Genomic DNA, 144179 nt, shown 5'->3' with positions numbered 1-144179 from the left:
CTTAAGTATTCAGGATTTACTTGATATGTCAATGTAAATATTACATTGACATATTACTCTATAATATTACGTTACTCTATAAAAGTCAAATATGATAATACTTTTCTTTTACAGATTTTCTTTGTGTTATTAACTGTGTTATTTATTCATCTGCACATTTTTTCTATGTAAATATTGATTTGTTTCTTATACTATCATATTTCCGCTGCAGTATTACCTGGTCCGTTGTATCTTTTCCCCCTCCCCCATTGTGCCTTCACCTTGTACCCTCTATTATCTTGCCCCATGCTAGATGGGTTGTTATCTGGGACCACTGCATACAGTTGTATTTGGGGACTGATGCTGGGTTGGAGTCACTGTTTCTGAATCTTTGTTGTTGTTGTTAAGCTTTCCTTTGGCTCTGGAAGAAAAGAGTCAGATGGAACTAATTCCTTTCAGTCTTTTTTCCTTCCCTATTACATTTTTTGTCTTTTATCTTTGATTTATAATGTGGCTGGGAATGACACTCTTTCAAACATCATTTTCTCTAAGCCTTGTGAAAGTTCCGTCCAGTCTTCTGTCATTCAGCAATACAATGAGGCAGAAAACTTCAGCTCCAATTTCATTTTCACACCTCCACATGAAAAAGGCTTTTTACCCTCTCAACTCTGTTGGGATTTTCCTTAGTGTGTTGAAACATGAAAATAAGCATTGATATAAATATTTTAGGTGGGATCTGGTGGCTTGTTCCTCCAAGCCCTTTTTTTTTTTTTTTTAGAATTTTGACTTTCCGTTTGCTTTCTGTTTAACTTCCTCAAAGTTATCTTCCAAACTGTAAACTAAAGTTTGTTTGTTTGTTTGTTTGTTTAACATTACATTTCACTTTAAATCCTTTTTATCTTAATCTCCTTCTTCTCTAAGGACATCCTCTTCCTATTTTAGGGCTGAATTTATTTTCCTAAGTTTGAAAATTGATTGGTATTGATTTGGTTTGTGTACATTTCTCCTGCTACTTTCATGATCTTTATTTCCTCTTGCATGTGTTTTTAATTTTTTTCTTTTTTTCTTTTTCATTTGGTGTGCTTTCCTTCTATACCCTGTTCCTTGGTAAACTATTCATATCTTAATTCTTGATAGCGGTCTACAAGACCTAGCTCCCATTTTCTCTATGATATCCAATTCCTTCCTTCCTAACTTTCCTCTAGCCACAGGTGGCTTCCTTGCTTCCTTTTCAAAAATAGTAAGTATACTCATCCTTGTGTCCTTTACACTGCCTATTCTCTCTGTCCGAGATTCTTTTCCCTGCGATACCCACGTGGCAATTCCCTTTCCTCATTAAAACCATCACTTGATTCTCATCTTCTCAATGACACCTCCCTTGGACATCCAAATTAATATCATAGCAAATTATTTTCCCCAGTACTCCAACCCTTCTTAAGCTGTTCTATTTTTTCTTTGTTCATAACACTTACTTTTAGGTAACTTTTGCACTTGTACATCTAATGATTATTGTCAACCTCCTGCAATTAGAATGTAAGTTACCTAAGAGAAGTGATTTTTTTTCACTCATATTTACTAACATACTTTGATCACCTAGAATAGTCACCGGACCTTGATGAGCATTCATTTATTCATTGAATGAATGAATGAATGAGTAAATTGGGGCGAAGCGCTAACATTGTTTAATGGAAGTACTTTATATATAGGTGGAGCTTATCACTTTGATAACTTCGTGCAACACAAATTGGGGAAGAGGACCCTCGAATGTCAGTAGTACTATGATGGAAGCGGGGGTTGGGATGTGGCTATTTCTAGATATCCTATTGGTTCTTTGATATCAACCAGCATGTTCCTTGATAACCATCGATCTCACCAGTCGTTTTTTTACAGGTCTTTGTCTATGAGTATGAAGCTAGTGTTCTTGACACAAGTTCAACACTTGTATGCTGTACATCTCATTCCTGCTTGTGACTCTGTCTGGTTCCTCAGCATTATCAGCCTTTCCAGGTACAAGTGACAATCTTTTTCCTTCTCTTCTGCTTTGATCTCTGCACATTTCGAATGCAGAGCAGAGATTTCTGTTAGGTTAGTTATTTTTCTGTTTTCTGCCTTTTCATCTCTAGACCTCCTCTCTCTTTTCTTATCTGCATGAACCGGTACCCACATTTGCTTTTATGAAGTCTCAAGTGGGAGAAGAAATAAATCTTGGAATATAGCACAACCTTCCTAACTTTAATCGAGCTGCAATTGTGTTTTTACTATTATATATTTCATCTCTAAGAAGTCTAGCATATCTGAAAGCTAGATATCATTGTTAATATCCTGTTTCTTATTTACAACATCTTACCTATACGAAATTTTAAAATGTTTTTTACTTATGGAGGCTCCTCACTTCCAACTTCATCAAAACTCATGTTAAAGGACATTCTTGATTATCCAGTTTTATTAAACTAGATATAATGCTTTGCAGAAACAGTAGTAAAAAATTTTAAAAACAAATATTCATAAAAAGTCACCTGAAATTAGATATACCCTATTAAAAGACAGAAAACTATTTTAGATACAATTACATATTTTTAAACAAAATTTAAAAATTAAGTGAAAGCTGATTTATTTCACTCATTTTCATGTATTGGTGAATATTTTTGATTTTCACTAGAAGAAAACTGAAATTGAATGCAGATTTTTTTGAACGGAGGTACAGATTAGCAAAAAATTGGACTATGAAGATAAATAATCCGATTATGTTTGTATTATGCTTCATCTTCTCCAAGGAAGCTAGTACAGGTTGTTAGTTAGAGGTGTTATGCAGATTTCTTATTTCAAAAAAATTCTCCCCAAAGGACACAGAGTTTCAAAATCACTTTGACAAGTTTTTGAAATGACTTGAAACAAATAAGATTCTCTTCCATCACTTTCCTTACTGCTTCTTACACCTCTGAGACTGTTGGTTCAAAGGATCACATAAAGAATGATATAACAGCACCAACCTATAATTATAATCATTCTTACTTTTCAATAATTTGGTATTGCAAGATGCTACCTCCTCCTTATCAATGTTCTTTAGTTTCATTATCACGAGCCTGGTTTGCTTCTGATGGTGATCTTTTACTTTTGACAGCAATGGTTTAATTTTAGGAACAGCAATTTTGATAGAATTTTTTTTCAAATATTCAAAATTAATAAATAGGTTAGAAGTAGAATCTATTTATTTTGACTCAATTAATGTGTCTCCTCAATCTACTTGGCGATATGACTATTTTGAAGCCAGCAGCTCTGTGCTTCAGTTCCTCTTGACTTGCCGCAGTGATTTATGTGTATGCTAACACTAATTCATGTCCCAAAGTGACAGCTTGAAAGACTGCAAATGTTGCCCAGGTGGTTGATTATCAGAAAAGTTATTGAAATACATGAAGTTAGGTATTCAGTGGGTGGTACCAGCAGGTCAAACACAATTTATCACACCTGATAAAAATGTCCTTGGCTAGATCGAGTTACATTTGTAACATCATCCAATGAACTCCATATTAATGTAAAAAAACAGGTTGAAGGGGTTATTTCTCTGCTTTTGACCTTGGCTATCAGCTGTCCTGGTTGTCATTTTGTGGGTCTACTGTACTATCTCTTTTGTTTTGGGGATAAGTTTTGCATTGTCAAAATTTTTAATATAGTTCTTAAATTTTCTAAGACTATCAAACATTTATCAACTTTGGGGTGACTGTGTAAAGGAGACTTTGGCATTGAGAGATGAAGTGAAACGTAGTTAATAATTTTGTTTCTGTAAGATCATTTTAACTGTTAAAACTTACTTTGAACCATGGTTACATGTTTACTAATTCATAAGAGGGGACTGTGTACAGGTCTTCATATTATGTATGCCTCTTTGTGAGAGAACATGGTATCAGGTATCAGGAGATGCTCCATGATTAATATTCAAGAGTATGAGAGATCAGAAACTGTTTCACAAGCAGAAAATTCTCAGACATTATTCAAACCCTTTGTCCCTTTTTGCAGTGATAATCTTAATTTCATTCAAGAGTAAATGCTCACCATTTTCCAGTTTGGTGGTTACAGACTATAACAAAAAGTTATTTTCTCAGAACCAGGAGAGAGCATTTTCTGCTCATGGTTGAAATATGCGACTGGGACGGTGTAGCAGGCAGAATTCTGAGATAGTCCACAGGATTCCTGCCCCCGGTGCACACTACCCTTAAGTGTGAGATGGACCCGTGAATAGGAGATGGTTATTCCTTTGATTATGGTATGTTATATAAGATACCATCTGAGCTGACTGGACACAGAGAGATTTTTGGGCTGGCTTTGTAGAAGTAAGCTGCCATGTTCTGAGCCATATAGCAAGGGACTATGGGTGGCCTCTAGGAGCTAAGGGCATTCCCCAGAAGACAGAACCGATAAATGAGGACCTTGGTCCTATAGCCAGAGGGAACTGAATTTTTTTTTTTTTTAAGATTTTATTTATTTATTTGACAGAGAGAGAGAGAGAGATCACAAGTAGACAGAGAAGCAGGTGTGGGGGGGGAGGGGGCGGGGAGCAGGCTCCCTGCTGAGCAGAGAGCCTGATGCAGGGCTGGATCCCAGGACCTGAGATCATGACCTGAGCCCAAGGCAGAGGCTTAACCCGCTGAGCCACCCAGATGCCCTGAGGGAACTGAATTCTGCCAACAACATTATGAGCCCAGAAGAGGTCCCCAGGCTTTAGAAATAAAGATGACCCAGTTGACATCTTGATTTTAGCATTATAAGGCACTGAATGGAGAATTACCTGAATTGTGGGAGACTCCTAATCCATAGCAACTGTGAAATAATAAAGGTGTGCTTTTTAAAGCAGTTAAAATGTGCCAATCTGTTACTCAACAATAGCAAACTAATGTAGGCAGAGAAGCAGTAACGGAAGAGTTTATGAGGAAGAAAAGTTTACAATGTTGTTACTTTTTCAGGACTAAGAGGGTCTGAGGTGAAGCTGCCTTCTTAAATTTCAAGTTGAGAAATAAATGCATAATTCTAGAAGAAAAGATTAAAGGAAGATTGTATTTTAAAACTGGTCATCATGAATGTGTATTAGCATGATATATATCACAGCAAAATTATTTTTGCACATTTTAATACAATTTGTAAAGGCTCATTGACCAAAATATTTTAACTGGATGCTGCAATTAAAATAATTTACAGGCTTTGCTTGATTTAAGGCTACACTAATGCAAGGTCATTAATTCTTGTAATTATGCTGAATGCCATTTTTTATTGCAAAAGAGAATACGTATAGCACAGGACTGTATGCAATTATGTTTTAAATTGCTGGAAAGAACATTTCACCAATAAGAGGCTGATGTTTTATATTACTTATATAATGAACTGGGTAACAAAAATAATTTGTAATATTAAATAAATCAAGATGTTGTAAACTTAAAATGTGTGTGCTTTTAATTGCATTTTCTGTATTTCCTTTCCTATATATGATGCTAGGATCAGGTGCCAATTTAGGATTTACATGTGATAATATTATTAAAATTGTTACCTCCATCAGAAAGGAAAGGGAATAATGCATCATACTCTTGTTGAAGAAAGAACTAAAATCTTGGTCTAGAACTGATATCCTACATATTTTGAGGCAAAAAAAAAAAAAATTCAATTCTCTTCATATATCCAACATCTAAGACTGATGTTAATGCATGCATGGAAATGCTTCATCCTGACTCTCAGCCTTGTTTTGATAAGTTATGAATGGAATTCCACATTGCTCAAAAAGACTTGCAAGCAGAAAGATATACAAACCTTCAGGGAAATAATTTTCTCATTATATAGGAACTGTATGCAAAGCAACATTTGTAATAGAAGTATCAGGTCTAATGCAATGCAAGGAAAACCTGAACACATACCACCCTGTTTAATAATTGAGTGTGCTGTCCCTTGAAGACTCTTTCCAACCATTCTCTTAGCCACTGCATGTAGAATTAACCATTGCTTTTCATTATAAATGTACTGTCCCAGGCTGTATCTTTATTAGTGCAATGCTTAGTTTTACATGTAGTTGAACTTTATGGATGGGATCATAACACATTATATGTGTGTGTGTGTGTGTGTGTGTGTGTGTATATATATATGTATGTATTTTTTCAATCAGAAGTAGGTAGGACAACAAAAGCAAGGAGGGATTAGGTAAATATCTAATAAATGTGATCAAATGACAAGAGTGTTCTGCTTGTCACAGTGGCAATGAGGTTAAATCCTTGAAGCCCCAACTTCCTATTTTGGATAGAGTTGCGCTGATCAGTTGAATCTCTCTCTCTCTCTACTTCATCTATTTTTTTTTAAATATCTTTACAACTGACCTACTAAGGATTTTTTTTTTATCAAAGTCAACAGAGTAAAAGAAAGCCATAAAATAAGCCATAAAAAGAAAAAAAGGGAAAAAAAAAAAAAAAACACCGATAGATGAAATTAGGTTACTGCCCAGCATGTTTGGGTGATGTATTGCTACTCTGCTCTAAAGAAAACTATGCATGATTCAAACTTGGGTTTTAGTTTCAAGCTTAAATTTTAAAAAGCAACCTGATTTTCTGGTTCATTGAACTGGGTAAGGGGAAAGATCAACTCAAGATAATCATCCAGATCTATAAATATGTTAAGACTTTATTAATTTACTCTGTAAATATCCATGTGCACAGCACTGGCCAGATACTTAGGCTATATTGATAAAAAGCCATGTTCTTTGTCCTCAAGTAGGTCATGACATAGAGTAGAAGTTGGTAAGTATGGTCTCTGCATCAACTCCAATCCATCATCTGTTTTTGTAAATAATGTACTCTTGGAACACATCCGTGCTCATTCAACACATTATCTATAACTGCTTTTGTCCTATAATGACAAGTTGAGAGGTGGTGACAGAGATAATTTGGTCTGCAAAGCCTAAACTATTCGCTGGCCCTTTTTTGAAAATGTTTTCTGATTCCTGATATAAAGTAAAATAAGTAATTAAATAGATAACCCGGGGTGCCTGTGTGGCTCAGTCATTAAGCATCAGCCTTCGGCTCAGGTCATGATCCCAGGATCCTGGGATTGAGCCCCACATCAGGCTCCCTGCTCTGTGGGAATCCTGTTTCTCCCTCTCCCACTCCCCCTGCTTGTCTTCCCTCTCTTTCTACCTCTCTCTCTCTCTGTGTGTCAAATAAATAAATAAAATCTTAAATAAATAAATAATAAACAGATAATCAAAATTCAATTGCTGTGATGTAGGTATTTGAATATATTGGTAGTCCAATTTTCCCACATGACTATTATGATTTTTTTTAAAGATTTTTTATTTATTCATGAGATTGAGAAAGAGAGAGGGAGACAGTGTATAGGGAGAAACAGAAGGAGAGGGACAAGCAGGGTCTGCACTGAGCATGGAGCCTGATACGGGGTCGATCCCAGGACTCTGAAATCATGACCTGAGCCGAAACCAAGAGTTGAAACACTGGACCAACTGAGCCACCCTGGTACCCCAACTATTATGATTTCTAAAATTGTCTTCCAATAAACTACTTATACTTAAATTGCTGTCTCAGGGTTGATTTTGGGAAAACCTAAACAAGAATAGTGAAATAGTAGGTACTAGAGGTAGATCTCCAGCCAACAGTTTCTTTTGTGATTCTTAGAAAGGGTCATTCTCTGGTCATTGGTGGTAATATAGTTAGGGAGTAAAAATTCAGTCCTATAAGCATCTGAGATACTAAGACTTTCAGGTATTGGGAATTCGGATGGAGTATAGGTAGAAGTGTTTCTACTTGGCTGTATAAGCACTCTAGGAGTTGAGAAATAGTGGAAAATGATAATTATAAGTAATTATAAAGAGTAATGTTGTAATGGGATGATCCTAACTAAAATCAAAACCTTAAAAGGAAAAACAAAAAACAAAAAACAAAAAACAGGTTCATGTGGGCCAACTATCAAGTCAGAGAATCCTGATGTCCTATTTTTAAGAGAATGCCCTCTTAGAAGTTAGCCACTTATAAAAGTCGATCAATTTTTAGCCCTGGGGAATATTTTACTCGAAAGTGTTCATTCTGATAGAAAGAGGTGAGACCCTGAGACACGAGGCACAGACAACAGGGAGGGAACTTTTCAGAAACCTGAACCCACAAATTTGTTTGACTTCTCCAGGCAACAGAAGTGGTATCTCCACCTTGCTATAGAATAGAGACTTCCCTTTATTGGAAAAGACACAACAATTTCACAGGAAATGCCTGGGCCAGATAATGTTTGCCTCCCCTGTATTTATCTCAAACTGTAATGTGCACACGAATCACCTGGACAGATGCCTCAAATTAAGAATCTCAGTTCACGGGGTGCCTGGGTGGCTCAATTGGTTAAGCCTCTGCCTTCGGCTCAGGTCATGATCTCAGGGTCCTGGGATCGAGCCCCTCATCAGGCTTTCTCCTCAGCAGGGAGCCTGCTTCCCCCTCTCTACCTGCCTGCCTCTCCGCCTACTTGCGATCTCTCTCTCTCTCTGCCAAAAAATAATAAATAAATAAATAAACCCTTAAAAAAAAAAAAAAAAGTAGAATCTCAGTTCACATCCCCAGAAACTGTGATTTACTAAATCAAGGTACATTATAAATGTGCATTTTAACGAGCTAACAGGTGATGATGCTATAGACTCAAAGATACACTCTAAGTTACACTGTCCTATACTACAGCCTGGGTCAAATCTAGCATGCTCCACAAATACTGTCCTCTCTGTACTAGGAAAGGGATTATTCATCAAGGGAGTTGCAGTACCTTCACATGTATCTGCAGGCACCCAGAGAACATATCTGCCAATGGACCATGAGGATCCCGGGCCAGCGATGGGGAGGAGCTGTTAAACTGATTAGGGTATTCTCCTCATATTCATGATTCTGCACCTGTCAGTGGGCTGATTCACCATGCTGCTAAAGCAGCCCAAGATAATCTGAACATGCCCTTCATATTTTTCTCTCACTTTTTTTTTTCCTCTCATGAACCACTTTATTGAGGTATGATTGACATACTAAAAGTTGTACATGTTGAATGTATGCAAATTGAAGAGTTTGGAGGTAAGTGTATTTCTGTGAAAATATCATCCCAACCCATGCCATAAATATAGAGTCCTCTTTTAGGTGACAGGCTTGAGCAATGGAAACCAGAGTAAGGTAGAGGGGCCTCCAGGGACCATCTAGCTGAACATAACAAGCTCCTTAAATGATGCACCTCCAAGTATCCATAGTCCTAGCTGACCAATGGGCTCCTTACACCTGAGCACAGGCACCAAAATTGGAAAATTTCACGTCCCCATACCTCTTCACCTCTTTCCCTTAACAATAGCTCCCCACCACCGCCTCCTGGCAGTCTCCTTTGCTGTCCTGCCCATGGCTCCCTTGCAGTGTGTTCAGTAAACTTCTATCTCCTTTGTTCTGCTTTGGGTGAATTTTTTCACGACCCATGCCAGCCTCCACCCACTCAGGTTCCCCCACAATAAACATATTCATCACCTCTAAAAGCTTCCTCTCACCCCATTTATTGTCGTTATTTGGGTTTGTGGTAAGAATCCTTAGATGCAGAAAGATATTTTACAAAATTCAACACCCTTTCATGATTAAGAAAAATAGTGACTCTGAACAGATTAGGTGTAGAGGAAATTATTTCACTACGATAACAGCCATATGTAAAAAGTTCACAACAATCGTCATGCTCAACGATGAGAAACTAAAATCTTTTCCTGTAAGATCTGGAACAAAGCGAGGATGCCAACTCTCACCACTTCTTTTTAATATTGTATGGAAGTCCTATCCCGAGGAATCAGTCAAGAAAAAGAAATAAAAGGCATCCAAATTGGAAAAGAAGTAAAATATCTCTCTCCAGAAAACATGATCTTGTGTGTAGAAAATCCTGATGATTGCACAGAAAACAAAATAAGCCAACAAAAGCTGTTAGAACTAAGAAATTCATTAAAGTTGCAGAGTACAAAATCAACATAAAAATCAGTGGCATTTTTACTCACAAACAGTGAATAATTCAAAAAAGAAATTAAGAAAAATGGCCCCACTTATAATAATTGCATCAAAGGAATAAAACGCTAGGAGTAAACTTAACCCCTCATCTTGATTTAACATTAGATAAGCTTCTTCCAAGACTGAAGGCCCCTGACCCAGCTTTTTTTTTTTTTTAGAGCATTTACTTTTAAAAACCAGTTGAAAATTCTTTCTTTGCCCCTTTGAGATGTAAATCTTTTTGAAAGCTTCTTGCCGTTCTACAATCCAGAACAGCCTTTTTTAAGGACCTGGAGGTACTCCTTTGAAATGCAATCATCAAGGAAGATAATGCTCCCTTCTCACACCCCCAGATTTTTTTCTTTTCTTTTTCTTTTTTTTCTTCTTTTATTCTCAGCAATTGTCAGATATGCAATGCGGTATTATTAACTATAGTTGTCATGCTGTACTTTATATCTCATGGCTTACTTATTTTGTAACTGGAAGTTTGATCCTTTTGATAGAATGCTCCTTTCTCCCAGTCCCTACGGGAGGGTAGAAACTTAATTTCCTTTAGTGAACACCTTGCTCCAACAGATACAAAATTACCTCCCGTTATTAAGATGCAGGAGATCCTTTGAGTATAGCTAATTAGCAACACAAGTAGCCAAAGATCTTCCACCCCACTTGCCAGCTCTGAAAAACTCTCCTTCCCTCTGTTTCAGTGGAGCTGAGCTCAGACTGCATTGTAGTCTTATCCTCTACCGCAGTACCATTGAGTAAAGTCTTCCTTACCTGTTTAGCTTTTCCCAGTGCGATTTTTTTTTTTTTTAAACACAGCTCAGGAAAATTAATAGCTAATGGTAAATTGGGTAGAGATTCCAGAACAGTCCAGAGTATTGAGGATGTGTTCGAAAATCTTACCAAGCTGGTCATACAAAAATGGGTTAATTATATGAGAACAGAGAGAATCTCCCAGCTACCCCCGAGAGAGCTGAGAGGCTATTACCCTCACTAAAGTAATAAGAAATATGCTACCAAGATTTAATGTAGTACAGGGGGGCTAAATCCCAAGAAAAAGTCAGGCTGCTGTTATCAAAGAAAAAAAGATGGATATTGGTTATGAAACACAACCAGTGTCTATCACAACCAATCCGAATGTATTTTACCTTTCATTTTGTGCATTCCTGTAAACTGCATTTAAATATTTCACAATGAAGGAAACTCTAAGTAAAAATAGACAAAATTAATTTTATTTTTGTACTTATATTTTACTTATTTCTAAAGAAGGCATAACTTAATACAAATTTTTGAAAAATTGGTAAAATATAATCATGATTACATTGTGAAAATTTAGGATAGCTTTTTATCCAAAAAAAAAAGGGGGGTTACATGAAAGAAAAAGACAGCTATGCTAGAGGTAAAGGTCTGTGTAGTTTCTATGATAAATTTTTAAATTAGCGGTGAACATCTTTACAACCAGCAAAAGAGACTGATGGGTCATGTTGTACTTGTTATGTAAAATAGGAGGTACATTATTTCCTGTGGCTGAGTGTATTAGTTTTCTATTGCTACAGTAGCAAATTATCACAAATATTGTTTAAAATGACCCACAATTATTAACTCACAGATCTGTGGGTAAGAAGTTTAAAGTGGGCTAAGTTGTAGTTAAGTCACACAAGGCCAGTCATGATGTTTGGTGACTGTGAAGAAGTTCTAGAACCTAGGTGAGGTTCGGTGGGGTGAGGTCTGGAGACGATTACAAAGAAAGAATTCTTGAGACATCTTTGGTAAAAAATGGTGGTTTATTAAAGCATGGGGACAGGACCCGTGGGCAGGAAGAGCTGCTGCCTCAGGGATGTGAGGAATGATCTATTATATATTTGTAAGTTGGGAGGGGGTTAGGGATGGCGTAAGTCTCTAAGGAATTTTGGAAGCAAGGTTTCTAGGACCTTGAGGGGGCTAGCTATTGTTTGGGAAAAAGGTTATTTATTACCAGTAATGTATATCAGTGGGTCATATGCTTGGGAATGTTGACACTATCTTGGACGTTTAGAGATGAAGTTTCCAAAGGAATTGTTAAGGTAGACTTGCAGGATTCTGGTTGGGGATAGGGGTCAGTCAGGCTAGGATTGCCCTTTGCCCTTAGCAATGCCTTAAGGTGGGGAGTAGTTGAGTCCCTAGAGGAGAGTCGCTCTGCCTGCTTTAAGGACTTGTCAGTAGGTAAGGAAATTTAATAATTCTTCTTCTGCCTCTGTTTCCCACATCAGCTGGGGCTCTTACCACCAGGTCCTGAGAGGAAACCCACTTCCAAGATCATTAAGTTGTATAAGGAATTCTTATAGTTTTTCTGGTGAGGTCCTTGCTGACTACCATCCAGGAGATTCCTTCTGATTAGCTGCATTACTGACCACTTCACCCTCTCTATCTCCACACCAGCAGTGGGATATTAAGGTCTAATGCTTTGAGTGCCTCAAACTTCTCTTTGGCTGAATTTCTTTTACTATAGTTGGAGACAGTATTCTGCTTTTACGGATCCCTGTGATTAATCTGGGCCTAGGTATTTATTCCAGGTTAATCTTATTTTAAGATCTTCAATCTTAATTATGACAGCAAAGTTCTATTTCCCAAGTAATGTAATGCGTTCATGGTTTGGGGGATTAGAGAGTGGATATGATTCAGGGGCCATTCTGCCTACCACAGAGAGGAATTTTACCAAGACAGACAAAGCTTTTCCAAATGTGACTTCAGTGGGGTGGTAATGATCCAGGAAATAATGTCCTCACTATCCCTCATATCACTCATGTAAAACCCATTTCCTTTTCCAAGTATAACCTCTCATTGTTGTCTGATTTCATAACACTGCAGTGTTTGGTCAAGACAAGGGTCTAGAGGTTTTTAGAGGGAAATCGTCTCAAGATGTGGATATATGCTACACCTAGTCTTTAGATCATTATCCTAAAATACTATTTTCTCCAACTAAATTTTTTATAGAGGCCATAATTAGGTTAGTTTTCTTAGAAGTGATGAGGGAACAGAAGGCTGGCTGAGGACAAAGCAGAAGCTGACACCCCCGCAACCTTCCACCACCCCCACTCCTGCGTGGGACATATGTGACATTCTTTAGGAATCTCCCAACTATCTTAATGTTAATACCTTACTAGAGGGAAAAACCTTGACAATGACAAGGCCTCAGGGCATCCAGTATCTTGTAGGTCCTCTTTAGCACATGAAACTTCTATTGAAACCTCCCTTTCCTTACCTCCCCAATCCCCTGGTACATTACCTGCCACGCCTCCCACCTCCGGGGCAGCAGTTCTTTCTGCCCACGGGTCCTGTCCCCGTGCTTTAATAAATCACCATTTTGCACCAAAGATGTCTCAAGAATTCTTTCTTGGTCATTGGCTCCGGACCTCACCCTACCGAACCTCACTTATATTCTAAGACTTCATCAGAAGTCTCTAATAAGGGCCTGGAATTGTGGTGATTCTGTGGTATATTGCTAGATTTGCAAAACAGGTAAATGGAAGGTGGGCTTAAGCATTTTTTGTATTCCTCTGTCAAAAGAATCATGTAGATGCCTCCCTTCCAATATCAGGTGAGCTGAAAACAATGTCTTCTATATTTAAATTTGTTGCATTAACTCATGCATCTAAAAGCACTTGAAAATCAGCTAATATTTTCCTTGAAATGATCAAGATGACTCATTTTCATTCTTTCTAAATGTACTTCAGTTGCTGAGAGAATTTAGTATGCTGGGTGACATTTGTGGCCTTTTAGCAAATCAGGCATATCCTGAGTGCAATGATAATCCCTACTCAGCAGGTATTTCTAAGTGAATACAAACAAAATTAACTGGGTGCAAATGTTCATATAATTATGTTTGACACAATGTGAGATAAGACTTTTTCCCCCTTGTTATCAATAGGCAGATTGCAGACTAATTTACCGATTCCAAATGCACAACTAATTTTTTAAATATAAAAACCAGCTAAGTCAACGTTTGAGCCTGTACCTCTACACTTTTTGAAAGGAAATCTTTATTTTTGTATTTTTATTTTCTTTTATGTACTAATAATAGATTTTGAAATATTTTCTCTTCTTTTCAAATATATTTTTAATTAATTAATTGAAGGAGAGAAAGAAAAAGAGAGAGTGAGGAGATGGAGAGGGACAGAGAGAGAGGAAGAGAGAGAATCTTAAGCAGGCTCCATGCCCAGCATGGAGTCCAAAGCGGGGCTCAATCTCATAACCCCGAATCAGATGCTTAACTGACTGAGCCACCCGAGCATGCTTCTTTTTAAATATATATTTAATCCATATTTTGGTAGCCTTCTATTTATATTTGTAAATAATAAGGAAACAACTAAGTATTTTCTGTAAAATATTGTATCAAATTAATAAATATACATAGATATCTATGGATATTACTTTGCAATATTTTGTGATATGCCTAATCTCGTGACGCATAGAATAAATTTGAAAATCAAAGCTGTTTGTTGATTAATATAGCTTATTATTTCTATTTGCAAATTTGCAACTACAAAGTCTCAAATATTTATTGGCTCCAAGAATGAATAAATACAGAATGTTACGCTCCCGTAACTCCATGTCCTGGCCACCCCAACAGCTGTCATCTCTCACTCATAACTGAAGAATTGTAGCATAAGGTTCTATGAACTGGATGCTTGTGTTTTATAAAATAAATGGTGGAAGGAGCCCAGAAATGGTAATTCAAACATGTTAGAGTCTCATCTCAGCCACTGACAAATGGGCTTCATTATCCCTCTCCTCACTGCAAATAACAGAAGCATCCTTCAGAGATTTGGGTTAAATGCTGCCTCTGGTCATACATCGCTTTGGTGTGTGGGGAGCTATTGCAATGGAGCGGCAACATTATTTGCAGATGGGATTTCATGTTTTTAATGTGTTCATTGCTTATTCATGTGTGCGGAGGCACATTTGCACTCAAATACAGATCTTCAGTTATTACAAGGAATATGGAGGAGTAAAAGCAGGATACACATCACAGTTATTTTTATTTATAAGTAGTACATATGGTAATACACCTTTGAGTATTTACTTATTTAGTACTGTTTCTCATGTTGGATTTTTATTTTTAAGGAGGCAGCATTAAAAAGGTTTTATTTTTAAATGAAAATTTTAATAAATAGAAATATACTCAGGAATGTAGAAGCCAAAATTTGGACTTGAAGTAAAATGTATTATTTACATTACCTGGTGTGGGTATGAAGAACGGAGTGCTAATCAAGGCTGCAGTTTACTTGATCACCTCTCTGCAGGTCTCAGTTTCCCATCCACAAATGTCAATGTGGTCTATTTGGCCCATATGCCTCTATTAACAATTCAAGAGGGGGTTGATTAAAGCTTTGAATTTAATAAATCAGTAAAATTAGTCATACTTGGCAAAAAATTGCATATAGCTAATTAGTTGAAATATATAATATACACATCCATGTATGTGTGCAATATAAAATATTGGTATATAACATGTACATACATTTGTCAGTACAGCATAATTTGGGACCAGACTATAGTTCCTTTTTGCTAACATATTTGGAGAAGTCATTGGCCAGAGTATGGCTCTCCTCTCTCTCATTGTCATCTTTTATCCATTATTCTCATTTGCATTTCCACCCTCGCCCACCCAGAGATTGTGCTAATCTAGTATATTATTAGAAAGATGATCAAATCTTTATCTCATGTTTTTTTTTAAGTTGTGCAGTTTTCACACCACCTACATTTTCTAGAATGTTCATTCTACAAAGTACAAAGGATTCATGTCTATTTATCTTGATCTAACACTTTTTGTCTCTATGATACTAAATAAACTTATAAAAATGCAGAGTTTTGAAGATATGCTTTTCTTCAAATATGAATCCATCCTTCTAAAGGCTGCCAAAATAACATTTTCTTTAGCTTTTTTTTTTTCTTATGGATATTGTGTATAAATCTCCCTGATTTTAAATGGGAAAAAATAACGGTAAGTTAAATATTGCCTGAAAGAAGTCCTTAAATTTATGGTTTCTAGGCTTAAATTCTATTGTGATGTCTCTGGTATTTCAGTATTTAACTGTTTCTGAGCCACATAAAAGCATTAGGACAAGAAAAAGAAAAACACATTAGGACAGAGACTGCAGATACATTAGTACTGTTGTGTGGAGGTGAAAAAAGATCCCAATCATTTCTTTTGTAATTTCCCCCAAACCTCCAGTTTAAGAAAGACTTTCAAAAAAAGTGATCTCATCCCCAACTTCATAAGTATTTTCTGACTAAGTTATGTACATAGTTCAGTTCAACTCAGCAAAACACATTATCGAGTGTGCCCTATCAGGTGGGTGATAATTAAAGCATGTATGGAAAATTAGCTGTACTTGTTACTCTCAGAAAGTCCGTTTATAGTTGGGACACATAGGTCACTTCATGGTGGTATTTTCACAGTGTTATAGTGATGAAAGAGGAAGTTATAAGTTTGTCCTAGGATGTGAGGATGATATCAGTATTGGTTTGTGAACAATGATGAGAGAGTTTCTGGCTGGGCATGCCGAGGGTAATGCAGGCAGTAGAAACAGTCCTGTCAGAGAGCAGAACAAATGAACATATCCTTGTGATCCGGTTATGTGTGTGTAAGAGGAATGAGAAAAACAGTCTGGAGTCAGACTCAGATTTGTTTATACCCTTGAACAAAGAGTCTCTAAGGAAAGGCATAACAATGTCATTTGTTTTAGAAAGATGTTTAGGGATCTTGAATTGGAAGATAGAACAGTTTGGATTAGAAAGATATTGTAATCGTCCAGCCAAGGGATAATAAAGACTTGAATTAGGGCAGAACTTTTGAGGAAAAAGATATATATGTATGTGCATACATTTTGTACAGACACACACATTTTGTTTTATATGATTTGAAGATTCTTTTGGTGGTGGGACACAGCACACTGACTCTGCATAGATGAAGGTGGAACTCTTTATTACTTACAATTTGGGAGAAGAAGAAACTGCTGGGCACAGCCTCCCGGGAAGCTGTGCCTGGGCATAGGGTACCAGCAAGCTGAAACTCTAGGGAGCAGGTTATGTATGGTAAGTGCAGCGGGCTTAGCTGAGTTTCTCAGACTCCCAGTGGGTTGGCTAGTTTGAATAAATGTGTAGGTTTCAGGGCAAAGGGGCTATGCCAGTTGTTTGGTACTTGGCCCTGGAGAGAATAAGGTAGGTGCATAGTGGCTCAAAGTGTGAGGGCTGGATAAAAGAAGTGGTTGGGGGGTGGACTTAATAGTTGCTCAAGGAAGAACAGCCTCTAACACAAGTGCTCCAAATTAGATCAAGACAGCATTTAGGGGTGCCTAGGTGGACCAGTCAGCTAAGTGTCCAGCTCTTGATTTCAGCTCAGGTCATGATCTCAGCATTGTGAGATCAAGCCCCACTTTGAGCCCCATGCTGAACACGGTCTGCTTATCCCTCTCCCTCCTCGCATTTGTGCTCTCTCTCTCTCCCCCAAATAAATAAGTAAATAAATAAATAATGACAGCATTTAGAAAACAAAATAAAACTATATCATACTCCACATACATATTTCCCATCAGATCTATGTCTTCTCTTTTATGTTCAACTTTCTATAGTCATTTTCATCCTTAGAACAATGTTGTACAGACAGTACTTCTGAAATTCTGGTGTTAGGGAAGTTAAACTGCATTCATTTTATTGGAATTTACAGACACTGTACCCACTAAATCATATTTAAGTAATTTTATTTTTTCATTGGAAATGTATGCATGTTCATCACACAAAGCTTAGAAAATTCACATTGGCATGAAGAAGAAGAGAAATCACTAGTAATCATAGCATCAAAAATAATTCCTATTAGAATCTGCATATTTAAAAAAAGAATATTTTTATCTTTTGGCTTTTATATTTAAATATAATTTATCTATGTTACTTCTATCTCCAATGAGAAACTTACATATATAGGGTTTATAATTTACTTTTATTATTTAATGATATATCAGGAATATCTTTTCAGATCCATCAATATAAATTTTTTACATCATTTTGATGGGTGTTTAATACATGAATGTATCATAATTTCTATAATCTCATCTGAAATTCTTTCATAAGTATCTTTGAACATACTTCTTTATGTAAATGCCTGAGTCTACCTTAAAATAGTTTGTTTGAAAATATATCACTTACTTTAAAAGTTTGACATATCTTAAGGTTCTTGGTATTACCATATACATCCAGAATATACTATCATATTTGTTATACATTCTCTAATTTGGAGAATATTTTTTTAAGGATTTATTCACTTGAGAGAGTGAGAGAGAATGGGGTGGGGAGGCAGGAGAGGGAGAGAGAATCCCAACCAGACTTCCCACTGAGTACGGAACTCCACACAGGACTCAATCCCAGGACCCCAAGATCACAACCTGAACCAAAACCTGGACACTTAATAGACTGTGCCACCAAGATGCCCCCAGAGAATATTATTTAATGTTTTCAGTTGAATAAATGACAAGTGCTACCTTATTTGGTTCTTTGGTTTACTGGCTACTAACCAGATTCAACAATATCCCATAATTTATCCCACAGTTTTGTTTTTGTCTCTGGGTATATTTTTCCTAATGGTTAATTAATTGTTCTCAAAATATCAATTGAGCAACTTACTCTACTGCTTTGAAATAGTGCTTTATTTATTTGCTAATCACATACATAAAGTTAAATATGTTTCTGAACCTTAGATTTCATATTGACTTGTCTTTTCATCCATGGCTCTGTATCTTAATATTTTAAAAATTACAAGCTCTTAATGGGTTTTAATATATAGTCTTTAAGCCTTATTCACCTGTCTTTTTCTTTCTTTCTTTTTTTCTTTCTTTCTTTCTTTCTTTCTTTCTTTCTTTCTTTCTTTCCTTCCTTCTTTTTCTTTTACTTTTTTTTTTTTTTTTTTTTAAGATTTTATTTATTTATTTGACGGAGAGGGCACAGTGAAAGAGGGATCACAAGCAGGGGGATTGTGGGAGGGAGAAGCTGGCTTCCTGCCAAGCAGGGAGCCTGATGAGGGGCTCAATCCCATGACCCTGGGATCATGACCTGGGACGAAGCCAGATGCTTAACAACTGAGCCACCTAGGCACCCCTCACCATACTTTCTTTTTTTGTACATTTCTGGCTCCAAATATATATTAGCCTGGCCTTCCAGACAACAAAGATTGAGATAAGGCAAAAGCGATAGTACAAACTCCCTACCAGGTTGGTGGTGGAGATGGAAGAAAGGAAAATGAGGCATGAAAAGGTGTGAAGCAAGGCAGCACAAAGCATTTTGCAAGAATCCTGGAAGAGCCCAGCCAATCGTGTTGTGGGCATGTTTACTCAGCACATGTGTCTCAATTGCACTGTGGGATATTAACTTACAGAAGTGACAGAGTGACAACATAGAAGTCAATGCCATTGAAACAAGAAGTTATGACTTTTCCATTTCCCAAGAGAAAGGGACAGGCCATGTCATGAAGAGCCACATGGGGAAGACCCAGATTTGGATCAGGAGTCAGAAGGAGGAGCAAGGGGAAAGTATATGTCATAGGCTTTATTGGGGTTTTGGTGGGAACAGCTTTGCAGGTCAGGGTAGACATTTTTAAGACCAGTAAGTTTGAGTAATTATGGCAAGCTTTGGGTTATGGAGTTGGCCCTAGCTGTCCAGCACTTGGCTCTCAATTGATTCAGGGCAGAAGAAACACAGCTCAGTGTATCAATATAGATAAAATCAGTCTTTAGGGAGGTGGATTCAGAATCAACTGGTTTGTATATAAAAAGTGGGCTCAAGGTATGTGCTATGGTGAGTGCTGTGAAGTGTAAACCTGGCAATTCACAGATTTGTACCCCTGGGGCTAATAATACATCATATGTTAATTTAAAAATTAGAAAAAAATAAAAAATATAATAAAAAAAAAGTTTCACTAAAAAAAAAAAAAAAAAGTGGGCTCACCAAGGGGAGGTGAATTAGGCATTAGCTCTCTCTGGGCAGGATGATCTTTTGCCAGCAAGCTAGACTTTCCTAAGGTGTCAAAACATTATAAAAAATGTAAAAAGTATGGTTAATACAACATAATAATTCTCTCTAAAGTTTGAAAGAAAAAATGTTCTTCACAGCAATTTTAAGGTCGTTGTCTTCCCACAGTCACAGGTTGAAGTGTGGAACCCCAATAGATGTTGAAGTCCTAACTGTCAGTACCTTCAAACGTGACCTTATTTGGAAATAAGTCTTCGTAGATTACCAAATTAAGATGATGTCATTGGACTGAGGACCAATCCATATGACTGATATCTTTATAAAAAGAGACAGAAATACAGGGAACAAACTGTCATGGATGAATATGGGAGAAAACTGTCACAAACCAAGAAGCACCTGCGATTACAGGAAACCTACCAGAAGCTAGGAGAGCATCATGGCACAGGCTTCAGAAGAAACCAATACAGTGGGCACTTTGTTTCTGGATTTTGTAGTTCTCCAGAACTGAGAGGAAACAAATTCCTGTGTAAGCCTCCCAGTTAGTGGTACTCTGTTACAGTAACCCTATGAAACTAATTCAATTTTTTTCTCATGTTTTCATCTACCAGGGTTCTCTACAAAGGGGACCAACTCCCTTACATTTCTGGGTTCCATTATTGGCCCCCATGGAGGCTGCTCAGTAAGAACCTTAAAACAATGGCCCACTTAGGACATTTCATCTAAGATCAGAAGATGTAAGGACAGGATGTCAGGCCCAGTCACAAACTGATAAAAAAGCAATAAATGGAAGACAGCAAGGTAATTGAAGGAGGAACCCAACATATGAGTCCAGTACAATGTCTAAATATAGCTGACAGGTGAACACATGTAGTAGATTTTATTTAGTAATATTTCAGGGCAAGTCAATACTGTTCTCATTGTTCTTTTCCAATTTTGTCTCTGAGTGGTATTAATCATGCATAAACAAAGCTACTTTAATGTATTAAAAAGATAAGAAAATGAGGAACAAATTTTCTGATCTCAATCATTTATCTTACATCCAACCTATCCTGTATAGATATGATCACTAGCTGATAATTTTGCTCAATGGATAGTAATAGCTTAAATTAGATTTTAAAAACTGTTTAAAAAAGGCTATATTAACAAATTCTCCAAGTTGTCATAATTTAGTCCTTTCATGTAGAGATACCAATGATTTTGTCATTTAAAATAAATAATATTTATAAAGAGCCATTACTTAATAAAAGATAACAGTTCATTTATTCAATTATTTTATATTATATCCAAGACTATCACTGTGGAAAATCTAGCATTTTGCATCTTACAAAGCAATGCGTTCTTGTTTGCCCTGAAGGAACATGTAACCTTTCACATGCTTTCACTACTTTATAATATATATGCTCAATTTCCCCCTTTTTTTTTTTTCTGAAATTTGAGAAAAAACTTAGAGCAAAATATGAACTATACATTTAACTTCTCTTTAGGTACTCTTAATAGTGTAAACTATTTGCAAATCTGTATTTTAGATATCATATGTGAGAATTTTGTTTTTATTAATTCATAGTTTTCTTCCTCATTTTTGATATTGCTGTATCACAGTATACAGAACTTACAAAATCCAAAAATACTTAGCAAACATAATATTGAATGACTATCCAACTTAATTAATTTTATCATGATTGTAATCATCATAAACTCTGGGGTGCTTGAGTGGTTCTGTCAGTTAAGTGTCTGACTCTTGAGTTTGGTCAGGTCGTGATCTCAGGGTTGTGAAATTGAGCCCCAGTTGGGTTTTCTGCTGGGCATGGAGTGTGCTTGAGATTCGCTCTCTCCCTCTCTCCCTTTCCTGCCCCTCTTTCTTTAAAAAAAAAAAAATCATAAACTTAAACTCCAGAGAAAAAGAAATACTACATTTTTTAAAATATTCTTTTCTTGTATGAGCACAGTGACAATGTTTAATTTAATATTGCTATTTCAATTATAGTATAGTTTTGGTACAAAGTTTACATGACTCATTTCTTTAAACCAACTCTATTTATATTACTAATATTGGAACATTTTAAGTCAATAATCTTATTTGTTAATATTGGTTTATTTCTAGCAGCATCTATCACTGTTTAAGAGTCTGCTGGTGTGCTGCCGATTCACAGACCTGTACCCCTGGGGCTAATAATACATTATATATTAATTTAAAAAAAATTTAAAAAGGGAAAAAAAAAAGAGTCTGCTGGTGTGCTGCAAATTTATGAATTTGTATTATACTGACTTCGTTTGGCAACAGGTAATTCTTAAGGTGATGCTTTGTTAATTATCATCAAATAAGACAACAGTTTCTTGTTTGGAGAACAATTTGCAAAGAGTATGTACACACACGTATATACATACACAGATATATGATCTTTTTATACAGATTCTTTCTGTACGTTTGATATTTATTGATCTTTATACAGTAATAAATTTTACCTTGCATTTATGTGTGTCATTAGCTACATGTGAATGTGTGAGTTACTATGAATACATTTTCTATAATTTTAAAGACAGTATCAAAATATATAGATTGGATTTTGAAGCACGGAGGGAGTGAAACTGTAATAGCAATTAATGTTGCTCACTAAATAGTCAAATATTGTCAGGTCTCTGACTTCTGAACAGACAATAGAATTATACTTCCTAATTCCCATGAGAATGGGTGAGGCCCTATGATTAATTCTGATTTAAAAGTTATAAGTGGATAGAACATCTCAGTTACAGGACAAAGCATTTACTACATGAATCAGAGTCTTCTTTTTTTATACTGTAATATCTGGCAGAAGTTGGAATATTGGAGTTAAATTAAGCCCAGATTCCTAGATCGTGGCAATAAGCAGATCTGCTAGCTCATCTGCCCAACCTACAATGGTTTTGTTGCTTGAGAAAGAAAGAAATTTTGCCATATTAAGACATTGCTATTTTATTCAGAGATTGTTTATTACTGAATAACCTCTCATCCAAACTTACATAACAACATTTACCTGCACTGTATGTGAATAATACACCATTAATATGGATATTTACTATGAAAAGAGTAGTTCAAATTTAATATAGTACTCTTGAGTTCTTAAAGAACAGAATTAAAAATTACACATTTGCCTAATAAAATTTTACTCTTTTTTGGTATTGACAGTCGCAAAAATGTTGTCAGTCCTTTTATAGCCCCAAATAACAAAGTGAATGGGACTTAGTGCCTCCGCAATTAGCTCACTAAACATACTGGAAAAAAAAAAAAAAAGATTAAGAATTGCATGAAGTGGGAAATTATCCTTATAAAAAAATAGCACAAACAAATCCAGATAAAAATTATAATGGTGATGTTAAAAATAATTACGAAGCCAACTTTAATTTTTGTTATTTGAACATTCAATATGTGCCTATCACTCATGTGATATATACATATATATATGATAAATAAATACACATATCTACATATATGTGTACATACATACATATACCTATATATGCATACATATATATATATATATAGACATACATATATATATCCCATTTGATTTTTATAACAATCTTGTCATGCAAGTACTAATAGTACCTCCATTTTTCAGATAATAAAACTAAGGTTTAGAGAGGTGTTATGGGTTGAATTATGTCCCCCTCAAATCCGTATGCTGGCATCCTAAACCCAGTAATTTAGAATGTAACCATTATCTGGAGAGTAGGACTTGAAAAAGGTGATTATATTAAAATGAGAGTCAAAGTAGGGCTCGTATCCAATACGACCTGTCTCCTTATAAGGAAAGGAAAAATCACTAGGTGTATGGGCGCACAGAGAAAAATGCCACATGAGTACACAGTGAAAAGACACCTGTCTGCAAGCCAAGAAGAGAAAACTCAGGAAAAACCAAATCTGTGGACACCTTGGCCTTGGACTTCTATTCTCCAGAACTCCAAGAAAGTAAATTTCTGTTGTTTAAGCCACTCAGGGTGTGGTATTTTGTTATTGCAGTCCTAGCAAACTAATATAAGAAGTAAAGGTAATTTATCCAAAAGTCACAAAAATCTAAAGTGACAGAGACAGTGTTCACAGCAGGAGTGTCAATAACAGAGTTAATATCAGAAGTATTAATATCAGAATATCATAACTCTCGTTGCAGTCCAGATACTTCTTTGGTTAGCAACCTTTTTGTGTTAGGCATTTTTTGCTCTTTAACAATTGTTCAACAATAAAATTGCTATAAGTCTATTTCCCCATGTTAAAATTTCAATTTATATCACAAATTTGCTGCCAGATTATCTCCTGAGGACACAGTGGATACCCACCTTAAAAGACTTAAGTACATGTTTTATTTGATATGTGATCATCTGACTTTTCCAAATGGATAAAAATTCCTTTGAATGAGGGAAATAAGCCTCTGAAAATTCAGCACAGCATACATGGAGAATTTCCAAAGACGATTATTTTTTTCAAGTAAATTCATAAGAATCAGAGCATTCATATTTCTGTTTTCGGACATGAGTCTTCTCTGGGCTTCAAAATTCTTACTTGACATCTTCCAAACTGAGATGACCATATAACTACATATTAGTAGTTAAAATAGATTCTTATAATACTTAGGGTCATTGCTTTTAGTTCTTGTCTAATGTTAGTGAATCTACGGCAACTTGAAAGTCTGGTTACATGAAATATCATTAATAATAAAGAATGTTCAATAGCTCAATGGCAATTATAAATATTTCAAATTTATATTACAATTTTATATTACCAATAGCTACACGTTATTGAATCCATTTATATTATTGATGTTTGCCTCATCCTTATCATAGAGTAGAGCTAAAGGCAAGTAACAAGAACAGAGTCATTCTTTTATGAAAATATTTTAAGCACTCCCTTATAATTGAAGATCTGTCAAAGGCAATTGTGTATATAGGAGGCATCTATAACAAACATGTTATTTTTGGTTATCTACATGTAGATCGCTATCCCAATAAACAAACATAAAATAAATATAACAATTTCATATAATGAACATATATATCACAAAATTAGGTATTGGAAATTATTGGGGACATTATATTATCAATTAATTTAGGACCTCTAACCAGCTGGTAAATGAATTTTAGTATGCATTATTATTTATCAGTTATTTAAAAATTTAAAAAAATGTATTAAAGATAATTTCCTGGCAGCTGCAGGGAGTAGGGAAAGGGGGATCTTACTTTGTCTTTTTTCAGTCTTCCTTTCATTTGGATTTTACCTGTATAGAGAAAAGAGATTCACACTCTATTCATCACCTCTCCGTTGTTTAGGCAAGTAATGGCAAAATCAAGAGATGACAACGTTAGCAAGATTTTCTCAAAATATAATAGAAGGCTGAATTTTTTACTGGTATATTTTTCATCTCTTTGTTCTTGGGTTTTTCCACCTCTTCTACAGGAATTCATTCTAGAGAAAGACGAAAATGCTGTGATCCCACATAAATTTGATATAGTACATATTGAAGGAATTCTTCCCTTATTCTATAAATTATTTGAAGAGGAATCAGATGATAGACAAGGAATAACATACTTGTTATCATGCTACTTCATATTCTATGGGCAAAATGAACTTAATATTTTGTTGTGTTTACTTTTACACATTTAGGTGCTTATTCTTAGTTTTTGCTAATTTCTAAATATTAAACAAGAAATACGTGAAAATCATCTCAAAATGTAGCAAAATAGTCAAACTGATTAATATAGAAATGTGAAATTTAAAAAATCAATTTACCTTCCACTTCCCTGTTTTTAACACTCTTTTTTTCCCATAAATAAAGCACTACCAATAGCCAGTGTGTATCAGTGGTTCTTAACTGGGGACAATTCTGTCCTTCAGAGTATATTTGGAGACAATTTTGGTTCCCATCACTGGAGGAGATAAAGGCTGCTATTGACTTCTAGGCTGTTGAAGCCCTAGGTGATGTTTAATATCCTGTAATGCACAGGGCAAATCCATGGATATATATATATATATATATATATATATATATATATATATTTCCTTCCATTCTTTTTCAGCTGTTGCACTTATACATATGCACATAAATGTTTTGTTCACTGCTGCATGTCCAGACTTAAAGAGGAATCAGGTACACAGTGGGTATATTATACCTATTCAGAGTATACCTGTATGAATGCTACTCAGTCATTAAGATTGAAAAGATCACTATATTATCAGACCATTAAAGCTACTTAACTAAATGCTTCTTTAGAAAAAAAGAACTCAATTTTATAAAATAGACATCTTGCTTTTTAGTACTTAAATATAGTGAAAAGATTGAATAGATATTGACTTTTTTAAATAAAAAGAGTCAGCTTTGCTATGATTTCTGGATTGCTGTGTTTGTCAGTTCTTAAATTTGTCAAGTTTATGGACCATGCTAGATCATTTCTGCCCTTGTTCCAATATTACTTTACTCTGTGCTCGGAATGCCTGAATTTCACAGTGTTCATTAATAACCCTCTCCACCTCAAGAATGTGTGAAAGAGATGACAGACATATCATGAGGATGCTGTGTTGCCCTGAACAAGGACATGATACATGGTGAATAACTGAATGGAAATGGGAAGAGCAGAGAATTGTTTTTGGATCTGATGGATGTTCTGGTGATATCACATGTGCTTTCTAATAACTAACAAAGCTTACCTTAAGAAACCTGCAGTGCAAAATTCTAATTTTTTTTCCTTTCACAATTTTAGCTTCAATACTCTAAGGAACTGCTGTAATATTCAGTAAAAAAGCCAACTTCTTTTTTTCATATTAGAATCTGTTTCTTTGCGATGTGGAGAATTATAATTATTTCTTTTCACTTCCATCGATGTTCCATATGTGCTGATTAGGACACACAGAAAATCATCTCTTTATTAATGAATTTTCCAGAAAAAAAAATTAAGGACTTTTCAGTAATTATAATACTATTTTAATTACACATTTTTAATTTGCTATATAATGCACATCTTTCATGGTCTGCACCTGCAAGAAATAAATTCAGACAAAAATACAGAAAGGAAGGAAAAAGGAGGGAAGGAAGGAAGGGAAGGAGGGTAACAGGAGAAGAAAATATATTGAATGAAAAACAGAAGGCAAAAAAAGCAGGTTTTTTTTTTTTTTTTTTTTTTTTAATTTTCAGTGTTGGTAACTTTCTGAGCTGGATGAGTGATGTTAACTCTTGAAATGTACATTTTGTTCTCAAAGAACAGTAACGTTTCAGCATTTTTCACTGCTGTCCACAGGGCTTAAATACAGCTTTTTCTTGCTGGATCACAACTTTGAATGTGTGTCACTGAATCCATTTAATAGCGATTCAGTGGTCTAATAGTTTCTGCTCATTGTTACTGACTGCCTGATGTGTGATGGAGGTAGACCATGAATAAAATTTTACCTGTCTACCATGAAAGGAGAAAATGAGGAAAAAATCACAAGTTTTCCATGAAGCTAAAATGATTTAATTTGAAAATAGTGGTATTTACCTGCTCTTACACTTTTGCCATTTTATAATATTGAAATGTTTTGTGTATTGTTGGTGGGTTGGTATTTGGAAGTCGATACTTGTCAAAGAAATAGACTGCAAAGCTGTATTGGTTCTTATAACTCTTGAAAAATTATGGCTTTGATACTCAATAATCTATTAGGCCATGATGTGCTCAGTCAAATATGCCCGGGAAACTATATTATACCTCCTTTTTGTCTCAATTATATACCATGTGTGAGTCTTACTGTGTTAGAATAGATTTATTCAGCCATTGCAGTTCTAAAGATATTACCCGATTTTATAGTGCTCATTTTTTAATATGAATGAAAGCAAATGAAAAAAAAAATAGACTCTGTTATAATTCTATTCTGTTCATTAATGCATGCTCATGGTATAATTAGTATTCTGAGCACTATTCATTACCTAGATGGTGGATAATGGACTTAGATTTGAGTTGAAGTACTAAAAGAGATGGTAACTTTATAAATAATAGTATTAAATAATATAGAAAATAATTTTACAAAGGTATTCATAAAACATAATTTGGACTTTTCTAAGACACTTATTTCCTATATTACTCTCACCACTCCAATTACCTACTTTACTTTCCTTTTGATTAGCTGAGCTGTATTTAAAATATTTATATTACTTGATTTTTATAATTATTTAAAAAGTAGTATTATCTTCTGTTATATAAAAGGACCCAAGATGACCACGATTATTGGTCACAACCCATACTGGTTGTTTATTTCTATACCGCAAGCTAAGATGTATTTGCTTAAAAGCCTGCTGGTGCCAAACTATAATTTTTATGTGTGCAGGTATTTCCCAAACAGCTCAAGCAGTTGATTTTTAGCCATGCAGATCCTGCCTGTTTTGTATACCCTAGGAAATCTCCCCCGGTACCTGCTGGTTATTGGTAAAATCGTCTTGTGAGACCCTCAGCTTCAAAGACTTTTTGAAACACTCTGGCCCAAAGACTAACTGATGTGCTGCTGAATACGTCACCCAGGCATGTAAGCCCCTTCTCTGGCCACCCTCTTCCCCAGAATTCTCTTGCTCTCTTCCCCTTCTGGTTGCCCCCCATCCCTCTCTAGCCTGTGGTTAGTCTCATGGTATCAGCGATTTCTCCTCTCATGCAACCCTGTCTAAAAAAAGTTTTTATTTTTTTTATTTTTTATTTATTTTTTTATTTTTTTGCTTCTGGCTCTTGTGGTCATATTTTTGTCCTTGATCAGCCCTGAAATCCCTTGAACTCAAACCCCCTATATCTTCCTAAGTCGTTTGGGAAAAATCAAATCACCTTGTAAAACACAAGGCAGTAAAACATAAAGAATAAACATATAAGCTTTGCCGTAAGCTAGGTCTTTTATTAGATGTTGAAATCGCTAAGCCTCAATTTTTAAAGGAGCAGGTATTAGAATAATGACCTAATTGGGGTCTTGTGAGGATTAAATGAATCTCAATTAAAGAATATAGGTATGTACATATTTATACATGAAGTGTGTGGCACAAACAATGGTTCACAAATGTATAATTTATTTAATCTCTACCGTAAAGCTGAGTCATACGTTCAACTTGTTATCATGCATCTTCATTTCTATACCTAAAAGGCATTTCAAACTTTAGATAAACAGAATCAAACCCCTGATTTCCATCTCTGATAGTTCATCTTTTTGTGTAGCCTTCAGAATTTCTGAAAATTATAACTTGCTTCAGGTAAAATGCTGGTGTTATTCTCAATTCCTTTCTCACACCACCCTTAACCAATTTTTGCTTATTGATCTTCAAAAGCTAATCAGAAAGGGACCCTTCTGACTGAACACACTTTTAGTATCCTTCTCACATCATCATTCACATGGTGTATTAGTTCGCTGTTGCTACTGTAACAAATTACCACAAACGTAGTTCCTGAAAGTAACGGTGTATTATCTTACATTTCTGGGGATGGAAAGCTTAACATAGTTTCTGCTGGGCTGAAACCATAGAGGGGCAGGACCGTGCTCTCTCTGGAGGCTCCAGGAGAGTATCTGTTTCTTTAAATTTTCCAATTTCTAAAACCACCTGGATTCCTTGGCTTTTTCTACCATCTTCAGTGCACATCATTCCAGCATCTGTTTCCACTGTCACATGTCCTCTCACTGATTTGAACTTCCTGTTTCTCTTGTTTTGAGGACCCTTGTGATTACATTGGGCTCACCAAGATAATCCATGCTCATTTCCATTTCTCAGCATCTTTAACTTAATCACATCTGCAAAGTTCCTTTTTCCACACATGGCAACATTCACAGGTTTTACACATCAGGACATGAATACTTTGGGGCCTTTTATTCAGCTTACCACATGTGGATTTTTGTAATATTCCCCATATGTTCTTCCTGCTTCTACCATCGTCCCCTATAGTCTGGTCTCTTTATGACAGTGATAATGATGCTTTTAAATCACAATCATGTTATACTGCTGTGTTCAGAATGCACCAATTGCTTCTCAGCTAAATTGAAACAAGCTAAAATTCTAAAATTCTTACCATGACTAAGGCCCTGCGTAATGACTCCTCACCATCTCCCCATAGTCTCGTCTCCCAGTGTTCTACTCCTCACTCTACTCCAGTCACACTTGACAACACATCTTCTCCAAATTTGGGACACTTTTTGTTCTCTCTTCCTATAGTTCTCTTCTAGACTGACACATGATTGAGTGTTCAACTGCCACCATTACAAAGAGACCTTTCCTTATGACTATGACTCTAAAATAGCAATGCTTCTCCAACCTCTGACTGCTTCTTGATGCTTTTCTCATGATTTATTTAATCCATAACACTTATGATTAGTTATAACATAATTATTGTTATTTTTGTTGATTTTATGTTTGCTTATTGTTAGTCTTTCTGGATATCTCCCTCGTAGGAGAAAAACTGTTGATATTATTCACTGCTGTTTATCAAGCACTTAGAACAGGCTTGGCATGAGGAAGGCACTTGATAAATATTAGTTGAATGACTGAAATAATATTCATTACATCCTTAATATCTATAGATACCAAATACTTAAATGTAATGCCATTGGTACCAATGTTATCCAAAACCCAACATGGTAAGTAAATATGAATTACTGAGGCAACCACCTACTACTTTAATAATATATAATAACCAAATATTCCTGGTGATTGTATTAGTTTCCTTGGGTTACCCTCATAAAGTGCCACAAACGTGGTGGTTTAAAACAATAGAAGTTGATTACCTCACATTTCTAAAAGCTCGAAGTACAAAATAAGGCAGAACCATTCTCTCTCTGAAATCTGTGCAGGCATCCTTCCTTGCCTCTTTCTATCTCTGGTGGTGGCTGTCAACCCTTGGTGTTCCTTGCCTTGAACCTGCACCACCATCTCTGCCTCTGTCATCACATGTCATTACCTTGTCTGTTTCCATCTTCACTTAACTGTATTCTTAGTAAAATACAAGTTATATTGGGTTAGGGGCCAACCCCACTCCAATATGAGCTCACCTTAAACAATGACACCTGCAACAATCCTGATTCAAAATTAAGTTAAGTTCGGAGATATGGGAAGTTAGGACTTCAACATATCTTTTGGGGGACACAATTCAACCCATAGCAGTGATTACAGTGATTCTCAGTGTACAAACCACTGTTTAATATATACCAATACTTTGCATATTTTACCTAATTAGATTTTGAAAACTGCTCTTTTGAGTTTTGATACAATTTATTTATAGTGGCATGTCTAGGAAAAGATACTGAATATTGAATATGGTTCCAGTCATTTAAGTGATTAAATATTTTAATATTATCAAGTTATCTATCCATGACGGAATAAATGACATGCTAATGACAATCTTACTTATGTACAATCACTTCTGCTGAAACCTACTATGCCTTTTTTTAACTTTATGTTAATAGCAACTTCATAATAAAATACTTGTTTCAATAAATAAATGTGAGATACTTAGAAGTAATAGAATTTCCAACATATGATATATTTTTTGTACAAGAATTTGAATAAAAGAGATGTTCAGGGGAATATGTATTTTTTTATTGTATTCTAAGTGTAACAACTTGCCTGAGGGGGGAAAAAGTTATTACTAAAAATGTTTTCTTTTCTTAGGTTCACTTAAAAAAATTATTTGTGTATTTGAATGGGGGGAAGCATAAGCAGGGGGAGCAGCAGAGGGAGAGGGAGAAGCAGACTCCCGGCAGAACAGGGATCCTAATGTGGGGCTCAATCTCAGGACCCTGGGATCATGACCTGAGCCAATGGCAAATGCTTAACCCAATGAGTCACGCATGTGCCCCCTCCTTAGGTTCACTTAATCAGCAATCTCTATAGTTCTTTTTCAAGGGCCTTGGCTTTGCTCCTGTCAAATATCACAATCACCGGGTATATTTTAAAATTAGTTTCTTATTATCTGATATTTATATACAGGTTGAGTTGGAAAAAAAGAAGTAGCAAGGCAGTCATAATCTTGATGACTAAAATGATTGTAATTCAACCCACGAGTATAACATATTATAATAACTTGAACCAATTATTTTATTCTACTACAATTAATTTTAATTATATGCAAAAAGTAAGATATACACATCAAAACAATTGAACAAAAGAGGACTATTCTAATAGTGTGCTACATCTAAAATTCTAGTCTCATAGACCCATTCTATTTCTCTTTCATTGAAACAAGCTACCTCTTCCTCTTGTCATCTGCAGTAAAACCAGGCACTTAATTCCTGAACAGTTTCTGTGATTGACCATTGGCCAAACAAAAAGAATACTCTTAATTAACTGCCAGGGGAGTTGGGGGGTGGTCATGAGTCATTGAAAATACATGTGTTATAAAATGATGCTCCACATATATTCACTAATGGATTGGAAGACATAGAAGACTTACTGATTTGATTTGCAAAGTTTTGAAACAGGTTATAAATATTCTGTAAAATGCAACTGGCTTCTAAAAATATCTGGATAGTTTAGGATGAGAAGATGAATTTTAACAAGACTAACTTAAAATAGACTTACACAAAAGGTGGTAAATCTTGTTCTTGAAATTAAAATCCTAAAGGAGTGATTATATATGGGTTGTGAGAAGAGATACTCAAGTGAAAGGGTATTATGAATTAGAAGGCTGTCATATAAAATAATATATTTGCAATCAATACATTCAAGTATATGCTAGAAAATCACTTACTGAGTAATAAAAGCTTAGATGTTTTAGGAACTTTTTGCTCCAAACACCTACCCTGGATGTGGACATTTAATTCTTATGGCCATAACTGTTTGTTTAAAGCAACAAGAGTAACATTGTGTTCTATGATTATAGTATAGATGTAAATTAAATGAATGACAACACTTTGTAACAGAAGAAGGAAGGAGTTGGAAATAAATGTAATTAGGTAACTGCACTAATATGGAGAAATATAATATTATTTAAAGATAGACTAAGATTAATTAAAATATGTATTGAAAACTGTAGGCAACTTAAAAAAAATTAAAGTATCACCTATACACTAAGGGAACAGATAAAGAGAAATCATATAAATGCTCAATTAAAACCCAGCAGAGCAAGATGGGGATCAAAGAATAACAAAGGACTAGTGCAAACAGTTAAAAATATGTTAAATATTAAAACAATTGTCTAAATGTATAAATTAAAAGATAGACTCCATGAGTCCTTTACATATGCCAAAGATTCTGCAACAACCTTCCCTAATTAAAAAGTAGCTATTTGTGATCTCTCTAGACTTGCTTATAAATTAAAGGATTATGTTTAGTATCATTTCATCTACAAATGATGAAAGCTTTACTTCTTTCTTATCAATAAATAAAATGCCTCATTTTTATTTTTCTTATCTGATGCTGTGGCTAAGAATTTCAGTACTATGTTGAATAAAAGTCAACATCCCTGTCTTATTCCTGATCTTAGAGGAAAAGCTCTCAGTTTTTCACCATTGAGTGGGATGTTAGCTGTGGGTTTTTCATATCATGTTGAGGCAAACAAGTTGGTAAGGAAGAAATAAAACGTTCATTATTTGTAGGTGACATGATAATATAGATAGAAAACCTTGAAGACGCCACCAAAAACTACAAGAACTGACACATAAGTTTAGTAAGTTTGCAAGATACAAAATTAACATGCAGAAATCTATTGCATTTCTACATACTAGTAATGAGTAGCAGAAGGAAAATTAAGGAAACGATCCTATTTACAAATGGGACCACACCAAGATAAAAAAGCTTTTTGGCCAGTGCAGGAAACCATCAACAAAAGAAAAACACAACCTACTGAGTGAAAGAACATATTTGCAAATGATATATCCAATAAAAGGTTAATATTCAAAATACATAAAGAATTCATGCAACTCAACACACAAAAATCTAAATAATCCAATTAAAAATGGGCAAAGAGGGGCACCTGGGTGGCTCAGTCATTAAGTGTCTGCTTTCAGCTCAGATCATGATCCCAGGGCCCTGGGATCGATCGAGCCCTGCATCAGGAGACCTGCTCGGCGGGAAGCCTGCTTCTCCCTCTCCCATTCCCCCTGCTTGTGTTTCCTCTCTCTGTGTTTCTCTCTGTCAAATAAATAAATAAAATCTTTAAAAAAATGGGCAAAGAACCTGAATAGACATTTTCCCAAGACATGCAGATATCCAACAGATACATGAAAACATGCTCAAAACCACTAATTATCAAGGAAATGCAAACCCAAACCACAATGAGATATGACCTTACACCTGTCAGAATAGTTAAAATCAAAACCAAAAGAAACAATTGTTGGCAAGAATGTGGAGAGAAATGAACCCTCATGCACCATTAGTGGGAGTGCAAATTTGTGCAACAAAGTAGACAACAATATGGGGGTTCCTCAAAAAATTAAAAATACGATCACCATATGATCCGGTATTTTCACCATGGGTATTTGTCTGAGAAAAACAAAAATACTAATTTGAAAAGATATATATATATATATATATATATATATATATATATATATATCTTTATGTTTATTTTAACATTATTGACAATAACTAAATTATGGAAGTAACCCAAGTGTCTGTGGATGAATGAATAAATAAAAAATGTGAGATATATGTGTGTATGTGTATACACACACACTATGCACATAGTACTCAATCATAAAAAAGAATGAAATCTTGCCATTTATCACAACATGGAAGGACCTAGAAAGTACAATGCTGAGTGAAATGAGTCGGTCAGGAAAAGATACACACTATATGATTTTACTCATATGTGGAATTTAAGAAACAAAACAAATGAGCAAACAAAGAAAAAAAAAGAAAAGCACAAAACACACGAAAAACAGACTCTTAAATCTATAGAGCAAACTGATGGTTGCTAAATGGAAATTAGATAAGGGAATGGATGAAATAGGTGAAGGGATTTAAGAGTACACTTACCATGATGAGCAATGACCAATGTATAGATTTGTCAAATCATTCATTATATTGTACACTTGAAAGTCATATAACACTGTAGGCTAACTGTACTTTAATAAAAAAATAAATTATGGTTAGGAAAAAGATTTCCAAATTTAAAAGTTTTCAGGAATTTCAGGATATTAGCAATATCTTTTACCATTCTTTGATTGCCATTTTTTTACTGTACTAATGCTATATCTGGTGATGTAGGATCTCTTTAATTCACAATTCTAATTATTTTCAACTTTTATATAATTTACAGCCTTGCCTTTGGTAATGAATTTTAAGTGACAATATTCAGCTACATGAAAAATAAATGCTTGATCATTGGATCTTTTATCTATTGGATGGATTAAATATAGAAGCATCTCATGATTAATCCCATTTTAGAGAGAAATAAGAGGTATACAGTTAGTATGTATAGGAGATAATGGGAGATGGTAATTAAGATTTTCATGAATCTGTACCATTCACTATACATAAATATGTTGATATCTCAAATGGAATATGTAAATAGAATTAAACAATATGATTACTAAAGAATCTTCATTTTCTAAAATATGTTTAACAAAAAGTTTTATATAAGAACATGAAAAATCATAGTGAACTTAAAAGTGTCCAATTATTGAATATTCAAAATAATAAACTTATAATATTTTTGACTTGGAATTTTTTCTTATTTTGAGGGAAATCTTTCTCACTTTTGTGGATCATGTTACTATGTGATGTCATTTGAAAATTGCCAATAAGAACAAACTTTTGGGGACATGGTTGTTACTCAGGTTAAGAGTAAATGGTCAGATAGTTCTGATTGCCAGAATTTTCTTAGATCATTTGTTGTGAAGAATTTCTTTTTTTTCCTAAGATTTTTCATTCATTCATTTGAGAGTGACAGAGAGAGTGAAGACGAGCACATAAGCAGGGGTGAGGGTCAGAGGGAGAAGGAGAAGCAGACTTCCTGTAAGCAGGGTTGCAGATGTGTGGCTTGATCCCAGAACCCTGGGATCATGACCTGAGCTTAAGTCAGTGGCTTAACCGACTGAGCTACCCAGGCACCCCAAGAATTTCTTATGATCATTTGTTGACACATGTTAAAACAATATCTATCTGACTTACTCTTTGGATTATTTTTGTAAAAATGACAAACGTAATTTCAAAAACCTAGTGAAGATAATGGATTAATTGGTATCATGATATTAAATGTAATCTTTCATTGATAAATGACAAAGATATTTATACATCTTTTGCATCAATTAAAAAATAATCACCTCTAACCCAGCCATAGTTAATGATGATGAAAAGATCACACGTAAGCAGTAGACATTTCTATGCCTTCATTCCAGAAGCTAATAAGCGGTTCTATAAAGCATCTAGAAAACAATTTTAGCAAGCTTTCAAACAACCAACAAAATTAAATTTCATTGTTATAATTTAATAAAATATAGTAATATTTATGAGTGTGTTGTGGTGGTATACTAATCTCTTAGTCAATAAGTGTTCTAGCTTAGTGGAAAAAAAATAAACAACATAAAATCTCCATGCTGCATGGAATTTCCTAGATACATAATGTTAATTTTTAAATTATAGTATGATTACCATAATAGTAAATACAAAGCATGCAATAGAACAAATACCTACAATCTTATTTTTTTTAAAGATTTTATTTATTTGACAGAGAGAGAGAGAGACTCCAAGAGAGAGAACACAGCAGGGGGAGTGGGAGAGAGAGAAGCAGGCTTCCCGCTGAGCAGGGAGCCAGATGTGGGGCTCAATCCCAGGACCCTGCGATCCTGACTGAACCGAAGGCAGACACTTAATGATTGAGCCACCCAGGCACCCCTACAATCTTATTTTTAAAAATAAATTTCCTGCATTTATTTATTTATTTATTCTTTTTTAAAATATTTTATTTATTTATTTGAGAGAGGGACAGTGAAAGAGAGCATGAGAGAGGAGAAGCAGACTCCCTGTGGAGCTGGGAGCCCAATGCAGGACTCAATCCTGCTACTCCGGGATCATGACCTGAGCTGAAGGCAGTTGCCTAACCAACTGAGCCACCCAGGTGCCCCTTTCCTGCATTTAAATAAGAAAATTAAGCTGTTTAATCTAAAAAGAATATTATCTGCTTCTTTTACATTGTTTTGTCAAGAGACTTAGGTGAGAAATAACTTTTTTAACTGTAATACTTGTCAGTCTCTATGTGTATGACTTTATCTTACTTATTTTTTACATGTACAAATTCATTTAATATTCATAACCTTATGATGTAAAAATTTTTGGCCTATTTTACAGCTGAGAAAACTTAGACTTAGAGAAGCTTAAAAACTTGCCAAAGATTACGGGCCTGTTAAGTGCTACAACTGAGAATGCAGGTGTGTTTTCAAATTTCTAAATAAGAAATGTATGAAGTTTATTATTAAATTATAATAGAGAAGAAATGTTATTTAAAACACTTAATTGGTCTTAAATCAATCTAAATTGAATTATGCATACCACATCATAAAAATGACCTTTCTACACACACTATAAATGCTATAACAGCTAGATGCAATTTTATATTAATAGTCATTGTTCATATGACTTCCAAAACCATTTCATCCACTACATTTTCTGTGGTTGAAATGCAGCAAAATGATATTCAGTAATGATCAGGAAAATCAGAACACTAATATATCATTAGTGTAAACAGTAAGAAAGTAGATTAGCCAAATATTCAGTTTCTAATGTGTTCTGTAGAGAAACTATTTTGTACACTAATAACACCTGGAATTTGAAGCCATTTAATCCTATGTTCTTTAAAGATTTACTTATTTATTCTTGAGCAAGGATATGAGCAAGAAAACACAAGTCTGAGGAGGGGCAGAGGGAGAAAGAGAGAGAGAGTAAAGTTAGCAGACTCCCTGCTGAGAGGGGGCACCCACTGGGGGTCTCAGTCTCACAACTCTGAGTTCATGACCTGAACGGAAACCAAGAGATGTGCCCTTAACCAACTGTACCACACAGGGGCCACTGAATCCTGTTTTCTGATAAGTAGTTCTGATTACCAAAACCTCTGTGAACTTCTATATCTTTATTAAGACACAAAATATAGCATTGTGAGAGGATTTAAAGGGCATGAGAAATACACTTTTAGCTGTTCATGACGCATATCACTTAATCAATAAACACTACTCTCATGGGCGCCTGGGTGGCTCAGTGGGTTAAGCCTCTGCCTTCAGCTCAGGTCATGATCTCAGGGTCTTGGGATCGAGCCCCATATCGGGCTCTCTGCTCAGCAGGAAGCCTGCTTCCCCCCCCCTCTCTCTGCCTACTTGTGATCTCTGTCTGTCAAATAAATAAATAAAATCTTTAAAAAAAATAAATAAACACTACTCTCAATTATAGCCTTGATCTAGAGAGTAAGGGAAGCAACTCTGTACATAAGGAAAGGAACCCAAACTTTCACAGATATTCTCAATTTCCATCTGACTACTTACCTAAATATACATTTTTAAAAGATTTTATTTATTTATTTGAAAGAGAGATAGAGAGAGAGAACTCACAGAGGGAGAGGGAGAAGCAGATTCCCCGCTGAACAGGGAGCCCACTGTGGGTCTCAATCCCAAAACCCTGAGATCATGCCCTAAGCGGAAGGCAGACACTTAACTCACCAGCTACCCAGGCACCCCTACTTACCTTGATACTGATTTAGTTTCTATTACATTTTAGATAAGCATTTTACTCATATCATGAATATATTTTAAGAATATATCAATTGTTCAAAGAAAAATATAAAAATTAAATACATTTATAACTTTAATTGCAATTATATTATAAATGCTTTGTTTATTAGATTTTTTTCTTATTAAATCACTTGGTTAATAATATTTTAGAAAACCATTAAAATAAAATTCTTAATCTCATCAACCTAACACAGCCAATGAAAACTCACAAATGCTTATGTCAAATACACTTGGACTCACTTCTAAGATTCCATCACGAATGATGGGCAACAGAACCCAGTGCACAAACGTGCAGTTCTTGGAACTCTGGACTGTGTGTTTTCAATCTTATCTCCACTACTTATCAGATGACCCTAGCCAAGCTGCTTCAACTCTCTTTCTCCTGGTCTATTCGACTTGTGTACTAGCATAATCAGAGCAAAACACCAAGAATATTTTGAGGATTAAATAAAATAATATGCATAGGGCATTGAAAACAGTTTATATAGTAAAATAAAGATGATTAAATGTAAGTTAGTATTCATTTGGCATGCATCATTGGGTAAGCTATCTACGTTGCCTAAGTTTCATTTTCCTTGAAGTCCCATGTGTGTGCAAGAGTGCTTGACCAAAAGAGTTGTTTCACCTAAAATGGTGACTGTTGCACACTGCATTTCTTGCTTTAGAAGAGAAAGAGAGAGCTAATTCAGGCAATAATTATTATTTTATTATTTTATATATTATTATTATTCAGGCAACAATTATTATTAAAGCACTAGACTTATCATGTGAAGATCTCAAAGTTTTATTTAAGATCCTTCCAGTCAAATTGCAAAGGCAAAACATGTATAAATAATAATTAAATAACAGTATGAATGTTTAGTTACAAATGTGACATTATACAAGCCAGTAAAAATAATTATCAAAATTTAATGTTGGAAATAAATATTTTATTCTGCTATAGAGTAAATTCATCATGAATCAAAGATAATAAGCAAGGATTCATGGACAATTTTGGGTACAAATAATGGACAAAGAGAAGTTGATTTTTAGTTTGCATACAGTATGAGTCATTTTTTATGTAATTGTCTTGATTTATCAAAAGTTGCTCACTATTAACACTTAAAGACATGGAAAATAAAATTGCATTTGAAATTACTCCTGGGAATCAAATTTCAAGTATAAACTTGTCATGGGGTGGTCTTTAGATTGCATTGAATCTCCTGAAGCATGGGGATCAATGGATTAAGTGACTTTAACCCTTTACAGTTTTATTATCATAACTGAGACCTATTAAGCCACTATAATCAGAATCATTAATAATTGAGTAAAACCCATTATGCTTTTATGTAATTAGACCATAATTCCTTCTTCTAGACTTGTACTTTTTCAATATTAGAAGTAGATACACACACACCAGGAGAACAGTGTTTCAAATATGATCCTATTAAAAATCTTGTTCTGTGAAACCCTTTGATAGATATGTTACTTGCGATTTGATGGATTAAGCCTCAAGGATACATTTATTAAAGACATACTAAGTGCCAAATAAAGACTAGGTAAACCCATTTCTTTCCTTTTATTATTATTATTTTTTGCCATAATTAAAATGTTTCCCTCCTTGTATTTTCACTTGGTATCTTCCTTTCTCCCTTCTCACATCATCTACTTTAGTAAACTATACATGAATAATCATGCAAACAAAAAACATTTATACTGCTGGAGCCTGAAGAATAGATTTGAGTGTATTAATTATCAATTATATTTTCCAATGTTGAGGAAAGCTTTTAAAAGTGAACTCCAAAAAGAAGCTTTCAGATTATAATTTCTTCTTACATAACATATAATTTAAACTATATTCCTTGAATAAATGAAAGGACCAAAAAAGTAGATTATAAAAACCATCTTGAGTCTTTTGATTGATTAAAGTATATTGAGGTTATGTATTTTTCTTATTTGTACAGAAAGTTGTATAAAATAATGTTTTATAAGTAGTGCTTTGAAAATTATTGCTATTTTAATGCAGTAGATGTTTTCCATCATATATTTACAAATTTATGTCTACATACACAAAATTTATATACATATATTTTTATATCTACCTGTATTTTATTTAAGAGAAGGCAATATTTATTCATGATTTATTCATGAATTTTATACAATCTATGGACAAAATTCATTTTAAATTTTTCTAAATATGTAACACAATGGAAGTGATCCAGAGAAAATCTATACTCATTCATATATAAATCATAGCGTTGCCAATAAAAGCAAATATGTGGGTGGAAAAAGTACAATTCTCATTGTAAAAAGATTTATTCAGGATCTCTAGGGTACATTATAAACCATACTTTCTTCTTGCCCTGCCTTTAAATTATATATGTAAACTATATATGTGTGTGTGTGTGTGTGTGTGTATATATATATGTCTATATATATATATATATATATATATATATATATATATATATTAGTTTTGCTTTCTTACCTCTCTGGTGCCATTTCTAGAATTTTAACTTCACAAGGGCAGAGATATTTCCTTATTTAGTTCAATGATGGATCTTCCAAGCCTAGGACAGTGCTTGGCATATAATGTAACTCAATAAATCCTTGCTGAATGAATTAATGATGAAACATATGAATACCTTGCTGATTCCTAAGCAATACAAAATATATTGTTATTAATCACAAAATTCTGAAGAGGAAGAGAAGGATGGTCACCATTGTATTCAAATGTGGTAGTATTCTCGCTAATGAAAAAACCAGAAATTCATAGTTTTCTCTGGGATTGCTGGAGAACGGTATGTTTTTAACTCTGAGAGGACTTAAATGATTTTTTTTTTTTAAGAGTGGTAATAAAAGAAAGATTCCATTCTTGAAAGGTTATAAGCATAGAACACACATTTTTTTAACTTATTAGAATTCAAAAATAAAATGCTTTTAAAATTATAAGGCTTTAATGTTTTTCAGCATACTTTAGATTAATATGCTTGACTTTTTGGGGCACTTGAATGGCTCAGCCACTTTAGTGTCTGGCTCTTGATTTCGGCTCAAGTCATGATCACAGAATCCTGAGATCGAGCTCCCTGTTGGGCTCCATGCTGAGTGTGGAGCCTGCCTGATATTCTTTCTTTCTCCCTCTGCCTCTCTCCACCCCACTGGTGTGCACTCTTTCTAAACAAAACAAAGCAAAACAAAACAAAACAAACAAAAAACACTCTTTGACTTCCCGAATTTAAGACAAAAAACCTATCTTCATTTATTATTTAAGTAAAATTGATTTCTTACTCTGTTGATACTTATAAAATGGTTAAGAAACACAAATTAACTATTAAAGGGAAAGAAATATCATTATATAAAAGAAGAATTAAATAATTACATAGATTTTATTTATATAGGTTATCACCTGCTAAATCCATGTAACTTCCTTACTTTCCATTGGTTTGACCATAAGATAAGCACATATTATGGTAATATATCAAAGTTTTGTATGGGCTGAATTATGTGTGGTTTATGTAGAGAAAGTATCACAGGTGAAGAGGTCAACGTCTCTCTCTCCTAAACTCAATAGCTGAAGTTGCTATTTTCTTCTACCCATACTTCTGATTCCTTTTCTGATGCGATTTTGATCAATGACACAAGTATATCAAGAATATATATATGGGGGTGCCTGGGTGGCTCAGCTGTTAAGCGTCGGCCTTCTGCTCAGGTCATGAAGCCAAAGTCCTGGGATCAAGTCTTGGATCGGGCTCTCTGCTCAGCAGGAAGCTTGCTTCTCCCTCTCCCACTCCCCTTGCTTATGTTCCCTATCTTGCTGTGCCTCTGTTAGATAATAAATAATATCTTTACAAAATCAAAAAAAACAAAAAAACAAAACAAAACAAAAATTATATATATATATATATATGTATATATATATATATATGGAATATAGAATATAGAATATATAGCCCTCTGGTGGTTCAGGTCTATATTAGCCTGGACCTAGACTCAGACTTAGATGACACCTGGAGCCTCAATTCCCTTTCAGCTCAGGCTTGAACCCTTCTATATTCATAGGCTTCTCCTTCAACTTGGATCCTAGCACCAGGGAATTGAGCTTGGCTCTGAACTTCAGAATATGTAAAAAAGGTATTAAAATTCTAGCAAGTTCATATTTCTCTCTTCCTTTAGATTGTTGATGACTGTTCTTATATTACCAAGAACAGGCTATTTTGTATGGAATGCATTCCTAAAAATATTACACCTTGTATACATTTATAAATCATTCATAAATTCTACCTATTTGGTTTACCCACACTGATAACAGATTTTCAGAAAAACCAAAGTGGTTATTGCAGTGCTCATTTTGACACACATACTAGACATCCTGACTTTAGGCTTCAGCACCAAGCCTGGCAGATTATTTTCATCCTGAATTTTCCCCCCTTTTTTCTTCTCTACCCTGATGCTTATTGTTGAGTTTCATCCATGCTTTGAACATGAATGAACTCAAGACATAAAAAGGCATGAATTTTATCAGAAGAAAATAAAACACTTGATTAAAAAATGCTTGTACCTGTATACATAATGAGAAGTCAGATTGGATGGGAAAGAAGTAGAATAAATAATTTTTAAATAGCCCAAACTGTATCCTATGAGTTGATAATTTATAAATATTTTAGGTTCTAGAATAAAAAATTAACCTGGGTAAAATATTTTTCTATACTCACTGCATTTGAAAAAAATAAATAAATAGACATTTTTTTGATTAGCTGGACCACACAAAAAGGGTGTGGCCAGAGATAAATAAAAGAGAATTATATTAATCCCAGGTATCAAGCAAACGATTTTGAGATGAATGGTTCCTCTTGATTTAGGTAAGAAAATATAATTCTAAAAGGTAAATAGTAGTTAGCAGTCTGATGAAGGAAATAACAAGGGTAAATAGAAAATTAGCAAATAACGCACCATACATATTGCTCCTGGAATAAATACAGGGATAATTTTCTGCAAGTTCTGGTCACAATATTTTTGTTAACCAATCAGTAAATTTTCTTGTTTTATATCTGTCTCTAATAAGAGAGATCTTAATTGATATACAATTCTTCTTTTTTAAAAGATTTTATTTATTTATTTAACAGAGAGAGAGAGATCACAAGTAGACAGAGAGGCAGGCAGAGAGAGAAGGGGAAGCAGGCTCCCTACTGAGCAGAGAGACAGATGAGGGGCTTGATCCCAGGACCCTGAGACCATGACCTGAGACAAAGGCAGAGGTGTAACCCATTGAGCCACCCAGGAGCCCCTTGATATATAATTCTTACAAATAATTAGTTGGATACAGTGTTTCTTTATAATAATGTATAATAGTCTTTCTCTCCAAACATGTTCCTGACCCTGGGTAACATGACCTAAAATTTGTTTGGATTTTAACCTGATAACTATAATGTCCACTAAGCTTTTTAAATTAATTCCCACCTTGTGAATTCACAAATATAGACAGTCAAATATATTTCTCTGAGAGTGATTTAAAGAGATTATTTTCCACAGATTGGAAATTTTGTTTTTAAAATTCTAGAATCTATCTTTTCCACAGCTTTATCATGCATTCTAGAGGTTACCTTACATCTCCTGGAGCAACCTCATATACAGATCAGCAAATTTCCTCTTCTCTCTCTCTCTCTCTTTCTTTCTTTTTTCTGGGTGTATCATGTTGATTCATTATCATTGAACTCACAGCCAAGAACACTATAAACAAATCCTGAACAATCTTATCTAACACACATATTTTCTCCATAAAGCACATCACTGGAAAATTATTTCTTAATACAAATTACTTGTCAATACAATTATATAAAATTGATGGATTATAGAGCATTACTTCAAGGTATAAAATTAAATGCACATAGAAAATTGTTTATTTTATAAAGTGAATAGATGTTGGTAGAAACATTATTTTGTTTAGCATTGTGCTTGGGAGTCATTTTAAAAGCAAAATCACTAACAAAAAGCAAAAAAATATGAGAAAGTACGATTAAATATATCATGAGAAGGACACTTTATTTACAGTATGACACCTGAAACAAGAAGAGAGGGTTGCCTCACTGGGAATTAGATATTAGAGCATCTCAAAGTTTTTGCTTTTCTAAGTTTTTGCTTATCCTTAAAATGACTATGAAAGCTCTGTGAGCATTGATTTTGGGGCTAGAAATAAATTTTAGTTAATAGGCAAATTTGCAAATATGAAACACACAAATAATAAAGAATGACTGTACATAAAAGATGGCTGGCTGTGACACATACCTTGGCAACATTGCCAAATAGCTATCAAGCATTAGCACCTGCTAATGGTCTGTTTTTAATTTTAGGGAAAAGTCTTTATTATCAGTATCCAGACATTATCAGTCCTGTGTTGCTATCTTGGATGTTTGTCATTCTTTCTTTTGATTTATGAATGCCAGTTAGATTAATTTCATCTTTACAGACCTAATTTGTTGTGAATTATTTGGCAAACCACTTCATTACAGTGATGTGTATGTATACATAGAGTTTTTACTGTAATTTTCCAGTAATTAGGCTTCAAGACATTTATGTATTGCAATTCACAAGTGAATGACCCCCATTTTTTTGTGTCATAACAATTTATTAGTTAGGTGCTTTGTAGAATAATGCTATTTTAAGAACTATCAAATTACTTATCAATACAATTATATAAAATTGATGGATTATAGAGCATACTTCAAGGTATAAAATTAAATGAATATAGACAATTGTTTATTTTATGAAATGAATAGATGTTGGTAGAAACTTGCTTATTATTTTGTTTCTAATTTATGATAATCCTTGGTTTGCTCAGTAAAATTTGAGAAAAGAAGTAGTAGAATGTGTGCACTGTCTATAGCTGATAAGAACACTACTAAATTTTTGATATGTCTATCCTATAGAAATCTCATTACCTTAGTTTTTTTTTTTTTTAATTAAAATATAATGTATTATTAGCCCCAGGGGTACAGGTCTGTGAATCGCCAGGTTTACACACTTCACAGCATTCATCATAGCGCACACCTTCCTCAATGTCCATAACCCCACCACCCTCTCCCTACCTCCTCACCCCGGCAACCCTCAGTTTGTTTTGTGAGATTAAGAGTCACTTATGGTTTGTCTCCCTCCCAGTCCCATCTTGTTTCATTTATTCCTTTCCTACCCCCCACCCACCCACGTTGCCTCTCAACTTCCTCAATCAGGGAGATCATATGATAATTATTTCTCTGATTGACTTATATCACTAAGCATAATACCCTCTAGTTCCATCCATGTCATCACAAATGGCAAGATTTCATTTCTTTTGATGGGTGCATAATATTCCATTGTATATACAGACCACATCTTCTTTATCCATTCATCTGTTGATGGACATCTAGGTTCTTTCCATAGTTCAGCTATTGTGGACATAGATGCTATAAACATTTGGGTGCACGTGCCCCTTCAGATCACTACATTAGTATCTTTAGGGTACATAACCAGTAGTTGATTGCTGGGTCGTAGGGCAACTCTATTTTCAACTTTTTGAGGAAACCCCATGCTGTTTTCCAGAGTGGTTGCACCAGCTTGCCATATTCCTGACCTTAGCAGAAAAGCTCTCAGTTTTTCTCCATTGAGAATGATATTCGCTGTGGGTTTTTCATAGACAGCTTTGATGATATTGAGGTATGTACCCTCTATCCCTACACTTTGAAGAATTTTGATCAAGAAAGGATGCTGTACTTTGTCAAATGCTTTTTCAACATCTATTGAGAGTATCATATGGTTCTTGTTCTTTCTTTTATTAATGTATTGTATCACATTGATTTGTGGATGTTGAAGCAAACTTGCAGCCCTGGAATGAATCCCACTTGATTGTGGCAAATAATCCTTTTAATGCACTGTTGGATCCTACTGGATAGTATTTTGGTGAGAATTTTTGCATCTGTGTTCATCAAGGATATTGGTCTGTAATTCTCTTTTTTGATGGGATCTTTTCTGATTTCGGGATCAAAGTAATGCTGGCCTCATAAAATGAGTTTGGAAGTTTTCCTTCCATTTCTATTTTTTGGAACAGTATCAGGGGAATAGGAATTAGTTCTTCTTTAAATGTTTGGTAGAATTCCCCTAGGAAGCCATCTGGCCCTGGGCTCTTGTTTGTTGGGAGATTTTTGATGACTGCATCAATCTCCTTACTGGTTATGGGTCTGTTCAGGTTTTCTCTTTCTTCCTGGTTCAGTTGTGGTAATTTGTATGTCTCTGGGAATGCATCCATTTCTTCCAGATTGTCAAATTTGCTGGCGTAGAGTTGCTCATAGTATGTTCTTATAATTGTTTGTATTTCTTTGGTGTTGGTTGTGATCTCTCCTCTTTCATTCATGATTTTATTTATTTGCATCCTTTCTCTTTTCTTTTTGATAAGTTTGGCCAAGGGTTTATCAATCTTATTAATTCTTTCAAAGAACCAGCTCCTAGTTTTGTTGATTTGTTCTACTGTTTTTTGGTTCTATTTCATTGATTTCTGCTCTGATCTTTATTATTTCTCTTCTCCTGCTGGGTTTAGGCTTTCTTTGTTGTTCTTTCTCCAGCTACTTTAGGTGTAGGGTTAGATTGTGTATTTGAAACCTTTCTTGTTTCTTCAGAAAGGCTTGCATCACTATATATTTTCCTCTCAGGACTGCCTTTGCTGTGTCCCACAGATTTTGAACAGTTGTGCTTCGATTATCATTTGTTTCCATGAATTTTTTCAATTCTTCTTTAATTTCCTGGTTGACCCATTCATTCTTTAGCAGGATTCTCTTCAGCCTCCATGTATTTGGGTTCTTTCCAAATTTCCTCTTGTGTTCGAGTTCTAGCTTCAGAGCATTGTGGTCTGAAAATATGCAGGGAATGATCCCAATCTTTTGGTACTGGTTGAGACCTGCTTTGTGACCCAGGATGTGATCTATTTTAGTTTGCTTCTCCCTTGTTAGGGGCATAGGTATTTAAAATTGTTAGATCTTCTTGTTGGACAGACCCTTTGAGTATGATATAGTGTCCTTCCTCTCTCTTATTATATTCTTTGGCTTAAAATCTAATTGATGATATAAGGATTGCCATCCCAGCTTTCTTTCGATGTCCATTAGAATGTTAAATTGTTTTCCACGCTCTCACTCTAAATTTGGAGGTGTCTTTTGGTCTAAAATGAGTTTCTTGTAGACAGCATATTGATGGGTCTTGTTTTTTAATCCATTCTGATATCCTGTGTCTTTTTATTGGGGCATCAAGCCCATTTACACTCAGGGTAACTATTGAGAGATATGAATTTAGTGCCATTGTATTGCCTGTAAGGTGACTATTACTATATACTGTCTCTGTTCCTTTCTGGTCTACTACTTTTAGGCACTCTCTGCTTAAAAGACACCTTTCAATATTTCCTGTAGAGCTGGTTTGGTGTTTACAAATTCTTTTAGTTTTTTTTTTTTTAAAGATTTTATTTATTTATTTGACAGAGATCACAAGTAGGCAGAGGCGGGCAGAGAGAGAGGAGGAAGCAGGCTCCCCGCTGAGCAGAGAGCCCAATGCAGGGCTCTATCCCAGGATCCTGGGACCATGACCTGAGCTGAAGGCAGAGGCTTTAACCCACTGAGACACCCAGGTGCCCCTTCTTTTAGTTTTTGTTTGTCCTGAAGATTTTTATCTCTCCTTCTATTTTCAATGATAGTCTAGGTGGATATAGTATTCTTGGCTGCATATTTTTCTCATTAGTTCTCTGAATATATCATGCCCTTTCTTTCTGGCCTGCCAGGTCTCTGTGGATAAGTCTGTTGCCAATCTAATATTTTTACCATTGTGTGTTACATACTTCTTGTCCCAAGCTGCTTTCAGGATTTTCTCTTTGTCACTAAGACTTGTAAGTTTTAATATTAGATGACGGGTTGTGGTCCTATTCTTACTGATTTTGAGGTGGATTCTCTGCACCTCCTGGATATTGATGCTTGTTCCCTTGGACATATTAGGGAAATTCTCTACAATAATTCACTTCTATATACCTTCTGCTCCTCTCTCTTTCTTCTTCTGGAATACCAATTATTCTAATGTTGTTTCATCTTATGGTGTCACTTATCTCTCGAATTCTCCCCTTGTGGTCCAGTAGTTGTTTGTCTCTCTTTTGCTCAGCTTCTTTATTCTCTGTCATTTTTTCTTCTATATCACTAATTATCTCTTCTGCCTCATTTATCCTAGCAGTAAGTGCCTCCACTTTTTATTCCACCTCATTAATAGCTTTTGTTGACTTCATCTTGGTTAGATTTTAGTTCTTTTATTTCTCCAGAGAGGGCTTTTATTTCTCCAGACAGGGTTCCTCTAATATTTTCCATGCTTTTTTTGAGCCTCGCTAGCACCTTGAGAATCAGCATTCTGAACTCTAGATCTGACATATTACCAATGTCCATTTTGATCAGGTCCCTAGCCTTTGGTACTGCCTCTTGTTCTTTTTTTGTGTGGTGAGTTTTTCCACCTTGTCATTTTATCCAGATAATAATATATGAAGGAGAGAATAAAATACTAAAAGGGTGGCAAAAGACCCCAGCAAAATCTGAGTTAACCAAATCAGAAGAGACCCCAAATTGTGGCGGAAAGAAAGGGGGTAAAAAGAAGTCAAAAAATTAAAAAAGAAAGAAAGAAAGGAAGAAAGAAAGAAGGAAAGAAAGAAAGAAAGGAAGAAAGAAAGAAAATATAGACACTAGACTCCTGAATAGAACAGAGCCACCCACTTAATTTTGGGAGTATTTTGGTCTCTTAGAGGAAACTACCTCCCAAAATTTTAAAGACAGAAAAATTTATTTATATATCTATATCTATATCTATATCTATACACACACAAAAATAAGGATAAACATGATGAAGGTATGAAATATGACTCTAAAGATGAACATTTTTATTTTATTTATTTTATTTTATTTTTTTTATATTTTATTTATTTATTTGACAGAGAGAGATCACAGTAGACAAAGAGGCAGAGAGAGAAGGAGAGAGAGAAGCAGGCTCTCTGCTGAGCAGAGAGCCCGATGCGGGACTCGATCCCAGGACTCTGAGATCATGACCTGAGCCGAAGGCAGCGGCTTAACCCACTGAGCCACCCAGGCACCCTAAAGATGAACATTTTTAAAAAATTCTAAAAAAGGAGGGGTACCTGGGTGGTTCAGTGAGTTAAGCCTCTGCCTTCAGCTCAAGTCATGATCTCAGGGTATTGGGATCAAGCCCCGCATTGGGCTCTCTGCTCAGCAGGGAGCCTGCTTCCCCATCTCTCTCTGCCTCTCTGCATACTTGTGATCTCTCTCTGTCAAATAAATAAATGAAATCTTAAAAAAAATAAAAATTCTAAAAAAGGAGTTGATAAGATAAGTTGGTTGGGGAAAAAAAAAAAAAAAAAAAAAAGAAAGTGGAGAGAATTTGCTCAGGCTGGAGACTAGAACAAAGCCCTGTGCTAGATTTAGGGTATATTTTGATCTATTAGAAGTTGTATCCTGAAATTTTTTAGAAGAAAATACACCATGTGTATACAAAAAATAAAGTTATATACAATGAGGGATAAAATATGACTATAATAATGAAGGTTCAAAAGATTTTTTTAATGAAATGTATTGTTAAGATAAACTATTTAAAAACATTAAAAGAGGAAAGAATAAAAGTTAAGAGAATTAGAATACGAAAAAAAATAAAATTAAAAAAATTGATTACCTTTGCAAGACTAAAGAATCATGGAGAGAAAGCCATGAATTCCATGCTTTGCTTTCTCCTCCTCTGGAATTATGCTGTTCTCCTTGATAAGTGAGCTTGGTCTTGGCTGGATGTTCTCGCTGATCTTCTGGGGAAGGGGCCTGTTGTAGTGATTCTCAAGTGTCTTTGCCCAAGGCAGAATTGCACTGCCCTTGCCAGGGGCTGGGCTATGTAATCTTCTTGGGTTCGCTCTCGGGAGCTTTTGTTCCCTGAACACTTTCCATAGAGCTCTGGAGAACAGGATTGAAAATGGTGGCCTCCCAATCTCTGGCCTGGAGGAGCTGAGAGCTCAGGACCCCACTCCTCAGTGCGCCCTTGGAGAAAAGCTCTCCACCACTCCCATTTCCCTTGCCTCCAGCTGCGCTCCAAGCTTACCCAGCCTGTGACCCAGTGTCTCTGTCTCTGGCACACATCCCTGCCTGTAGTCTCCAAATCCAGCAGATCACTGCTGCTCTTCCAAGAAATTCTCCCCGGATCTGCCCCTTGTTGGTCCCTGCTCAAAGAGCACTGGTCTGACTGTGCCATGGATCACAGTTTAAGGTAACCCCGAGCTGAGATCTCACTCCTCATTTCCGTCTCTGTAGGTGGCTTTCCTGCTCTAATACCTGCAAGCTATGTTACTCAGACACTCCCGATCTCTTGGTGACCCCGCAGGACCTGAGATTACACTGTCCCCCAAGGGCTCCAGCCCCACTTAGCCTCTGGAGTGAAGTCCTTCATTGGAGCAGACTTTTAAAAGTTCTGATTTTGTGCTCTGTTGCTCTGCTGCTTGCCAGGAGCTGGCCCCTCCCCCGAGGTCTATCTTCTCATTGCTTTGGATTCACTTCTCTGCAGGTCCTACCTTTCAGAAAGTGGTCAATTTTCTGTTTTGAGAATTGCTGCTCTTGTTCTCTTTGATCCCCTTTTGGATTTGTAGGTGTTCAGAATGGTTTGATAAGCTATCTAGCTGATCTCCTGCTACCTGATGTCATCTCAGCCTGCTACTCCTCTGCCATCTTGACTCCTCCAGCTCATTACCTCATTAGCTTTTAAACTAGTCAGTATCCCCACTGTGATATTGAGCTATCTTTACTGAGTGCTTGCATGGCCATTTGTGGCCAAAACATATGAAAAAAATCAGATAAAGCCATAGTATAGAGAAAGATAGACAAACAGACAAGAATGTACAGAAGCAGATGTGAAAAAGAATAATAAAACTTTAAAGGGTATCTACCTTTTATTAAATATTGTGTGTATACTTACATAGTAATTACTGAGGACTCTGCACCATTCTAATTACTTTGGAAACATTAAGTATTTTAATATTCCTAAAGACAATATCAAGTTGTTCTACACAATTCCCATTATACAGATAATGTATTCTCTTCTAGGATTTTGAGTTTGCTGTCTCATGTGTGGGTCTTTTATCCACTTTGGATTATTTTTGTGTATGGTGTAAGAAAGTGGTATAGTTTCATTTTTTGCATGTTGCTGTTCAGTTTTCCCAACACCATTTGTTGAAGAGAGTATTGTCTTTCCATTGGATATTCTTTCCTGCTTTTTTGAAGATTAGTTGACCATATAGTTGTGGGTCCATTTCAGGGTTCTCTATTATGTTTCACTGATCTCTGTGTCTGTTTTTGTGCCAGTACCACACTGTCTTGATGACCACAGTATCAGTTTTTAAAGTGTAAATACTTCATTACCATTTCCTAAGTACAATAAAGTCACTGAAATTAAAAAAAAAAAAATCTATGTAGTGGGTGCCTAGGTGGCTCAGTTGGTTAAATGTCTGCCTTCGTCTCAGGTCATGATCTCAGGTTCCTGGGATCGAGCCCCACATCAGGTTCTTTGCTCAGTATTTTACTTAAAAGGACATATGGGTTATTTTTGTAGAATAAGAAATGATTTGAATAGACTCATATTTTTCGCTCTTATCATATTTAAGTTGCAAAAGAAGTGAATAGTATAGCATAACAATTGAATTACCTGAATTATAATATCATTAGGAAAGGGCCAATTTGTAGTTCAGTGATTTTTTTTTCTCAGTACTGCTTAATAAAAAATATACACCCCCAATATTAATGGTTAGTATTTCTAAGGGGTGAAACCAAATACATATTCCATAGATTTTAAATTCACTACCTTTTCTTTCTTGGTAAAGAATCTAAGTAGAAAACACATCCTAGAGTACACAAAATGTTCAGTGAAAATATGCATTAATAAGAAATATCTAATGCTTCTTGATTCTGTGGTCAGATCAGATCAACAGAATGTGAAATATATGAGGATCATTAAAGCTCAGAAACATTTTCATCTAAAATATCAATAGACACAAATCTAAAGCCTCTTACCAACTGAAGGCATTTCTGAATGCCAACTTTTAACTTAATTCTGTAATGATGTTTGTAATTCAAATTTTTTTGTCCAAAGACACAAGAACAACTTGGTTCCTTTTCTTGCCCTATGCCTTTAGGTTCCATCTTTGAATACAGATGTAGAGCTGAAGAGTCTTCAAAATCAGCCTCAAAACTTGCTGATGAGGTATCTTGCAACCCTAGTAAAATGGCACCCTCATTTTCTCTAATTTCATTCTTTGTGCCTCTTAACTGCTGAATTTCCAAAAAACCTCATTAAATGTATATTCTCAAACTTCAACTAGGCTATTTCAAATTCTCAAAGTTCCTGTGTTTGTTTCCTTTGCTCTCCATCCCAACTCTTGCAATACTGGGTATGCAGAAATATTCATGCAGATGGTGCTTCCGTAACATACTCTCTTACTCCCACGAGTTAAATTTATTTTTAAATGAAATTAATAATTAAACAAACATGTTATATCTTACATTATATCTTACAACATTAGGGTTAATAGTATTTTCTTTTTTTAAAGATTTATTTATTTTAGAGAGAGAGAGAAAAAGCAAGTTGGGAAAGGGGCTTAGGGATATGGGGAGAAAGAGAATCTCAAGGAGACACCTTATTGAACACAGAGCCTGACCATGATCCTGACCTGAGTCTAAACCAATAGTCGGTTGCTTAACAAACTGAGCCACCCAGGTACCCCAGGATTAATAGTATTTTCAACTCCTTGAATTAAGAGAAAAATAATTGAAAACTCTTAAATCTTTGGTTTTGGCAAAGAGCCCCAGTCTTTCACTTGGTCAATATATTGTCTAAAGTTATCCTATGACTTATGTTCCTTCTTTAGGATAGTTTATGTTTTTTCAAACTGATCTGTAGTAGCTAATTCTTTGAACTTAACTTTAACACATCATTGATTTCTTTTTTTAATTTGATTTTACAACTATGATCTTATTGATGTTTACAATAAATAATCTAGTTTTGGGTTGTAAATAAAAGGGGTTATTTTGATAATTTATATCAAATTATATATCTATATAATTGTATCAAATTGTATAAAAATATATATATATATAATTGTACAAGCTCTGTGAGTATTGATTTAGTTCTCATATCTCATTGTGTATTGTTCATAGAATATTGATTATCTCTAATGGCTTGGCTCAGTGTATCAAATACTTTTAGTGCCTTTGGTAAACATTAGTTAATAAATGCAGAAAACATATTAATATAATGGCATATGTATTATGGGATCAGGTTTATTGGTGCAGTACATGCTATCTAAAATGTATATTCTGGGGCACCTTGGTACCATAGATCATGATCATGGAGTCCCAGGATGGAGCTCTGCACTCAGCAGGAGACCTGCTTTTCCCTTTCCCCCTACCCCTGCCCTGGCTCGTGTTCTCTCTCTCTCTCTCTCTCTCTCTCATTCATTCCTAAATAAATAAATAAAAACTTTAAAAAGAAAAAAAAATGGGGACACTTAGGTGGCTCAGTCAGTTAAGCATCTGCCTAGGCTTAGGTCATGATCCCAGAATCCTGGGATCCAGTCCTACATCTGGCTCCTTGCTCAGTGGGGAGCCTGGTTCTTCCTCAGCCTGCCACTCTCTCTGCCTAGGCTTTTTCTCTCTGACAAAGACATGAAACAAACAAACAAACAAAAATGAGGAAAAAAAGTCTCTTTAAAAAATGGTGTTGGGAAATTGGACAGCTACATTCAGGAGAATGAGACTGGACAGTTTCCTTACACCATACACAAAAACAGACTCAAAATGGATGAAAGACCTAAATGTGAGATGGGAATCCATCAAAATCCTAGAGGAGAACACAGGCAGAAACCTCTCTCACCTTGGCTGCAGTAATTTCTTGCCAGACATATCTCCAAAGGCAAGGGAAACAAAAGCAAAAATGAACTATTGGAACTTCATCAAGATCAGAAGCTTTTGCACAACAAAGGAAACAGTCAACAAAACCAAAAGACAATCAACAGAATGGCAGAAAATATTCGCAAATGACATATCAGATAAAGGGTAGTATCAAAATCTATGAAGAACTTATTGACCTCAACACCCAAAGAACAAATAATCCAATCAACAAATGGGCAGAAGACATGAACAGACATCTCTTCAAAGAAGACATCCAAATGGCCAACAGACACATGAAAAAAGTGCTCAATATCACTAGGCATCAGGGAAATACCAATCAAAACCACAATGAGACACCACGTCACACCATTCAGAAAGGCTAAAATTAGCAAGTCAGGAAATGACAGATGTTGGTAAAGATTTGGACAAATGGGAACACTTTTACACTGTTGGTGGGGAATACAAGCTGGTGGCTGGTGTAGCCCCTCTGGAAAACTGTATGGAGTTTCCTCAAAAAGTTGAAAATAGAATTACCCTATGACTCAGCACTGGCACTACTGAATATTTATCCCAAATGTAGTTTTCTATTTATACAACATATACAATATATCACAAATGTAGTTTTCTAAAGAGGCAACTGCACCCCAATGTTTACAAGAGCAATGTCCACAATAGCTAAACTATGGAAAGAGCCAAGATGTCCATCAACAGAAGAATGGATAAAGAAGATAAAGAAGAACAGATGAATATGGAATATTACTTAGCCATCAAAAATGAAATCTTTCCCTTTGCAATGACATGGACAGAACTAGAGGTAAGTTAAGTGAAGTAAGGAAATCAGAAGAAGATAGTTGTCATATGATCTCACTGATATACAGAATTGAAGAAACAAAAGAGAGGATCATAGGGGAAGAAAAGAAAAAATAATACAAGCCTAAACCAGAGAGGGAGACAAACCATAAGAGATTCTTAACCATAGAAAACAAACTGAGGGTTGCTGGAGGGGAGGGAGGTGGGGGGATGGGGTAACTGGGTGATGGACATTAAGGAGGGCACATGATGTAATGAGCACTGGGCATTATATAAGACTGATGAATCACTGACTTCCACCTCTGAAACCAATAATACTATTATATGTTAATTAACTGAATTTAAATTAAAAATAAATTAATTAAAACAAAAAATGTGTTGTTCTCTCAGAGGACAGTAGGTAACTGAGCAATAATACAAGTTATTAGTATAGGTATATATAAAATTATTTTATTGAATTTGGATATAGAGGTCATGGAATTAGAAGACTTAAAATTTTTAATTGGATCTCCAGTTGTGTGGCTGCCAAAAGTTAGCTCATGGACCTATGGATGCTAAACTATAGCAGATCTTTTTAGTTGATTAAGTAATATGCCACTATTTACATAAACATATGCAAAGAAAATATATTTAGGAGATATATATATATATATATATATATATATTTAGAAGATAACCGAGGATGATGAATATTTTTCTAAAATAATTTAGTCTTTATAGTAATTATTTTCTTTGAAATATTCACATTTTATATAAAATAAACTACATTTATATGCTTGTAACACATAGAGGGAATTATCAACAAATAATATAAAAGTGACCAGATTTGCATTTTAGAAACTTCTCTGAATGAAAGTGTAAGGGAATGCCTGGAGTCTGGGAACACTCCACAAAATATCTATTTGGAAACTTTGCTATTTTTTAGGCAAAAAAGAAAACTATACTTGTACAGTAAGACATGGACTGTTGGCTTAGTGAGAAAGAGAGGGATTTGAAATTTTCTTTCTTTTTAACAGCTACAGTCAACAACACTTGAGTTTGGAAGAATTAGAGTAAGGATACCTTGATTGGTTAAGTTTTTCTATTAACTGGGAGCAGATTCAGCATGAAATGTGTTGAATTCAAGTGTCTCTCCACTACATAAAGTTTTAAAATATTTACTATACTTTAAAGGTTTTTAAAATATTTTTTATTCCAGTAAAGTAATTAAATCTACCCTAAGCTCTTTATCCTGCTCAAGCAGAAGGGTCATTTTATTATATATAGATTCATGATTGAATTCAGATAAAAAAATAAATGATAGACTCTACATGTACAGTGAAATAATGTCCATAATTGCCAAAATTCCCTGACCTTATATGAAAATATAGTTTTATACCTATTCTCTTGAAATTTCTCTAATGAAAAATTGTCCATGCTTTGTATCACTGCCAAAGATCCTAGTTCAACAAAATATTTTTAACTGCCTCCTAAGCCTAGTTATTATCTGCTCATCTCTTCCTAAATTAGATATCAGAACCAATTCGCCTTCCTTTACATACCTTATTCTAGCTCAATTACTTGCTTTTCTCTTATCATATTATCCTGAAAGCCACTTCCTATAATTCATTAACTAATATACTTGGGAAATGCTGCATTTTAAAATCTTCTCTTAGAGATTCAGCTTACACAGTAGCATGTAAAAGACCCTGATGAGTGATTTTTTAAAAAAAAAATTTCTTAAATTATACAAATTTTAACTTTCTACATGGATAATTTTTTACAGATGCTTATACTTAAATAACCATTACAGGACCAAGATATAGAAAATTTCCTGAAATTTTTTAGAATTTCCCAAAAAGTTCCTTAGTTCTCCTGTCTGTTAGCATCACTACTCCCTCCCTCAATATGAGCTTAGCCACCACTCAGACTTCAATCTTAGGTTGCCTTTGCCTGTTTAATTGTATATAACTGTAATCATATGGTGTTGCTTCTATTATTTCTTTTTATTGTTATGTACAGGAAAGTAACCCATTTTCTGACAATGAAATGGCCCATTCTAATGCCCACTATGGACATTTAGGTTGGCTCAAATTTGGCCGTTATGAAGAACATTTCCATGGACATTCTTGCAATTTCTGTGGCTAGTTTGCTCTAATTGCTCTTAAGCATATATCCAGGAGTATGATTGCTGAATCACGGGCTATAAAACAAGCTTAGGTTTGGTAAATTCTGCCTTGGATTTAAAAATCAATTTGGAAAAAATAGAAATCTTATCTATATTGAGATTTCTTTGAAAAACAACCTGAGGGTTTTGAAGGGGTGGAGGGTGGGAGGTTGGGGGAACCAGGTGGTAGGTATTAGGGAGGGCACAGATTGCATGGAGCACTGGGTGTGGTGAAAAAACAATGAATACTGTTATGCTGAAAATAAATAAAAAATTTAAAAAAAAAGGCTAAAAAATAGTGTATTTACTCTTTTTAGCTCTTTTTTTTTCTTCAGTGAACATTATAATCTTCCACCTAGAGGTCCTGCAGATCTTTCGTTGAATTTATTTGAAGTATTTGGTATTTTTGATGCTATTGTATGCAACACTGTTTACTAATGTGATTATCAACTAGTTCTTTGTTACTATGCAGAAGTAAAATATGTTTTTATATGTGACATTACGTGTGATACCTTGCTGTAATCACTTTTGCAAACAGCAAAACAAAACACAGCTAGCAATCAGTGTAGTGAAGTGCAAACCAAACTCAATGTCAGAACAAAGTATGAGATTTCAAAGATCTGAAGTATATTATGGAAAAGGTAATATCTTCAGAAAACAAATAGGTCCAATCTATGACTGGTCTGCATTATAGAATATCTTTCAGAAGGAGATGAATGAAAGAATAAAATGGATGCTATATTGAAAACAAAATATATGAAAACATTTCTCGATAAAGAAAAACATACCCTCAAATTAGAGGATGGACATTGTAGGAATTACAAAACCAATATATTCTAGGGGAATATATTGTTATATGTAAAAATTATATACAAACATATGTAAAAGTATAATATAAAATATTAATATTAACTTATTTAATATTTTAATATAAAATATTAAATAAGTTAATATTTTAAATAAAATACATAGAATTATATGTAAAATATATTTAAGATTCTCTTGTTATTTTAGAATAAAAATAATTTAAATTATCTAAAGCATTAATAGAGTTATAAAATGCACACTACATCTATAATTGAATTTATTTCATATTTTTAACACAATATGCCAAAAGTATATGGAGAAATGTCTTCAAATCTCTAAGAAAAAAAATTAATCTCATCCTTCTATGAAAATTAAAATTATACTTCCAGTATTATTAAAAATATACAATATACAGAAAATTTCATGATAGAGAGTTTTCTCTATTGAAACAATTATTGAAATGGATTTTGAAAAGGAAAAGTTCAAGAGATGCCTGAAACTATAGATAAAGGAGTGGAGTGGCTGGGGTTCTATAACTGGTAATAGATTGTCTTCCATTTCAAGGATCAGGTTGCTGAGTGAAAGTAGACTCAGCACCAAGAGTCACTAAATAAGAAACCTCAATGGCCAATACCCAGCTCATTGCAATGAGATATCCAGTGACCAATCATATCACTGTAACTGGATCATATCCAGTGACCCTGCATAGTCAACCTCTTTATTTCTGATCAATAAAATTCCCACAGAAAACTCATTATTTATTAAGTTTTTGCTTTGTTTTACATTAAATCTTTACCATTTGTGTGGATATTTTGATAATTGAGCAACAACAACAGCAAAAGGAAAGTGTCACTTCATGAGCCAGATAGAACAGCACAGAGGCAATTGAAAATTGTCCATTGATGTGAGCATGGGTGGATATGTTCTCATTTTAACACATACTATATTCTAAGAATCAATATATTTTGGTTTTGTTTTTAACATTTTAACACCTTAGAACTGTTTTGTTTGAGTGCATAACATGGGGCAGAGAGTTAATTTTCTTAAGCATATAGACATTATAATCTTTAAAATTTATTGAATATATTATTGATATGAAGTTACAATATCTATTTTATATGAATTTCCCATCAACACAGATATTTGCGTCTGACCTTCAACACTATTTTGATTTTTTTTTTTTAATATTTTATTTATTTGACAGAGAGAAAGCACAACTAGGCAGAGAGGCAGGCAGGCAGGCAGAGAGAGAGGAGGAAGCAGGCTCCCCGTGGAGCAGAGAGCCCGATGCGGGGCTCCATCCCAGGACCCTGGGATCATGACCTGAGCCGAAGGCAGAGGCCTTAACCCACTGAGCCACTCAGGCGCCCCCTATTTTGATTATTTTTAAAAATATTTTTACTTATTTATTTATTTGAGGGAAAGAGAGGGAGCAAGCAGGGGAAGGAGCAGAGGGAAAGGGACAAGCAGACTGTGTGTTTAGCACAGAGCTTGATGAAGGGTTTGATCTCACAACACTGAGATCATGACCTGAGCCGAAATCAAGAGTTGGACACTTAACCAACTGAGCCATAGTGCTCCAACACTATTTTGATTATTCAGTTTTAAAATATAACTTGATAATAGCAAGGAAAACCTTTCTTTATTGATGGCTTTTACAGATAATGATAAAGCAAAATTTTCTGATCTCCAATAAATTTTTCAACAACAAAGTTACTATGTTTATTTGGTATTTCACTTGAATCCCTATCTACATTGAGATTAATAGCTCCCTGAGAATCAGATAAAATGCACATTTAAAAAAAGAGAATAAAAAGAGAGATGAAGAATCTTATAAATTATGAGATTTTTTCCAGAGAATCTTATAGACAATACTGAATATTATAATCTTGCTCTGATTTACTTTACTGACATGTTGTGATCAGCTCAACTCTGTGGTGTCTGAGAACTGACCAACGTCTTCAGTGTTTCAGCTACTAAAGACTTCCCCGGTTGCTTTGGCATAGCCCCCAGGCATTCTTTTCCCTCAGTTTACCAAGTGTCAATGGGAAATGTGGACCCTCTGGGACTGGGGCACAGTCTCCATATTGGTCCCCAGCTTTGATCCATCTGCCTCTTTGACCCCTTCTACCCAAGTGTATCATACAAGAAAGTGTATATCCTGTCTATACTTTGTGTAGGCCATCAGAAATCAAGGAGGTATTAAGCACATTGATTTAAGGTATTCTATTAGACGTTCTCCTGCAACTAGGAAGTAGAACCAAGGTTCCTCTGCTTTCACCACCTCCCCACCAATAACCAGCAGGTGTGTTCGTATTTCCCCATGTCTTTCCCCTCAACCAAGCTGAATATCCAGCAAATGCAAATGTTTAATCATTGGAAAGGACCTTTGTTTTCCCTTTCCAATTTTTTCTCCCCTACCAATTCCTCCAGAAAGATATTTTATCCCCAGTTCCTTCTTCATGGGAAAGACCTCTACATCATATCCTTCTCCTTCCCTAGTGGTGTCTGCCTATGCTTGCTTTGGGCAATAAGGGTCCAAGGCCTCCAACAACGGAAACTTTTGCCAAAAAAAGAAAGGCATTGGAAATTATTTCAAAAATTAAATTATCATTATTCATAAGGATTAAAATCTTAATACTTTTTAGAATTGATGGATTCAAAACGATAATTGTAGAAAGGGCAATTTGAAGCAATTTGCACAACATCATAATCACTTATTTTCATTCCTTTTTACTTCCCATTTTGATTTCTATTTTATAATGTTTCCTTATTATTTTTGTATATCTTGGATTAATTATTCAGATCAATGTATTGAAAGCTACTATGACAAAATATTACAGGCCAAATAAAGTGTAATTAAATGGTTTGTAAAATATGAGATTAGAGCCACTTATCAAAATCATCTAGTTATTTCACTTATATGATACATATTGTTATTTATCAGGATGGAGGGGGTTTGGTTTGTTTGATTTGTTTTTTACAGAGAGAGAGAGAGAGTGAGCATGCATGCATGCCATAGCGGAGAGGGGCAGAGGGAGAGGGAATGGAGAATCCTAAGCAGGTTCCATGTCCACCACATAGCTCTACATGGGGCTAGATTTCACAACGCTGAGATCATGACCTGAGCAGAAATCAAGAGTTGGATGCTTAACTGAATGAGTCACCCAGGCACTCTTGGAGTTGTTTTGATGGAATGATTGATTGATTGATTAATTGCTATTAGGGTGTTAGGGTAACAGAGAAACAGTAAGTTAATATTGGTAGACCATGAATTAAAATACATGTGGAAAATCAGCTGATATTTTTACCTTTTTACTCATATTCCAATATAAATTCTTGAAATTAAATGATAAATATAAATATTAAAGCAAATATATATGCTAATATGATCTCTGAGTAGAAAGTGGGATGCTAAGCATAAGATAATGGAGAAGACAGGAAATACACTGCCAATTTGAAAACTTAATTTTGAAAATACACTTTATATCAAATGAAACATAATCAGCATTAAAACAAATTATACTTTAGGAGAGACAAGTTACATATATATAATATTTATTTTCACACGCACATATATAAGTTTTATATATATATATGTATATATATGTGTGTTTGTATTTATTTAAATATTAAAAAAATACATTATATTCCCCAATAGAAAAATCACCTAATTTTATGAACACAAAGATGCAGAAAAATGCCAAATTAACATAAAAAATATAAAAATTTTACCAGTATGATGGGAGATAAAGTAAAATTCTCTCAAGATACTGAAAATATGAGAAATAAGATAATTTTAGAATGCTGAACTAAAATGCTAATAGATAATAGTCTCAACAGTTATAGCTTTAAAATGATAAACAAACAAACAAAACAGTTGGACATAGTTTGTATTGAATGTATTTACATACAGAAAGAGGAGAGTGTATTAAATTTAAAAAGCGGCTACTTAGCTATTATAGGAAAAAAAAAACAAAACAAAAACAAGGAAATTTAGAGAGCCAAATTTTGGTAGTATCAATACAATTCGTCCTAAGGAGAAAATGAATGCCCTGCATACCTGACATGTTTAAATCTTTTCTAGTTCAAGTTATGAAAATATAAGAATTTTTCCAATAAAATCAGGTCCTATTAATTTGAATTCCTATTCAATTTATAATCTGCAATCAAATTAGATGACACATACAGAATGTCTACATGGGGTGAAATGCTTTATTGAACTGGTGCCACTATCTGGTATGTTCAAGAGTTATCATTCTGGCAAATTATCAAATTGACATTCTCAGGAGGAGTATCCTAGTGAGACTCATTGGCATACCAGAACTTCATGTCTAAGAAATTCAATGCCACTGCTAAGATTAATCCTGTGAGTCAGTAGCTGAGAGCTTAACCCAGTGTAGGGTTGATTTATCATGATAAATGTCCCCTTGAAGGAAGAAGTCAAGACAGTCAATCACTCAGTCACCTCTCCTGCTCTGAAGATTCTTAGAGTAACCAAATACCATGCTCTAGGAGACATTTCACTGGACTGTCTGCTAGGAAAGCCTGGTGAAAAAGGCAATACTTGCCGTTGGGAGGAAAATGATGGGGAGAACGTTCTCTACGAGTGTCTTGGATTCCAATACATCTTGTGAAGAGGCATTTGATAGAGTAAAACTATACATAAGATTCAGGGAGGACAAGGGAGTAATAGACATAGGGGAGGGTTTGGAGTCAGGGTGGCTGCCAGAAAATTTGTAGCTTCTGAGTTGTTGTAAAGTGGTGGAAGGCAGATTTTCTGAAAGCAGATAAATAATTGTAACACCAGATTTGGATGAGTAGGACTCCTCCTTCCAAGATCTGTTTCTCTGTGTGTGTGTGGGGGGTGGGGGGTATCTATGTGTATTTCTACTTGTCTCAGTTCCACTGGGGCTAGTTTTCTTCACTCACCTAGTGTCTCTCACAGATGAAATCACACATAAGAATGCAAAGGCTAGGGGGGCCTGGGTGGCTCAGCCATTAAGGATCTGCCTTCCGCTCAGGTCATGACCCCAGGGTCCTGGGAGTGAGGTCCTGGGATTGAGCTCCTCATTGGGCTGGCTGCTCTGTCGGAAGCCTGCTTCCCCTCTCTCAATTCCCCTGCTTGTGTTCCCTCTCTCTGTGTGTCTGTCTCTGTCAAATAAATGAATAAAATCTTTAAAAAAAGAAAAACAAGAATGCAAATGCTAAAATTGCTGGTACATTAATTGGTAAAACACTGTTTTTCAAAACAGCTCTCATAGCAAAATAAGTGTTGAATATCATCATACAAAAAGGATGGTGAAAAGAATGTTGATATGCTTATAGAAAGCCATCACCATTGTCTGGAGAAGGGATATTATGAGTGGATATTAACTCAAAGTGATTGCTTCTGCTAAGGTAAAGCTGAGCGGATCTGACCTAGTGAGGCAGGAGCACATTCCGAAGTAATAATCGTTCATAGATACTGGGATGGAGAAGTCAGCCACATCTTAATAATTAAACATTCATTTTATAATTTTCTATCAGCTAGCATGGTGAAGAATGCTAAGGTAAATAAATTGCCCATTTTGTTTAAAACTGGGATGGAAATTATATGCAAACATAAGTATTTCAATAAATTAAAGTCATGCTATACATTTAGAACTATCATTTATTTTTTCTTAAATAATATTTATAACATTAGCTCAAAAGAATTTTCTCAATGATTAACAAGTCTACAACAGAAGTGTTGTAATTTCTGGTGCTCATTGTTTTTCAAAGTTTTGAAGCAAATAGTCTCAGATGTTATGTCTGTTTCAGATTTCAAGTAAACTATAAAATTGCTGGTAACTTTAATGTATTCATTCAAGGATCTTAATTTGTCAGTTTATAAACATGTAGCATGTAAATTGATAAAACAGAAAAGAAAAAAGAAGAAAACTGGGTGTGATAATGTGACTCATTTTAGTTTTATCTACCATCAACACTAATTGTAACCTAAAACATCGATAGCTGACATCTTCTTAATTCGACACAATTAGTACCAGCCCCCCCTTTTTTTAACACAGTGTCCACTTGTCCTTGTGAGATTAATTCATGCTATAAATCTGTTGAGATTATATAGTGTGAAGCCTGCTGCTTCAGTTAGTAATCACTTTGGGGAGAAAAAAAAAAAAAAACATTGGCACTGGTTCCCATGGTTGATACCTAGTACATTTCACTTCAGTTTCAATTTCATTTGGATCTGCATGAGTTTCAAACCAGGTGAAAAATCATTTCATTATGGCCCAGCAGGGACACAAAATAATTTCACTGTAGCCCAGCTGGTTTGAAAAATGCAGTGACTGGAAATCAGGTAAGTTTTACATGTTTGCAACTTTGGAAATCAAAGCTTTACACATTTCTGATTACATTTAAATTAGGATTCACAGTAAGGTCACAAGTTGTACCCAATTTTAATGATCATAGTGTAATCCTGGAACTATCTCAAACTTCCTTTTAGTAGGACTGGTTTGTCAGTGTTACCTCCCATCAGGCTCAGCTTGGGGGGAGAACTAGGAGGCGGGGTATATTTCCATGGTCTATATTACTAAAATGAAGAGTACAATCCATTACTGGCCATATCACTCCCCAAATTCTCCCGCAGTATATGTTAATGGTTTGACATCTTTAGTGTAAACTTAACAAAATGTTAACAGCCATGAGATTTTGATTATTTTTCTTGTTTAATAAGCTTGTGATTAAGGTTATAGCCCTTGGGACAAATGCCCTTCTCTTCTCTCTCTTTTTTCTTTCTCTCTACTGCTTTCCAAATCATATGAAAATTAGGATAACAAAATTAAACACATATTTAAGATAAATACACTATTAATACACACTTCTATACACTATTAAGTTCCTATTATATTTAAAGGACTAAATAAACTATAAAGTTGATTTAATTTGAACTACCTCTCCTCTTTTGGGGAGGTAAGGGTAAATACATATTAATTTAATGGAACCTCTAATAGGCATAATTGCTAGCTAGGTTTACATCTCCACAAAGCACTGAAAATTAAGACGGGGGTGGGGGATGTTGGAACTAGCACTTCTTACTCACTTTGGTCTTCTAAATTTATACAAATTCATTCAAAAAGCTAAATCAAGTATTTTAAATTCACTTTAGAATATATTTTACCACAGAAATCATATAAAACAATTTAAGAAAGCAATTTTCTACTTAAGAAAGGCAAAATATATATGATTACCTAACTATGATAAAGGTCACAATCTATTTGCTTTTATCCTTTCATATCAACAAGCTGCTTTAGACTATTTTCCAGGTCTTTACATATCTGTCTCACACTTCATAATCTTCAGATACTTAGATTTTAATTACTACATGGATTTTTCTTCAGAATTACTTACAGCAACAAATTTTCAGCTAGTCTATGATGTCAAATCCAAGCCTAAATTTTTTAAGGGTAAATAGTCTCTGTAAAATTCTCAACTGCTTTTTCACCCTTACTCTGAATCAAAATCTCCCTTAATATTAATATTAATACTACATTAACTAATTAATATAGTAATAAAATATTAATTAATATTTCCTTGTCACTGCCTCCTTCAGTATTAGTTCAAGAAAAATCTTTTCAGGGCCTTGTATGTTTCATGCAGAGTTTTAAGTGTTAGACAAAAAATGAATATAACAAGTCCCTGTTGTCAAGAATGCAACAGATTGTTAACATAGATTCAGATTATAGAAGAGAATACAGTGAATTCTCCAGCAGGAGAGGGAGGAAATGTGAACTCAGGTGTCCCATGGAAGGTAATTTTAGCATTGAGTTGAAAAAAAGACTCTGTCACCTTCAGGGACAATTTCTTATCTGTAGAAATAAACTGTATTTTACCCTGGAATCTCGGAGTGACCAGTCCCTTCCTAATTAACTCATTCAGGTCCTTGCTCTTTCCAAGAAAATGTCAGCATTTTAAAATTTGACATTTTAAAGCAACCAGAGCATTTTGACATCAAATCAAACCTATGTTAATTAAAATTAGCAGGCAAAATGTCACAAAGATAAGTGAGACCAGGGTATCTACTTGTTCCCTTCAGTTGCAACAAATGGTTTAATAAAGAAAAATAAATAACGGCAGGTCAGAGATTGCCAGTCACTGTCTTTCATTTCCTTCGGGAGAAGAATAGAGCAGGTTAGTGCTGCCAGGATTTCTTTATGGGGTCAGCATAATTTAAAAAATAAATTTCAAAATGTAACATTCAATTACTACTTTCGATTTTGACTTGGAAAGAACATACTAAATCACAAAAGAAACACAAAAACGAACTAAAAATCTCTATCTAAACGTCAGCCTGATGATTAAAGGAAAAAGATGAGAAGGTCACAATGTCAAAACCATCAGCTATTTTGTAAATGGAGTGTATTTATATAGATATGACAAACTCATTATATTTTCCCTATTTTACTTCAGGCACGGGAATATATATTTGAAACTCAGCAACAAAACACAGATCAGTACGGCGGAACACTTACTTAGACCATTAAGTAATCTATAATTCAACAGTGGTGATGGAAATGATGATTTTGAAAATACCCATCCATAGGGCTGTGGTCAATTGAAGTATTGCTGTTTTTGGGTATGAAATTTTCATTTAATGTTACTTTCACATATATCTACCTATATAAGGTTGGAGATATATATGTAATCTTACTCTTATAAACATAAATACCGTTTTGGAATATTTGGGTCACAAATTCAGCAGAAGCTAAACATGTCTAGCGCCGTATAGTAGTGTAAACTATCTGATCTCTACCAGAGTATGATTACTACCCATATTATATATCTAGACTTAAGCTAATGTTTCTCATTTTTTCTCACTGATTCACATATATTCACTTATTCATCCTTCAAAATATGGATTTTGAAGAAAAATATTGCTTGCTTTGAGATAGGGAGATGTTCCATATCAGAATCTGATAATAAGAAAAAAATAAAAGGGAATTTTTACATCTCTTGCTAAGAAATTTGAAACAATAAATTTACATGAATACACAAAGAAGAGATAATGTCATCTGTGACTTACTCATAACTGAATTTACAGTCAGCATGATAGGTGATCAAACTCACAGAAGAAATTTCATTGGTAAGAAATAAGTCTTGTATTCTGCCATTAGTCACAAAGTGGGCCCTCACAGGATGGTCATGCCAAATGACTGACTAAACGCTATTTCACAGATGTTTCACTTGATGCTAATACAACCTATACCTTAGAGATCCATTGGGATAAGACAATGAAATGTAGAAAAGGATGAGCCTGATAGATAGACTAAGCCCATGAAATCCCTGAAATCCCTTGACAATGTCTTTCATGCTGTAGGAAACATGTAGAACTACTTAATATATTTTTCTAATGTAGAAGAGAGCATATTACTGAATGTAGTCTTATTAGAAGACCAGAGCTATTTCCACTACATGTATATCTACTGGACAAAGCAGAACACTCAGTATAACATTCATAATCTTTCAATTGAAAAAAATAAAATGGAACCTGAGTAAGATCCATATCAATGTGATCTAGCACACATGATCACTTCCTGACTATGGAACTCACCACTTTGTGTTCCTTTCTGCCAATTTCTTTCCTATTAATTTTGCCTGCTTTCTTTCTCTCTCCTTTCCTTCCCTTTCCTTCCCTTCCCTTCCCTTCCCTTCCCTTCCCTTCTCTTTGTGAGCAATCCTTCTCCTCCTAATACAGTGTCTTCTCTAAATCCACAATCCCACCCACCAGGGCCTGAATAACTTCCAGAAGGGTAATCCCTTAGTGAAAGATTGACATTGTTATTTTATTGATATACTTGTGTATTACATGTACTCTCATGATGGGTGTTGACCATAAAATTAATGTAAGAATGTGAGCAAAAGTCTGGAATCTCATCAGCCATTATGTTTTAAGGAAATTTTGGCTTGATTTATTTTCACAGCTATTTCTACATATGCAATTTTCATCAGAAACAAAACTGTAATGCAAACACATGTGTCATTACTCAATCACTGGCTCTGTTCAAAATCAAACAAATGGCCGTATCTTGCATCAGATGGCTTATTTAATTCAGAATCAGTGTGGGCACAAAACGATACATTCTGTCCCTTGCCAAGAAGACATATTTATGGAAATGACAGGTTTCAAAATCTGTGTGAATATTAGGAATCACAATTAAAAAACATATAGAAAATTAAGAATAATTAGAGTTTTCATAATATGAATATGATCACTGAATGATTCCATGAGAATTCTCTGATATGCTTTTTCACATTAGCAGATCCCTGAGTACCACTCTACCTACAGACTAAGAATACTGGAGGAGAGTTCTGGCCTGTAAGTCTGCATTGATAATGGTTATCTGGATGCTTCCTATGCACACTATACTGAGGATTACTAGATTGCAGGGAAACTATTGTTTTTATATATATATATTATATATATATATTATATATATATTATATATATATTATATATATATTATATATATATATAATATATATGTATATATACACATATATATGTGTGGGTATATATATATGTGTGTGTGTGTGTGTATACATATATATTCAGCAAGAGACAGATTTCTAGAAAATGTCCATGCCATGAAAAATACATTGGCAAATACAGGAAATTATATTTCAATTTCAAAAGAAAAATTGATTTATCTCAGTCATTTAGCTCTTAAAATGTTACCTTTCTCTCTCTCCTATTAAATTCAAAACTTGTGAATATTTATTATTTTGTCAATTGTCCAGGTCAGTTTTTTGCCCTTTGTAATTTTCCTACTGTCCATGATACAAGTTGTATGTCTTCTGTGAGTGGCACCTGTGTAATCTTAAAACAGTTGAGGAAATTACTCATGACCCTGTTTCAATTCTTTCAATTCTCTAAACTCTATTGTATTCTATGGTTTCTTTCTCATTTCCTCAATGTGTTTTTCACCCACCTTGACTAATTTTTTTTTCATTGATTTCTCATGTAATGGTTTGCCAAGTTTTCCAACCTTGTGCAGTTTCATTTTCTAAAATGCACAGTATTTCTTTAAAAAAAATAATTTATCAATTTATATTAGAAAGAGAGAGACTGAGAGAGAGAGAGAGACAGAGCAAGCCATGAGCAGGGAAAGGAGCAGAGGGAGAGGAAAGGGAGAAACAGACTCCTCACTTAGTGTGGATCCCACTGAGGGCCTGATCCCAGAACCCTGAGATCATGACCCAAGCCAAACTCAGAAGCTTAACTAACTGAATCATCCAGGCATGCCTCTTTTTTAAATAAAGGTTTATTTATTTATTTGAGTGGAGAGAGTGTGGGGGGGGAGGGGATAGAATCTTCAAGTGGACTTCCCGCCGTTCATGGAACCTGACTCAGGGCTCCATCTCATGACCCTGAGATCATGACTTAAGCTGAAACCAAGAGTTGGACACTTAATTGACTTAGCCACCTAGGGGCCCCCAAAAGGCACAGTATTTCTTATCACTCCTCCACTATCAAGGGTCATGGGTCAATTCCAGTCTGTGCAGCCCAACCAACAAAGGATTAACTCCAGAGCACTGATACCCTGTAATGAAAATTTGCTTTAAAGATAAAATAGAAGATAAGTGGAAAAAAGATATTATAAACTTTGTGTTTTTTTTTCTCAAAATATACTACTTTTCCTTTTAAGACTTGTTGAAACATAAATATTTGTGAAAACAAATTCTTTTCTCCAGCAACAGATCAGTGGAACTGTGTTTTATTTTGTAATGCAAATTTGGCAGTACTTTGCACTTTTTGACAAAGCAGTTGGGCTATCAAGAAATTAGCACACCACTCTTCCCACTCTAGTACAGATGAATAACTTGGCAGTGAAATGAAGACCTTTATTGCATTTTGCAGTCCAGTGAGCTCAATAACTGCTAAAAAAACAAAAACAAAATCTTGAGGGAAAAATGATTCTATCCTTCTATAGAGATACAGAATTTACACAGCAGGGATACTCCTAAGGTATTGTTACCAGCTTGCGGAATTAAAATGCTCATTAGAAACATACATTTAGCATGTCTGTAAAATAAATAAAACACTAAAAGCATCATGTTGATACTCTCTCAATCTATAAGTAAGATTTCAGTGGAATTGCTTTACGAAGTACATAGCCTTTATGTATTACTAGTGTATTTTGATTGAGAGATACAGAAAGCATCATGACTAATACAATAAATGCATATTCAATGTGAAATATGTTCTAAAACGCCTTACAACTGTTGGTCAAATACTCGGCAGCCAATAAACATGGATTGAACGCCTCCTGTATAAGGTATAGATTGCTAGGTACTGGTCAGTGTGTGAGCGTATGATGCTCAATGTTTCTGTGGAGAGACGAAGATAAATTGAAAGCCACTGTACAGCATGATGAATGTTCTAGTGGTGGACTATCCAAGGTGCCATGTAAGGATAGAAGACATTTGTTTAATTCTGCTTGGATCTGGAGATTAGGAAATAACTATCTTTGACTAAGCAAAGTTGAGCTATGGTTTAAAGAGTCAACGTGTTGGAAGGAGAAGATGAGTGTTTTTAAGAAGATTCAATAGTTGTTAGACAGTCAAGGAGTCATGTAGGTTTTGATATACAGGAAATCAAGTTATGTTTTGGAGCTGGTACATAGAGTGGAAAGCACAAGTGGAAGAGTCATTTGGAATCAGATTTATAAAGACTCTTTGTGATACACAAAAGAGTTTGAACTTAGGTCAAGAGACATCATAAAATGTAATGATAATTGATTAATCAAATTTTTGTTTCAGAAAACAATTCTTGAAGTGATGGGAAGAGTGCATCAAAGGGATGATACTAGAGGAACAGAAGATTGTTGAGATGCTTTTGTAAAAACAAGCAAAAAGCTTTTTTTAAAGTGAATTAAAAGAAGAGCGAAAAAAAAAAGGAAGTAGAAGTGAAACATAATTTAAAACAGAATAATATTACATGGCATTCTACAGATAAATGATGGCTTAAATGGATGAAAAAATAAACATATAAACAATTAATAAAATATTTTAATTTTTAGAGAAGTTAAGAAATGTACTATATACTAGAATGATGGAGAATAAAAGGTTTTGGTGATGTGTTGCCTGAAATTTTGGGGACCAACCTTTTCATCCCTTCTGATAAACACATGCTAGACTTCTCATCAAAAGGTAGAGTCTATCTCCCTTTACACTGAATAAGGTCTGATCTTATAATTTATATTGACCTCTACAAGAATTGTATGTAAGTATTTAAGAATTTAAGTATTTAAGAATATACAAATTGAAGATAATGAACACATAACCCAAATTATAAACAGATGAGCATGACTTTGGATTTCATCTAATGTAATAACTGTTCACTTCTTGATGCTAATTTGTTTTTCATCATTGATTTTACTGTTGTAGCCTTGACTAAATAGATTACTACCTAGTACTTAAAAATTTTTTTTTAAGATTTTTATTTATTTATTTGAGAGAGGGAGAGATGGCAAGTAGGCAGAGAGGTAGGTAGAGAGAGAGAAGGGGAGAAGCAGGCTCCCTGCTGAGCAGAGAGCCCCATGTGGGGCTCAATCCCAGGACCCTGAGATCATGACCTGAGCGGAAGGCAGAATCTTAACCCACTGAGCCACCCAGTCATCCCATCCTAGTACTTAAATTTGATTGGATTCCCTTTCTTGAAGAAATTTTAAAAAGTATTTCTCCAGTTATAATTAATATCAGCACACCCCTGCATTCTTTATACATACATTATTTGTACCTCTAGCAGGTGGTTTGACCTTATTCCCTTGTTATAATTTGTTATTGATCTTTGTAACTGTTCTGTATATTACATGATCTATGAAGTCTAGGATCAAGGTTGCTACATATTAAGTACATTTCTTAGCATATCTATATGTTTATATACTATAAGTCTACTTGAAAAAAAGACTTACAAATAGAAAAAATTATATTAGGGATTCATTAAATTTAAAAGATGATCTGAATAAAAAATTATACAACTTTTAAGTCTATTTTCAAAAAAATAGGTAAGAATAGGATATTCAGGAAAGAATTATTTTGTTAAATCATGAAAGGAATGCTGTAAATATAAGTTTTGGCAAATCATTAGGAGAAGGAATTTGGAAAAAAAATAAGATATTTCTTTACTTCCAAATAAAGTATTTGTTAACTTTATAATATATAAGATCTTAAAGACATTGAAATATATCTTTCTAACTATATGAATGCAATGAAACTTTCAATGTAAGATAATTTTCTTGAAGTTGGTCAATCTTAACTGAAAAATAAAGTAGTTATAAAAGAAAAAAGAAACCAAAAAGGGGGTTGAATCTCTGAATGGAAACTTATGTTCTTAAATCCATTTAGGATGTCAGATGAATATTCGTAATCAATATTTGGTCAAAATTAAGTTAAAATTAAAATTAACTGCACCCATTGAATCTAAACAATATCATAAGTCTTTTTGATTTTTTAAACTCAAGGAACCACAAAAACAATAAAGTTAAATAACATTTCCACTCATAACAAAATTTCATCGTGCTAATTGGGGAAACTGTGCCATCTCTTAGCCTCATAGCCTACTTTCTGTCAATATAAGACTATTTTAAATTCTGCAACATTCCATGAAACAAAAGGAAACATTATACTTTATTTTATGTCACTGTTTTTTCTTGACATAATGCTTTTGGGGACACCCATGTTATTGTCTCCATTAGTGCCTCATTATTTTTTTTTTTTTTTATTCCTGAATAGTGTTCCATTATAGGGCTATTCAATAGTTTTTTTCGTTTTGTTTTGTTTTATTTTGTTTTTTAAATCCATTCACCTGTTTATAGATATTTGAGTTGTTTTTAGTTTGAAGGCATCTGTACATAAAGCTCTATAAACATATGTCTATAAAAAATTGAGCCTGTTCCTTTGTCCTTTTAGGGTAAATACCTTCAGATGCATGTTCACTGATATAAAATACTGCCAAATTATCTAACAAAGTAATTGTAATTTTGTACTTTCTCATCAACAGCTAATATATTAGTGATTCAGTGTCTTCACATCTTTGCCATCTGTGGTGTCACAGTTAACTCAGATTACTGTAACAAATTACTATTGACTTAAACAACAAACATTTAATGCTCACAGTTCTGGAGGCTGAGGAAGTCCAAGATTAAGGCACTGGCAGATTCCTGTCAAATGAGGAACTTCTGGTTTGCGCAGGGCTTCTCCTCCAGTGCTCCCAGGGCGGAGAGCAAAGAAAGGAAGAAACTATTTATCTGTTCTATTCAGAACACTAATCTCATCATGGCGGCTACACCTTCATTACCTAATTACCTCCCAAAGGCCCCATCTCCGAATACTGCAATAATGGGAATTAGAGTTTCAACATACAAATTTCCAGGGGCACAAACATTCGTGGGTAGTGAGTGGTTCACAAAATTCTAAGATTTCCCTCAAGATGCCCACTCACTGCGTACAAACCTGTGTAATCCCAGGGCCTGGGAACATGAAGGTGTTCACTCCCAGTGATTCAGCTACGTTAGATGACACAGTTGACTTTAGAAAGGGAGATTATATCACTGGACACGAACTAATAAGGCGATGTAATGAACGTGAGAGGATCGGATTCAAAAGAGATTCTTCATCACTGGCTCTGAAGAGGAAGTGGCAAGAAATGTAGGCGGCTTACAGAAGCTGAGAGCAATCCTAGGATTCCCTCTCTAGTTTGTTTCTGGCCAGAACAAGCAATAAGTGATATTCTCTTGTGAAAATTGAAGGATGGAAGCCGAGAGGAGGTCATTTTGTACCAGACATTCACCTTCTTCCAGTTATACACAGTCACACGCTAATCTGGACACAGCTGGGAAAGGGTTTTGCAAATATGAATAAAATCTCTAATCACTTTACATTAAATAGAAGAGAGTTTCTCATGGGTTGGCCTAAATTAATGTCAGAAGGACCTCAACAGAAGTCTCAGGCCTTCTGTGAGGTACAGACACCAAAACAGCTGTTGGCCCTTTCTGGGATCTTCCCATCCTGCCTGTGAAAAACAGGTTTAGCTCATGGTTTCAGTCTGCTCCTGACTTCCCTTTCCTTAGTGAAAATTCTAGACACTTCTAACATGGTTAGCCAGCCTCTGTAATTGTGTAAACCAATTCTTTTTTTTTTTTTTTAAGATTTTATTTATTTATTTGACAGAGAGAGAGGCCACAAGTAGGCAGAGAAGCAGGCAGAGACAGAGAGGGGAAGCAGGCTCCCCGCAGAGCACAGAGCCCGATGCGGGCCTCGATCCCAGGACCCTGAGATCATGACCTGAGCCGAAGGCAGAGGCGTAACTCACTGAGCTACCCAGGCTCCCCAAACCAATTCTTTTTAATGAAAGCCTCTATTTATACATACATACGTACATACATACAGATATAGGATAATAGATAGTAGATAAATAATCAACAATTTGCAAACTTAATTGAAGTAAAATGATTAAAGAAGCAATACCAAGCTATTATGCACCCAAAATGTTAACACACAAAAAAAGCACGACGCTATTTATATTGGTTTCTGACTTCTAACAGAATTTGCAACATGCTTTGAGAAGCATAATTGTTTGATATCCATATTTGGAAGACAGAAAGCTCCAAGTAATTCTGTTATATAAAGAAAAACATCACATTAGAGTATGATACTTGCAGGCCTGTCCTTTTACATTTCTGAGGCAGTTCAGTTATTCTAATACTTTTCCCCGGTTTTTCACTGACTCTGACGTAGGTTGGATTTTGTTACAGTTTATGCTGGAAATATCGGATTATAAAAGTGAGGGGTAAATAGTATTAATATTTTATAGGATTGTAAACAAAGCCTGGAAATGTGGACTATCAGGATATGGCACAGGATATTTTGTGCAAAAGTAATGTCTGCCTCACGTAGACAAAGTATACCCTTTTCCTGCCAAGGAACAAAGGAATGCAATTATTTGATAGAACATATTATACACTAAATTGATCTTCCTTTATTTAGGGGGTAGTTCATTCCATTCCATTTCTGAGGTAGAGAAAAATTATTTTGTGTATCTATCTTCTAGACTTTTAAATTTTTGTTTAATTTCCCCCAGTTTTTAATTTTGTAGGGAACCTGGTCTAATGGCTAATTGGTGATTCTTACTCAAGTAGGAAATTCCTATAGAAAAGGCAATAAAATGATTTATTTTACAACCAGAAGTTAACAAATGCTAATTATAGAAGTTACATATTTTTACCTAAAAATGTTTTAATATGTGGTTGTGTATATTTTTAGGATTTGAACTATATTCTGCTTTAAGAAATTTTGAAGTATTACATCTATGAGATTTAATAGCCTTATTTTCCAACATTTTCTGTAATGTTGTATCTAATAGTTCAAGGGACTTGAACTGACACAGCTGTCAAATACACTTTGCACTGAAAAATAACCCATTTGGAAAAAAAAATTATATTAACTCTTAAATTCAATGGTTTCTTAAATCTTGGAGGCTAATTTTTTCTTATCTTGGACATCTAGTGAAGTAGACTTCTAGGGAAACAAGGAATAGATGTTTCATCAGGTCAGTTTTCTCTTTGATTCTGTCATTAACAAAATGCATTGTGAAAAAATAGCCAATGAGAAGGAACAAAATGGTAATAATTCCCTTTAGTACAAAATGTGTTTCAAAAGAACTGTGTTTAAAAAGTTCATTTTCATCATAAGGTCATGTCCATAAAATACATATCCAGAAAATTTTACCTTAAGCATACTGAATATGTTTGCAGCACTTTTACTTCTAGTCAAATGCTCTAAAGCAGAATGTGTCTGGTGATATTGAAAGTGAATTATCTAGGGCCATTGAACAAAGTAATTGATTTGACTTAGCTAACTTCATAAGGAAATTTCTACTCATATTCAATATCATCCAAAAACTGTACTGTGTTCATATCAAAATTGAAAAACCCTAGATAAGTCTTTTCAAAGACTTTGGGTAATCCTTGCCCTTATTATGACATCGGGTCTTTACCTTTCATGGTTCTAGTCCCCCTGTACACATTTCCCAGGATTTTGACTCCCTTAGTGTGAGTAAACATTATAGTTACTTATTAGAATTCAGTAATCAATAATCAAATTTTCATAATGGAAAGAGATGCTATAAAACAAATTCATAGTCTTGAAAATCTACAACTTTCACAACATCATTACTCTAACTACATGGTAGTTTAAAATATCATTTTGACATGAAATCAGGAATACTGAATAATTACCTCTTTCTACAACATCAACATCATAGGTTGACCTTATTAATATTTGTAATGAAGAATTTATTTATGACCAGAAACTCAAATAGGGGTCTGTTTGATCTCAAAGACATAGACTTATTAAACTGCCTTTAAACATTGCAATATTTGACACACCTATTTTACATATCAGAACACAGTTACAGAGTGGTTAATTTTTGTGCCTGATATTGTACATCTAGTCAGAACCCTAGCAGAACCACAGCTCAGATTTTGAAACACTCAGGATTTTAATTCTTATACTATTTTCAAGTACCTGCCTCATGCTTCTAGCCACAGAATACTGATTTTCATTTTCCCTCTAGATTACTTTCTAATTTTCCTTTTATTGTCCCTGCTTTATTATTAAAAAAAAAATCCCTAATGTATTATTCTATTCTGGAGTGTATCCTTAAATACCTGTTGTAGGCTGCTGGAAGTCCTCAAATGTCTACTCCGCCCCCCCCTTTACTTAGTGATAAATTCCATAATACCAAGCTCAACAAATGTTCACTTAAGGATGAGGATTAAAGGGTGCCTGGGTGGCTCAGTGGGTTAGGCCACTGCCTTCCGCTCAGGTCATGATCTCAGGGTCCTGGGATCGAGTCCCGCATCGGGCTTTCTGCTCAGCAGGGAGCCTGCTTCCCTCTCTTTCTCTCTGCCTACATGTGATCTCTTTCAAATAAATAAATAAAATCTTTAAAAAAAAATGAAGATTAAATTTCCATGTTTCCCTTGAAAGCGACATGTGTGACTTCCCGGAAGTTTCTTTTTAAGGGGGCTGGTTTCTCCTTATTTTGCCCTTCCTAATTTCTCCAGGATGCAGGCACAATGAAGGAGCTTGGGTACGCAGAAGTTTTTGGATCATGAAGTAACATATGTGAGTGAGGGACAACAACATGATACAAAGAAGTAGTGTCTTTGGTGTTGGTGCTATTGTTCTATAATTGCCACATGGTTGACCACCAAACTTTGCTGATGTGGGAATGGATATAAACTTCCATCTTGCTTTTAACTACTAATCTGTGTTTGTTCTGTTTTTATCATATTTAATAGTTTATTTTGGCCCTTTTCATTTTCAACTAAAACCTTTTTTTCCCAACTAAGTCTTAAACATATTAAGGAATCATCCAAATAGCATAATTGGCATGATCTAAATTATGTCAATAACTTCATTTGATGAAATTCGTGGTAAATACCTTGAGGTAAGTTTCAATCACATCTAAAGGTAATTGGAAGTGAACATTATCAAGTATTGATCCAGCAGCATCAATCAACTTGTAATGTCCTCATACACAAGTGTGGGTGAGCTCTCTTCTGATACAGTCTCCTTTTGGTAGAGAGTAGGGGTTGGCCAACTACTACTACTGTCTTGCTACTGGGGGGAAAAAAAAAAAACACTAGTGTTTTGAATTATTTGAGTACTTAGCTAACAATTAAGTTCTGATAATCATGATGACATCTGGAAGCAGTTGGCTGAAAAACTAATCCAAAAGTGGGGAAGAGGATACTGAAAAATTGAGTTTCCTTTTTTCTGTAGAACAAATATTATGTATTTTGATAGCTCACATGTATATAAATATTTGCTCAAAATAAATTCTGTAAAATAAAAAATCATTAACATTTTGATAATGTTAGCACCTAATCATGATAGCACCTGATATATATATATATATCTCTTAGTATTATATATATATAATTAAATAGATATATATCTATCTATAGATATATCTATTGATAGATATATCTATAATCTTAAATATATATATATATATATATATTTAAATATATAAATGTGTGGGTATTCCTTTCATGATATTTTGCTACATGACATGTGGATGAACCAAAGTATATAATTCATTGTTATACATAGGAATTTCTCTCTTTACTTAAGTAATTTCAGTATAATTTTCATCTAGAAGTCATCCCCGTGAAAATTTTTAATAGTTTGCCTGTGTTAACCTAAAACTCTGTGTACTACACACTTTTGGCAAAAGAGGTTGCAAAATAATGTAAGTGATATGATCCCATTTTCGTGGAGTATTAGCTAACATGTTCTAGCATATCTCAGAGACTTACATGCATTACCTATTTTAATCCTCAGGTTGATCCTGTGATAGAGGATTTTTAGTATTCTCTTTATATAACCAAGGAAGCTGAGTCACAGAAAGGTTGAGTAATTTCCCAAAGTCACAGTAGCAATGAATAGTGAAGCCACTACAAAATTAGGATTTTGAAAACTTTGAAAAGGACCTGGAGGTCATTTGAAGATAGCATTTAATATAATCCCTAAGCCTCATGACTTCTCTCTTTTAAATAATTAAATGCTGCAAGCTTTGAGTTTATTGATTTTATCACATTTGGCAAAGTCTCATTTTAATGCACAAAATAGGAAAATTCAAACAAGATAGAAGTATTAGGTGTTTTGTAGTTGGTTGAATAAATACACCTACAATGGTTATTTCCTTTAAAAGGAAAAGTAATGGGGCGCCTGGGTGGCTCAGTGGATTGAGCCGCTGCCTTCGGCTCGGGTCGTGATCTCAGGGTCCTGGGATCGAGCCCCGCGTCGGGCTCTCTGCTCAGCGGGGAGCCTGCTTCCCCTTCTCTCTCTGCCTGCCTCTCTGCCTACTTGTGATCTCTCTATCTGTCAAATAAATAAATAAAATCTTTAAAAAAAAAAAAAAAAAAAAAAGGAAAAGTAATGTACTTCTGCATTCTGTAACTGATACTATTTTGAATAAGAATGTTGTCAATGATGGAAATATTAAGGCTGCTCACAAATACTTCAGTCTTTTTTTTTTCCCCCAGTGCGTCAAAATAATAAGGTGACAGTATACCACTGTGCTTAAATTCAGATAAGGCTGTCAGTAGTTTTGACCAATAGCATTTGAGTAGAAGTGATTTATGCAAGGTACCTAAAGAGGCTCCTATGACCTGTGCTGGCATGAGTGATGGAGCTTTCCATACTATCTCCTTATGTGACTGTAAGTCTCCCCTGCTGAACTATATTAGGCACTGATTTTTTTTAATATATATATTTGGGAGTATTTATTCCTACAGTATAGTAGGGACCATCCTAACTGATACATATGATGGAATATAATGTTTGGTATACAAATACGTGGAGATCCTTACTACAGAAAAAGAGATAACACAGTATATGATAAAAGTAGAGTTTGAAATTAGGGATTCACAATAATATATTTTTAATGAACTTGATCAAGGGCTTATGGAAAGCTTTGCACATGAGATTTACTATTTTTATATATTTTTAAAGAGTCTTATTTATTTATTTGAGAGAGAGAAAGAGTATCACCTGGGGAGAGAGGCAGAGGGAGAGGGAGAAGCAGACTGTCAGCTGAGCAGGGAGCCCAATGTGGGGCTTGATCCCAGGACAAAGGGCTCACGATCTGAGCCAGAGGCAGATGTTTAACTGACTGAGCCACCCTGGTGCCCTTCTGCACTTGAGATTGAAAAGGAAACACACACACACACACACACACACACACACACACACCCCTTTCTGTGAAGATTTCAGTGGGAGAAGCCCATTTTAGGATATGTGTAATGAAAACACCTTGGTGGAAATCTGAGACTGTAACTCTAAAGAATTCAGACTTATGCAAGCAAGAAGCCAACTAGATATATTTAAATGTAGTTTTTGTATCTAGGTACAAGTTTAAAAACTTGAGAGTAACATCAGAAGATTGTAATCTTAAAATAAAAGGATTTTTGGGAGAGTAAGGTAATTGGGAACCATTTTAAATAAAGGAAACATGGAAAAAGTAGAATGTTCAGTTTGAGGAAAGAAGTATAGTGTACCCTATATTGTTGAAGACAAATAAACAGGGTAGACTTGTTTTGCTTTTGTTTTGTTTTTCAAAACTTGGAAGGAAAAAATCATAAAAATAAAATGAGATAATATTTACCTCAATACAATGACGTGCATTTAAACAGTCAAATAGCTAATAATAAAATAGTGCCTCATAAGTTATAGGGATCTTGTTACCTGGGAGAGATCAAGCAGAGGCTGAAAAGAAACCATAAGAAATGTAATTCCTGCAACAAGTGAGAAAACAGTTTAAAAAGCTTTGAATTCTAACTCAGTTTATAAACACATTAATATAAAAAATATAACCTAATCAGTTGAATGGTACCATTAACTGCATTGGGTACTAGAAAGAATTAAAATCTAATTCTTATGTACTGAATTTAGTGAGAGATATTCTATCACCCTTAGCAAACTCACCAACAAACAACTGTGTGTCATTATTATGAGGCAGGGCTCTGCAGAAGAGAGAGAAGTTAGACTGTGGTGACTGGTGTTCTAGAAACAGAGATGGGGAATGGCCAAGACATGGAGGAAGAGCTTGAGGAAGAATACTCACGATGGTCAAATTAGTTACTTTTAAAAGACTACTACTTCTGGGGCGCCTGGGTGGTTCAGTGGGTTAAAGCCTGTGCCTTCGGCTAGGGTCGTGATCTCAGGGTTCTGGGATCGGCCCCATGTCGGGCTCTCTGCTCAGCGGGGAGCCTGCTTCTCCCCCTCTCTCTCTTCCTGCCTCTCTGCCTACCTGTGGTCTCTGTCTGTCAAATAAATAAATAATCTTAAAAAAAAAAAAAGACTACTACTTTTACTAACAAGAATCAGTCTCAACAAAAAGGAACTAAATTGAGGAAAGGAAAACACATAGAAAATGAAAATAGACATTGACAAAATGAATGCATGCAATTGTAACTATTTTTAAATTTAAAATTTAATAGGGATGCCTTGTCAATGGTCCAAAGGCAATGGTCTGTCTCAGTCCAGTCTGTTTTCTTTCCGTTCTGAGCACCTTATGTTTTCTTATCCATAATCACTGTTTTATGATTAGCAAAATATATGTTGATTTTCATCTGAAGCTCTCTAGGATGCTTGCAGAATCTTTGCTTTGTAAATTTGAAGAGATTTTTCTCATCTACCATATACTCTGCCATACTTGGCGTACTGGTTGAATTTGTAAATATGGCAAGTATTTTGCCTGCTTGCTTCACTGGGCAGCTTTCTCTAAAACCTGAATCACTGCTCTCTTTGAACTCTTGCGGAGACATTGCCATCAAAAGCTGAGGAAAAGGATGGTGTTTCTGTTGCTTCTTTAGAAAGTGTCACTTTATCATCAAATTTGGATGGAAAATATCCCCGATGATTCCTTCTACTTCATATCAGTGACCATTTCTCTGACAGATTCTCAGCCCACCTCCTAACCATCTTATTCCCAGTGATGTGCTGGCTATTCCTGTAGAACTCTCTGGTCTGCCATCTTGCCTGAATTTTCTTAACTGCCTTTTGGTTCATAAAAGGGCATTTGCTGAGCTCCCACCAGACTTGCCCTACCACTAAATCAGTCCTTTCAATGGAATAGACATTTTTTTTTTCTTTTTATACCTAAGCTTAATTATCCTTTCAAACTACTGAAAAGTGTTAAGATCATACCAATACTGTCCTGCAAAGGTTTCTGACATATATTATCTATGTCTTTTCAACTCTCTGTCTTAAAATTAAAACCTAGTGATTTTAAACAAATTACAATGGATCCAAGTATTCTTTCTACTGGTTCATAACATCTCTTCATTCTTTGAGTGTGCAGGATAAACATAAATGACCGAATTTCAGTCTACTTAGATATGTAATAAAAATAAAATTATAAAATCATTAAAATATATGATCATAATAATAAAATATAAAAATAAAATATAATATAGAGGAGCAGTTTCCTCTGATCATCAGTTAAGGAAGAAACACTGGCTTTAATTTTGGAGAAAGAATTTTTTGTTTTCTCTTTTCTTTCATTTCTTTAGCTATATTATTTCCCTGGTGATGGACCAGAAATCTGAAATTGCAAATAAATGTTTAAAATGGAAATGCACACATGTTCATGTCTTCAAATGTAAGACAAATTGAAGACAAAGGAGCTGTCAGTAAAATTTGTACAGAAATTATTATAGATTTTAATCCACATGACTACACACACAGTGGGATGACCAGTGATTTGGAACAGTTTTCTTATTTTGATTATGCAGCAGTGAGTTAAAGGAATTTCAAAGAGGCATATTAAGATGAAAAAACAAAACAAAACAAAAAACAGTGCTTCCTCTCATTCTCTGCCCTCTATGACACAGAAATTTCAGCTACAAAGAAAAAAACAAGGAAGTCAGAGCAATGTTAATTTTCCCCAATTAAAACAGCTTAGAAATCCAAGTGAATCCAAAGATCAGAATAAGAGCCAACTTCCCATAGATATTTATTATTTCTTTTAAAATCTCTTTTATTATGTGTCCCACATGTGGATTTAGTAAGAGGTGAATTTATGATGGATTACTGTCCACAGATAAACTATTACAAGCTTTGAACTTCACTAATTATAAATCCAAAATAAAGCTCTGTAATTTTCTGGTCCCCCTTCACTGATATCTAAACAAATTACTTTAGGGGCACCTGGGTGGCTCAGTAGGTTAAGCCTCTGCCTTCGGCTCAGGTCATGATCTCAGGGTCCTGGGATGGAGCCCCACGTCCGGCTCTCTGCTCAGTGGGGAGCATGCTTCCCCCCTCTCTCTGCCTGCCTCTGCCTACTTGTGATCTCTCTCTCTCTCTGTCAAGTAAATAAATAAAATCTTTAAAATAAATAAATAAATAAACAAATAAATAAATTAAATTTCTAATAGAACATGCATATAAAAGCAATAGAGGAATTTAATGTGCTCTAAATTTGACATCTAAACTATGAAAATAATTTTCTACCATTTTTGTTTATTCGAAGCTGAAATCAGATAATTTTCTTATATGTCTGATGTGCAATATGAAGAAAAATAATACAGTGTTCATCTCTCAAGCCACCCGAGGCTGATAGTGTAGGGAAAACCAATCCAAAGTTAAGCTGACTTTCTGTAATGAAGAGGTGAAATGAAGAGACCAAATTAGTGAAAATGTGTTTATTGTTTAGAAGAAAACCCTAGAAAATTTCAAAAAGTTATACTGAGAAGAGATTTAATACATATTTTGGTTGAAAAACCTCATTGACTCGAACCATGAGAGACTATGGACTCTGAGAAAAACAATCTGAGGGTTTTGAAGGGCTGGGGGGTGGGAGGTTGGGTGAGCCTGGTGGTGAGTATTATGGAGGGCACGTATTGCATGGAACACTGGGTGGGTGTGTACATAAACAATGAATTCTGATACACTGAAAATAAATTAAAAAATAAATAAAAAAGAAAAAAAAAGAAAAGAAAAACCTCATTGACTATGACCTTTATATTTAACTAGGAAAGCAGTAATATGCAGTAATATTTTTAATAATATCATCTGAAATTTTGGAACGATAGATCATTTATAGAACTCTTTGCACCTCGTCTCATACATTTTATTTTTATTTAAGCCAACCATGTAAAAGATCAATGGAGTAATAGTTCCTATAGAAACCCAAAAGAATATTGTCTTGGTAAGCTGAATTCAGATGGTCCACTTGAAGAAGAATAAAATGTCCAACAGATTGATAAATAATTACAGTATATCCATTCTTCAAAAAACTTCCAATATATGTAATTTGTATCAAGGATTTTCAGATCAATTTTTCCAGAATTTAATGTCTTTAAATTTAATGGAGAAAAAGAGTGATTTTTCTCATACATATTTTTCTGAGTTTAAGAAATTATTTCTCTTTAAATTTTATTTAATTTCTTAATCACTGAAAAATTATACCATGTTATGGATTTCCATTTGTACTCTAAAATCTTCTCTGTGATCAGTTAGCTCATGTAAAATTTCCTCATAAACCCAATAGTTTTTAGTTTTATTCATTTTTTTCCTTATTTCACACTTCTAGTGGAAGATTTGGTCACACAAAATGTAATCTCATAAGGTTAGATTCTGAAGCATAGATTATATTGCAGTTTCCTCCTACAGAGCCAAGGGTGGGCAGCTCTTCGCACCCTCGGACATGGTGAACTTAATGCAAGAAGCAGGTGGATCTGAGAGTTGAAAGGATTGGGTGGTGAGCTGTGGAGACGTTGTTCATAGCCGTTGAGCTCATCTCAGCTGCCTAAGTGTTGACTATTAACAGCTTACTCCAAGGAGTTGCCCTAATCTAACAACAGCCTGTGCTAGATAAAATGTCTGAAATCAATCCCTGTTTAAATTCTGCTTCTAGGAAACTCAACCTTTGAGACCCTTATTAAGAAAAATATGCAGTTTATTTATTTTTTTTTCCCTGACTTTTTCCCCCCTTTTCTCTGTTTTCCTTATAATGGATGTGGGTTTTGTTGCCAGTGGTGTTTCTCTTCTCTGGTACCACAGATTTTGTTTTATCTCTCTCTTTCTGTCTCTGTCTGTCCCTCTCTCCCTTCTCTGCCTCTCTTTCTCTCTCACAGCTAACATTTATTGTCAGTCTATCATCTGTCAGAAATTATTTTATTAAATTCTCACAGTGATTTCCGCAGGTAGATACCATTATCTTACTTCTGTTTTTTTCAACAGAGGGTGTATATCTGGAATTTAGACAATAGAGGTATCTGCCCAAGATCACATATTTAGTAAAGAGTAGATTTGCGACTTAAATCTGGGCTGCCTCCAACCTCCTCACTGCTAATTGACACTGCTTCCTCTTAAAATTGAGGGAGCCTGGTATTGGTGCACAGATGGACATATCACCAGCTCTCTGATGGTCCATCGAGATGCTGATCACATCTCCATTTCAAATCTTCAGGCACAGAGTAGTTTGGCAAATTATAATTCTATATATAGGGATAATATAAATGGACATAATTTAGACTTTTATGCAATTTAATGCAATCCAGGTATGTAATGTTGAGACGATTCCTTTACAGAGATATTGTGGCAATGCCCTAAGGATTTTAAACAAAAAGCAAAAGAATAAATTGGGGGTGGTAAATTCTGTTAGATACTTATCCTGTCCTTTTCGCCTGCCTACCAAGTTAGTACAACTCTGCAGATCTGTAGTAAGTTTTGTTTAATCTACACCACCCTGGTTCCTTGTAGAACCCTCACGGACAGTGGGTTCTAATCTTTATATGTAAAGATGCCAACATAAGTCTAACCTCCTGACCCTTACTTTTATTCGTAACAATGGTCTTTTGTTTAGAAGGCCTTATGTAATATCTGGTGTTTCTTCTTACTATATTCCCAAGTATGTTATTTACAATCTCTCTTAGACTGTTTTGACACTGTTTCTATGCTTATATTTGTGTTTTATTTTATTTTTTATTTAAATCTCTAAATGTTTAATATTTAAATTACATACTTTTTTATATATCTGCATTGTCTTGGCTGTTTATATAGAAAAGTACAGAGACGAATCCCCGTATTTTTTACTTATCACAGCATATTACCTGGCAAATTCCCAAATTTCTCAGTGTTATTTTTGAGGACCAGAATTAGGGAATAAAACAGAAAAAAAATTCAGAAGTTAAATTTTCAAAATTTCACTAGTGGACTTTAATTGGAAAGAATACAAGTTTAAATGAACACTATAAATTGTCCTTGGAATCCTTACATCTTTCTTCTGCCAAATTGTGTTTGGAACATTTTTACAAAATTAATTGTACAAGCTCTTTAATGAGTATTCTTGTTTGCAGCTTGTCATAATTTTTAGAGGTCATTATGATTTTTGTCATGTTATTTCAATCACTTATTTGCATATAACAAATCTGTTATTTGTAAAATTTGGTAAAAACGAGGACATTAAAATTAGTTTCTTGAGGAAAAACAAATCTAATTCTTCTTGAATGAGTTGCATGTCTCTACAAGTTTCTAAATATTTTTATTATAAAATAATTGTTTTATGTTAGTCATTAATAAGTATTAAATAATATTAATTATTGATTATTTTGCCATTCAAATGCTTGGAACTTCTTAAATAGAAATGGTCAGATAGTAGTCATTGATTTAATAACTTGAAACTAAAATAGAGAGTTCTTCAATATTCAAACCAACAAAACAAAAATTTTGAAGAGATACAGAAAGCACAGAATGACTTGATTGGGGTTATGAAGTGTGTAAAAGTGTGACTAATAAAATTACTCTTTATATATTACACATATATTATACATAGCCATATGTTTATAAATAGATACATGTTTTATATGTATTTCTCCTAATTCCTTCTGCCTTCTCTTTATTTCTTGTATAGTATGGTGTTGAGAGGTGAACATTCATAATAAACCCATGCTTGCTTGCATGTAAAATCTAGGATTGCGGTTATTTCATATACTATTTTTTGTTTTACATTAGAGCAACCCAAAGAATCTTTGGACAAAATTAATTATTACTTGAATGTGTCAGGATAATTTACATTGTCGTTCTCATGAAAAATATTCCAGAATATTCAGGTTTTGTGTTTTTTCACTATTTGCATATGTAATCTGTTAGTTGTTATCTCAAAATAAATTACTTTGAGAGAATCGTATTGGCTCTAGGACACTATACAATAGTTATTATACTTAAGGATGTAGATTTATGCATAAATGGTCACTTCATAAGAAACATAACTTTACAGAAAACATACTTTTCCTTAAATTGGATAATAATTTCATGAGTGCAAGCTTTATGTTTGCAAAAAAATAAAAGAAATCACATCATATTTCAAAATGACCTTGACTGTATGACCGAAAAACAGGCTTTGCCCAGATTGAGTTGATTGTTAAATAGATTAGATCCCATACCTTGTTTCATCAGAACCAAAGGAGATGGAGGGGATATTGATAATAAAGTCCACTGGGAATCTGGATCCTGAAAGGCAATAGTAAATTAGAACGTAAACAGAAATAATTTTAAATGGTTAAGTCTTTCATGTATGAATTTTTTTATTGCTGCAATAATGGATTACCACAAATATAGCAGGTAAAATAACACAAATTATCTTACAATTCTCAGGCTAGAAGTCTGACATGGGTCTCACTGAACTAAAATTAAAATGTTGGCGAAGCTGTATTTCTCTCTGCAGTCTACAAAGGAAAATTCACTTCCTCCACTTTTCTGGCTTCAGGAGACTACCTGTATTCCTTAGCTCTCCGTCCCCTTCCTCCATGAAAGCCAACAAAGTCGCATGTCTGACCATTCTCCATGGTCACATCTCCTTTTCTGACCACAACAAGGAGAGGATCTCTGCCATTTTATTTTATTTTATTTTATATTTTATTTTATTTTATTTTATTTTATTTTATTTTTTGTGTCTAGTTGTTTTTAAATTTATTAACATATAATGTATTATTTGCCCCGGAGGTACAGGTCTGTGAATGTGAATCTCTGCTTTCAAGGACATGTGTGATTAGGTTCCGTCCACTTGAATAATCCAGGATAATCTCCCCATCTCAACATATTCAATCACATCTGCAGAGTCCCTTTGGACATGCGAGGCAACATTCTAGGGATGGATATCAATGTAGACATTTTGGGGGGCGGGGTCATCCCTTTGCCTACCACAGTGGGCCATGTTAGTAATATTAATTATAGATTCTCAACCAAGATCTTTCTCAATAATGATATTTTAAAATACTGCTTTTTCTAAAAGAGAAAAGTGATAGAAATTAATTATTTAATCATGGTTAGGAAAATTAGGTGTGTGTTTTAGCTTGGTAGCCATACAGTATATGAGTTGTGGCAACTAGCAGGAAGCTCAGCGACAGCTGCTGGGAGTGTGCATACCTCCGCCGTGAGCGGCCCTAGTGAATTCCTGAGCGTATATTTCACTGATCCAAGATATAAAACATCTATATAAAATAATGCCAAAATCCTATTCCTGGGAATGGAATAATTACCTGTGATAAACCTAATTCATCCCAGTGGTCATAAACATTGTATACCATATATACTATGGTCATTTTTAAAAGTTTTTATGTAGATAAGACGACAGGATTATAGCAGAAGGAGGTTTGGAAAGGGAATGAAGTTGGGGCAGAATTCCAAACTTGCCACTTTCCAAAATTATGACTATAAACAAATCCGTTAACCACCGCATCCAGAACTGGCTCACAGAGTGAGATCCCCAGGCTAGGGAAGTTACTGCTTTCCTCAAACAGTTCAGGAAGAAATGGTACCGAAAACTGACAAAGATCGGGTAGTAATAGTTTTTGTCCTCTCTCAATTCCTTCTTTGCCAGTTTTATTAACTGTTTCACTTTTGTGATTAATTATCAAGCACTTTCTTACACAACATAAAATTTATAGTAACATTGAAATGTGAATATTTTATATTAAGCTGATATTCATATTTAGAATCCAGGCAGTGCTAAGTGTGTGAACAAAGTGCTTAGGTTTCCATAAATCTTTAAAATGTATTATATAGGGTGCTTTCACATAATATAATTACACTGGGAGATGGATCAATTGAATATATGGTATTAGATGCGTGACTGCATCAATTGGTCTTTTTTCCACCTTTGAGAGTACAAAGTGATTAAAAAATTGATCACAGTATAAATGCTAAAATTTATTTTTCAGATTTATTATGAAGGACTATTATAATCTTGTAAGATTTGAAGAAATCCAATTCCTTATGGTGTAATAAAGCTATCATAATAAGCAGATGCAGAGTCATGATAACCTTGTGGAGGAATTCAAATGCTAGAGAAATGTGAAGTGTTTTTTTTTTTTTTTTACAATGTCAAAAAGGCAAAGAGTAGATTAAATTTGTTTGATTTTATTATCATATATTTAACAGTAGCTTAATATATATGTCTACTCATCTCTAATTTTATCTCTTCTTAATGATCACTTAGGAGCTGTATTTCTTATTATAATTTAATATTTTAGCCTATTGTACCATATTAATCTGAAAAGAACAAATCAGGATATTTGTAACATCCTCAATGATTTGATGATTAAATGTAAACCTGCCCCTTTCTTATGTTTAGAAATTTTTTTGGAGTTAAGACCTTCCTGTGAATAATTCAGTATCTTTTCTCTCCCTTTTCCAATCCAGGCATAGTGATGTAGTTACCGCTCTGCTGACTTGTTATTTGAACTAACTTATCCACAGGGAAATTCTGTCAATAGAATTCTTAAAAGGATTTGTATTAAGCCTTCCACAGATACTCTGATATTAAGATCATGTCTGAATAAACAGGTGCATTCTGTGTAGTTAAAATCAAATGCTACTATAAATATGCCCAGCCGTGTAAACCAATTTGCTATTCACTTTAGAGCTGACATGAAGGTCAAAGGTTCTTGCCAATATGGTTTGGGATTAGGATTATTTGTAGGTTACTTCTTCTCCAGAAATAGTGTGATACTTTGCAGATAGACTGTATTATTCCTTAAAAACTGTCTCGATCAAAGAGTGCCTGTTTTACATTCTCATTTCCTGTTCCCTGGTACTGCGTACATACAGAATCAATCTTTTGCTATTATAGAGCCAATTACAAGACCAAGCCATAATTTGTTTTTATTTCCCCTTTTTAATTTTTATCTTGATGGTTACAGCCAAGCTATGTGTTGTAACTTTAAAGAAATGTTCTAACTGTAACTTCACAAGTACTTTCAATAATTCTCATGATATCTGTATTAGGTAGATAAAAACAATCACTAACAGCTGTACATGATAACCAGGAAGCAAATGGTCATACTCACACATCAGGTGACATGCAATTACAGAATTTCATTTACATTGCTAAAGGTTGTTCCAGCCACATACCGGTTCTCGACTGCTAATCAGAGGAGCCTGGCAAGGTTTTGAAAAATATAGATATTTGTGTCCTACCCAGAAATTGTTCTCTACCCTCCCCCACTCTGTTACTACCCAGACGATACAAATATGCAGCCAACTTTGCAAACCAGTGGTCAAGGTGAAAACGGACCAGACAGAGAGAATGAAGTATCAGTGGGCATAAAAGGCTAGTGGCTGATCCATTTAACTGAAAACTGGTTTCTAGCATTTTAACAGCGTTTCTAGCATTTCCTCTAACGTTGTAAATGGAAGTGGCATTTTGAGACAAGGGCAAAGAGGGAGCATTTATTTAATCCAATGAACAGCAAGAAGAATGAATATATCCCATTAGACCAAGATCTTCATGGAAAGAGGGCTGATGTCTATTTAAAAACCTTTAGTGTTTAAATAAATGAACAAACGTGTTCTTACTTATCCCAGGTTCAATGTGTTGAGATGAGTTAGAAAGGGTAAAAATTGTTATGCTTTCCATTTCCAAAACAGGTTTAAAAATGAAAAAAATTAGAAAATTTCAATCTCACATGATAAGTCCTGCTTCACAATGGAGGAAGGAAGGATTTCATAATAATTGGAAAACGATCTCTACTTAAAACTATTACCATTGCTGTCTTACACTATTTATACCAAGTGACATTTTCATAATTCAGTAATAGCTGACATTGTTGTATCTGAATCTACAAAGTGTATATTTCTGTGAAGTACTTCCTAATCAGAAATGTCATAAGTAACAAGAGAAATGATATGAAATAGAGAAGGACTTGTGGAAAGCATTTAAACTTGAACTAAGAAGATTAAATTGATTCTAGTATTTGTTACAACTTAGCAGTCGGATCATATACATTCATGCATTTTCGAGACTTCATCCCTAACCAAGGGCAAATATCACCTAGATGAGTCATTCAGGCTATCAAAAATCATGAAATGAAACAAATAGGTTTGGTAGCCCAAGAGTCTTTTCAGAGAGCCCAGTTGGGAACCCTCAGGACAGAGATATTGGTGGATGAATTATGAAGGCTTAGGCTATGTGACAGGTGAATTCAAAAGACATTCAGAATGGGAGAAAAAATGAAAGATGGAGATATGTTTGTTTTAGTTTTGGTGAATTCAGTACTGCTCTATTAGTTAACTTTGTTCCCTTTTTCTTGATCATCCTAAGGGAAAAAATAAATGCCTTTCACATTTCCTCACATCTTAAAAGTAAGATTATACTTATTTATTTTGAGAATTGACAATATTCCAGGTCAGTTATATCTCATCAAGATCAATAAAAACTATAAGTGAGATTTTTTTTTAGAATATTTTATTTATTTATTTGTCAGAGAGAGAGAGAGAGAGAGCGCACAAGCAGGGGGAGTGGCAGGCAGAGGGAGAAGCAGGCTCCCTGCTGAGCTAGGAGCCCTACATGCCACACTATCCCAGGACCCTAGGATCATGACCTGAGCGAAGGCGATGCTTCACGGAGTGAGCCACCCAGGCGTCCCTGAAAGTAAGATTTTAAATAAAATATGCAGATGAGGTAACACTTTAGTGCAAATGAGCATAATGTTTATTTATTTTCTTAGTAAAAACATGTCACATTCTTCTCTGCCATACTCTGAGGAGGGAATTAAACACCTAGAAGTATATTAACTCCTTGAAGAGAGAGTCAGGTTAGTACGGAAAGGCAAGTGAATGCAGAAAAAGGTGGTTGGTGGAGAAGCCACTCCTTCCATTGGACTTAATGGAGAACTATCTAGAGTTAGTGAATTGTGGCAGGACAAGGTGAAAGGATTGTGGTTAGTTTGTCACCTTCCCCCAGCCACACATGCCACTCTACGACCACAAGGACAGCAGACCAGCAGCTACGAAGAGCGCAAATACTGACAGCAGCCAGATATTTTTGAGCCCTTTGCTTCTGCCTGGAGGGGAGGAGCCTTCCTTGGAGCCTGTGACATACATCGCCCCAGGGTCCTTATCAGTTTTTCTAGTTAAGACCGAGATCCTTGCCTGGCAAATTGTGGTCTGCTTTATATTATCAGGAGTTATACTTTCAAAATAATATCATCATATTAAATGCATTGGTTCAGGGGTGCCTGGGTGGCTCAGTAGGTTAAGCCTCTGCCTTCGGCTCAGGTCATGGTCTCAGGGATGGAGTCTGCATTAGGCTCTCTGCTCAGCGGGGAGCCTTCTTCCCCCTCCCTCTCTGTCTGTCTCTCTGCCTGCTTGTGATCTCTCTCTGTCTGTCAAATGAATAAATAAAATCTTAAAAAAAAATAAATGCATTCATATGAGAAAAATCGATAAAATACCCAGGAAATAATCACACAATTAAAGAAAGATCCGTAACTAGTCTGTGTGTCCAAAAAAACAATATTCATGTTTTCTGGGAAAACACAGAGAACTCTGGCAGAAAAAACCCTGTTCCAAGGAATTCAAGACCACCCTGTAAAATTCTCATTGTTACTTATTCTAACTGGAGGTGAAAGGTGGGATTAGTGGAATTTAACTTTTAGCATTCTCTCAAAAGCACCGGTGGTCAATCTTTTGCAAGTAGTCTTTCACTTAGTGACATATTTTCTTAATCTGACTGTAAATGATCATTTCTCCTTAGAATTTACTTTGACTTTCAAAATTGCTGCTTTTGACTTCTACAAAATATGTAACTGACAGAGAGAGCACAAGGAGTTTAAAGATGTACAAAGATCTCTCAATAATGTAATAAATTTTAGAAGTCTAAAATAATTGCAGCACTCTATAGGCTTTATTTTCCCTTATATAGAAAATTTCGGGGCTGAAAGCACTTTTTTGTGGATATGCATCGAATGTGTCCATCATTCTTTCGATGGATAAATACAGACAGGCACTCAGTGCTGAGCATCACCTGGGTGCAAGGAGAGGGCTCTTAAAGGCATGCTCAGTACATTATATTTTAACCTGGATTTGGGGAGACTCCTCAGTGATCTTTATAGGGGGCACTGGTTCATCAGATTGAGACGTTCAACTTTTTTAATGATTGAATAAAGAAGTGACGGTTTATTCCTTATCTAAAAAATTAAAAAAAAATCATTTTCAAAATTAAGATCTCTAAATTGGATTCTTGTTGATCTCCAGGTTGGGAGTATGGGTCTCCTGACTCTAATTTGCCAGACCCCACAAAAATTCTTTGTTCTCATACTCCTCCTCTTCTCCTGATGATCTTCTTGCATTTCTGCCTGGGAGAAGCAAGAAAATGTAAGAACTTTATCTGGAATTACTGGTTGTTATTTGTAACATGAGTTCCAGGCCTGAATGATGTCTTTTGCATCAGGAACCCAAAAGGTAGAATCTGGGCCTTTACTCTGGTTTTGCTTGATAAACCAAATATGGTTTCTTGTCTAATCATCAGCCAAACTATGCCATCCCATGATGTCCAAATCCTTTAAAGGGTCTGAGTCTCCTGTCTTTTTATCCTGAACTCCATTCTGCTGACTGGGTGTTTTTCCTATCTCTTTCATTACGCTGCCCTTTCCCCACTGTAACCAGACAACATGACATTGACTGCAGATTTGTGAGCATAACATGTATTACAGGTTGAATTGTGTTCTTCCAAAATTCATATTTTGAAATCCGAATACACTCTACCTCAGAAGGTAGCCAGTTGGAGATAGAGTCTTTACAGAGATAAATGCAGTAAGATGTGGCTTTTAGAGTCGGCTCTAATCTAGCATGGCTGATGTCCTTGCAAAAGGGAGAAAATTGGAGACAGACATGCATGCCGTGAGAATGTCACATAAAGATGGAGACAGAGACTACAGCAGTGTGTCTGAAAGCCAAGCAACACCAGACTAAAAGCAAACCATCAGAAGCTAGGGGAGAGGAATGAAACAAATTTTTCATTGCAGACCTCAGAAGAAATCCACCCTGCTAATACTTTGATCTCATACTTCTAGTCTCCAGAATCTAGAGACAAATTTCTGCCATTTAAGCCACTTGCATTGTGGTACTTTGTTATGGCAGTCCTAACAAACGAATTGCATTAGGTGATAAAAATCTTTTAGCTTCCTTTATCCTTTAGCTGAAAATGGAGATATATGGAGACCAGGGATGTGTAACTGATGGCACTGTAAGTATCAACCAGGAGACATACTAAAATTCTTTGAGGCACTTTAACTAGATGGATGGATGGATGGATGGATGGGTAGATAGAAGGATTTCTTTTCTTTTTTACTTCCCATTCAAAATGGAAACTTTCTAATCTCTAGGAAATTAATGAGAACACCAATTAAAGTTGTCCATAAAGACAAGTGTTTGACAAGATTTTGACCAACAGACATAAACATCTTCGTGTATCATCTCTAATGGTGTGACATATTTCCCATTTGACTATCTCTCAGTAATTAATCATCTTGAACAAATTCCATTCTCAATGTGGTAGGCTGACTTAATAATTTAGAATTAACATCTCTACACTCTTGAATGAACGGGGATTATCATAATGCTTTTAAATTGTCTTTGGCTTTGTAAGGACCCAAAATCCTCATGATTTACCTTCAAGATGGTGGAGTAGTATTCCTTAAAAAAAAAAAAAAAAAAAAAAAAGAAAAGATATCACACATGGCTCAGACTTGAAACATGCTAATGTCCTAAATAACATTCGTGAATTTCTAACACATTCTGCCAATCCTAGAATGAAGAGTCTATTCTTTTCTCCTGTGAGACATTTTTTATTTTTTCCATTTCATCCACCTCTGTGTTTCCCAAATGAACTTTCCACAAAACCTCAACTTTCTTCTGGGTCAGAGAAATTGGCTCACATTTTCTATAGGAATAAATTTTACAGGGACAGCGTGCCCTCCATTCTTTGGTCATGTTGGTGCACTAAAAACAAAATCAAACGGCAGGGCATTGGTACTCCCAGGTTACACTACAACCGATAATTTTGTCCTACTAGATTTATGTCCCAGTTATGCTCTGTGGCATCAGTTTACCCCATGTAGACACCTCTGTGATTTGTCTATTTTCTTGACACAAATAAAAAGCTACCTCAGGTTCACATATTCCTTTTATGATAATCCAGATCAACAACATCTAATATATAAGTGGACTATCAGATCTTGCTAATTCCTTTTAATTTTTGTTGCTTAGCCTCTCCCAGACAATGCTGAAAGAAAAATATTAGGTAAGTGTGTTATACTATTTTTTTTTAAAGATTTTATTTATTTATTTGACAGACAGAGATCACAAGTAAGCAGAGAGAAAGGCAGAGAGAGGAGGAGGAAGCAGGCTCCCTGCAGAGCAGAGAGCCTGATGCGGGGCTCGATCCCAGGACCCTGGGATCATGACCTGAGCCGAAGGCAGAGGCTTTAACCCACTGAGCCACTCAAGTGCCCCGTGTGTTATACTATTTAACTTAACTGAAATGCTTCTATCATTTCACTTCTAAGAGGTATAGGTTTTAGTGAATGCCTTTTGTCAAACTAAAAAAAAATATTTTGTTCTATTTCTTGCAATTGAGGAAATTTTACACCAAAATCTATGTGGAATTTTATTAATTTTTTTCTTTTAGTTAATTGAATTGATAAAGTATATTATTTCCTGGGCTATTTAGGAAGGTCTTAAGAAGAATTTAAATGTTCTACTAATTTTGAGAGTGGAGGAAAGAGCGATGTAATGTTGCATTATTTTATGAAGCATCCCCTAAAAGGTACTTCAAGAAATGTAACTGAAATAATTGAATTGACTTTTATTTTTTATTTTCTAGAACTTTTTCTTTTAACATATCTCAAGTCTCCAAAACATATCAGATTTACATAGATAAAGAAGCCCATTAATGTAACATAAGTACATGAATACTCAGATATACATACATATATGTGTGAATATATACACATATATTCCTATATGTATATATAGATCTTTATCTAAACACTATACATGTGCACAATATGTATATACATAAATATTTATAAATGAATATATACAATATGTTTAAAATTTATCATTTGGCAATCACCTTCAGGCAAATGCTTCTAAAAAATATTGTGTACTACTTAGAAGCATGGGGTTAGAATTTAACAGATTCTAATATTGGCTTTATTACTTATTATATACTCTTTGGCACATTATTTACATTTCTGAACCATTTTTGCCACATCTATAATTGAGGAGACATATCCATAGCACATTTTTGCGGTAATGTTTAAATACAATGATGTTTGCATAGTGACTAGTATGATACTTTATACACAGCAAATGCTGAAGAATGTTATTTTCTTTCAAAATTATGTATTGTACATATTTAATATGCACTTTATAACGTAAAATTAAATTGACTAGAATATCTCAAAGATAGGATTTTGTACATATTTTTCTCAGTTTTATCTTTGGTAGTTTTATTTATTTATGCATATATATGTATATTTATTTATTTATAAAATATATATAATGGGAAAAATAATCTTTGCCAACATCATAAAAGTCAAGTGAGAAATTAGTTATGCCATATTAAGCATCACTTTGAACTCCAGGATGTAAATTAAATTTTAAAATGTTTCAAAAGCCAATATTCAACCTTTCTTGGTTTCAAGTTTCTATCATACCTATAGGAAAAAGTACTATAATAGCACAGAGGACCATAGGGGAAGGGAGGGAAAACTGAAGGGGGAGAAATCAGAGAGGGAGATGAGCCATGGAGACTGTGGAGCCTGGGGGTTTCAGTGGGGAGGGAAATAGGGGGATAGGGTAATAGGGTGATGGGTACTAAGGAGGGCACCTGCTATGATGAACACTGGGTGTTATATGCAACTGATGAATCAATGAACACTACATCAAAAACTAATGGTGTACTATATACACTGGCCAACTGAACATAATAAAAAAAGTACAGTATACATATTTATTCAGATTTTAAAGTGTATGAGTCAATGATAATACCATTAACATTTTACTAATTTGGAGAATAATTCTCTTATGTATCCTCCTATATAATTTTTTATACATAGGGTAACGGGGCCAGCTGGAAACAGAATGGTGTTTATATTACTGTTTTTATTGTTGTTATTTCATGAGAGAATTGCAATTTAATGTCTTTTAAACATAGTATATGAATTTGGTAGGCCTTCCATAACAAAATACCATGGACTAGGTGGCTTAAATAACGCAGATTTGTTTTCTTACGGTTCTAGAAGCTAGAAGTCAGAATTCAAGGTGTCAACAGTTTTTTTTTTTTGAGACTTCGCTCCTTGGCTTGCCTATAACTACCTTCTCTGTTCTCACAGGGTTGTTCCTTTGTGTGCATTTTCTCTGGTGTTTCTGTCTGTGTCCTAATCTCCTCTACTTACAGGCACACAAAACAGATTAGATTAGGGCCCGCTTTTTTTTTTTTTTTTAATTATTTATTTATTTATTTATTAGCGAGCGAGCGAGAGAGAGAGAGAGAGAGAGAGAATGAGAGAGAGCTAGAAAACATGAGAGTGGAGAATTCAGAGGGAGAAGCAGACTTCCCAATGAGCAGGGAGCCCTTTGCGGTACTTGATCCCAGGACTCCAGGATCATGACCTGAGCCAAAGGCAATTGCTTAACCAACTGAGCCACCCAGGTGCCCCTAGGGCCCACTTTAATGAGTCTATTTTAATTTAATTATCTCTTCAAAGATTCTGTTTCCAAATATGGTCACACACCAGGGTTAAAGCTTCAACAGATGAATTGAAGAAGGAACACAAACCAGTCCACACAATACATTGTTTTTTGTTTGTTTTCTAGCACAGAAAGTATCAATTCAATTTGAAGTCTTCATTTTTTTAATGGAAAATCAGTAGAATGGTGCTGTATTTATAAAAATGTAACATATTTTTGCTTATCCTTGTACCCACATGTATGCATATTTAAAATAAAATCTATTAAGCCAGTGTATATCTAAACTCATGTGCCTTTGTGTACTAAGAAAATTGTCTTTCAGCAAGTCAGAAAAACATTTTATTACTTCAAAATGGAATTAGACCAGACTGCCAGTGGCTCACATATGGTGTTATTTAGGATTAATTATTTCAGATTCAGTTCTGTGCTATAATATTTTCTTCCAGACATGGTGGTCTGGATTAGGAGAGTGTGACACAAAAGTAAGTGGATATTTGTTATGAAGAGCTTTGAATTTGATAGAAGAGGATACTCTCCCACATTTTGTTTTAAACAGTTTATGTTGAAGTATAATTGATAGAAAACCTGGAAATATTTAATGTATACAATTTGATGAGTTTGGATATATGCATATAACTGTAAAACCATTACCACAATCGGGGTAACACTCCAGATCGCTTTAGATATAAAGACACACATGGGCAAGAAATGTAGGGATAGATGAAGGTACTACAGGCAGATAGTGAATAAGAGAACAGGGATAGCTATACTTGTATCAGACCAAATAGACGTTAAGTCCAAAGCTGTCACAGAGTCCTTATATAATGTTAAAAGGATTTCCCTCATTATTAAAAGCAGGATGCAGAAACGAATAATCTGGTGGATCTTGGACTCCAGACTTAATATAAGCAAAAAAAAAAAGATGATGGATTGTTATCAAATAGACCCTGAAAATATGAAAACTTCCAGAGATACTGATATTTGTCTTGGGCCTTTGGGCCCAAAGAGAAATCACTTTTGTTACTGGGGGAAGTCACTTTTCGTGTGATACTTTGCTTATTTCTTAAGCTCCAGAAAGTTTTGTTAAAAATTGCAGCCAGGTATAGGCTAAGTTCTAATCAGTGACAGAAGAGACTTGTATCCAATTTTGGTGAAAAGTGGGTATGAGGCAAAATAGCACCATCTGTGAATCTATAAAAATATGTGTGTTGACCCCCAGTGTGTCAAAGCAGTAGCGAAATAAGACTTTCTGGCAGAAGAAACAAGCAAGCACCTGGGTAGATATCATGGCTGTACAAATATCATACAGAAATTCTCAGAAATGTCTTCCAGAGAATTTAAAAAAAATGACAAGTGATTATTAGGGCTCAAATTTATTGTAATCTGGATACTTAAGTTATATATAAATATATTGTATGTATCTATATGTATATATGTGTATATACATATACACATATATACATATATACACATATATATGTATATATACACACACGTGTGTGTATTTCCTAGAATTGTAGATAGACCAATACCTAGAAAAAACTTCTACACTGAAACCTATCACAGCCCTTTTACATGTGTTTTTCCACGACAATGATTAAAAAACAATGTATCTTTTTAGCCATATTTTTAACATTCCCCAATGAAAACAAAGGAACCATAAAAGAGAAAAGAATCTCTAGCACATGTAATTTTCTCTAAGCACATTTAATGTGGGTTAAGCACATTTAATGTGAATGTCTACCAGAAATCTCTGTCTCTGAATCTCTGTTTATGTCTGTCCCTCTCTCTCTCACATACTATCAACTCAGAACACCTAATTTAGAAAGGTATCTTTTGTTATCTGGAGCACCTGGGTGGCTCAGTGTGTTAAGCCTCCGAGTCTTGATTTTGGCTCAGGTCATGATCTCATGATCTCATGAGATTGAGCCTCACATCAGGCTCCACACTCAGTGGGGGGGTCATCTTGAGATTCTCTCTCTCTCCCTCTCCATCTGCCTCTCCTCCTAGCTCATGTGTGTCTTCTCTCTCCTTCTCTGTTTAAAAATAAATCAATAAATATTAAAAAAAAAATAAAGGTATCTTATGCGATCATCATGTCCTAAAAGTAAAAACACCAATAGGTACACAGTGTATATCACAAATCATCTCTGTGGCCAGATCCTATTCTTACCTTTAAAAAAAAAAAAGTAAGAAAACAGAAAGGAAGAAAGAAACCCATCAACTGCAGCAAGGCTCTAGAACTGAAAACCTAAAATATGAGCATGTCTCAGAAATAGGACTAATCCATGCTTTACTAAAATATATTCCTTTATTAAATGGGAAATAGTAAATATCATTAGGTCACATTCAAACAAGGAACATTCACATTGCTTTAATTATAATTACCCTAAGTCATTCCCAGCTAAAATACATGGAATTAGTTCTTGTAGATATTTCTATTAGTCACCAACTACTTGCTCAGTTGTCAACTATGTTAAAGAAAAAATGTATCATAAAGATTTCCTTAATTTAATTCTGAAATTTACAATTTTCCTGAAAATACATGCCAGAGTAGTTCTGGTTTCTTGGGACAAATAGCCAATAAAAATTTTCTGGGTTTTAGAAGGGCCCATGCACTATCGTATCATAGGTCTGCGGCATATTCTTCATTATAACAAATCTGTTGCTTTCCAATTATTATTTTAATAGACCATTAAAGGGGTATTTCAGGGTTTGGTATTATGGTAGAATGGATTATCACATTGTTTTGATGTCTTGTAGACATGACCTCAGAAGTCTAAATATGACCTTGACATGTGTCTTCATTTCTATTTAGTAAATAGAGACCAAAGCCATTTACATATTCAGGAATCCAACACTCCATACTTCTAATGCATTAGAAGCTCTATTTAGAAAGAAATAAGCTTTTAGCTACATTGTCTGCAGCATTTGGGGGTACTGCTGCTTCATGAGATTTTCTCTAAAGTAACCTTTCAAAGTCAGCCACAAAAGCTCTTATTCTAGATCATATTGGCATCTGACCTTTGTAAACTTACACACAAGAAAAAATAGGAAAAAGGAAGATGCTAAAGGAGACACAGTTATCTCTTTCAAAATGCAGCTATACCCACAAGCTACAGGGATATCATGACCTATAAAGTTCAGAGCTGTGTTGATTCTTCCTAAAAATTACCCACAGCTATTATGATTTTCTGCCATCACTAAAAATGTCATTGCTGAGATAACTGTTCCAGTTTGAGAAAGTAGAGGATTTAACAAGTAACTGATACATAAAAGATTTGGGGAGAAGGGGAGGGGGGTTTGATTCCTGCCACTTCAAACTGCTAATAGGCCAGATGATTAGACATCTCATTCTCTCTGAAACTGTATCGTTTTTCAAATATTCCTTGCAGTGTTTTATTTGCATAGATTTCCTTAAGATACAGTATTTTTTTCTTCTTTTAAATTGGCTCTGAGATGGCCAATGTCCAATCTAATTATGTGATAATAAGTGTTAATGACAGTATTATCAGATGATAACTGGGCTTCATTAATGTGTCTCATTATGATTCTGTCTCTTGTGGAAGGTTGTGAAGGAAGGACCTTGGGTGTTCCAGATTATTTCCGAACATAACAGTTATAGATCCATAGCCCGGTGGGGGGTAGGGGGAATGTATCACTGACATCTTAAAACCTTTTCTCTAAAAATTTCATCATATATCTTAAAAAAAAAAAAAAAAAACAAAACACAAGGTTCTGACTTGGCAAGTAATGTGTAATATCATCTGAATGGCAACTGTTGACACATTTTGGAAGAAGTAGACAGGACTCCATGTAAAAAATGGCACCAGCTTGATTATCTGTACTCAGGTTTAAATTGTTTAGACAGAGGAAACACATAAAGGGTTTGCAAATTTTTAATTGGGTTCAGGTATAGTGATGTTAATACTCAAAGGGGTATTATCAAGTTATCACTCAATTCTGTTTCAACTATTTATTCATCTAGTCACTTATTATAGCCTGTATTTGAAATAAGTGTGTGTGTGTGTGTGTGTGTGTGTATGTGTGTGTGTGCGTGCGCTAAGCATATATTGGGTTAAAACTACATAGCTGTAGAAAAGGTTGAACTGAAACATTAAGTTTTTACCTATGACTAGTAATCTGCCTTTAATGTAAACTAAATTTTTAAAAATACGGGTAGAACATACTTGCCCTAGTTTAGTTTTAGTTTTAAAACTAAGGAGGTTTGAAAAATAAAGCTTTGATATATAAACAGAATACTTTGGGGAGAAATAGGGACTGTAACTAAATCATCAAAGATATGACAAGGGCTCCACCTTAAATAAGATGTTTCATGCAATGTGTCATTATATTTTTAAATTAATGACTAAAAAAAGTAGAAGCTAGTTTGAGGTTTATATTTGTTTTTATGAATGTATGTGTTTGTTTTCTTATTTCTAGTGAAATATTTAAATCAGGCTTGAACATTCTTAAGACCTAGGGAACAATAGGAATCAAGACCCATATAATATATGTTTCGATATTGAAAATTTGTAAGTCATATTAAAATGGTAAATGAAATTTGCTTTATTTTCTGACTTTGACAAATATACCTTCTTCATGAAGGCCAGGCTTAAATTTTAGGATTCCTGGATCCTTGGGAATATGGGGATAGGGAGAAGTGGCCTTCTGCCATTGTTCCTTATTACACGTGTTGGGCATCTTAGCTGACGTATCCAAGCTTAGTGCACTACTGTGGGTCCTGTAAACAACTTCCCATGACCCTGATGGCCTCTCTTACGTACAAGTTATTTGTGGTTCGCACGAAAGATAGAGCTGAAGGACAGAAATGTGAACCCTAGAAGCAGGCTCAGAGCCCTTTGAGGATGGAATTCTTGGTCTCCATCTACCTCCGCATTGACTAAAAGGTAGAAGTAAACTGGATGCCATCAACTCCAACTAACCCCATGGCCTTGTCCTTGTGAACTCCTTGATCTAGAGGAGGAGCGTGGAGGGGAACAGGCGAGCCCTCCGAAGCTCAGGGTCCAGGGTGAGTCATTCTCTGGCTCAAGTTCATGGTGTTACTTTCTTAAATATACCCCACTGTTACTTATTTAATACCATGGAATGATTTCAACTTAATTTGGCTATATTGGAAGTATAATGGGCTACAAAATAGAGGGATCATGTTTTAGCTTTTAGTCCATGGGAAAAATGATTCTTTTTATAAAAAGTATTTAAAACCTGGAACATCCCTTCTCTATTCATGAAAGGACACTGAATTAATGCCATGCTGGAAAAAACAAAAACAAAAACAAGTGTAGTGATCAGAAAAAAAAAAGGATGAATGAAGTCAGAAAGCAATAAGGAAGGAAAGAAAGAATTTAAACTCCAAGTGACCTTTTTGGAGAGAAATAAAAATTTTCAATAGAAATCAGAAGCTAAGATAGATATTTTTAAATACACATAGAATGAATGCATGTGAAATAACTAAAATTTAGCAAAAAATATTTTGAATGAAAACAGGACCTCAGAACATACAAGAAAATTATGTGTCCAGGGAAAGTATTAATTGGCCAAGTGTCATTTCATTAGGCACTCTAATTAACACCGATTTTTTAGCCAGCAGAGAGCTAGAGAGTGATATTAGAAGGCCCGGTGTAGCATTTGTATTTCATTATATATAATTTTTGTGGTGAAATATTTGGTTTTCAGTTCAGAATACGGGTTCATTGACATCTGAACAGATACATTTTACATATTTGCAAATATATAAATTCTGAGTTAAAGAAATAAAACCTCTCCCATCTAGTATAGTAATTTAATATTTGGATCAGATGGTCATTATATGTCTATTGTCATTAAGATTCTCATGCAAGTTTTAGCTCAATAAGGTAAGATTGCAGAGCTGAAAATAAGTCTCAATGAGCATTACTTTTGTTCGTATGTGCTTCCTGTTGTCCCAGAAATGCAGCGTAAAAAGTAGATGTTGGGGCTTCATATGGATGATTCATAGAAATGCAAATTGCTAGTTTTACATTCAGTCCATGTCTAAATACGATATATTTTAGATAAACATTTACTTTCTGCCAGAGTAGAACATTTCTCCCAGGCAAGGGAGATGACTTCATGTCATGGTTTGCATGTACAAGAAAACAGTTTCCATGTTTTTGTTATCAAGATATTCCTGATTCCATGTAAAGTATTCCTAGAAAAAAATAAAGAGAAAATAAGTTTAGATAATTACCATGTATAAGGCTGAAGTCTCATAAGACTCACTAATAACTTCATAAATCTTTCCTCTTTTGGCAGGAAAAAAAAAAAAAAAAGCTTACAATAAAAAGTAAATAGGGATGCCTGGGTGGGTCAGTTGGTTAAGCATCTGCCTTTGGCTCAGGTCATGATCCCAGAGTGCTGGGATCAGGATCCACATCAGGCTCCCTGCTCAACGAGGTGTCTGCTTCTCCCATTGTTTGTGCTGTCTCTCTGACAAATAAATAAAATAAATAAAATAAAATAAAATAAAATAAAAGTAAAGAAAGTTGAGAGTTTCTCTTGGACTCAAGAAAGTCACACAAATATCATTATTAAGAGATACATTTTAGTTATTAAAATGTAAAATGCATGATGCTTAGCACTCTCTTATGAGACATTTTAAAAACTTACTGGCTTGATGGTTAATGTTATTATTAAGGCAGAAGCCACCTTAAGAGATTTAAAAAAATAAATAAAAGATGTCAACATTGCCTGGGATTTTTGATTCCTGAAAAGTTATAGATGTATGAACATATACTTTTGCAGCAGATTAAAGGTTGTGGGAAAAAACCAAGATCATCTGACCCCCAAAGGTGGATAATTCAACATTTCTTATGGTTATGAGAAAGGAAATTTTCACCAAAAAAGAGAGAGAGAAAGAGAGAAAAGCTGAAGTTAATGTGTTAAAATTAATGTCATTATTGAGTACAGAAATAGGTATTTCAACTAATTATTTTTTGATCTCTTGGTTTCTTAAACTGTATACATTGTTAATTATTTAAAAATAACAAAATTGTTAATTACTTTAAAATAACAAAAATTATCTTTGCCTTTGACGGGTACCTAATATAACTTGCCGATAAAGACACAGGAAGTCAATGCAGAAAAACTATAAAACTGCTTTGGATCATGAGGATGGAGCACCGGGTCGTAGTGTGCAGAGCTGGCTGGAGCTAGGCGGCCTGCAAGTGTGGTTGGTGAGAAAGATGTTTAGTCATTCTCCGGTCGTCAACTAAACTATCAGCCACCGCATTCGGTCAATGAACATAGTTGAATTACTCCTTTTGGGGTTTCAAAATGACTTACAGGTAGAGAAACTCTGTCTTAATTGCCTGCTTGCCCCCTCCTCTCCCTCTCCTTCACCTCTTATTGACAGCCCTGTTGGATGTGACAATAGATGAAATGGTTCTAAAAAGTTCATGAACCATCCAGGGTTCTAGCTATCTCTGTATGAAGGAAAAACTAATTAAAAAAAAAAAAAAAGATTTTATTTATTTATTTGCTTGAAAGAGAGAAAGAGCACAGAGAGGGTGGGGGAGAAGCAGGGGAAAGGGACAAGCACACTCTGTGTTGGTCTCAGCGCTCCAGGCTCCAGGAGGGGACCAGGGGCTTCATCCTAGGACCTTGAAATCATGATCTGAGCTGAAATCAAGAGTCAGTGGCTTAACCCACTGAGCCACCCAGGTGCCTCAGAAGGAAAAAATAATTAGTTGCAGGATAGCTAATCATAAGAATCCTGTTTTGATGTTTGTGTGGGAATTATATTACATGCAGTAATTCTTTGTTAATGTATGAGACTGCTTCTTTCTGACTTGATATTAACGTACCCATATTTCTTTTCTTTTTTCTTTTTTAAAGATTTTATTTATTAATTTGACAGAGATCACAAGCAGGCAGAGAGACAGGCAGAGATGGTGGGGGGAGCAGGCCCCCTGCTGAGCAGAGAACCCAATGTGGGGCTCGATCCCAGGAGGCTGAGATCATGACCTGAGCTGAAGGCAGAGGCTTAACCCACTGAGCCACCCAGGCGCCCCACGTACCCATATTTCTATAAAAATGCTATGACTCCTTTAGCAGCATGGTATAATCAAAGGTATTATAAAGTGATTATAAAGTGAAAGGACACACGGTTTTTTCAGAGTTTTAGAGTAGGTACCTGGTTCAAAATATTTATTTCTATATTTCAAGCACAAAGTGAAAAACAATTAATTGAGACACAAGTCTTCCTTTGGGAAAAAAATAAACACACACTCATATATACTGATACATCTGACTTTCTAAATTTCTTCTTTCAAAAATAAATATTTCAAGAATAAAATTATAGGCAGAATGAGACTTGTGTTAATATTAAAAAACTAAAAATGTTGGGGCATCAATTTGAAGCTGTTTGTTATTCTGACAAAGCCCAAATGTGATTACTGTTTTAAACCAGTAATTTTAATTTTTAGCACTTAAAACAAAAGGGGAGAAAAAAAGACATGTCTCTTCTACTGTCCTGGAATTTGGCAGTACAACAACATAATCACTGAAAACATGCCAAGCATATAGACCAGGGGCTGGGTAGTTAAAACACTTTTCTGAGAATAAAAATTGAAAAAGATAGAAAACCAGCTATTAAATGATTCCTATTGTCCTAATTTCTTTTTTAAAAAGATTTTATTTATTTATTTGACAGAGAGACACACACCAAGAGAGAGAACACAAGCAGGGGGAGTGGGAGAGGGAAAAGCAGGCTTCTGGCTGAGCAGGGAGCTGATGAGGGGCTTGATCCCAGGACCCTGGGATCATGACCTGAGCCTAAGGCAGACACTTAAGTACTGAGCCACGCAGGTGCACCTGTAGTCCCAATTGCTGAGATGAAATGTAAAAAGCTAAAATATAAACATTTTATATTTACTACAAAATGTGTATTATTTTCATATATATGGGAATATGTATGTGCATATATATATATATATATATATATATATATATGTGTGTGTGTAGATTTCAGGAATTTTGGTGTTCTCAATTTAAAAGAAAATAAAAAAGCAAGTTATAGAGACAGACATTTTAGTGTTTTGCTTTAAGGTACTTTTCTGCTTGGAATGGTGAAATGTGTTTTTATAAGATTAACTTATTTAAAATGCCACATTGCTTTTCATCATGGTAATTGTGTGATGACCACAAAAAACAAAATAGAGACTATAGTAATGGTATATTTTAACCCTTACAAAATTTCAAATATTACCATTAAAGGCAAAAATGGACAAAACTTTTATAACCGCAACTTTCTAAATATTCTATCATATAAAATATGTAGTATAATAAACTTCGTCATAGTAGAGGATCACTACCCAGAGTGGGAAAAGAGAAAGTATGGCAAAAGGACAAATGGACCTAATTTCAGTCTTTCCTATGTGTGTAGTAAAACATTTGGCCTTTTTCAATGAGAGGTCTGCTGTTGCCCTCAGCTCCTCGGGGGATAATCTATGTCATAGCTGATTGGAGTATTATACGATATCTGAGCATTTCTTAAATGTTAGCATGAATAATTATTAATACTGACCCCATTTATATGGCCATCCAAACTTATATTCTACCTAGGATTTTAATGCCTTTTTTTTTTAATAATACAGATTTTCTTCACATTTCAGAAATGCAGTTTTGATATCCATTGTTATCATTGAAATAGCTTGAAAGCATTCACTCAATAGATGCCAGGAATTTCTACCATTTAAAACTTTAGGCATGTTGAATATAGTTTTACTAAGCAATCTGAAAAAAATAATAGTGTCAAGAATTTGTAATAACATGTTTTTGTCTGGCAACTGGTAGAAGATTACGGAGCTGAACATCCTGTCATTTCTACAAAGTTTTATTTTCCAGAAGGGTTACTGCACAGTAGTTAATATCTTGGTCTATAGAATTAAACTACCTGCATTTGGAAGCAGGCTTTCCAGGGGGGCATATTTGAGAAAATTATTTAATTCATGGGCTTAAGTTTTAGCTATAGTACCTTACACATTTGCTGTGAAGGGAGGTACACAAAAGCTAACATATTAATATTCTTAAAAGAGTAGCACTCAATAAATATTATTATTATTTAGGAATAAGTATTATATTATGCAATTAATATTAAGTACAGGTATCTGATATGGAAAATGGAAAATGAACAAAAAGATAAAACAAAACCTTAGATTTTTCTTGAAATATATTTGACTATTCGGAAGTAAAAGACAGTGTTAAGCAAAAAAGCATATTTTTGAATTATTAAATTCCACAAAGAAAAATGGCAAAAAGCTCTCACATTAAACAGAAGGCTTGTCTGCACATTTCAAAAGTCAATTTCTCAAACAATAATTGCTGTCTATTTCTCACTGGTCTGCAAAGGTCTTATCCCAAGATATTCTATTATACTCTATGTTTTCTTTTCTTCCTCTCTACACAGCTAAAAGAGAGATCACCAGAACAGAATTTTTTAAAAAGGAAATATCTCATAATACAGAAATCACACAAATATTTTAAGTAAAATATTTTAAAATATTATTTTAAATATCCACTCATCAATATAGACATAAATTTATATTCAACACCAGTACATAATAAATGGGTATCATTGAGCAAGTAAATATATTATAGAAGTCTTGGAATCTATATCTGTTGGAGAAAATATGAGGTCTTTGAAGAGATTATAACTAATCTGAAGCACTTAAGAATTTACTTGCTATACAAAAATTGCTCAGTGACTTTCTGTAGCTATTTGATGATCACCACAAAAGTTACGGTAAAATGCAGATGTGTTTTTTAAAGGAATAATAAAGTAGATAGCTGTCATTAGTAGTAGTATTTTCAATGAAACAAATTTTGCTTTCAATGGTACAGTACAATTCAGTCACCACCGAATTCTTTATCTTGGTAATTAAAGAGACGAAATGAAATTGGATTACAATAAATTATTGGTTCTAAACCTTTATGTGTTTCTCTATTCATGTTCTTTGCCATGAGACTTTACAGTCTCCTTAGTAACCTAGAGAGTCATGTGAACTCCCTTTTTTTCAACTTTTGGATCAGTCACATGACTTCTTTTGGCCAATAAAAGGGAGGCCGCCTACTCAAGTAGAGTTTTGAAATGTGCTTATGAATTTGGGCATGTCCATTTCAGCCTCTCCCATCACCCTTAGAAAAGTATGCCCACCCTGATTAAACTGAGCTCATAGGAAAATGACAAGATATGTATATAACACTGTACATTAGTTATAAAAATAAATTATTTAAAACATTAAGCAATAAGCAACAAATACAACATTAAACAATAAACAATAAATACATATATTTCAGTATATGTATATTGAAATGTATATGGAATATGCATAGAACAACACTTGTCAAACTAGAAGCAGAAGAAAAACTACCTCAACTGACTGGCAACTTGTGAAACACAAATGTTCACTGTTTTATGTCAGTGAGGATTTAAAATTATTTTCTTATTTTCTTATGCAGTTTGACTAACATAGTAGTTAAGAGTGCATTTAACAGTTAACTTTCCATATATATATATGTGTGTGTGTGTATATATATATATATATATATATATATATATATATATCTTCCTTATGTTGCCAACGCAAATCTTCACAAATGTAAATCTATTTGTTAAAAAAAAAGCATGCACAACTCTGAAATTATAGCACTTGCCTGACATTTATTCCTTCAAACAAGACATGTTAAATGAAAATATAAAATTAAATGAAAATTTCAAATCACCTCTTGAATCTGCCAATCTTAAAATTTGGATTCACACACGCACAACACCCCAAAGCCTGTCTAAAGCAGTAACATTTATCAGAACACAATCACTAAAGGAGATATGAAAAAGTTCTAGATTCTAGTTATCTCTGGTGGAGATTTTTTCAAACTTTTATAGAATTACTGGCTTTACTAAAAATTAGGTGAATATGGAGATTCAAGGAAATTTCCCAAGCAAGATGTGGGAACCACATGCTTATTCCTTCCTCTTTCTATATCACATAAACTAAAAACATATATACTTGAAAGAAAAAGGGATATTATGGAAATATATATGACTTACTGTCATCTTCTCTTCTAAATGCATGCAGTGTCAAATTTCCACATCATCTTTTTTAAGCATTTTATTTTCAAATATTTATATTTTGCTGTCCATTCTGAAAAAGGTAATTTATAAGATTTCAGAGACTATAGATGGTTATAACTAAAAAATCATCAACTAAATTTGACATTCTCTAGTATAAAAGTATCAGTGGAGGAAATATTAAACAAGACTAGATTTTTTGAAATTCCTTAATATTGTAGTTTGAAAACAAAACATGGCTGCCTGCTCTGCATGGTAAAATTACTTAGTTTCTTTAATAAGACCCTCACCTGAGGTAGCATGAAGATTAGAATCAATCCATTTTCCAAATTTAATTCAATCCCAATGTTTATATTCAGACAAATATGTGGAAAAAAAGTTGAAAGTACTCTGGTAGGCCAAATAATGCACCCCCTGTGAAAAGATGTCACCTCTTAACCCCTAGAACTTATGAATATATTAGGTTACATGGCGCAAGGCATTAAGTAGAAGAGAAAATTAAGGTTGCTAATCAACTGGTTTTAAAATAGGAAGATTATCCTGGATTATCTGGTTGGGTACAGTGTGGTCACAAGGGTTCTCAAAAGATGGAGGAGGAAGGCAGGACAGTCAGTATCAGAATGCCTTGTGTGAAAGAATTGATTGGCCAACATTGGCTTTCATGATAGGAGTAGACCATGACCCACAGAATTCATCAGGCTTCCAGAAGCTGGAAAAGGCAAGAAAAGGCCTTCTACCATGGAACCTCCAAAAATAAACGCAGCTCTGTGGACATCTTAGTTTTAGCCAAGTGAGACCCCTGTGGTACTTCTGACTCCATAAATATAAAGGAATAAATTTTGTAGTTTTAAGCCACAGGTTGTAGTAATTTCTTATAGAAGCAACAGAAAACTAATACAGTATTGATCAAATGGAGATATCTCTCCAAGCACAGTATGATATAGAGAGCTGCTTGTGTTTGGGTAGAAGAACAGGGATGGATAAATCTCTGTGCCACAGCAGTTCCCCTGTGACTGAGAAATGAATTGAATACTTCCAGAGATGGAATTTTGAAGGCAAGAAATGATAATAGAAGAGGCTGGGAGATAATTTCAAACCTGGTTGGGCCAAATCCCACAGGAATGGTGATGGAACACCTGGATAACATTTATGAGACCAAGACCATGGAACTATCATTATTTTTTGTCTTCCTCTCTAGAAGAAGAATTAACAGGCCATGACTGGCTTTCATGGTGGAGAGAGGGCATGATCTGTGGAATCTAGGAAGGTTCCAGAAAGTAGACTTACTGGAAACCTTCAATGATATAAGCCAGCTGCAAATAGAATCAATATTTGCTACATAATTTTCAAGGCCAGTTCAAAACAAAATACTTTTTGCTGCTATAAGAAATTGCCACAACCTGTGGTTTAGGACGATAGTCTCTTTGTTCAAAAATTATTAAGAATTTGAAGACAGTAACAGAAGTACACTAAACAAGTGTGAGGTTCTTCTGAGCATAGGGCCTATGAAGGTTGTACACCCATGAAGTTGTCCCTGAATGGAATGGCATTAGACAGACCTAGACTAAGGCTGAGAAAACTTGAAATAGCCCCCTCTCCTACATTTATGATGTTCCTTTTCTTGTTCTGTGGGACCTGGGGGAGAGTCTGTGTATTCCTACCCACTGGATAGGAGGTTGGAAGGTACTAAGAATGGAGAGGTGTTTGTTTCATTTTCTAAGGGTGCAATTGTAGTGTGAAGGGATTGCAACCCACAGCTGTTTCTCTGGTAGGAGAGCCCAAGCCAGATGCTGGTGTTGCTCAGTCCCGGGGAAAAGAATCACTAGTGAGCCTGTAGCAGCTAGAGGACAAACTGCCTATCCTAGTCTTGCCATTACCTTGTATCCCAGAACATTTTCACTGATATCAACATTGAGGACAGCAGAGAGGTAACAAGATCTAGCCGACCTTCTCAGAATGCCATGAAATAATGCCTAAGGATCTTTTCCAATAGGAAGAAGGAAAGAAGAGCATGTGTGTGTGTGTGTGTGTGTGTGTGTATGAATTTCATTGTGGGTTCATTGAACACAAATAAATTTGAAACCAGAATTCTGCACGCAGTTGGACATGGAAACATTGAGTTTTTTTCTACTATAAAATATGCATTAAATAAATTTGGTTAAAGAAAATTAATGTTGAATTTTTATATGCATGAAACTTATAAACCATAAAATATGTTTATGCTACTAAAATATAAGGTAATTCATAATTGGGGCACCTGGGTGGCTCAGATGGTTAAGTGCCTGCCTTCAGCTCATGTCATGATCCCAGCGTCCTGGGATCGAGCCCCACATTGGGCTCCCTGCTCAGAAGGGGGCCTGTTTCTCCCTCTCCCTCTGCCCTCCCTGCTCATGCTCTGTCTCTCTCTATCTCTCTGTCTTAAATAAATAAATAAAATCTTTAAAAAAAAGGTAATTCATAATTATTGTAATACATTTATGAATTAAGTAAATATTACAATTTTTTTTTAGGTTTGAAAATTTGTTAAAATAAGATATCAAAGAGTAATCATGTTTGAAAATTGAAAAATTGAGTAAAAGAGTTTTTCGTATTTTAGGAATACTATATTATAGTTATATATTGACTTACTGCATTTTTACATTTACTGCATTTTAACAATATTTTTAACTTCTTTGTTGTGCTGATTAATGAAGGGTTAGGTAATCTAAATGGAGCACTGGATAATCAGAAAATCCTCAGACAACAGAACAGTAAAATGATGGGCAAATTTTAATAAATATCCTTCTTAAATCAATGCTTATAATTTCAGGAAAGTAAAGAACAAAAGGAAAATGAAAACTAAAGTTGCATGAAGGTTTGATGCTTTATGTGTAATAGACAGCGATCTCCCAGAAACCAAGGAATATGATATTTGTAGCTGCATAAGGAAGGGCAAATAGGTCCCGAGTTCATTTCAAGTGGGACAAATTGAAACCCAGAGTTTCACATAAAGATGGGACCCTTGAGAAGTCATTGCAAAGGTAAATAGAACATAGGCCTAATAAAAAAGAGGACATCGAAAAAGTATGAGTATCTTCTTTTCAGTACTTCAGAACTTAAAATCACTCACAGAAGCTCATAGAAAAATATATTCCCCAGAAGGACCTGGTGTCCCCAAGGTGAAAAATTTACATTAAAGGATATTGATGCAGGACTTCTGGACTGATAGAGTGAAGCGTCCAGGAGACCTTTTCCCCAGCAAAACAGCTCTTCATTATTTATTTATATAAAGTACACTGATTTAACTTTCTGGAAATTGACCTAAGGAGAAACATTATTAAAAAAAAAAAAAAATCTACTAAATCTTGTTTGGTAGAGCCTGTCAGCCACAACCTGTTCCCTGTCCACTTGTGTACATTATCCAACCTCTCCTCCAGATGCTCTGATCTGGGTGGGGATAGTCAATAAGGATGGGGCCCTATCCCTCTCTTTTCCAGCCAGAGACCAGAGTCTTACCCTAGGAGTGACAGGAAGCTCACCTCTTACCTCCTCTCAGGCCATACCTCTCCTTCAGTCCCTGTTGTAGAAAATCTATCTGGTGTAGGTGGAACTAAAAGACAAATGCTCTCTTTCCCACTCAGGCTGTATTAAAGAGGAGAAGCTCCATTTCCAAGCCCAGAAGGGCAAGAGTCCTGGAGCCCTGATGGTCCCTACCCCAGCTCACTTGTAGGGACAGTTATGACACTGACAAGGGCAAACTGATGAGGTGAGGGTCTGCTCAGCCCCATACTAATAGCGTCTGCATACTGAGTATGGGAATCACTCCAGCAGTGAGTCAGCAGGATGAAGAGATCCACAATTCCGCTGGAGGTGATTTTGTTTGGAACAAAGTATGAAGAATGCTGTGCCTAAGGACATTGTCAATAATAATAAGAGAGCTTGGTGAAAAGCAAGTATGAGGAAGAAGTATGAAGAACAAGCATGAGGTAGCGTCATAATACCAGCGGCAACAAGTGAGAGGACAGAGCAGCCAGAAGCTCAGCAGAGAGAACCAAGACAACCAAGCAAAAACAATATTAGGTGGGAATCAAAGAAACCCCCACTGCTGGTGTTTGGGAAAACTGTGCTTGGTATAGGCTGACCCCGTGAGCAAGCAGTAATCAGAGAAAGACACCAGGTAGACCAGAAAGCATCTCCCAAGAAAACACAGATCACAAAGACCTCAAGCAGAACCACTAATAAAACAATATCTGAACAATACATTTCTCTTAATCCAAGAATAGCTCTTAGAAAGCCAGACTTAAAAATAAAATTGCACACATCTCTAGTAGGAAGATTGTGCATGTTCAAGGTTCACCAAAGGAATGATCAGAGAACAAATCTCCAAACTCTAATTCACTATCTGAGAATGAAACAAAAAAATATGAACTCCCTGGACAGAGGTAGCAGCCTCGAAGCCACACAAACAACCAATGGTAAAGAGTAAAAATCTTAACTACTTAAATTTTTGATCAACAGGGGGCATATGCTAACCCAGTGATGACGCCCTCAGTAGCCAGGTTAAAGATAAAAACAGGAAAAGCAATTATCTAAGCAGGGACATCTGAGGCAGCCCTCAGCAAGGGAAATAGACCCAGAGATAGTTCCACCAAGCCTCTGAAAAAAATACAATACAATACAATACAATACAATACAATACAATACAATAAAAAGCAACAACATCATCAACCAAAGTAGTTGGCTACCAGAAATTGACTTTGGAAATAAGTGGATGCCCTTCCAGACACCACAGAGCAAGTGGGTTGTTTCTGTGTGACCTGGTATGGTCAGAGCAATCTCACTATCCCCACCCCACACCCACCCCACATTCAGCAAGAATCTATCTCCTCAAAAACTATGAGGGCAGCATTAGCTAAGGAGAAACAAAAACAAAAACAAAACAAAAACAAAAAGACAACCATATTGTAGGTAACTTCGGTCTTTGCTTCAACACCCTCCCATCCAAAGAAAAAGCAGTGCTACTAAAAATGGCCTAATGACAACATCCTAGAAGAAATACTGGAAGAAAATAATTCTCAGCCTACAATTATCCATCCAAATAAATAAAAGCTTGAGGGAAAAATAAAAATACTAAATAAATTAAAAAGTAAATATTTTTAAATAAAATAAAATATTAATTAAAATTTTGATTAAATATTAAATAAAAGAGCAGAGAACCCCATATGGACAGGCCTTTAGTAAAGGATTTTTTTTTTTTTACATGATACCTTTCAGAAAATAGGCGTAGATCCTCTTGCGATGTAGCAGAAGGATTGGTGAGACCAGAAATTGATAAAATTGGTGGTGAATCTAAACAAGTGTTAATAATAAATAATAACTTGGATACTGGAGGTTTGGGGGCAGGGAAGATGGAATTAAAATACAGAACACAATGCCATGTTAGAAGAAAGATGGCCTAGAGGACATGAAATATTAATCATATTTCTAACAAAGAGCAGAAATTTATTATTGTGGAACCTGTTCAGTCAAATGTACATGTTAAACTTTTAAGTATGAAACCGAATTTTTAAAAAAGACTGTACAACTTCATGTCAGCACAGAGTAAAATGAAAATGAAAAACCAAAATTAAGACAAAACGTAATCATGATAAAAAAGGAAGTTTAACTCTGTAACATAACAATATGAAACACATGTTTTATGCACAAATAAAAACATAAGTCGTGGAAGGTCATGATGAAAAGTCAAAGATGCCTCAATGGCCTGATTATTTTAATCATGTATCCTTGCTCAATATCTGGGTTCATGAAAATAAATCAAAAAGGAGCTGAATTTAGCAATAAATTATGTATCAGACACTAATGGAATTTTTTGTTTGCTACAGACACTGAATACCTATGGCTTTATTCAGTTATCTCTTATTCAGTATTTTTTGAAGCTCATTTTTTACTTCCATTTTAGTGAAAATCATACATTGATTTTGACTCTGAAAGATGAATTGCAATTAGTATTTGGTGACTTGCTGACCCCCTGCAAAGAATTCATTAAGCAGATGGTACAGTGAAACTTAGGTATAATTCAGTTCACATCGTTCTAATTTGACACATCCTATTTAAAACCATGACCCATTTAAAGATGATTGAGAAATGTCTAACAGAGCCATTCACTTTCCTTATTTACTCTCTGAAGAATTTAGAATGACACAGAAAAAAGTGTGTGCAATTTTTCAATGGCCCTAAAAATTTCCATTGAAGATCACAAAGCCTAATCATAAGAAATTTTTCTGAATGCGACGGTAATCGATACAACATTTCTCTCAGATACTGGTGAATGTTAATGGTCCTTGTGATTTGCATGCTCTAATTTAATAAACTGTTCCAGACTTCACAAACTTTTTCAAATCTACTTACAAGCAACATAATTTACAATTAAAAAAAAACATAAAATATCTTGACCCATATTATCCATATACCAAACCAGTGCTTTTTAGGTTATGTTCTAATTACCCAAATTTTTGAAATTGAGTATCTGCTCATAGTACTTTATTTTGCTATTAAGCAAAACTATGATGGAAAGAATTTTATTTTGAAAATTTGTTTTTAGTTTTCTCTATATAATATGGTCATATTTTTATGTGTTTTCTCATATTTAGCTGGAACTGTTTTAGTATTCATTAACTTTTAAAATTCTCTTGCATTTACAATGCTACTTTATTCAGAGCAGTGACAATAGAAAGCTTAACAACAGCAACAACAACAGCAAGAAAAGAAACAAAAGGAAAACCGATATTGTTCTGACTTAATTCCCATCCACAGAAAAGAAGAATGACAGTTCCAAAAGCTTCTGCTAAGTCCCTACAGGTCCAGTGTGGCATTTCGATGTGCTTGTTCACCAAATCTGCCCAGGGACCAAAAGGCATTTTTATTCTCTTTTGCTTTACTGGCGAATGTTTCGAAAGATAGACTCATGAAGCCCAAAGCTTTGATTGCTGTTTTACAACCTACTCCTGGAATTCGATTTGAAATAAGCTATGAAGGTTATATTCACTGGCAAAAGCAAGGCATAACTTAATGTTCACCAATAGCAGGAACTTTAAATAGAACACAGCATAGGCATAATTTATTAGGAAGGAAAGTGATCTACTGAAATTTTGACCTAATATGGCTTCAGCAGAAAGGAGTTTTCTCTTAAAGAGCAAGAGAAGTAGAGGAGTAAGGCAGAAACAGGTTGTCTGTGTTCCCCTGCTTTAATTCTCAACACGCCAACTTTATCCATACTCACACGCTGCTTCCTGGTTACGGTAAACTCTTGAACCACCATATATCACGTCTAGGCCCCAGTAACAAAAGGGTCAAAGGACAAGATGTGGCTATCTACTGCCTTGTCATGAGTTGACTAAAACTTAATGGCTTATTATCATTATATTATAATTATTATTTTTAAAAAATAATGGCTTATTTCTCAGGCTACTGCAATCCACGCTAAGCTCACCTGCAAAGATCTGCTGTTCTTGAAAACTGGAGAGTCAGCTGGAGACTCACCTGAATGACACCTCTCTCCTGCTCTCCCCTCCTCCACTCTGCAATCTATGTGACCCAACCTCTTTATCTCTTCTGCCTGGTGGAAAAAAACTTTTATGTAGTCATTGAGGTTTTCTAAGAACCCAAGTAACTGTTGGGTCCTTTAAGGGTTTCGGGTTGTTATCAATGCTGGCACTTTCTACTCCTAAAAGTAACCCCAAGCCCATCTCAGATTCCAAAGAAGGAAACTATACAAGAATCTAATATCCCTGAAAGCAAAGTTCATTTGGGGCTTATCGGTTAGCATATAATCATGGTATATGTCTTCTGGCCCCTAACAATTTATATTTCTTCTCTTTTTAAAATACACTCCTACCCCACCCAGCACCCTCGGCCACCAGATCCTCATTCCATCATGGAATCAGGACCAGGTTTGAAAATTGGGATTTCATCACATCCACTTGTCAATAAGGATCATTAGCTGTTAGAAAACCTCCATCTGAAGTCCTTTAAACTAACTAGACAAGTTAACTCACATCCACACACCCACGCAGCATGTAACATTGAGACTAGGGCAGGAAAACCAAGACACTTTCCCAAAGGGAGAAAACGAGACATAGAGCAGGGACTTGTCACTTATAATTCTGAAATCAAATTGGTCTATGTTGCCAGTTGCTTGATTAAGGCCCACTCAACTCTGCCCCAGGTTTCCTAAACACTCTGAGTCATCTTTCCTTCTTCTTAAAAAATCTCCCACTTTTTCAGCTTGTTTCTTGCCTGAGAAATTTGTGGTTCTGAAGCCTCTTTAATTTGGGAATTTATCTGTTACTACTTTTTTTCTTAAGCTTATATAATGCTTTTACAAAATTATGTATCTCTTAGGTTTCAACTAATAATTTACTCCATTACACAAAAGCAACACCATATAATATCTTTCAAGTCATGCCCTTCTTTGGACTGAGAATCATGGTGCCATGGTACAATGCCATCAAGCTTCTTAGGTCACTATTATCTGTCTAGGATGAACACCTTTAAGATTTTTATGAGTCATTTTTTTTTTCTTGTTGAGAATATCTATGAAGCATCCAGTTGTCATTTTCTGATTAACAACAAAGAGTCTAATAACCACGCCCTGACTTGAGGCTACTTTTAATGGTGGGGCTCTGGATTTAATATTGTCTTAATGACACGTCTTACTTTGAGGCTCTAGTGGGCAACAAATAGTTTATTTTTAAGCCCAGTAAGCCCTGGCTTCTTCATATTTCCTCTAAATTACGCTTTAAAAATGAATGCTTCTTTCTTGAGCTTGTCACACTCCTTTAGTCTTTAATTCTAGGTAATGAAAAGAAACCCATTGATACTTTCCACATTCTGTTTAGAAATTGTATAGCCACATCCACTGGTTCAATATGAGGACTTTCTATCTTCAACATTAATGTAGGCAGCAGTTTTGGTGATTATTCTGCACTTAACTTGGGTCCACTTAATTAAGGTCTGCAATAGCAAATTTTCTCACTGTCTTTCCAGAATTTATTAGCTGTTTCCATGAGGCTTTTCAGATCCCTGCTCACTATCCAGTTTCAAAACCAATGTCATATAATGTCAGGTTTTTGTTACAGAAGCATCTCCCTTCCAGGCACCGATTTCTATTGTGATGATCTTTTACAGGGAAACACACCATACCAACATTTGGTGACTTAAAATAACAACCATTTTATAATTTTTCACAATTATCTAATACTGGCTGGGCTCATCTGGGCAGTTCTTCTTCTCCTCTTGCCAGTGGTCACTTGTGTGGCAGCATTGCTCTTGCCAGTTGGAGGGATTAGGCTTTCTTTTCACGTAATCTCAGGTCCTCTCTTTTTCCACATGAGTGCCCTGATTGCTTTCTCCATGGGGATCCTCCACGAGAGCTGCAGGACCTCTTACATGGCAGTTTTGATTTCCCTGAAGCATGAAAATAGAAGTTGACAGGAATTCTTAAGGGTTAGGCCAAGACTGGCACAATATCATTTTTATCACCTTCCATTGGTTAATACCCGGGGTCAGCCCACATTTAGGCAGAAGGAACTAAACAAATCACAAATATCAGGACACGTGGTTAATTTAGATGAAAACTGCAGACAACATCCAATCATAGGCAAACCCTAATGTTCACCAGTCGTGGGGACTTTGAATATAATACACTACTGCCACAATATATTGGGAAAGAGTGCAATTTACTAAAAACCAATTAATGATAGTTAAACTAAAAGTTCACCTTATATAACAAGAAAGGGCCAGAGGGAGACAGTATAGGCTTGGTGTAGAGTCTCGATGATAATTCATGGATCCAGTTTCTTTGTCTTTCCATTCAGTAATTCTCAGCAGGCTGGCTTTTATCCTCATTCTCACTACCTAATGATTGCCATAAGGCTGATTTATCTTTATGTATCAAGCCTTTATTCCAGGTGGAAAAGTTGTAAAGGGAACAAAATGGTTCTGTGAGCCAAGTTGTTTTCATCAGAAAAGCAAAACTAGGAGATTTCTACTTACTTTTCACTGATCAGAGTTCTATTGTATGGCTACTCCCAGCAGTATGGGAGATAATGCAAGCTAGAAAGATATGGATCATTTTCTGTCAAAAAGCATTTGATGAGTAAACCATTTGGTATACAAAACCTGTAACCTAAGGGAAAGTAATTTTCAAAGACCAGAATATGGGTGTGTATTGGCTGCTCATTCTTCAGTTCCTTCCATAAAAGTATATAAAATAATTATAATACTGGGTGACAATAATCAGTGTGGAAACAAAGAAGGAAATACAACTAATGACAAATGCTCCGTCTATACCCTGTAATCTAAATTGCCTACATTTTCAATAATTTGAGGTCTTACAATGTTGGAAAAATCAACTATTGATGTACTCTGAATAACAGGAGAAACAACTATCATTTGGTCCCCTTTACAAGAACCTCCCATTAAATGTTCTCAGACAGATAATGTGAGATGGCTCAATGGCAACGATCAGATATAATATGTTGCATCCACTACCAGTAGCAACCTCTCAGCTCTCATCCAAACCAGTTATATTCTTTTGTCCAGGTTCGTGGCCATCAAAATAGAGACTGTATTTCTCAACCTTCCTTGTGGCCAGGTGTGCCATGTGACTAAGTTCTTAGTAAAAGGGTTGTGAGTAGAAGTGATATAGGCAAACATCAAATGTGTCTTAAATATGATTGCCTGTGACTTACTCTTTCTTTTATCTTGCTTCCAAATGGAAATAGTGATGACCCCACAATATTCAAAGGTCTGTGTTGTAGACAGCAAAGCCACTTTGTTGGGGTCCTGGTCTGTATTATGGAACATAGACTTCTTGGGACTGATAATGTGGATGGGGAATACACTTGCATTGTGTTTAGTCACAGAAATGGTGGAGTTTATTAGCTGTAGCAACTTAGCTTTTACTCTAGGCAATAAAGAAGTCGTGTCTTCAAAGACTTGTTGCCTGATGTAAAAACCTAAAAAAAATAAATAAATAAAAGTGGAGCTGACATTGCAGTCAGGGTGAAGGTAGAATATTTATTCACATGTCACTTCTGGTAACTGGAAGATCAAAACACTTGCTGAAAGAGACTACAGTTCTAAGAGAAGCTGTTGGAATGAGCCAGAATGTTACCATGTGTTAGCTATTTATTGCTACATTTAGCTAGCTTATTTCAAGAATTAATGACCTCAAGCAAGAACTAGACAATTTTCAAGCAGAGATTGAAGAGAATAGAAAGAGTTCAGAAGTGTGGGATCTGATAAGGTTGGAAAAGCCAATTGCTTTATCATCCCAACAGTAGGAGGTAAACGTGCTGCTCAAAGCCTTTCTGAATGGTGCCCATTAAGAATTCTCAGCCCAACAAATGAATCTATAGATGATCTGTGCCCATAATCAGATTAAGAGTGTTGCTTTCCAAGCAAGCTTATTCTTTTATATGGTTTTATGTTCTCAGTAGAGCCATCATTAAAATGAGAGTGCAGGATGCAGGCTGAATAAGAAAGCCACTCCACAGGAGCAGGTTTAATACTTATTTCCAGAAAATAACCTTGGATGTGGTTTCAAGCACATGGAAATAGCTGGAAGCAATTAGACCAGAAGCTTACTGAGCTTCCTAAGGAATTGTTTTACCAAGAAAACCATGTTTAGCCTTCAAAAAATCTCGAGCGCCCATATCAGTAGGAGCAGAAGCAGGCTATAAAAACTGCTGTGCTCCTGAGAAAAGCAATCTCTTTAATATCCATGCAGATGTGGCCAGGGAGGAGATACAACAAGAACACATTTTTCAAAGAAGAAGCCAAGGGCCCCAAAGGACAGAGCACAGGAAATTCTTTCCAATAAGCAGAAATGAGTTCTGAGAAAGAAATTTACTCCACTCATAGGAGTCTCTGCAATTCCTACCTAACAAAATACTGCTCTGACTAGTGACTGCCTGGCCATTCTTCCCTTTTCCAAAGGAAAGGAAGATTTTATTATAATGATGATATTTTTTACTCCAGGTGAGTGATACAGTTGTTATGAACAATAGGTATTGATTAGAGGACTGCACCCAAGTATTTTGATATCTGATCTGGACACAATGACTGAATGCAACAATAGGTTGTCTCTCTTGTGAAGGGTGTGATGTCTTCTCACATTTCAGTGAGGGATGTGCATGGATACTTGCATGGCAGATTGTGACAGAGACTACTACTTATTCCCCCTTTTACTAATAACTAACCCTCACCTGGGGTTTTAGTTGGCATGTGTCATCTGTGAATATTTTACTGAATTCCAGTTAAAGGGATAAGTGCGGATGTGAAGTGTGCAAACTCTACATCATGTCTCTTCCAAAAAAAAAAAAGGTTGTTTGTTCTTCATACTCTCTTCTTCCCCTTCTGTTTGATCTGTTAGATTGTATCTTTCATATATGGTACATGGATAAACAACCCATCATTCATGCTCTTCTTACAGTTTGATTGAAAACTCTCCCAATGCTTGCTGGAGTCTATGTTTCCTCCTTAGGAGCCTGATTTGAGATGTGTGATTATCCTGACTGATGGAGTGTGATAGACACAATGGTACATGAATGCTTAAAAAAAGAGAGAGAGAGAGAGAGAAATTGTGTCCATTTGGCTTTTACTTTTTGTCTGGATGTTCCAGTTTTAGAACCTAACCACCATGCTGTCAGGAAGTTCGCAGCACATGGAAAGACCATACATTGCTGTTCTTTTCAACAGTCCTAGCCAAGTTCTCAGAGGACAGTCTGAATTAATTGCCAGTTATACACATGAACAAAACTTCAGAGAATTCAAGACCCTCATGAGGCAATGTTGGAATAAGAAAGAAAGGAATTTGAACCTGTATGACCTGTGGAGCGAAATGCCTATTACTTTGGACTACTTTACTTCCTCCTGAACTTCAGAAGCAAGAAATAAGTGTCTATCTTATTGGGCTCACTGAATTTTGAGATATCAAATGTAGTATAAGCTTTTATAGCCTGACTGCTGCTGACAGACATTTGGGAAACAATTTTGTCCGTACACTAATCTATACCCCGTGCCTTACAATGATCATTTAATTAGTTGGCAACTATTCATTCACAGATTCATTCATTCATTCTCCAAATATGTGTTGACACCCTATTATATCCATATAATGTTCTTGCTGCCACAGCAAACAAGTCAGTTGTAATATCTGTCCTTGTGTTTTTTCCTATGACGGCTATCACAAATTACCTTAAATTTAGTGACTTAAATCAACACAAATTTATTCTCTTATAATTCTAGCAGTTAGAATTCAAAAATCAAGATGTTGACTGGGCTGGATTCCTTTCAGAGGCTTGGAGAGTAATCCATTTCCTTGCCTTTTTTATCTTTTAGAAGCTGCCTATATTCCTTGGTTCAAAATTACACCACCCAACCTCTGGTTCTGTTTATTTCCACTTCTTCTTCTTCTTTATTTCCCCTCTTTGATTTCCTGCCTCCCTGTCATAATGACCCTTGTGATTACATCAGGCCCACCTGGATAATCCAAGACAATCTCTCCTTCCCAAGATCCCAAACTCAATAATATCTGCAGAGTCCCTTTTACCATAAAAGTTATTTACAAGTTTCAGGGATCAAACATGGGCATGTTTGGGAATCCATTATTCAAACTACATAGTCCCCACGGAATATATGTTTTCCTTAGGAATGTTGAAACCATTTGTATTGGGAATTAGTGGTTTATAAAATTTACTTCATTACTACATTATTACATTAATGTTCTTTTAGTTCTCTTAGTTCATTTAGTTCTTTTAGTTCATTTTCTTCATTGAAAAGGTAATTTTTGGATATTTTGGATACAAACTTGACATGGCCAAAGTAGTTTTCCATTCTTCATTCTTTCCTTTATGAAAATTTTTATTTGATACAGCACACATTAATACTTTGTCTTCTGTAAGGTAGATATAATACTGACACAAAACAGGGCATACAGAGAAAATAATAGATATCTCAAGTATATTTCTGTTTCTCTACATACTTAAAAATGTCATGGTGGAAGTTAAAGCTGATTTTTACCAGTTTTCTCAGGAAAAAATGTAGTTCATGAACTAAGCTATTCTGGCAAAAGAACATGTAAGGTATATTTGAATTTTCTTTATTATTATTATTATTATTATTATTATTTTCAGTTAGCCAATATATGGTTCATCATTAGTTTTTTATGTAGTGTTCAATTATTCATTAGTTACATATAACTATCACAACACATACCCTCATTAATACCCATCACCTGGTTTCCCCATCTCCCCAGCTGCCTCTGTTCTGTAACTCTCAGATTGTTTCTCAGGGTCCAGAGTCTCTTATGGTTTGTCTCCCTCTCTGACTTCTTCCCATTCTAATTTTCTTCCCTTCCTCTATAGTCCTCCACACTATTTCTTATATACTTGAATTTTCAACACTGAAGGAGTACAAAATATCAATCTACTTTATCTTGTTTCTCAGTGGAAACAAATATGGGAAACAAAGAATTTTCATAGTCTATTTGTATGGAAGAACATTCTTTCTCTAAAGGATTTCAGTTGCACATGGAATTCCAAGAAAGTCAATGATAAAATCAATAATAATTTTAAGAGAGAATTGGGTTTGGGAGAAGAAATGATATGACAGGATATGATATGATAAGATAAATGATAGAACAATAACAAAAATCATGTAGCATTGTCAAGATCCAGGCTAGATCTTCTGACATATAAAATCAATGACAGACTAGATTATTTGTCATGGAAGGAAAAGCTCAAATCTCAATTGCTCTCTTTTTTTTTTCTTTCCTTTTTTTTCTCAGTACAAGTTAATGCATGATATTTGGTTCACTTTAATGTGTAATGATGAAAATTTAAAAAAAATACAAAAGGAATAGAAAAGCAAAGAAGACAAATTTTAGTAGGATTATAGACCAGCTATTTGTCCTGATGCATTCTAGTACTGATTCAAAGCGAAATGGAAAAATGAAAATGAAATATTGATTCCTGAATGTTTTCTTGATGGTGGGGAAATGGGACATTCAAGAATTAAGTAACAAGGTAGAGAGTTAGCCAGTGGGACCATTTACAGGGAGGAAATGGACTGTGAATTATGACAATAAACCAATGGAAGAAGTTGATTAAAAAAAATAGGTACTCATCTGTTATTGTAGCAGTATTTATATAGATGTTTTCTGTATCTTCTTAAATCATGCTCTTCTACTAGTCCCAATTATACTGTAATATTTTTCTTAATTATTACAACCTATGAATACTAACATTTTATCTTTTGTTCACATCTTAAATCATATTTTAGATTTACTAGAATTATGAAAAAATGTTAGTTGTCAACAACATTGTTATTTTATCATTAATATTATTATTAATGGATCAGTTAAACACAAAGATAATTATAATCGGCAGTTATAATCGTGGGAAAAGACCACATGTGTATTCCATGTAAGCAATATTACACTGTTGTATCTTAAGAGCTGAGAATCAAATTGTCTCAATTTATAATATATTACAAGTGGGACAAGGGGACTTTTCTGAAAGTGGAGCACTATATTTTTATTGTAATATTTTTGTCATAGTAAAAGCACTGTGAAGTAGGAATACTCTTCTTTATATTTATTGAGCTTATATGCCTGGATTTACACCTTCCTTTTTCTTTACAGATGTATTCAGCATTTCTCCTCTCAGAGTGTCGTGGAAGCATGACATCTCCATATATGTAATCATTATCTTTAGCAATGACCCTTGTTACAAGGAATGTACTGAAATATTTAGCCTTTACATATGGTCATTATGTAAAGGGTTTTCATCATTCAAAATATGTAAAAAATATTGCAGCTACTTATAATAAAATAAATTCAATTCTATGCAGAATCCTACAATAAAGGCAACAATTAATGTAAACGTTATTCTGTATTATCTAGCAGGGATATTTTTCTAGCAACAATTAACCTGAAACTGTCAAGTTCTGTTGAGTTGGTCTAAATTAGAAAATTGTAACTGGGCCATCCCTAATTTTAATTTATATTCAATATGATACCGTAGGACATATTTCATACAATTTTAGCTGTATTTATGTGTGCTCATTATGGAGATAATCAACAATAATCTTAAGATTTTAAAAAATATATACATATTGTGAATGTTGAAGAACTATAGAACAAACAGCCTAGAAAAAGAAGCAAATTAAAAAAGGGAAAAAAAAATTACTACAAAAGAGGAAAGAGATGATAAGACAGTTAACTATTCTTAATACAAACTCAGGCTCTTATGCATGTTTACATAAAGTGAGCTGTTGTTAAAGAGCTGGGAAGTGGCTTATAATTTTACTTTCACCCTTTATAAGTCCATTTACTATTCCAAGTTAAGTATAATCACTTTTCACAAATCATATTACAGTGGTTTATAGAACAGGTTTTCCCCTTATTACAGCAGGGTCCTTCATTATTAAATTAGACAATTTTTTCTTCCTAATCACCCATAAGAACCAGCTGTCTTTGGCAACAAACTCTTAACATGTTATTTAAGTTACTTAAATCAAATACTACATAATAGGGAGATAGGGAGAGAAAAATGAAGGAAAATAAAACCCCCTTGGAAATTTAGGGAAGTGTAATTTCTCTGAAGTTCTCAGGAAAAACTTACCTGTATTTTAATTTGTTACTGTTGCTGCTGCTATTGTTGTTATTGTTGTTCTTCTTTTTTTCCTTCTTTTTCTTCTCCTTTTTCTTTTTCTTCTTCCTCCTTTTTAGCTAACTAACATTGGTTAAATGAAGTTTATTTGTATCACAGTCCTGTTTGATAAAAAGGATAAATATAAATATAATAAATATAAAGATTTTTCTTTCATTATGAAAATAATGTAGTTAATGTCATTTGATTAAAAAAACAAATATTCAACGGAAACAAATTCTACTAAAATATAACATGTATTTTGTTATCTTGGGCATCCAATTGACAGTGCTTGAAAAATCTGCTAAAATTTTTCATTTAATCATTTATGAAGGTACTGCAAAAAGTTAGAAGGTACTTCTGTCTTTTAATTTATAGAGGAGAGAGGACAATATGCCAAGATGCAGAAATTGGTTACTGCAAAAAAGAAGGGATATGATTAATCCAGTATCAGTGAAAAAGATTAGAAAATACATTCTTGGACTACATTTCATCTACTACATACTCTACACTGAAGTAATTTCAATGGATCCTAAACAAATATATTCCCAAATAATTGAAGAACACTTTGATACACTCACATTCTCTATCCCTAAATTATCAACTTGTTGGTTGGATTGACTAGAAAGTAGGGAGATACCCATCACTTTGAGAAGAAATTTCTTTGAGTCACCATCAGTCACCTGCATCCATTTATGGATGAGCCATATATATATATATATATATATATATATATATATATATATGGCTCATCCATAAATTAGTTTCATTCTAGATCAGACTATAACTTGGAATCCACAATTCCTGTGACAGGAGGGTTTCTTACAATACTGACTTTATTATGGAGGTTAATCTGTCTCCATATGCACTGGAAATAAGCACAAAATTACTTCTAGTAGAAGGAGAAGGTCAACATGAAGTTTTACTAGTTGTTATTTATTTATTTTAGAGAAAGAGAGAACATGCAGGGGGGAGGGGTAGAGGGAGAGAGAGAGAGAATCCTTAAGTTGACTCCCCACTGAGTGCAGAGCCCAAAGTGTGGCTCTATCCCAGAACCCCAAGATTCTGACCTGAGCTGAAATCAAGAGTCAGCCACCTAACCAACTGAGCCACCCAGGCACTGCTGAAGTTTTATGAGTCTTAATAATTAGGTTCCTAGTCACCTAATTATTTTTTTTATTTTATTTATTTTAGTCACCATGTTAAGCATCTTACTTGTGTTGATTTATCATCATGACAATGTTCTGAACATACGCTAATATTATTCCCATTTTATTGATGGATACAAAGAATTACAAATATTTAAAGTCATTTGGTAAAATTAATAGAGCTGCTTACTTTTGTCACTGGTATTCACATAAATGAGTCCAATCAATTCTTTTTTTGTTTGTTTTTGTAAGATTTTATTTATTTGACAGAGAGTGAGAGAGTGCACAAGCAAGGGGAGTGGCAGGCAGAGGGAGAGGGAGAAGTGGGTTCCCATGGAGAAGGAGCCTGATGGGGGGCCTAATCCCAGGACCCTGGGATCATGACCTGAGCTGAAGGCAGATAGTTAAGGAACTGAGCCAACCAGGTGACCCTCCAATCTCAATTCTTATGCTTTAGTTATTATGTGATACTCTTTTCAGAAGAGAAGCTTTTGAAATTTACCAAGACTGTTATGTAAGCAATTGAATGTGACTGCATATTATCTTTAAAATTTAAAGATAATTTTAAAAAATTGAGTTATTAAATTATTAAAAAATAATTTAAAGATTTAAAGATTAATTTAAGATTATTCTACCATTCTTTAAAAAGTAAAATCTTTAGTGATGTAGTATATGTCATGTTTTGTAAGTAAGTATGTTGATGGATACACTGGCTTAGTTTGCACAATATAATAGGGCATTTGTTAAAATTATGATGTCTCTGTTATTTTTATATGTTAATAACATCTAATTTTCCTTCATTAAAAAAACAATTTGATGAAAGTACTTAACAAGTTAAATCTTAATTGTAGAGCATTAAAATTTTGCAACTTCTCAGAGTCATTCAATTTGCAGATCTTTTTCTGCCATGCAATATTCACATCTAAAAAACAGACAGGGTTTGTTAAGTTATTTGGAATAAATATTATATGTGTCAAATTTCCAATGAGCATGTTTATTGAAGACATAAAATGAACTAAAACATGCTCAATTTAATTTTTGATAACAGAACACATGTGCATATGCTCCCTTATGGAAACGAACAGTATTTTTCCAAAATGCATGTTTGAAAAAATGGGACAATGGAGTAGTACCAAAAAGATAAGAAGCACATTTTCTTTGGTAGAAAATGATATGTAAGTTTACTGAGAACATTATATAAATAAGGAAATAGCAAAGCATGTATTCCTCAGAGCCCCATAGCTCCTCAGAACCATCACCTCCGGGTGAGCCCATCCATCCTCTCCGAGGATATCATTGGAAAGGAAAAGCTCCCTGCCCTTGACCATGAAAGCTTCTATCCCCACCCACCTTGCCTTACTATTCTGGGGACTTTGGCTTTGTGCCGACTCCCCTCAGAAGATCAAAGTACACAGTAGAAATACAAATAAACAAAAGTCTCAGCCCAGGTCTGATAATTTATTATGAAACTAGGTGACATATATGTCTGTTTTCCAGGAACATCCTTTAGCAGGTCCGGGTTTTAGATCTGCCTGTGGTGTAGTCTTGTCCAAACCCTGTTAGCACTAGTGGTCAAAATTAATGGAGACTCGTGAAGGCAGATGGTAGGGAAGGATTTGAATCACTAGCTCTCCTCAAATCACGTGACATATCCTTGTACTACATAACAAGTGAGGTTTTGCATGCTCTTCAAGGTGAATCTAGAGCAGAGTGAAGTGTTCTAATTCAATTTTAAGTTCAGCAAAATATGAGGTAATGACCTATGAAATGAAACTTCTCTGTCCTATTTTAATAAAAAATGTTAGGAATAAATTATTCATGATTTCTGTATTAAATGTGCTGTATTCTGTGCACCATTGCATATATGTTATTCCTCCACTTCTCACACCATAAGTTTATAAGTAGATGATGAAACTCATTAAATTAAAAATACTAAATTCATTTTAACCCTGACTCCATAACTACCAACCTACGATATCCTTCCTAAAGCAGTTCCAAACTGCTTTTCATGGGCAGCAGATCCGAGGTATATATAAACAACTCCAGCGGGGATCCTTCAATTCAGAATAATGGGGACTGTGATGGATAGTACTTTCCTTAAACCTCCTTTCCCCTGCAAGTGCCTGTGTTTTTTTTTTTTTTTTCCCAGTAAATTAATAGCAGGGTGAAGATGGATGCTTCTGAAGATGTTAATCTTCCATATTACTAAAGTATGAACCTAAAAAGATAGTAGACCTCTTGTTCAGAATGCGTTTATTTCAAAATGCAGACTTGTAAACATTTGGATATAATAAGGGTTTGATTTGGGAGGTGAGCAACAGACCAGAGGGAAGTAAGTATGCTTTCCTAAAATAAAATAACTTACAACTTGTAGATTAGTGTATAAGGTGTAATCTTTACAGGGAGAGTATAGCAGAGTAGCACAGGCCATGGCACCAGACTGGGCTCAGATTAAGATCTAGAATTTATTCAGTAGTTCACTTACCTCTTTGTTCCAAATTTCCTTCACCTGTAAAGTGTGGATAATGATATGACCTAGTTACTGAAGTTCTTAGAAGGAGATTTAATGTTAAGAATGCACATTACTATGTGTGCCTGGAACAGTGTTAGCAATACATAAATGTTAAATACAGTGATGAGGGAGTTTTGATTAAGGTTCTCAAAACAAGAAGTAACAAGTAGATGTGAACACATGATATTTGGAAAATGTGATCTTTTTCCCTTCTACCAATTAAAATATAAGTTTTATGCAGTCTCTATTCGTGTTTTTTAAAGCAGATGCCAGTAACCTTGCTTTGATCATCAAAAGTGTTTTCTGACATGAGGTTCGCTTGAACACTGTTATGCTAATTTTCCAATCTCCGAAAGATGAAACCCCTTCAAGTATAGGTTTTATCTCAATCTAGTAAGTGATATCCTCATGTTTCATCCTTCCAACGGGGGTTGTTACCCAGAATTTCAGTAGATTAGAGTTCTTTCTTCTCTGTCATTCTGTATCACCCTAAATATTAACTTGCCTTCCTTCTTTGTTTCCCCCCTCTTTCCTTCTTTTCCTAGGGTCAGCTCTAAATGGTTATCATCCAAGCGAGTCAAACTCAATGGTCCAGAGTAAAAATCTATCACATTTCTTCACTAAATCTATTTATAATACGAAGGTATTCACTTTATTAAATGGCATTGAAAGCTATCTTAGACATTTTCATCTCTTCCATCACGCAATCCCTTACCAATTCTGATCAATTGTACATCCTAGATAACAGTCACAGTTCTATATTAGACAATTACCATCCCTAAACTGGACTGTGGTGATCCCCTAATCTGTTTGTCTACTTCTAGTTTATTTACTACACTATAATCAAAATGTAAAAAAAAAAAAAAAAACACCACAATTTTTAAAATACATATCATGCTTTATTACTTCTTCAATTAAATCTCAAAATAGCTTCCCACTGTTCTTAGGAGAAGAAAGTTTACTTAACAGTTGGTTTTTGGATCCTGTCTATATCTGTAGTAGGTTTTTCTGAGCTCTCTCATTAGTCCTTTTTATTCTGTGATCAGTCTAGTATATGTTGAACCTTGGTATCTGTAGAGTAACACACAGACAAGCAGCATTCTGTATAAGAAACAGAATAGTTAAGAAACACCAGCACAGTAGGCTCATTAGGCCAGCAATTAAACTTAGTCTAAGTTGGAATTTATGGCTATTTATCTCTGCCCTTTGGATCTGTTCATTCAAGTAGTTGTAGAATTATTCCTATTTTTTTTTTTTTTTTGTGATAAAGAACCCTTCAAATACAGTTTTTATTTGTGCTCTTCTCTCAGTATTCTTGGACACACACACACACACACACACACAGAGTTAATTAAGCTTCTGCTTTAGGTTTGAGATACCTATTTTCTTTAATGCCCATGCTTACCAGTATAGAAGACCAAGAGTTGCTATGACTCCTTCTGCAACTCCTAAGACCAAGGAAATCTTACAAGTTCCATCCAAGGCTGTCAGTATTTCACTTTACTCCTCCATTCAGTAAATGTTCATTAAGTGTTTTCTGTGCTACACTTTATAGGTCCTGAGGATGGAATAATAAATGAGTCTAAATTCCTAATACCCTTGAGTACGCATTCAAATAACAAGGTATACAATGAACAATTATGAAAAAAGGTAAGATTTTTCTTGAAGTGCCACAAAGAAAAGTAGTATAAAATTAATAAGCATTTCAAATAATAAATAATACTAAATAATAAAAATGGACTATCTGATATCTCTGAATGATTGACATATGAGGGAAAACCATCACATGAACTTTCTTTTCTTTCTTTTTTTTTTAAAGATTTTATTTATTTATTTGACAGACAGAGATCACAAGTAGGCAGAGAGGAAGGCAGAGAGAGAGGAAGGGAGCAGGCTCCCTGCCGAGCAGAGAGCCCGATGTGGGGCTCGATGCCAGGACCCTGGGATCATGACCTGAGCCGAAGGCAGAGGCTTTAACCCACTGAGCCACCCAGGTGCCCCACATCACATGAACTTTCAACAAATATGCAACGTGAGTCTCTCTTTTTCTTTATCTCCTCCCACTTAAAATCTCTCCATACAGCTCTTGGATATAACCTATAAATGACCATCATTCTTTCCATTTTCCTTCTTAGACCTTCTTTGATTAATAATTCTGAAAAAATAACATTAATGACATTTCTCTTATATTAAGAATTTTCTACTCACTACTCATTTCTGGGGAACTTCTGTGAATACCTTTCAATTCATTTAGCTCTGTCATGAAGGAAATCTCGCTAAGAACTCTAAATGGCTTTTACTCTATACCAGTTAAGAATGATTCTTGAGGGAACCTGGGTGGCTCAGTGGGTTAAAGCCTCTGCCTTTGGCTCAGGTCATGATCCCAGGGTCCTGGGATCGAGCCCCACATCGGGCTCTCTGCTCGACAGGGAGCCTGCTTCCTCCTCTCTCTCTGCCTGCCTCTCTGCCTACTTGTGATCTCTCTCTGTCAAATAAATAAATAAAATCTTTAAAAAAAAATGATTCTTGAAAATAAAATCTCATTTACATTTATCGCTAAAAAGTTATGATAAACTACTGCACTTGTTCTTCAAATATCTATCAGCACAATCCTTTATAACTTTTTTTACCTACTTAAAAAGTTTCAGACAAAAAAAAAAGGAAAAACATGCTGTAATAGCTCTAATACCATAGATCTAACATGCATCTAACATGCATATAGACATGGTCTATGTCATCTACTGAGCGAACAATTTTAAAAAGTTATAGAAGGTAGGAATTAGTAAAAAAAAAAAAAAAAGCAATCAGAAATCACAAATGCAAGCAGAAAATTAACATTTATATTACTCTCTGTGTTCCAGAAAACATTCATGAAACTTGCCCTATTTTAATTATTTTTCTTAGTGTTTTGTTACTCTCCACATGGGTACAAAGACATTCTATTCAGTTTATCTTTCACAAAACACAAAGAGATTTTAGGTGTTAAATAATTCACGTGAAGCCTGGAGCTCACAGCTGTATTACCGGCAGCTTTGCCAAAAACAGATATGGCCATTTTTGAAATCAGAAATCATTCTTATTGGGTTTTCTCTAGCAGAGAGGACTCAGGGCATTCAGAGAAGTTCCTGTGCCATCAATCAGCATATCAAAGTATATTTTACTTTTGGATGATCCCAGTACGGCAGGATAGGTGATAAGCAAATTTGAAAAACAGAAGAAGCCAAACCTCCTAATTACATGTAATAACCTCTTAGGGGCCTTTCATTTAGATGAACCACAAAGGCTCTTGCTTTTGATAAAGGAGACATTTTCAGCATCCTTGGAGAACACTGCCTCCTTGACTGACAGTGTTCAATATTTCATAAAGACCAAAACCGGTAAGAACCAAGTGTGTCCAATGGATTTGAAAATCAGGACATCACTGGTGATATTTTCCAAAGCATATTGAAGGAAATGAAGGAAGTAAAATTAACCCGAGAAAAATCAAGCTGAAAAAGTCTACAGAGATGTGTTATAGGAAAGCAAGACTGTGGTTTATAGTTACATTGTTTAAATCAAGAAAGGATCTCAGTGGTTGGATTCATAAGCAACCTGCAGGGATGGAGGTCACAACAGACAGATAATAAATGAGATCATTTTGGCAGTTGGGATGCCAAAACACCATTTCAAAGACTAGATTGTAATTATGTCTGGCCATAGTAGCAATTTCCAAAATAACCCAAGTAAATTATTTTTTCCTGGTGCATGTATGTAAAAAATAGTTGTATTTCCCTAATGTGTCAAATTATATTTTTCTAAGAAATGAACACTTGTGTAATTCTATATTCAAAGAATATTTGCATAAAACAGAAAGAGATCAATTTAGTAATAACAGTATATCAGCAAGAACTTACATATTGAATTTCTAAAGCTTGAATATATATTACTCTACATTATTTTTTCTCTCACAAATATGATTTAAACAGCACATTGACAACTTAAACATATTGTTTCCAAGGCTCAGTGAAAACATCAGCAACAACAGATTCACCTTCAAGGAAAATCAGGGGAAATTCCACTGCCATAAAAGTAAATGGGACACAGTATTTCTAATAGTTTTCCTGAGGAGACACTCTTTTTCTTTTTTTTTTCCAAGATTCTATTTATTTATTTCACAGAGTGAGCCCAAGTGGGGGGCAGAGGCAGAGTGAAAGGGGAAAGCAGGCTCCCCACTGAGCAAGGAGCCTGATGCAGGGCTCAATCCCGGGACCCTGAGATCATGACCTGAGCCTAAGGTAGATGCTTAAGCAACTGCCCAGGTGCCCCACATTTTTGTAAGATTATTTATTTATTTATTTTAGTAATCTCTACACCAAACACGGGGCTTGAACCCATGACTCAGAGATCAAAAGTTGTATGCTCTTCTAAGTCATCCAGATACCCCAAGACACTCTTGAAACAGTAACAACCTAATAAAATTTGTAAGTAACTTGCTGGATTCCTGTTTTAAGATGTGAAAAGGTAAACCTTGTTGTAGGTCCCAGTAGTCATTATATTAAAACCTCCAGGTCAGTAAGAACTAACACAATACACAAATTTGATAAGATTATGGTAAGAGTAAATGATTTCATAGGCTAATTATTTGAAAATCATAGGGCATGAGAGAAAATTACTAATGAACATAATTTGGAAGTTAATTTTCTGCTGAAAGGGTTAAATATATTGAAACAAATACTTGTACAAATTGTTAAATATATTATAAATTATGTATCAAGGTATGTATTTAGAGATGCAGATGAAAGTACTTGTGAACAAGATTTGAGTAGTGTGCATTTTTTTCTGTTTCTCTTATGATACCATGAATATAGTATTTGATATTACCTTGCTACAATGCAATTATTTAGAAAATCGCTCTAATTAAATCAAATATCCATTTTGAAGAGTTATGTTAAATTTATTTCTAAAAATTTTCTTGAATTATCTTAAGGAGGGTAGGTAAAAGGCGCAAATATAGCAACATAAAAATAAATTTTTTAAGGTAAATAAATTTTGAGTAGTGATGATGATTTATGGCAAAATCCAATTTCAGTGGGACTATAAATAGTTTATTTCTGTCCTCAAGGAGCTCAATAGCTACTAGTCTTAGATTGTTAGGCTATTGATCACCACTGTACAATATATTATTTTTGTGTGTATCTTGTATTCTTAATGTCTGTGATTGAATAAACTACTGTTTTGAAAACAAAATGCTTTAGGTCAGGAAGATGGTTTAACATTAAATATTGAGTGATGATCTTCCCATAGTTCAAATTTGCATACATAACAAATAATTACAAAATCTAATCCTATTCAAGTATTTGTTGACTGAACTAGTGTTATTCATTTACACCCAAACACATTATAAATTTGGATGAATAAATTGTTATATTCATAAAATGGCACAATGTGGTATTAAAATAATGCTATAGAATAAAGTCATTGTCATCTTAAAAGAAACAGAAGGTCCCAAATCAGTTTACATAATAAGATCTGATTTTACTATTAGATACATCAGATAAAGATTTAGTAAGATGGTTACTTACTGGGGCACCTGGGTGGCTCAGTGGGTTAAGCCTCTGCCTTCGGCTCAGGTCATGATCTCAGGGTCCTGGGATCAAGTCCCTCATCAGGGTCTTTGCTCAGCAGGGAGCCTGCTTCCCCCTCTCTCTCTCTGCCTGCCTCTCTGCCTACTTGTGATCTCTCTCTCTCTGTCAAATAAATAAATAAAATCCTAAAAAAAAAAAAAAAAAAGATGGTTACTAATAGAAGGTAAAACACATTTGCATAAATTTCACAAAGTAACAAACATTTGAAAAAATCTAAATCCCTAAGATTATTCAAAAAAAAGAACAAAAGTGTCAGAAAGAGTTCCTTAAAGTTGGAAGAATATATAAATAATAGAAAAAAAAAAAGTTACAGGTCCAGGCAGAAGGAAAAAGAAAACAAAACAAAACAAAATAATGACAAAACAAAGAAAGGGAACCACATTCCAACCAAGGAGGAGGTAAGTGTTAAATGGAAGTCAGGGTCATTCAGAAGAGCTCTCAAAATTGCCTTTGAAATTTGTTTCAAAGACTAGCAGTTGCGACCCTAGGGAATGATCAGCAAATTTAATAAAGATTACAAAAATGAAAAAAAAAAAAAAAAAAAAAAAAGAAGCAGCGCTCTCAGCTGAAGCAACAGCTGTCCATAGGAGGTGGAAGCTCCTGTAAAGTCTCAGGGTGATTAATTGCTCAATTGTCCCCGACCAACGTGTCAGTCAGCCCATCTCTCTCTCTTGCTTGTGACACTCAGCCAAAGCAGAACAGCCCATCCCTGCGTAGGAGATTCAGCTGTCCCCAAACTCATCAGTGCAGAGGGGACAGGAAAGCGTCGCACCTTGCAGGACAGTACCAGGACAACACTCAGAGAACCAAGATCTGCTCCTCCCAACGATTCACAAAGGATCAGATGGTAAATTTCATAAATAAATAAATAAAATCAGAAAATCTACCACCACTGAACGGAGGAAATGAATCAATAAGCAGGAAAAAAGTGAGTAAACAGAACTGGTAGAGTAAATGAGGAAGTTAGTTGCAATAAATAAATTAATACATTAATTACAATAAAAATTTTGAGTATTGACATTATTAAAAATACCTCTGGAGATCTTGGAACTTAAAAATTTCACCCTCTCAATTAAAAATAATACAATAGATAGGTTGAACAGCAGAACTGACAGCTTTAAAGGAAAAGAGTGAGTCAAAAGACTGAACATAGGAATTTTTCTTAAAAGCTTGATAACATATAAGCGTATAGATTAAAAAGCAAGAGAAAATAGTAAAGATCTGGAAATCCTTCCTTCTGTCCATGAGAGGTTTCAGAATGAAATAACAAGAATGAAGGAGGCAGTATTTTTTAAAAGTCAACAAACATAACTTTTAAGATCTGTTCACAAGGGATTTGGCAATTTTTACTACATTTAATTGAGTTTTGTAGTGTTACAAGCACTTTTTGCAAGTGCAGTGTTTTGTTTTGTTTTTTCATTCCAGGCTGGTATCATAAAATTATTTTAAGTGATGAATAACTGATTTCAGTTAACATTCATTTTTAATGCTATCGTGTAGGTAAATTGAGTTGTATGATTAACAGCTGGACTGTTTTCACAGCTAAACTGTGCATCTGCAGCTGTCTTGTAACTCTCCCCTTGTCTGGCACTGTGGTCTGTTTTACAAGGAATTTAAGGTGCCTACGATTTTCATAAAAGTTAAACTTTTGGATAATAGTATTTAGAATAGAAAAATGATAATAACCCTGACCATAATGATAGTCATAAGAATCAACACAGGTTAAAAATCATGATAACAACTCTGTGAAATAAGAAATTCTAGTGTTTATAGAGAATCAATCAGGTCTGACCCTGGGTGAAGTGGCTTAACTGCTCTCATTATATCAATTTATCCAGGTCTTACAGGGAAATATTTTGAAATTTCTACCAAACAAGTAGATTTGATTGTCTGACATTTGCATCATCTAGATTGCTAGACAATTTCATATCTGTGAGTTTGCAATTTAATTTCCTTATTCAATTAGGCTTCGGGTTTTGTGGTTTTTTTTTTTTTTTTCTTTTTTTCTCTGCACCAGCCCACTTACTAACCTCAACCCTGCAGAGATATTCCTGCCTCAGAACTCCCCACGGTATCAGCAGAGAGTCCCTTAAGACTGTATCACAACCCAGCATTTCCCTCATCTGTTCCTGCTTCTTGCCTCCAACAGGTGTTGATGCCAGGAGCACTTTAGACATCTAAGGCTCTAAGTGCTTTAAGACATCTAAGAATGGGTTTTCCAGGAAAGTCGACTTACAAAGTGCTCCAGAATGAACAAACAGTATATACAAAACAATGGAAACATAAAAGCAAACTATTGCATTTGATGTAGACTTAACTCTGAGGCAATTCTGCCGATGTAATTAATACCCAGATGTGGTACATTTGGTATATCAGGAAGAAAACAAAAACAACAAAAAACAAAAACAAAAATAAAAAAAAAACAAAGACCCAGTTTTAGAGAAAAAAATGGTGATGAGCATTGGGTGTTATGTGCAACTAATAAATTGTTGAACACTACATCAAAAATTAATGATGTACTATATGCTGGCTAATTGGACATAATAATAAAAATAAATTTAAAAATGTGATTTTCTGAGAGGTTTAAAAAATAAGCTTTAATGTCAAATGTGGGAAAAATGAATTACAAAAAATCACATTTTTGTAAAAAATCCTGAGCCACTTTCATCTTTACATTGGTTGTTTATGGAATATTATGTATATGAAACATTATGCCATATCTATTAATCACAGGTTTTTAATCTATAAATATAAATTACAGATAATTAAGATACAAATACTATTATAAGCTCAGCATTACTGATATAACAAAGCATTGTAGATTATGTAAAATATTATAGTTGCTCATAAAATTTTAGGGATTTTAATAAATAATACAGATCTATTTATGTCTCCCTTAATGGAACTACATTAGATTAATATGAAATACAGATGGAGGAGGCAGAGTAGACTCATGGCAGGTAGAGCTCAGAATGTGAATGAATTTCTTACCTCGTGAAGAATTCCTCAAGAACTTGGACAAAATGGGAATAGCAGGAGAATGACCTACAGAGAACGCCTAACCCATCTGCTACATGATTATTTCAATGCTGCAAATCTAGAAAATTATGAAAGTAACAATTGCTTGATAAGCACCATGTTTAGCACAAACTATTTAGCTTTAAAGCTTCAACAACCATCTCACTAAAGATCATTTGCTTAACATTTTATAGCTAATTACTCATAGAACTTTGCTTTCAGCAAGATGATGCAAAAGACAGTACAATACCATATAAATGCATGCAGACAATTTCACTGACTTCATATCAGAATCTAGAGATCTGATTATTTTTTAAGTAACGAAGAGGATTCTTACTGAAGGGTTTAGCCATTGCTTGGTCATGGCTACCAAAAGTGTTCTTATACAATTGGATTTTTAAAAAAAGATTTTATTTATTTATTTGACAGAGAGAGAAACCACAAGTAGGCAGAGAGTCAGGCAGAGGGGGAGGGGGGTGGAAACTCCCCGCCTAGCAGAGAGCCTGATGCAGGGTTCGGTTCGATCCCAGGACTGTGAGATCATGACCTGAACAGAAGGCAGAGGCTCAACCCACTGAGCCACCCAGGTGCCCCTATACAATTGAATTTTTGTCCAAAAACAAAAAAAAAGTAGTTCTGGCTTTTTGAGTGAGCATACAGTATTGGATAAAATAACTTCTTTTGGCCACTATTAGATATTCTGTTCTGCTTAGGCTTAATAATAAACAGGTATTAATCAGATAGTCCTCGTACATGTAACTCTTTTTTCATTTTTGAATTTATTATTTAAAATGTCAGGGTAATCTATATTCTGGAATAATACAATTTTAATTCATGCAATCATGTCACGATCATGGCTCAGAAGAGTAGTGTGGGATTTCAGAATATTAGTTCCCACAACTGAAGACATTAAGATAGGATTGTACTTACATTGCCTTTGAAAATAGGCCCGGAGAAATGACAAAATTTGACCAACAGCATGCTGGGCAGAACCTTTTAAGGACCATATATTGTATTTTGATGTATCTTCTGTCCTCTGACCTTATACTAAGCAGCATCAATAGACACCCCACTGCTTCGGGATAGCCAGTGCCTAATTAATTTTGAAAGAATTGTTTTATTGCATATAAATATTTTCAAAAAACTTTAGAATATTTATTGGCTATGGGAGTGTTAATGTCCATATAGTTATTTTTATTGTTTTAGAAATGTAAAACCGAGGGCATAGCTAATTGACTTACCCAATGTCATAAGAAACTCTACTTTGTATGTCTTCAGTGCAGTATTTTGCATTTGCTTATTTGTTTGCTTCTCCCACCCTAGGGACCAGCTTATGTTACGCGCGCGCGCACACACACACACACACACACACATCTTATTGGCTTCTATCAATAATATCAATAAAAGCTTATTTCTTGCATATGCTATACCCTATTTTTGTCTTAAGCCACTAAGGTTTCAATTTTGTTTTGTTGTTTTAGCAACATAACCTAACCCATCCTCTACTAAGTTGGAAAAAATATCTGAGATTTTATCATACTTACAAGCCAACAATTTAGTCAGTAATAGTGTATTAGTCAGTAATATATATATATGTGTATATATATATACACACACACACACTGTGTGTATACATATATACACTGTATATATGTATATGTATGTATATATATACACACACAGTACATATATTCACACACACATGGTATATATACACACATACACACATATACACACACACCTATACTCATATATATGTGTAGCTATACACATACTCACACACAGTGACAGATACGTGAGATCACTGGGTCAGACAGAAAGAGAGTTCTCTTACTTTCAGAAAAGCAGAAGCCAGAGCAACATCTTGTGTCCGTTCCCCAAGTCCCAATCTCCTTAGGGTGAAGCAGTGAGGCTCAGTGGGTACCTGTACGTGGAGTGGGGTGCGGTACAGGGGAGCAACCCATGAGTAAGAAATTTTGATCTGATATGGGGTCACAGGTGACCTGTCCACACTCCTCTTCTCAGAGATAGACAGGGAGAGTGCTTTTTCTTTACCCTGGGATGTAAGCAAATTTTTTTCCAAGGAGGACATAGACATGTATTTATCCTTATTAGCCTAGAACAGCTTCAAACAAGGAGATACTTCCAAACCTTACTATCGTGAAACATCTCAATATACAAACCTTCCTAAATAATCTGTATGCACCTGTGCGCAGAGAACAGGATTTTTCAGGAATGTGGAGGATCCAGGAAGAATGGGCCGCAACATCCCCACTAAAATAGCTAATTTCACAAATAATTATGTTGCGTAAATGCCTCTACTAGGTACCATTGTCAAACCCTAGCTGCCGCTATTGATGCAAATACTAATGCTTAGAATATAAAAAGTCTGGTATGGTATTAACTTGATAATAATCTGAGTAACATAGTTATAAAGACTCTGAAACACAATCCTAAAATAAGAGTCAGACCATAGGATTTTAGAAAGATGGAAATAGTATAAGAGCTGATAGGGAATAGCTAAATTATGGTGACACATTTCATAGAATATTATACAAATGTTAAAAATACTGAGGCTGATTTATAAGTGTTACAGGATTGGAAATCTCTTTAAAATGCATTAGGTGAAAAGTTTGCAACATAACAATTAAATTAGAATGACTCCACCTGTATTGTAATTTGTATATGCATGCATATATATATATATATATATATATATATATGCTCATACACATATATATATGCATGCATGTAAATAAAATAATCCACTATGATTTTTGAAGTGTTTTGGAAGTGGAAAAGGTTTGCTTTCCTAATGAATGGGAGTTACCGTGGGCCCTTAGTGGCTTGTTTTATTTGATGGCTAGTGGTGGCTGAGCAATTCCCTCACATAAAAGAATGTTCCAAGCTCTGCATAATTATCAGAATGTCCTTTTGTATGTTCATGTAGGTAAGCAATCTATTTATTAGCATTTAATCCTAAAATCTGAGTCTTTACAATTTATAAACACAATGTGTTTCATGTGAACATGTGGTTTTCAAATAGACACCATCCATCTATTTTAGGAATACAATTGCCTAATAAATCAAGACTATACTTTGTTTATTCAAACGTCACCCAAATTTGTTATCCATCTAAATTGCTATAGTCATGTTGGTTCTATGTGGTATATGTTTGCCTCATTATGGCTCCTGCATTTCTGTGCCTGGAATTTTATATATTAGAATAGGTATTATTATATAATGTTTTATATTTATATTATATTATATTATATAGCATTATTATATAGCTTCTTATTTTCCAATGGCAGGATTAATTTTTTATTAATTAATTTTTTTATTAATTAATTGTAAGTCTGACTATTTTCTACATATTGAATTTTGGCATGTTAAAAGAAGCATTGACTTTTTTTTTCTTTATTAAATAGGTACAATCAGTCTGGTAAATTTGAGCTCCAGTCTTTTACATAATTCTGTAGTGATTAAGTGTCTCCTGCTCTCTCTCTCTCCCTTTCTCTTCATATATATATATATATATATATATGACATATTGTAAATATATATAAAATTATATATAAAATAAGATATAAATATATAGCTTTATAAATATATATGGAGAGAGAGAAGAGAAAGGGAGAAAGAGATAATTATATATATCATAGAACATATATATTATATATAACATATAACAATTTTAAAATTTGTACTAAGTATGAGTATTGATACCATAGAGGGCTGAATCCGAGCCTTCATACTGACACTCAGAAAATTTGTTTTTTCTTTTATTTTTATTCCATATCAGTGTTATTATATTAAAATATGAAACAATCCCACATATATAGGTTTGTAAATTAAACTAGATTTACAAATTTTTACAGTACAAAGCATAAAATATTACACACAGTAAATATGAACTGCACCTATATGTACATGGATACATAAAGAAATCAAATCATAATATTTTAATATCCAGGCCCAGTTTTCTGAAAGGTCCACTAAGTCAGTCATGAGAAAGTATCTCGTTACACATTGAAACTCCAAAGAGCATTTCGTGTGTAACTGCATTTACATAACTTCCAGCAGAAAGAAGATCTTGGCTCACCCTTGCTCATTGCTTCCCCATGAGTCTTATGCGCTGTTTATTCGTAGACTTAGGGAATGAATGTGATGGTTTCTAGAATGATCCTGAAATACACAGTATTTGAGCAAAAGTCTACTGACCAGAATGTTTCCAAACGTTAAAGCCTGGGATAATGCTTCCCTATCGATTGAAAAGTCAGAGTTGCAGCCGTCCTTGATAAGGGCTGCTCTCATTAAGGAGCAGTCTAGGTGCAACGCAGTGGTGTTCCAGAACACTCACTGAAAGCACAGCCTGTAGATCGAAAAGCAATTAGCATGCTGGATTGTGATAATTACCCGCAGTAAGGGAAGCTTCTCCCAGATAGATCTTCCACTGTGCCTAATAATAGGATTCCTTAAATGGTAATATATTTTCATAGACACACCAGCATTCTCATTTCAACCTTGTCACTTATATTGGATGGGGAAATAAACATCCTTCACACATTTTTTTTTCCCTCCCAAAGTATAGCACACTGCTGTTCTGACAACTTGTAATGTCACCTGAATGTCACCTTGAATCATGATTTAATCAACCAGGGCGAAGCAACATCTCATTTATTTCTGCTCTTTCGTTGTTTTGCAATGCCATGATTGCCGAGAACAAAAATTTAAATGGAGCTCTGATTAAAACTGAATGCGGAAGTAGATGGAACAGTTGTGTTTCTAGCATAATTTGCCCCTTATTACAAAAGGTCAAAGAAACTCAGATTTCTATTTACACGGGTTAAAAACAATTTGGGGACATAGCAGAAGCCAAATGACAATTTATTTCACTCAACAAAAATCAATTATATCTTGAATAATCTTTAACATTTTGGTCTACTTACGTTTTTATTATTAATTGGAAATTATGTTAAGGTAAACATGTGGTGATGTGTTGTTTTAATACATATGTGTACTTTATTAATATTTTGAAAATATTTTATGATTCTTTTGCTCTATTAAAGACAGCATCATAGAAACTAGATTGAGAATTTTTTGTTTTAAGAT

The sequence above is a fragment of the Martes martes genome (assembly GCF_963455335.1).
Source record: "Martes martes genome assembly, chromosome: 5".
Taxonomy (NCBI): Eukaryota; Metazoa; Chordata; class Mammalia; order Carnivora; family Mustelidae; genus Martes; species Martes martes.
This window is presented reverse-complemented; position numbering follows the sequence as displayed.